Source organism: Prinia subflava, chromosome 12, assembly GCF_021018805.1.
Source record: "Prinia subflava isolate CZ2003 ecotype Zambia chromosome 12, Cam_Psub_1.2, whole genome shotgun sequence".
Taxonomy (NCBI): Eukaryota; Metazoa; Chordata; class Aves; order Passeriformes; family Cisticolidae; genus Prinia; species Prinia subflava.
In genome coordinates this window covers 22638871-22783049 of record NC_086258.1, presented here as the reverse complement: position 1 = coordinate 22783049, position 144179 = coordinate 22638871, and the positions used below count along the sequence as shown (strand labels likewise).

Below are 144179 nucleotides of genomic sequence, written 5' to 3'. Positions count from 1 at the left end.
AAATGCATCCAGTAGCACCTAGAGGCTCCAGTGACACTTGCTGAAAGACGCCAGTTTTCTTTAGTGTGTGATGGTAGGGCTGGGTTTAAGACCCTGAATGCTGGGAGATTTGTTCTCTTCAGTCATTATTTCTGGTGTTTCTATGATTTTGTGTTTATCTAGGACAATTCGGAGAGTTTTTGAATAATGAAGTAATTAAAAATATATCTTGAAATATCTTAAGCTGACTTGACAGGCTTTTTATTTAACAAACTGCTTAAACAGATAATTGAGTAAGTTATCTCCTGCAAGTTTCCTCCCCTTTCCTTTGGATAATATCACTATGGCCAAGGGCAGGGAGCTCAATGAACCCACTGTTTGTCCTCTCCTGGTAATGCCTTGACCTCTAGATAAAAAAGTATTCATTTTATATTACAGAAATTCTTTTTATTGTCAGACTTTGATGTTGCCAGGATAAATATTTAGTTCCTGGTAAACCTTCCAAGACCTGCAGACAAATGTGCTTTTATGTCTTTTTGCATATGTAATGGAGTTTGTGTAATAAACTCAGCATATATTCTACTACTGTGGTGGAAGTGGCAATGATAACACCAGCAAGGCAGCCAAAATGCCACTTTTTACCTGTTTTCAGTGTCAGTCTTCCTCTCTCAGGCAGTAGGAGTTTGCCTGATGTTATGAAGTCCCACAAGGCACAGAGAAACCATCCCCCAAAAACCTTCATTAATCACTTTGAGATAAAACTGAATTGAGTAACTAAACTTTTCATCTGACATGAAAATACCAGAAGCTACATTTGAGACAAAAGCTAAAAGTTTAACAAGTTACATTGATCAAAGAGTTTTCAAAGGAACATTCAATTATATCTGCAACACCTAAATAGAAGGGTTGTTCTTTTACTTATTTATTTTGTGATAGAGGGTTATTAGGTCTTGTTATCTCTCTTCACTTGAATGTATTCTGCTGAAACCCTCAGCAAAACACCATGCTTTGTGAACAACAAAGTGACAAGTGAAAAAGAAAGATTAAAATTAGTTCAAGGATAAAAAAGAGTGTATATTTTACAGTCAAAATCTCCAGGTGTAAGCATTGATGCATTCAAATGAAGAGAACAGATCTTGATTATGATGCTACTCTGCCTTGCTGCACTGAGTGCCTGGCTGTGATCTTGCTGCAGACAACTAAAATGGCTTCAGAACTCTGAATTTGGGAAAAAAACCTCCAAACAGTGCAGACCATACAAAAAAAGCTTACTGCTTCTGGAATCATCACATGCATGAGATGAAAACCGAGAAGGTTGTGACTGCTGAAGCAAAACTGACAAGGGGAAACTGGGAATCATAGATATGGGAAGCTGAGATTTTCCTTTCTGGGAAGATGCTGTATCCAGATGCCAGGTTAGGGTTTAAAGTTACTGAGCATTAGTGGTGAGAAGGCTCTCGAGTTTTACAGCCCTTGGTCATAATCCTTTTCCTGCCTCCAACCACATCTTTTTTTCCTTGGACTCATCTTATTAATCACATTTTTTACTCTTAGAGCCTGATGCAAAGCCCAGGAAAATCAATGGAAATTTTTCTGTTGAATTAGCTGATCTGTGGTTTAGGCCCCAATAAGCTTTTAGTCTTTGACTCAGATGATGCTTGCATGTTTTGCTAGCACAAATGTGAGAGAAACTCCTTCCCTACATAAAGATATGAATCTTAAGCTTGTTCTTTTTCTCCTTCCTTTGAAGTCTGAAAAGCAAAAAATTCTCTTACTCCAAACTAGAGGGTTCATATTCTGCTTTGCAGAGCCAAGTCTTCTCATACAACAGAGTTTAGAGCAGTGGCACAGGCACACACACAGCACCCACAGCAATTCTACAGCTGTTTTCTACCAGCCCTTGTGATTTCCTTGGACTCCTCCAAGTGCTGGAACACCTAAGCAAGGTCAACACAGCTGGTGAAGGGTCTGGAGCACAAGTCTTATGAAGAGCAACTGAAGGAGGGCTGGGGTGCCTCAGCTTGAAGAAAAGGAGGCTCAGGGGAACCTTCTCACACTCCAAAACTCCCTGACAGGAGGGTGCAGCCAGGTGGGAGTGGGGCTCTGCTCCCACCAAACAAGGGACAGGACAAGAGTAAACAGCCTTAAGCTGTGCTAGGGGAAGTTTAGATTAGATAGTAGGGATTTTTTTATTTTACTGAAACAGTGGTCAGATACTGCCACAGGCTGCCCAGGGCAGTGGTAGAATCACCAGTCCTAGGAGTGATCAGAAAATATGTAAATATGGCACTTGGGGATATGGTTCAGTGGTGGACTTGGCAGTGCTGGGTCAAAGGTTGGATTCAATGATCTTAGACATCTTTTCCAACCTAAATTATTCCATGGGTCTTTCCTGGAGGCTGAAATCCTCCAGGTGGTGGTCCTCTACCACTGCCAGCGGTGCAGAAGCATCCAAGATGTTCAGGGAACCTCTCCTGCTGTATGTGTAAGAGCAAATGTTCCACAGGGCACAAATACTGACTTGTTACTATTTTTGGTGCTAGGTGAGGATAGCAGTTTCCTTGGGTCAAAACATTCCACCAAAGCTCTATGACATTTCATGGAGCAAGAGAATGCTCCCCATAGCACATTGTCCTTGCTTGAGGAGGACACTGCACCCTGTGAGATGATAAGCTCTCACGGTTTGGACTGTCCTCTCTCCTCACCGTAGGCTGTGGCAGGTGCAAATATCACCCTTCAGATCACACATAGGGACAGCATCGTGGTTGCTGCCGTCAGCATGGAAGGAGATGACGTTGAGGAAATGGGAATAATGGCTGCATAACAGGGAAAAAATGCTGCTCACTGCATTGATAGTTACCCCTGATTTAACTATTGAAAGAAGGAGAAGCCATGAAGACATTAAACCTCTTATCATCCTGACAGAGTGAAATTGAAAAGAAAAAAAAACCAAGTTATTTGGCAGCAAATGGGTTTATGACTTTTAAAATGGTGTGTGTTTGAATGCGATAGGCAAAGCAGCATTTGTCAGTGTTTGCCACATCAAAAGACAAATTAATCCTTTGAAGAAAAGTAGCTTTTAAAAATCTCCCTCGTTAAACAATCTATCAGGAGACTGAGTTGTGGAGCCGGGCACTGGTTCCTGTGCAGGAAAAGGACCTACAGGTGACACAGGTCTAGGTATGACTGCCCTCCTGTGTCGGGCTTTTATGGTTGAGCCTTACAAACCATGATGCAGGACCTACTTACAGGCTGTGTTTTCCCTTCCAGCTCTATCTTAACTCTTCTCCTGCTACAGCACCCACAGGACTTAGGGAGTAGATGCTTGCTGAGGTGGCGTAAGACATTTTGATGGCTTCCTCCCACCCCACCACTTCCCCATCCCAGTCACACCAGACCTCTCATGTCTCTGCCACCCTCTCTCTTTGGCAGCTGGTCAGAAATCACTGTTGGTGACTTTGTAAATATTCTTTGAAAGACTTCAGTGAGTCATGTGTTGCAAAAAGCTCTCCATTTCCTCTAATAATCATGCTCCACAAGACTAACATAATTTTCTGTCATGGAAACTGGTGTTCTGGTTTCAGGTTTTTTAGCTAGGATGCTCTGGTTTTCCAATCTGCTGCCTCCTGTGAGATGCCTTCTCCCCTCTGGAGCATTCCTCTGAAAGGCAGCCTTTGAGCTGCAGTGGCATGACACCTTCTGTCACACTAAAAATTAAATACATGAGTGGCCTCTCTCCAGATGGGAAAGTAACATCAGATACTGTGTTAAGAGGAATGATGTAGAAACGGAAGATTTTGCTACCTACTTCCTCTTGCCTCCTGGAGATCTCATAGATACTTCAGATACATCTTTTCTATGCACCCTGAGCTGTAAGAGGTAAAAGTGTTCTTCCTAATATACAATCAAGTTGTGCTAGGGGCACAACTTGAGCCCTTTTTCTCATGTCCCATCACTTATTACTTGGGAGCAAACATATGCCCCAGAGCCTTTGGTGATGCTGGGACACCCTACTGAGTCCAAGTTTGTGTCCCTGCTGGAGACACGTGTCCTCTGCTCAGACAGGCACAGAGCAACCTCTTACAGCTCAGGGTGTCCTCACCCCTTGTTTGGCTCTATCTGACATTTGTCTGTAATTAGCACTCGGGTTTCAGATGATGAATGAACAGCTTTTTGTCCAAAGGGCCAGTAATGAAGACAGAGATACTACTGGGTTGTTTTTCAGCCCCAAATCTAAAGCTTGGCAAAGATAAAAATATTCATTGTTCATCAGCTAAGCTTCCTTTTAGGTTGGAGGACAGGCAGTGGCTTCTCTTCCCATTTTACACGTGTGAACAGGATGCACTGGAAATGGGAAAGGCAGAATTGGATCTGCCTTTTTTATGGAAGCCTGCCATTTATGGAACATTTCCATAAATGGCAGGCTTCAACTTCCAGATAAGCATGAATAACAGGATAAGACCACCCTTTCAGAAGAACTGCTGGGAGAAACAGATTTATCAGTTTTCTTAAGATAAGGTTGCCAACATGTTAAATCAGCTTTCCTTCTTTTGAGTGGGGGCTATTAGAAAAAAACACGGTCAAAACTGAAGCTTGTCCCTTTCCCCTATTTCTCACTTACTATGCATTGGAATGGCATAGGAAAAAAACCCCAAACCAAACCAAAACAAACTAAAACAAAACAAAAAAACCCACAAAAACCAAAAAACCCAGAGTTAGTGTCTCCAGCCTGGAAAGCCTGGGAAGCCTTGCAGCAATCCCAGCCCTGGCAGTGCCAGAGGAGATTTGGGCACCGTGTTTTTCCTGAGTCTATTCAGGCACATGCATGGTTCTGCAGGAGCTCAGCAAAGTGTCTGGTTTCTGGGGTTTGAAATATTCTTCCCCTACTGCCAAGGAACAGAAGAAAACAGCCCTTTGAAGAGGCTCTGAAATCCAAGTAGAGCAAAAGGGGGAACATCTACTTTAAAGTATAATAACATTTAGGTTACAGACATTAATCCCCAAGCCCTGTCCCAGCAGGGTGTCTCAAGGAAAAGTGCTTTTGGAGCAGGGCTCGTTGCAAGTGTGACGCACGCCTCCCAAGGAAATGCTCTCACATTTTTTCATGCAAAGATATCTTAAAAAGCAAGAGTGAGATGTCCTCAGTGAGAAATACATCCTAACAGATGTGTAATATCACTAAAACTGACTCTAATATAATCTAAGCTGCAGTTTGGCATATTAATGATTTGTTTATTTTTATTAGCATTACTTAATTGATGCAGCTTCTAGAAAGGTTATTCCAGAGGGCAGATGTCTGTGTATAGACAAAGTGTTTATGCTGGGGCAACTAATCAGAAAGGTGCAGCTTTTCTATGAAATTTCAATTAGAAAATTAAACCTTGTAAGCACAGGCAACTGGGATCTGCTGTTCAGTCCACACGGCCAATTAGAATGAGTCACAAAAGCCCTTCTTCCACAAACCCATGCTTTGGGTTGGATATCCTAGTCACCCTTGAGCTCTTTTGGGATGAACTCTGTGTCAATGGTGTGAGAGGAGGGCTGGCAGTGAAATGGGGTGCTGAAAGTGCTGGGGAGCCAGGAAAGAACAGCGGATACTGGCAAAGGGATGGGTGCCTGGAGTTTTGGGTTATTGGGACTGTCTTGGTTTGAAAGACAGGTATCTGCTAGGAAGGGGGCAGGACCTCCCTAGAGATGGAGAATTCAAATCCCCTCCCTCCAAATTACTCTAATTTAGAAAATTAAAGGGGCTTTCAGGCAGAGATATGGGGATAGGAGTAACAGTTCTTTACTAATATATATGACAAAACAAACAAATCAACAAACAACTACAGCATTAATAATAAACAGAACCAAGAACCTTGAGGGCTTTCTTTCACAAAAAAGCCCATGGCAGTTTGATCTCTGTGCCCCTGCAGGACTCTGAGAGGCCAGGCTGGAAGGGTGGAAAGTCCTGGGCTGGTGGATGAGATGAGGAGCTTTGTGCTGGTAGCTGGAATGGCAGGGGGTGTCCCGGCAGGGCTGGGCAGTGCAGGGCTACGGAGCAGCAGGAGAGCCTCAAAACTCTGAAGAAGCAGCAGTGGTGGGGGGAGGACTGGAGAAAACGAGCTCAGGATTCCTGGGTACAGGAGCAGATGATAGTAGATTTCCCAGGACGAGGCAGAGTGAGGGCCGTGGACTCTTCCTGCAGCGAGGGGCAGCTTGACTGTCTTCCTCAATGCTGAGAGCAAGAGTGAGCCCCTGCTTCCCCCCACCTCTGTCTTTTTACCTTTCCCAAAGCTCACTTTATCTCTCCCCTCTGAGGGACACTCCCAGAGACTCAAAAACAATAGGTGTAGCCTTGTGCTGCCATGTCCTTCAACTATTCCCTTTGTTCTGGCTAAGTACTGTCATTAAGGTTTCTTAGAAACTTATGGGGAAAAATTCCGTAAGTGAAAAAGAGGCAAATCTAACCCCCAACAGGGACCTATGATTTTAGGGATGAACAACGTAGCTGATGCATGGCCCTGTGATGTCATGAGGCTACACAGGGATTAAGAGACTTGGTTGAATGTTCACACTGGAAAGAAACAGTAGAACTACTCTTAAATACAGGTGAGACTGGCTTTTCACATCCACTGGTCTCTTCTGGAAATAGAACTCAAAATAAAATGTGCTGAAGGCACTTTTATTAGATCCAGACCCAGATGACTTGCTTTGCCAAGCATGTATAGTAGAGTTCAGACCCACTAGAGTCTGAGGTGGCTGCTCATTAAATTAGATCCTCAACTAGGGACCGCTACTAGTTTCCTCAGAGGTTTCATTGTCCCTGTCTGAACAGATAACACCTGCTCCAATCAGAGCCGTGGGAGATACCCTGAGCTTGGGGATCCTGTCTCCAAGTCCTGGGAAAAGCCCCCCATGCTGGTGATGGAGGAGCACAACCCTGATTTTGGCTACTTTTAGAGTGGCTTTCTCCTCTGCAGTATCCCTGGGATCTGGGAAATGCCGCAGCACCACCACATCTTCCCCTGTAAGCTGGGAGAGGAGGCAGTAACTCAGTTACAAGGGAAGGAAGAAGTCTAAGCTCTGGTTGTGTCATTCCATTGTCAGAAGGAAAAGGCAGCTATTGCCCATTCTCAAGAGATTTTCCATTTTCTTTTACTGAGAACAGGGGGAAAGCAGTGAGGCCTCGAGGCAAGGCAGCTCAGAAAGGATCTTCTGCTTTCTTTACCCTGCTAAAGGGGCTTTGAAATTTTCCCCACCTGAGGTGCTGATTTAGCCCAGGAGTTATCAGAGCAACAACCCCTTGTAGCTGAGGGGAAGCTGAGGGGAAACCAACTGAAGCCTTCTAGGCAGCTACAAATCCCTCAGTAACCAGGAGTAAAGTTGTGTCTGGGCTGAGCTAGAAAAGAAAAGGCACAAACCTCAGGAGTACACCAACAACCAAGTGAACAAGCAATGGTGCTTGGCTCTTGAAAATAAATTATTGGCCCCTCCCCCTTCCTGATGCAGCTGCTTCCCAGACTGCCTGGCTGACTGGGCCTCCTTCAAATCACACAGGACTGAAGGAAGGTCAGGCTCTTGCCTCTCTTTGCTCCTGGCTTGAGTTCACTGTAATAGGACCTGCTTTGGAGAACTGACTTGTTTCTAAGACTATTATCATGGGACTCCAACCATGAGCTACATCATCCACACATCTAAAGGGGGTCAGGGATAAAAGTGTCCATTTTCTGGGTATTTTACTTCTCTGGCCCTCCTCTCCTGAAGGTCCGCCTGTCAGTCATCTAACTTTTCCACTGCAGTTCCCAAGAAGCAAAATTTCAAACCAAAGGGATGCTCAGACACCCTAACTCCAGTTCTGGTGGCTTAATGGGATGGAAGAACCAGGAAATTGAGGCCCTAATTGCTGCACCCTAGGGAGGCAATCTGGGGTTAGGAGTTCCCCCTTTTTGGCAACACAAATAGTGAGAAAAAAGAAATATATGCCTCTCTAAAAAGGCAGAGGCTGTAGAAGAAATCTCATTTAAGCTATTGCAGAGGTGGTGTTGTGACTCTGTAGCCCAGCTGGTGTTTGATTTCAGGGATTACACTGGTTATTCATGGAGAGTACTGGGCATCTCCATCAGCTGGTCATTGGTGGAGAGCTCAGAGGTGACATTCACAACTGACTCTGTTACTTTGTTTCCAAGTTGAAGTTACTTTGCACTTTAAGATAACACTGACTTAAGATTCTTGGTGTGCAGCCTGTCAGCAGGCTATTGCTCTGATCCAAAAACCATAAGAAAAATGGATAAAACCAGCAGACAGTGGAGGTTAGGAAAAAATGAGAGACTAAAACACAGAGGGGAAACCTCTCATCCTGTCCTATAAGGAGGAGGTCCCACAGCATACCTGGTATTGGTGTGGCTGATTCATAGACAACCTTAGTTCAGAGATGTACAGATACAGATTTACCCCTATCACTTAAAATTTTATGCTAATCTCTCCTGTTTAACTGGTCTACCAGGAGCACAGAGACTGATCTTTAGGCATCACCCCATGAAAGGCAGAGACAGATTTTTTTCTTTAGCATCTCATTATACTGAGCATATTTTCTCATAGCTTTTCCTATCTTTGTATGATCTCTAGAGGCAGAGTTAGTACCTTTCCTTAGAAGGATGTTTTGGTTATTTTCTTTGTCTTTCATAGTGACCTCAAAGTAGGCTGGCTTGGTTTCTAAAGTCCCAGATTAATACCCTTCCCCAAATCCTCTGAAAAGTCTGGTGGTTAACTGGAGGCAAGGTTATTTTCTTTCTCCTGTGGGAACATTCACAGCATCATAATCTCCTTTACAGAAAAAGCAGAGCAATCCCAAACACATACAGGAGCTGCAAACAGAAGTACATTTCTGCTGTCTTACCATAACTTCTTCATTCTTCACTGTTTGTGACTAAATAAGACTGATTTTGAATATGTGGTCCAAAACTAGTGGCTGAAATCTCCATTCAGAGTAAAATAAAGAATCCTGATATTTCTGGCTAGACATGAACCAGCTATAGTGAAGGCAGAACTGCTCACCCATGCCTGCAGCCACCCTGGACCCAGAGCTCACAGGAAGCTGAATGTCTAATTCATTTCAACTCTGAAGCCTAAAGATGGTATTTTAAGGAGTGATTTTATAGGTAGTCAGCATCTGACACATTGCAAACTGGAAGTAAGTAACTGCTGGTCGATGTAGGGAAGTGTGATAAAATTCTGAATGCTCCAGTTTTACATGCCAGCTCTGGTGCAAAGCTAATTCTTTTGCACATGCATAGTGTCCCTGTATCACAAAAGTACATCCTTCCATTTGGAGGCAGAACTCTTCATTTTTGGGTATCTTCAGTTCTCCTTCTGTTAATTTCCTACTGAGCACTGTTAGCATGGGCAAACATCACTATTTCACCAGATGACGCTGTTTCCACGAAGGTGCATAATTATATTCCCTCCTCTCCTGCCATCAACAGGTGGCAAATGATGCCAGCATCAGTCATAAATATTTGCATTCTCTACCACAAAGCTCTTAAAAATGAAACTGTCAAGCCTTGCTGCCACCTCTCAGGATAAATGATGCAAATCGAGGGCAGTGTGAGGCAGTCCATACCCACTGCACCATCCACCAGGGCCTTCAGCCTGAGGAATGTCTTTGCAAACATCTGTTGTAGTTTGAGAAGACATGGCAGAAGAAGGGGGGGAACCCTCTGTAATGGCTGATTTTGAATTTTGGGGAAGCTCAGTGGGAGAGAAGAAATAGATTGGGGGAAATCAGTGACAGAGAGGGTGAATATTTTACCTGGCAGTCACTCATCACTAGAGCCAGGTGATTATTAATTATCTCCATGCATTCACACATGTTAGTTTTCTGGGTAGATGGGTCCTGTGCTTAGTCATCTTGGCATATTTAAAGATGAATGAAGAATTACCCAGGATGAAGGGTCAGGAGGGAGAAAGAAAAATAACACCAAGAAGATGATTGCTGCCCGTCTGTTACAAAATTTCATTAGATTTGACAGCCTGTACATATGCAATGGATGAATACTAACTACACGTCATTTGCGTCTGCTTTCACTCATACTGCTTAGCTCAGAAAAAGAGCTGGCCAGACAAGCCTTGAGGATGAAAGGAGGTGCTGGATGATTCACTGGATCAGGATGATACCTAGAACAGGGATAGCTTACTTTGCCTAATGAAGGGCATTTTTCACTGGGCACCACTAGAAAGGATAGATGTTGGTCTGTGGAGGTATCCCAGAGGATGCTTCTCCTCACAGTCCTGCAGGTGAATGAAGAAGCTGAGACTGTTGTCTCAGAGCCATATCTTTTGCTGCAGTAACACTTCCACCAGATTGCAAACATTGGGAAAATAAAATCAGAGAGAAGACAATCAGTATCCCAACCATACCCAGGTTTCATGCTAGTATGTTTCTATGTTTCTTGGTCTGTGCAACTGCAGCTGGTCTGAACCCCTGGCTTTTATCCTCTGTGCTTCAGGTGAAAAGTAACAATATATACCTGAGACTTCACTGAAATATCCATCAGCCCCTGCTGTCAGAACTGCCCTTCACTTTGGGGCATGGAGGCAGATGAAACAAGTGAGGATTCTCCCACCTGCAGCTGTACATAAGAGCTGCTGCTATCCCTTGCATCTTTTAGGTCCTCAGTAATGAAATAAATATTACAATGCCTATAATAATGACATGGAATGGGATTTTTTGATCATATTAATTGCTGATCCTGTTGCAATACAGGATCACAAATCAGTGTTTCCCCAGTGCTTGGCTCAGCCTCCTCATGCACATTTAAACAGATGTGACCTTGATGATAATAGATACAGGGGGCTTGACGAGAGCTTGCAAGACAAATGAATGTGCTCCAGCAGATTTATGAGAATCTATTCCTCAGGGTAGAAAAGTCTATCTACTTTCACCTAACTGCTCCTCCAAAAGTGACTCTTCCCATATCCAAACCACAATCTCTAGTTCTAGTAACAATGTTAAGAGGTCTTTAAGGAAAAATGTTTCCAGGGCCTGGAGCAGAGAAGCTGCAAAGTGGAAACAGAGATGTGATTCATGCAGAACAAGGTGTCCTCATTCATTTATAGCAGTTTGCTCTCCCCGTAAATTACATCCTGCTTGGACAATGTGGGTTCTTTTTTGATCTGTCCCTGCATCAGAAAAGATCTTGCAACTGAGACTCTTTCATTTCACATCACTTTCCATCATGCCAAGAAAACCTGCAGGTTGAAAGGGGTATTTGTACACACTTGTTTACTGAAACTATGGGTAAACCAGCCCTAAGTCATCCCCTCCCACAGCTCTGTGTTTCAGCTCTTCCTACTCTTAGGCAGTAACATCAGGCTTTCACTACTTCCTAATGAAATTAGCAACTAGAAACCCAAGCACTGTAGGTATGTGTGAGACACGAGGTCTGCTAGGGAACAGGAAGAAAATGCTTTGCCTCTTTAACCTCCTGAAAAGAAAGAGCTGAAGGAAATCAGTAAATACAAATGATAGATAGGCCTAAGAATAAGAGACCTGTTTGGCATATTTAAAAGCTCTAATTAGCATCACTGCTACTGGCATGAGGGTTTTTCAGGAACCCGTGTGGTTCTAAGGGTCTGAAGATACCTCATAGACTTATGAAGGTCCAAATGTTGAACAGGACATGTTCTTCTGCAACTTTTCCCCTGGAGCCCCTATCTCTGTGACCTTCATGGAGTAGCATCTCACGACTTCAGAGCCCACCTTTTGGAGTCAAATCCAGATCGGTACAGCCTCCTAAAGGTCAGTACTGATGTGGTCTCATAAACATTAAGGGGTCATAAGGATTATCCAGGCCTTCTCTGGACTAATTTGTGTTAGAACCACAGCATGGAAAAGCATCCCATCTGGACCTCAGAAATTCCAGTGATGGGAAAATACATCTGTCTTGGGTTGAAAAATGTAACCAAAAAAAGTGTATTCCATTTTCTTCTGTTGAAACTGTTTGGGAGATATTGTTCTTTTTATCTCTTGTAAGTCTAGGGGGGGAAGAGGGTGGATACCTTCTGATAATACAGCATCTGGGGCAGTTTTTCTTATCGCTTTCATTGACTTTGTCTCCCCCTCTGGGGGATATCTTCTGCAAATGGGCCATTAAGGCTCACCAATGACATGACATCATTGTGAGATGCACCACCCAGTGGGGAGGAGCCAACCATTCCCTACCCAGATAAAATGGGGACACAGGGACCCCAGATCATCCTCTTTTCCATGGGATTCTCAGAGGAAGACCAGACTCATCTCACTGCCACTACAGGATCATCTCTACTCCAACAGAACCACATCTGTCACTCCAGGAAGATTTGTTTGGACTGCTTCCAACACCCTGGCCAAGAGGGTGCTAGGTAGTATTGCTGACTCTGTCAGGGTCATCGAGGACTTTTGTTTGGTTGCTTGGTTGGTTTTTTTTTTTTTGTTTTGTTTGTTTGTTTGGTTGGTTGGTTTTGGGGGTTTTTTGTGTTTTTTTTTTTTTTTTTTTGTTTTGTTTTGTTTTGTTTTGTGTTTGGTTTTTTTTGTTTGTTTGTTTTTTTGTTTGTTTTTGTTTGTTTGGTTGGTTGGGTTTTTTTGTTTTGTTTTTGTTTTGTTGGGGGTTTTTTTGTATTACTGCATTTGCATTTTTATTATTCCTAGTAAAGAACTGTTGCTCCTATTCCCATATTTTTTGCCTGAAAGCTCCTAATTGAAAAATTGTAATAATTTGGAGGGAGGGGGTTTTCCATTCTCCACTCCAAGGGAGACTCCAGTTTTCCCTGGCAGATACCTGTCTTTCCACCATCTTAACTTCTGAAAATTCTTCTAATAATTAATTACAGTCACTGCTAGAGATATATAAAGAAAGTCTTCCTAGTCATAGTCTGTATTTTTTTTTGTTATGGCTTTCAGGCCATTGATTAATTGATAAATGTCTCAGGATAACTCTGATTGAGAAGATTTTCTACCACTACCAGGTTGGAGAGGTTGAAACAAGTCATATTGGTCCTTGGGAGGCCTAGTTAAGATGATGGATGGGGTTAAGTCTTGGCAGGAGAAGGTAGCCCTCCTTCCTGGAGAGGGAACTAGGGATTCCCTAGCTTGACAGACTGGCACACAGCTTTGGCTGAGGTGTGACTATCATGAAAGAAGAGGTCAGAACCAGATACCACTGAGAGGGGACACAGTGAGGGCTTGTGCTAAGATGCTGTGTGTCAGGAGAGAGAGAGTAATGGAGGAAATTGGGCTGGGGTTCAGCAAATGGGGTTGCCTGTGCTCCTAATTGAGGGTGAGTCCTGCCTGATGCTGCCTGCAGGTAAAGGTGTTCTATCTCAGTACTTGAAAGCAGGGTACCTGTGGCCAAGAGCAGCTGAAGGAGCCCCATCCGCTCCCCATTCCAGCTAGAGCACTGCCAGGGACACCAGGTGCTTCAGGGAGGGATGCAAGGACACAGAGAGAGTCCAGGTTGTTGATCACACCGATGTAGAAAACTCCCAAAGTTTGTAGACTGGAAACAAGTCTAAAAAGAGCTATATGGATCTCAGAAGGCAGGTGGGAGCAGCAGTTTCCCAGTGCATACAGTTTCTATGGACTCTTGGTGCATGCTTACCAGTACCTGAACACACGCTGGGCTGGCCCCAACCTCAGTCTGCCAAGGCAGAGTAACAAAGGCAAGAGCAGAAAGGGAACTTCTTGTTCTTCATCTTCAGTGCAAAATAGCCCTGGGTCCTATGATAATGCACATGGATTCTGCCTGCAATTGTTGCATCCAGGTATCTCACAGCTGCACCAGAAGGGAAGTTCTTTCTAAACACTTCTGTAATTTGTTGACATATACATTACCACTTAAGAATAAATATCCCTTCTAAATCCTTGTTTTCCCTACTCTTTACTGTACTATCTCAGGCTGATGTTAATTCATCCCACCTTTGATCTGAATCCTGGACAATTCATTCCCTTGATCTTGTGGAAGACTTCCCAATGCACCAATTCCACCATATTACCTTATCCAGTGTAAGAAACAGCTGACTCTGACTACCACAAAAAGTAGCCCTGCAAAAGTCAAAACAGGGTAGCACATGAGGCAAGGTAAATTCATTAATTACCCAGTTCTTTCTTGAAACTGAAAATGTCCCTTTTCCACTCATGATGAATATCATCTCCACAACAGGCTGCAAGTTCATCAAGAAGGGGTAGAGACAGAGTCTTTCCTCACAATCACTGTGCCTTCCATTAGTGAAAATTTAATAATCAAAACAGTCATTTGTCCAATGTTGAAAAGCTGTGAGGAAAGAAGGAAAGTCAATATGTTTGATCTTGCTTCTGGGAGAGAAACTCGTGGTAGTCAGTACAAGTCAACTGTGAAAGCAGCAACACACGAATTTTAATGGATGTATCTGAAACAAATTCTTTCCAAGAGCCAACATTCTTCTGTCCCACATCTGAAGGAACAGGGAATGGAAGTCATCTGCCACAGGAAAAGTCCTTTGCTTCTTTGGTTATGAGAACAGAGCAGAGGGATAAGTGACAAGTAATTTATCAGACCTGCAGAGAAACGAAGTTCATCAGGATTTCCTCACAGTTGCAAAGACAGCAATATACTCAAATGTAGTTAAATGACACACTCATTTTTCTCACTTAGGTTGTGGTTCTGAAAAACATCTTGGAAAAGAATTTCAATATGTGCTGATGATTAAACCTGGGTGTGAACCCCATGCAGACTAGTAAAACTCAAGCACATGCTTTACATAAGCATGGATCCACTCAAGTGCTGTCCTTATTAGGGCTGGTTTTTAAGTGGCTCCTTGAGCTAGAGCCTGCAGCTTTGAAAAGGCTCTTCTATTCTTTGTATGCAATGCAGAGAGAGCTAACTAAATACTCACTTGTTTTCTATAGCACTGACCAGAACCAACTCAAGTGCCAGGGCAGCATATATATGCAGGAAAATTGACTCTGATCATCCCTGGGGTCATTTAACTAAAACACACATTTCAATGGAGCCAAGTGTTCAGTGGAGCCAAGGGCTTTTCAACTCCCATGATATCAAAACAATTAGCAGATCACAGCAGCACTGATTCACTGGTGCTCCAAGAAAAGCATCTGGCCAACATATGGAAATTTAACACAAGCACTTAATAACCTCCTCCTAGCACCATCAGCTGCCTGCAGGACAGCACAGTTCAGATGGTTCTTATATCACAGGACAGGTTATGCAATTCAACTTAACCTTCTGAAAAAACATCACTGCAGAATCCCAATTACATATTTATATCATAAACCTGCTTTCCATGCATTACCCCTGTTAGAATTCAGAGAATAAAAAATATCCTGAGTTGAAAGGAACTCAAGAGGATCATCAAATCAAATTTATTTAGCAAGTTGGGGATTTCAATTTAGATTAAATATTTGGAAGGATTTCTCCCCTGTGAGGAAGCCCTGGCACAGGCTGCCCAGATAAACTGTGGCTGCCCCATCCCTGGAAGCGTTCAAGACCAGGCTGGATGGGACTTGGACCAACCTGGAATAGTTGAAGGTATCCCTGCCCATGCCAGGGGTTGGAATGAGATGATCTTTAAGGTCTCTTCCAACCAAAACATTCTGTGATGTTTCTAAACCAAAGACCTTCTGCCCATTTGCTAATGGTTACATCCCTATCCCATCTTGACAATTCCAGAAAGTATAATTTGGTGCTAAAGCAATTAGCACTCTTGCTGGCTGGTGAATGAGATCATGGCTGTCAGATTGGAAAAATGCTATAACACAATAATGAGCCTGATCATTTAAAAGGCACAGGCAGGGAAGCAGTCTCTGTATGGATGGCAGGTAGCTTTGAGACAGTTACGCATCTGACTTATGCATATGACTTTATCATATGGAAACAGAAAAAAATGGGGATGTGAATGATGCTTAATGTTCTTTGAGGCTCTTTTGTTAAGGAGGACTATAAACCCTGATGGTAGGATGGTTAGTGTGTTTCCAGTTAATGTGCTTCCCCCATGGAACTGCCATGGGTTCATCAAAGAGATCCAAGGACTCCAGTGCTGCTACACAGGGGATTTACCCCAGAGTTCCCTGTGTTTCCAGCAAAAGGTGTCAGATGGGGTAAATGGCTGCACCAAATATATTCTGTGTATGGTTCTGCGAGTACTATTCCCTCAAAGTAAAAGATAATTCATCTACTTTGGTGTAGAGTGTATTTCTTCTGATGCTCAAATTATGTTCTAGCATGGGTAGAACAAACTGTGTGCACACCTTGCATCAACTGCTGAGTGACTTGCTATGTTGTTCCCATCTCCAAAGGGGACGAAAGGCTGCAAGTAACCTCCAGCATCTCCCATCAAGCCACTTATGAAAAAGGCCAACTAGAGAGCAGATCTTGTCTGATACATCTGTAAGAGTCAGTCTGAAAATCCCTCATCTGCCTCACGACTGTCAGAAGCCGAGACTCCCAAGGTCCCTGGGCCGCAGCACAAGAGTTCTGGCCCGACCGAGGTGGGACCCAGGTTTCTCCCTGCAGGTGCCTCCATTGGACTGAGATGCCTCAGAAACCCGTGCAGGAACAATGGACACTGTCACGGTTCCTGGGCCGTGTTTGCAGAGGCCGTGTTTGCTCTGACTGACTGTGCTGTCCCAGACCTGCTTGTCCCAAACCTGCCTGCCCAGAGCAACGAGCCTCTTCACAATGACTCTTGGGTGCTCCCCCCATGTTGGCTGGGTGCCCCCCACTTCTGCCTGCATTGGCTGGGTGCCCCCTGCTTCTGAAATGACTATAAAAGCTTCCCCCTTGGACTCACACTCTGAGGCCTCCCCGGCAGACGACGGATCTACTGGCCTGCGCCACGAGGACTGCGAAGGTGGTCTATTGGTACCAGCGTTATGAGGACTCACGTCTGTTCAGTCGGTAGCTATACCACCCTTTTTCTCTTTTCTCTCTCTCTCTCTCTTTTCTTTCCCTTCTTTTCTATCGCAAATTGTGTGTATCAATAAAGATACAATTGATTTTTCTTGAACTAAGTTCTCATTGCCTCTTTTTGCACTCTGAAATCAAACCATCACAACCATCCTTTGGCTCGTGACATTAACATCCTAAAAAGCTGAGCTGCAAATGCTTGCCCACCAGGAACAAGACACAGATGGATTTTCACTTTATTATAAAAGTCCCATTCAGTTAGAAATGGATTTCCTTAATCAAATGCATTTTTTACATAGCTTCAGACCTGGCTGAAAATGTTCCTTCTTATTTCATTATTGGCATTTATTAACATGGGTATTAGCTATGTTAATACAACCTTGGTGGTATTTTCATTGACTCCTCACAGACAGTTCTTGTACATACCCCATAGCAAATGTGACCAGAAGGAATCTGACACAACCAACACTTCCTTTGGAATCAATGTGGGATACAAAACAAACCTCTGGTGATCCCAGCATCACTGCTGAGGGAACCAAACTTCCTACAAATAAATGCTGATTTGGAAATCTGTGGCTAGTTGAGAATAAATCTACTTCACTGGAAGTGGAAGAGAAAGTAGAGTTCAAAGCTGCTACTGAATTGGTGGCCAAATGCCAATACAATTCACTTTAGGGCAATATAAAATCATTTATCTGACAGGCTGACCCTCTAGTCTGGGAAAATAAAGTCATATAACTATCCTCTAAGTCTCGCAACAGTGGTTTTATGCCCTGTTGAATGGCAGCTGTCTCTCCCCATGGCCTATTCATTCATGCAAAGCCTGTGCAGGACCTCAGCAATGTTTCCAAAATGCTACTGCTATTCTGCTATACTGCTATAGTGTTGTTGGTGGGTTGTATTTCCACACCTTTTTCCTGCATAATTCCTAGAGCTCCTCATTGACAGTCCTTAAGCTTTCTTGCTCACTTTCCCTATTTACATATTTTGCTTCATTCAGATGCTTTTCAGACTGCTTTGGGTTTGGGTTTTTTGCTTCCTCCTCTCCCACACCGTGTCCTGCCCCACAGCAGCAGCATGTGCCCATTAGCTGCAGCTCACCAGCAGCAAATGAACTAGGTCATAAAACATGAATGGGGAGGAAAGTCATTGCAAGATCATATGCCAAAACATTTCAGATCTGGATTTAAAAAAAAAACAACACCACATATGCAAGCACTGCAGTGCTATCTTTGCATGTTATTGCTATTTTTGTCCCCTCCATTGTTCTTGTGGTAGGACATCTATTGTCTTATTACTAACTGTCCTCCCATGGCTTTGGCATCTCTCAAGAGCATACTGCATCATGTGATGTTGCTGTCTCTGGTATCCTCTATGATCCTTCGGTGTTCCCTGAGTTTTGCATCAGTTGCTGGCACCAATCTGTCCTCTTTCAAGACCTTTATTTGACTCATCCATCATCATGGTGTGCTGGAAAAAAACCTGACATTGCAATTGAGACACCTACCTACATATGGCCACTGGCTTGGGTACCCACAGTCTTGCAGAACCCAGGTGAATAATTTAATCTTTCCCTTCACATAAATTTGTTAGTACATGAATACTGCACGTGTTCCTGAAGGGTCACTGAAGGGAAAGTGAGCTCAGATTTTGCCAGTGCTTATTGTCAGGCCTTTTGCTACTTAAACCTTCCTCTCTAAACTCCAAATAAAATAAAAAAAAATTTGCATTATTTTCTTTTGTCTAAATTGTCCATTTTTAACATTAACATGGATGGACCTTTCAAGCCTTGGTACAGTACCTCGCCCAAAGATGCCATGTAGGCTATTGAGGCAACTTCAACATGAGCAACACTGTTATATTCCACATCACCTTCTGTGTAGACACCTTACATGTGTTTGAGACATGAATTTGGGAAAAGAATTGATATTTCCATGTTAGAGATCCAAAAATTGGGGTGCTGGAAGGGATTTCTTCTATATCAGCCGTAAGAAGCTTGTGGCCATCAGAAATGAGAGCAGAATCATTTATAGGACTATGAAATATTTCTTTACTGGGAGGTTGGTCAAATCCTGGAACAGGCTTCCCAGACAGCTGGTCAATGCTCTAAGCCTGTAAATGTTTAAGAGGCATTTCAATAATGCCATTAATAATATTCTTCAACTTTTGGCCAACCCAGAATGTTCAGATAGTTGAATTTACTGAACATTGAATGTCCCTCTCAACGGAAACAGTTCTATTCTATTCTATTCTATTCTATTCTATTCTATTCTATTCTATTCACCATTTTTTATTTCCTCACCTCAAAATCCTCCTTCCGTCCTGTGCAGCTGTGCCAGACAGCCACAGTGTTATGTTATCCTGGCAGCAGAGTGTTGATTTATCTCTCATAGACCCTTTCAACTGATTTTTAGTTTTCCCTCTGAGCTGCTTTCTTTGCGGTCTGCTCTTGCCTTATCAAGTAGTTAATTCCTACAGTGCCATTCTGCTGAAATGTCTTGAACTGCCTCAGAGGGTACTCTAGGGTGACACAGGAGCCAGCCCTGATGTTTGGAGGAGCTGGTGCCCACAGGTGGGTGACAGCAACTGTGAAGTGCCCCAATGCTCCCACATTTGCAGCTCCATGGTGGCACATTGTTATTGATACCTGCAAGACACGCACAGGGATGGTTGGGCACAAATCTCTCCTGAGCCTTTTGGAATCTGCACTTGAACGAATGCAGATCCTATCTTCCTTCCATCATTCTCCCATGCCAGGCCCTTGCCCCTTTGTTGATGCCATGTCACATGTCACTGATGCCCAGAGAATCCATTCCTATGCAGCTTCCTGGGCCTACTGTTCTGATTTTATCATTACACCTCTGAAATACCCTCCAGATTTTGACATTTTCACTCTTCTCTACAAGTCCCTTCTGCTTCTATTTCTACCTTTACAGCTGAAGGTTTTGCTTGTAACTTTTTGTGGGCACCTGGTCAGATTTATCCCTAACAGAAGGTGCTTGTTCCTGATCTGTCCTTAGGGCTCCTCTGTGCCCTGTCTGTATTCAGGTCTTTACTTTGTTGTTTTCCAGAAGTGCAAATGTTACTGTGTTGGGTCAGATTGGATTCTGTCTAGCTCTAGCATCTTGCATGTCACTGAAGGCTTCTGAGTTGCAAGAAACCCCAAAACTAACATTTATAGGCCAGCAACTCCCATTCCCCTAGTCTTGCCAGCAATAAGAACAAATTCGGTGGCTCTGTCCTGCCACACTGCTATTTTTGCTCTGCAGTTTGCACTGGCTGTAGTTCAATTTTAAATTCTAATCCTTGGATACTACAGATGCAGTACTTATCTTTGAAAAGATTTACTACTAATCTCTCTGGTATCTGTGACAAAGGACGATTTCTTAGCATTACCTCAAATGTTAAAATATTAACGAGGGAAGAGTTTGGTATCTGGCAAAGGCTGTCTGCTAGCACTGGAGATGGACTTAATGATCTCTGTGCCTTTGCTACTGCAAAATTAATATCTTACACAGGAGAGGTTAGACAGACCTGACACTTTTAATAAAATATGGCCTCTATTTCTACAGATGTATTTAAAGTCATTTTAATAATTTAATGTTTTATGAAATAGCAAAGCTTTGAGTGAATCTATTTAGAATGGTCTCTAAGCACTGCAGTAGGGTGGGGTTTTTTTTGACCCAGCTCTCATTTGTAATGTGCTCACTCTTTATATCATGTTTATATATATAATATTTTTCCACCCAGATGATTTTTTGAAATGAATGGCCATAAAAGGTGCATGGTTGATAGAAGAACACACCATGAGTTTGGAAATGCACTGCTTGTGGGAATCTTAAATCTCTACTTATGAGCCAAAACAAGCAGCCTGGTTTTCCTGTACTATTGGCATCAGTGATCCCACTGAATGCCGTCTCTGCCAGGTGTCACCTTGTACCCGGACACAGCCACTGCGGGCACAGATATCTTTGAAGAGAGACTGGCCACCATCAGTCAGTGCTCGGTAACCACTCTCAGCCTGAGCCAGTACCCAAAATGATCCACAGGAGAGCCTGGAGGCCCTGCCTGAGTATCTGCACTGGTTTCCCTGGTTAGGGATGAGGACAAAGCTGCTGTTACTGAAAACTCCAAACACTCCATCTATTTGTACCCAGTATTCAAAGTGGGAGGGCAATGCAAGGTAAACTCTAGGTTCCTACCAGCATCTCCCTGCTGACCCTACAGTCAAGACATGCTTTTGGTGGCACTGGGGTTCCACTGATTCTGCTACAGTGTCATATACCAGTAAAGTGGATCCTGCCCCTTGGGGAACACTGTTAACCTGTTCTTGAACAGAATATAAACATTTCAGCCACTCACACAGAAAATTACGGCTCTGAAATGTCTCAACAAGCAAAAATTGATCTGAAGCAGAGAAGCTGCTGAGAGCAGCTGGCTGCTGAAGGCAACAGAGAAGCCCTCCTTGCCACAGGCATGATCAGCTCCAGATCAAACACCTCCCTATCCACAGGTCTCCATCATCTCTAGGCTGTGGCAGCAGAGCAGAGAGAGTGCTGGTGAGAAGGATGCTCACCTAAGCTCTCTGAGCTCACTGCAGAGAGGTCACAGCTTTTTAATTCAAGGGTTTTCCTTGTCACAGCTGGGGTCCTGGTACAATTTTCAATGGTAGAAGTGGAAAACTCCAAGCTTTGGGACAGGGAATAGGATGGGAAGGCATTTCCCTAGCAGGAATTAAGGACAGGAGAGGTAAGAGGGAGGTCCTCACCCAGGAGATGGTTTGATCTCTCCCTCAAGGAGGCAGGGGCTGTGTTGTTCCCACAGTGCAGAACAGTCCTGCATCGACACCGAGGGCTCAGCTCCATGGGCTGGCCTCAGTGACAAAACACTGGCTATGTAGCTCCACTATGTATCACCCGGGGCTGCCTGTCCTCAGCCCTGAATTAAGGCCTCCTCACCCCTCTGCCCAGACAATACTGGGCCAGGTGGACATCTGTGAATAACTGATCTTTTAGTTAATGGTTAATTCTCAAGAAAACCCTATTAAAGCTCTGTGGCTTCATCTGTGTTTCCAGAATTCAATTATTTCTTCATAGAAAAGAAATAATGTGCCCGAAAACCTATGTGAAGGATGGGGACTCTTCCATTTCCCTGCAGCAGGCCAGTAACATGGGAGATTAAGCTAAGTTCCCACAACTGCCTGGTTACAATTTGAACTCTTTTCTCCCACAAAAGAACTTCAATAAGCAGACCATTTACATGTGTTCAGGCAAGTTCCATCCATCCCATCAGTGGCATCAGTTCCACTTAGTGCAAACTACCTGGTCACTGAGACAAGGCCAAAAGGATGACACTGACCCCATGGGTGTCATGTTTTGGACTGCCCTGGGAGGTGGTTATACAGCACATGTTCCCCCTGACACAGAGGACACATGAGCTAGGGCTGGTCACATCCCTTGTGGGTAGTCCCAGCCCTGAAGAAGCTGGCAAACTAATTCTCTCTTTCCCACACTCCTTTGAAGTCAGATTTGCATCTTACTTGCTTTTGTCACAGTGCCTAAAATGATCTTTTTTTTTTTCTAGAGGAAGGTGAGTGAAGCATTGCACAGCCACACATTTTTGGTGGATTGGCTGAGAAGAGCAAGCTATAAACTCAGGCTTTGGTTACCCCTAGCCAAGAGCTTGATTTGAGTGCCGGGAGCTGTGTCAGTGTGTAGTCATACAGGCACGTGGAGCCGTGAGTTTCAGTCCTAGAAAGAAGTGAGGTCCCCCTTGCATGTGAATTGGTCAAACCCTTTTCCCCAAAAGAAGCACAGAATCACAGAATAGTTTAGGTTGAAAGGGAAAACATAAATCATTTTGTTCCAAACTCTCTGCCATGGACAAGGACACCTTCCACTAGTCCAGGTTGCTCCAAGCCCTGTCTAACCTGCCCTTGGGACATTTTCAGGGACAGGGCAGCCACAGCCTTTCTGGGCAGCCTGTGCCAGGGCCTCACCACCCTCCCAGGTAAGAACTTCTTCCTAATACTCTTTTAAATTTCTCTTCTTTTAGTTTAAAACTGTTCCCCCTTGCCCTATCACTAAAGCACAAGTGACATCTGATCTGTAAACACAAATGACTTTTTAAAAAGAGCAGCTCCTGCCAGTAACACCACTCTTGTTTCTATAGTTTGTTGCAACATCTCAGGATAAAATATACATATATTTATTTGCAGCTGAGCTTATAGAGAGCTCCTTTATGTAGGCACAACCTTGGTCTTTCAGGCCAGTTATGGCACAGTCCCTGTGTTGTAAACACCAGGGCAGTGGGTTAGCAGCTCTCTTCATAAAATGAGCTCAAAGCATTTCCCTGCTGCTATGCTTTTAATTTCCCCATTCAGAGGCTGGTGAGACCAAAGACGACCTGTGTATGGAAACTTTTAATTAAACTGCTAATATAAACTTGAATAATTTCTGGTGGAGGTTTAAGTAGTCCATGGAAAAAGTGATGAATTGTGTGAGAGGAAGGCAGCATTTGTCACCAACCCTGGAATTTGTCCATTTATCAGTCATCCCAGGACTTGTAGATGATCCAATTTCATATTAACATCATTGGCCATTCCTAACTAGAAATCAGTTGTAAAAAGTTCTTTAAAAGAACATTAATTCATCTTGTTTTTATCCCCCTGTCACGATCTGATAGATGGTTGTGATGGTTTGTTTTGATTTCAAAGTGCAAAAAGAGGCAAAGAGAACTTACTTCAACTAAAATCAATGTCTCTTTTATTGATACCCACAATGTGTCATAGAGGAAAGGGAAAGAAAGAGAGAAAAGAGTGAGAGAGAAGAGGGGGTTATAGCTACCGACAGCAGATGCGAGTCCTTGTGGCGTAGAGCCAATAGACCACCTTCGCAGTCCTCGTGGCGCACCAATAGATCCGTCTTGTCTGCCGGAGAGATCTCAGAGGTGGTAAAGTTGTGGGGACTTACCATAGTCTTTTCTTGAGGTGAGGGGCAGCTCGCCAGGAAGGGGTGGTAGGTCTCGTGAGCAATGCCGTCTTCTTGCACAATGAGGGAACAGGGCAGTCTGGGCTTTGCAGTAGGTACAGCACAGACCAGTCCAGAGCACAGCTCAGCAAACACAGCTCAGACACTGTGACAGACCCACTGTTTCTGCACGGGTTTCCAAGGGATGTCTTGGTCCAGTGAATGCACCTGCGGGAGAAACCTGGATTCCACCTCAGTCAGGCCAGAACTCCTGTGTTGTGGTTTTAGGGTCCTTGGGCTCTCAGCCTCTGTCCTTGTTCGACAGTCATGAGGCAGATAAGGGATCTTTGGACTGACTCTCACATCCCTGACACCTCTTTTGCTGTGGATTTTTATCTCCCCTAGTGAGAATTTTACAGGAAATTGTTTTGGAATGGCTATTTTCCAGGGGAGGCAATTACTTTTTTCTGTTAGAAATTCAGATCAGTCTTTAAAAATATTAGTATCTAAAGTCAGGCTCCCAAACTCACAGCCTAATTTGCAAGTTGGACACCAAAAGGACTCCAAAGGAGCTCAGGAAATCCAAATATCACCCAGTTCTTGATGTGCATTGCCATGAACTCTGGAGTTCCCTGTTTCTATCACTGCAGCTTAGCCTCGACAATGCAAAAAAACATAGATAAAAAGCTCCAGCCAGATTTCCTGAATTTTCTTTGTGACATTGACTCTACTGCAGAGACAGTATATCAGATGCCACTTGGGGTTGGTGCTGTTTTACTTTATCTTCCTTATGCAGGTATAAATGGATCCACCAACCCTAAGGAACTACAGGATGTATTTGCAGAGAAATCTTTCACACACCTTCTCATCCCTGTGCAAATGACTGTGATGGGCTTTACACTGGTTGCTTTTACACACTGCAGCTCTACTGACCTCAGCAAAAGTGTCTTCCAATTTACATTATGGAGATCAGACATAGCCTAAATTCACTGGCATTTTATGCCCCTATTAGTTGCTCATGCACATCCAAGGGGACATGAATCCTTGTACACGAGGACCTCAGAGAACCAGATACTCCCCACATCAGGGGTTTGCATGTTCCTGGAGGTGCCAGCAAGGAGCACTTTCTGAGACTTCTGAATTCATATCTCTTTTATATTGGGTTGCAATGGAAGATTTCCTAACACTCTGTATGGAAGTGGGAGCCGTCTTCATCCCAGCCCACTCTACATTGGGGAAGCAGGGAGTGGTCCCTCTCTGCCATACAGCAAGGAAGTTTTTTCCAGCCAGGAGGCAGGACCCTTTATCTATCTCCCATAGAAGCACCACCATTAAAAATTCTCACTCACAAAGACATGGAAGAAATCAAATGTCTCACACAGTCACTGTCTCCCAGTGCCAGCTCCTGGCCATGGGCATTCACGTGGGGATGAGCTGTGTGAGACTGTTAGCGCTGCAGAGGCATTTACATGTAGCTGGGAGGTACTGAGCCATTATTTACTATTCCTTGTTCCTGTTCATATTCAAAAACCTCATAGCATTATTTTGTTAAATGAGTAGTTCCTGCTCCTCAAAGAAAAGTTTTAATTTTCTACAGCAAGTGTGTGCTTCTAACACACTCAGCCCATCTGGTCACACACTCACATATTTGAACCCATACGAACTCAGTTAAGAAACAACATTCTGTTCCTTCTGAAGCAGGTACTAATATTCTGTGGCTTTGGCTTGCAACTTATCTTTGCACAGTAAAGAGAAATTCAGCAACTATCAGTTTGCTACTGGGATTTTCTGAGCAGTCACAAGACACCTTGGCCTAATAGAAGGCCATCACGCTGAAAGGCCATTTGTTTAGGAAGGGACAAAAAAATTCAACAGGAGGAGGAGTGGATCCGGAAAAGAAATCCAAAACTTTAGCAAACGGAAACCTTCCTGGCATTTCAGAAATTCACAAAGCAGAAACAAAAGGCTGGATCTGCCACCTGGGCTGGCAGAGGGGCAGCAGAGGCAGCTTGTGACATGTGGTACATGCACACTGGCTGAAGGGCTAGGCCAGCACCTCTGTGACCCAGGCCAACCCACCTAAGGAGGATTAATAAAGGCAATGCCATGAATACTCTGCGTGAGAAGTCAGTCATCAGAGCTGATTTTGAACTCCCCCACAAACCCCTTCTTGCTTTACCTTGGTATATTGGAAAAAAGTATTTTCCCTTCCAGCAATTTTTATGTGGAAATAGGAAAATACAATAGCTGATGAGCAGCACAAAAAGAGAGGGTGGGGAAGTTGGATATAGCACAAAGTTTTCTGGAAAGAAGAAGGAATGGATGCTGAAGTAAGTGTGTGCCTTGCCAAGAAGGGAAGGTTTTCAGGAAGATGGCAAGGGCAGCTGGATGAATGACTGTTCCTGGAGGCATCAGGAAGGTTTTTAGAAACATATCATGGGAACACAAAAGACAAGAGAGAAAGTAGCGCTATCAACAAATAAGGAGAAAGATTAAATTAATGGTGACTCTGAAATGGCTGAGCAACAGAACTCTCTTTTTAAAAATCAGTTTTTAACAGGAAAAATAAGGGAAAGCAGTATTGTACAATGAATTTGGAGCTCCCCTTCTGGGAGCCTGCTGAGCTGTGGCACCTAGCAATCCCCACCCCCTTAAAAAGTTAAAACAAAGCTCTGGTTAAACTCTTTATAGGACAAATCAAAAAGGCTTCTTTTCCCTACCTAGCTGTAGGGACCTGTTGTCCTGTCCTGATGTTGTTTTCTGAGTGTGCTTTGCCCACTCATGTTTATGCAGGACAGTGATCATGTATTTGTACCCTGTGGGGGGGGGGGGGCGCTCTAAGACCTTCTTTCATGGTAGGGTACATTTGCTCTTACACTTTATTCCTTTTTGAAATCTTTCAGAAGCCGATTTGGGTCTCCTCCCTGAAACAGCAATTTCTGTACTGCCCAGGGGAAATGGTGGGATCACCATCCCTGGCAGCATTCAAAAGACATGTGGATGTGGCACTTGGGGATATGGTTTAGTGGCATTTACGATGGTGCTAAAGTAATGGTTGGACTTGATGATCTTCAGATTTTTTCCAAACTAAATGATTCTGTGATTATGGAAGCAATGGGCTGGACTGCCTTTAATTGGAATAGATATTGTTTCACTTATCTGGAGATGCAGATATTTCAGACTATCTCCTGAGCTGTTGAATTAAGAACTCCTTATCTTCACAATCCCCATCTCTCCAGGTCTCACCGGCATGTTTGTGTTTGCGAAGAATGTCTTACACTGACCCTTGTACTCTGCATCCATCTCTACACTAACACACATAGATGGCAGAAGTGTTTTCATGAGCTAAATTATTATTTCTTACAGGCTGAAGCCCACCATGATGTTTATGAGAACAATAATGATGGACCTTTGGAGGTTTCAGTGATGTACTGTGACAACACTACAGTTAGGGTGGTGGGGTCCGTCCTGCCATCACTGCAAGGAGCAGAGTCAGACCCTCACTGGAGTCTCCTCTTTTACATCCCTCCCTTCAGCTTCCAACATCTGATTGATGTGAAAAACCTCACTCAGGGTGGAGGAAACATGTCTTCGGTGCTTGGGCGCCTGTGTTTGTGCCTCTGAAGTAATTTAGTGTGAATAGTCCTTTCTCTATGCTCTTGCTCCCCATCTGTGAAGGGATACACTGTAAAGACAGCACTTAATTCAGCTAATATATAGCAAGAATAAAAAAATCCCTGGCCAAAGCCAAAACATTCCCTCCCCAACACAGCCCACAGACACCAGACTTGGATTTGCAGTGCATTTCATGAGCACTGAAATGTATTTTAAAACACTGTCATGAAATAGACTGAAATAAGTTTAGAGGGTTGTTTTTTATTATTTAGAAACTTTATGATAAAAAGCTGAATTTATAGAGTAGTTTAAAAAGAACATTTATGAGGATTTTAAAAACTCAGAAAGCTTCCTTAAAGCTGTAGTAATGAGGGTGCCTTAAGGGATTTGAGTTATGCAGTAGCCAAATTCGGGTCAGACTGCTAAAGTTGCTAATGTTAATGATGCAACTCCCTCAAGTTTCTTCATGTAACAAAATCAAGCTTGACTTGTATTTGCAGAAATAGAAAAGAATTGGTTGGTAAATACCAAAGACAAACTGTTTGGAAGGACTGGAAAATTTCAAAGGTCTCCTGAAGGTGAATGTGTGAACCAAAAAGACCTGGGCCACCATCACATAGAAATAAGTCATGTTGGCCTGTTTTGAAAACAAATAGTACCTTGACAACATGATGCAGGACTGGCTAATAAGTGGTGATGGCCAGAATTGTTTCATTCAGTCTCTGTATTTGGTAAAAATAATGGAAAAATGTTTTTCCTTTATAAAAACCTTTGTCTTTGTTCCAGCTCTGAATTGTATGATTGCCCACTGTGAAGTGTGGCTGTCCCCTTCCTGTCTCTTTCTCAGAGGTTCAGATAGGGCAACTCAGTGGTTATTAGTTCTTAAAACCAGGGTAATTATAGATATGGGAAATGGTCTAAAGGGCAGAGCACTGAGGGTTCTTCATGGTATTTTGGGTGAGTCTGAGCTTAATGTCTCCCTCTGTGTGACTGGGCTGATGTCCTAGGTTACAGTGTAAGATGTGCCCAAAGTATGGGCACATCTCCTATCATCATCTTCAGGAGCTGTTGAAACTGGGTGGGGCAGTGTTTCCCTTGCCCCCTCCTGCCGGACTGTCTTCTGTTAATGGGCCATCAAGGCCTTGCCCATGACTCACAGGTAACTTCCTCTGGGGGCTATCTCTGTTTTATGGGCAATCAAGGATCCACTGCAGGCTCATGGAATGATATCAGCCCATTGTGAGATGCTCTGCCCAGGGGGAGGAGCCAAGAAGCATTCCCACCTGGATATAATCTGGGATTTGGGACAGCACAGGAGCCCTTACCCAGTGGATTCCCAGAGGACAAGAGCTACCAGACCTTTCTACAGGATCACTGCTTCAACAAGACCGCTTCACCTGGACTGCTACCACCACCCTAACTAACAGGGTGTCAGGTTGTATTCTGACTCTGTCAGTGGTCTTTTGTACTATTGCTTTGATTTTATTTTACTTTTTTTTCCCCCTCTCCTGTTAATTTGTATTTCTGACTTGGAGTCTCTCACTGGTTTTGCTCTCAAATCAGCACAGCTGATTACATTGAACTCAGAGCTCTGAGACAAACGTGCTGTCTCAGTTTTCCTATTGCACAATCACCAATCTCTCCACATCAACAGGTACCACATCATGTTGTGCTCACACACAAATTCAGTTGTTTTCAGCTGGCTTGTCTCTTTCCAATTTTAATGGACACTAAACCTCATTGCATCTTGGCTCCATTTTTCTCCAAATGGCCAACAAACCTCTGAATATATTTTTTTAATCTTTTCCATGTTCTTTTTTTTCCCTCTTACACTTCGAAGGAATGGAATATACTTTTGATATCTTCAGTAGCTTCCTATACTGCTGTGCACATTTCACCCCAAATATTGTATTATATGTTTCATGCTGCTCAGCACACAGGCTGGAAATCAATATGATGAAAACTTTGCGATTCCTTACACTGATGAAGTAGGGTCCATCAGGTCCCTCCTTCCAGAATGTGGATAGTGAGTAATTTCAAAAAAATAGCTCTCAACAAACAATTTTGCAAGGCTCTTGCTTGGTTCCGGTGGCCCACAAAACTACAATTCCCTTGTTCAGATGGGAATTTGGTGAGATCCCTTTAACAGAACAAGGCCTGGACATTCCATATTGCTTGTCATAGCACAAGACACAGCACTTTACACCTTATAAGAATCTTTAAATTATGGACTGGTAGACCAGGCAGGGAAGAAATATCAACCTTGATTAGTGAATTAAAGCATTCAGCTGCATTTACTGTCTTACGTTTCTTTCCACTAGGTCAGGCCAAGCAAAGCTGATGCTAATCAGTTGAGAGAACTGCAAATGTTTTGAAATACTGTGGATTAGGGAAAGTGCATGATTTGGGCAGACATGAAATATTGCACACAGATATAAATAAATATTGTTCCCAGCTCAGCGTCTGGCTTGTCTCCAACATGCCACAAATTCATCACAACCTGAATGGGGTAGTGTGTGAACAAATGCCTAGCAGACTATAAAAACTTCCTGGGGGGTGCATATGCTGTACTTGACCAACTACCGTTGTTTGCCAAAATTAACCCTTGGAATATGCTAGCACTGAGCACAACCAGCCCAGGGAAAATAAAGCTGAATTTAATGTGTGCTGAGGCTTGTCTGTTTGTGGGTGTTCAGGAGATGAGAGTGGGTGTGAGTTACATTGAGCTTGTTTCAATGTGTATGTGCCAGCTCTAGGTGGAAGAGAGCTCTCACCCTGATCAGAACAGCCTACATTGTTTACCTGCAGAGCAGCAGGAACAGATCTGTGATAGCTAAAAGTTGACTTTTAAAAACTGTTCTGAATTACTGAGGATCTGAAAATGGCTTCTTTGTAGTCTGTCTCATCTCTTACTATTTTTAATAGATCATTATGAATCTTTTTGATATGTTCATAAATGTTATCCTATCTCCAAGATCTTTTCTATGGTTGTCAGCTGCTGAGGTTAATATGAGCATGGTTAGTTGGGCTGGGATGTGAGGGCTTCAGAAAATGACTGCTTGGCTGAATGATTTATAACAACTCTACGCTAAACATCCATAAACAAGGAGAATGTTTATTCTGCTTTTCTATGATGAGGAAACCCTCAGCCTCCTTTGTTTAAGCTGAGGAAGGTGTGCTGGAACTGGTTTGTCTCCATGGGTTCCAGCTGGAGTCAGTAGTATCGCCACATATTTTTGAGGGACGTGGACTCACTGCAGCAGCCAGAAGTCCAAACAGGCAGCCTCTGAATGATGTCATTTGCCTGGCACATAAACATCCTTCCCTCTTGAGGGGTTTCTGCACAGTCTGACAACATCTCCACTGATGTCCAATGAAACACTCTTCCATGGAGGCTCAAAGTCAGTGGTGAAGGTGCTCTACAGCAACTCTGCTGGACCAGGGCTGCTCAATCTGCACCCCTGCAGCCTCCCCAACCTGTTATTCCAGCCACAGGCTCTCCCTTTTCAGAGTGCCTGGTGGGAACAGTCTGCAGGCAGATGAATTGTCCTGACCATGGCAGTATTCTCCTGGAATCAGCTTGCTTAGGGGCTTGGATCTGCAACCTGCAGGCCAGAAGAAGCTTGTAGAGTTTGCAGTCAATAGGGCATGTATGGTATTTCTCTAAAAGAAAAGGAACTGGCCATGTCTTGGATGTATTTTGTGACTGGAAAAACAAGCAAGGCATTCATTTACTTTGCTCATGTAGCATCCCAGGCTGTAAAGTGCTGGGGAAGGACATCAATTACTGCTAAGAGCAGTAAGGTTGAGGCGTCTGTGATGTACCTCCTGTTACAAACTCTGGTCCAATTCTCTTATGTGACATTTTCTTCCTCAGAAACTAAATTGATTCTCTCAAAAATCAGAAAATAGAACACATTCCTCTCTTCACAGCAAGTAGAAACACTGGAGTTTCTCACTCTTCTCCCACGAGGACTTGTCTAGTTTTACACCCAGGAGCAGGAGGGAAACCAGTCTTCCTCTTCCATCTTCCATTCGGGAAGACAGTGCTCACCGGTGAGGTAGGTGTAAAGAAATTATTGCAAGAAATTATTTCAGGCTGAAAGGCACTTCCCCAAAAGATTTAATGTGTGTGTACTGAGCACTTCCTGAGCAGTTGCTGAGTATAGGAGATCAGTTATGCAAGCTGTTTCTTCAGTTTTAATCTGATTTCCTTTCTCTGCTCTTAATAAATCTTATTTTTATTAGATCTTCTGAGTCCTAAGCAGCTTGGAAACTTCACATAGATTTTCCAAGAAAAGAAAGACCTTTGAAAGAAGGCAAGAAAAAAATACCCCAACGGGATTCTGGAGATATTCAGGCAGTAATTCTCAGCTGAAGGAGCAGAGGACACAGGTCCTTTTCTTCAGAAAGTAATTTTAAGGGCAAAAGGCTTCTGGAAATAGTTATTGTTGACTCTGGTGGAGAACTTTTGAGATAAAAGGTATCCTTTCTTGTGAGAAGCAGCAATGTAAGGGTGAGTTAAAAAGGGCTGGCTGATGTGATGGGTCATTGTAGTGGGTTAAGTAGCTCCTTGCTGGATCTGTGTGGCTGGTTGCTGCTGCCATAAAGAAGGTTTTGCATTTATTTGGAGCGATTTCCCTCACACTGTCTTCAGCAGGGTTCATTTCCAGCCACCTTGCCACTTATCCCTCATCACCAACATTTTTGTACCAGATTTCACATCAACTCCAAATCTGATTGCAGCCAAGTTTATTCGGCAAAGCTTTACCTAAGGAAAGGCTAGAAGTTTTTCACTTGAAGTGAGCAATTATAGCCTGTAGTCCATTGCAGGTGGCAAACAAGAAACACAGAACTTGCCAAAAAATTACATCCCCCAGGGTCAGAACAAGGCCACCTTGGACAGCTCGCTCAGAAGAGGCACCAGTTTTTAGTTTCTGCTTATTTCCTATTGTATATTTGAACTCTTCTTTGGCAAAGAAATCAGTCTGGCATACCACTTCAGAACGGTGACTGAGCAGTGATCTGTACTTCACTTGTTCTTGGAAGCTTTACTCCAAAACACTGGAATCAGGATGGTGGGAAGGTTTGGGAGTTCTGATGTTTTTGATGTTCGTGGGTTTTTTGGTTTTTTTTGTTTTTTTTTTTAACCTGTTAATTTCCACACAGAGTTATTTGCTGAGGGTAAGTATTTAATACCATGGAAGTGACATGTTTCAAGCTCTTTGTTGGTATCAGTAGATTTTGCTCCTGGTTGTGAGGTTTCTTTATTGAAGACTAAACTTTATACAATACCACAATCACATAATGGTTTGGATTGGAAAAGACTCATGTAAACTTGTTGGGTGTAAAGCTCATCTCATTTCACCCCCTGCCATGGGCAGAGACACCTTCCACTAGACCAGACTGCTCCAAGCCCTGTCCATACTGGCCTTGAGTACTTCCTATGCTTCAATATTGGATTGATGCAAAAGCATCAGTGCATCACAATGCTGAATTGTACAAAATCCCCAAAAACCCCAAATCCATGGCAATGCAAGTGACTCAAAGAACTACTTAACTGATCATCAGGATCACTGGGAGTCTCTCAGCGACAGATGCTGCAACAAGCCCTCACTCAATCTCAAGGTTATTGTTTCCCTGAGATTCTCCTTGGGGTTGCTGACCCCCAAGGTAATAAGGGTTCTCCCAAGGTTGCTGTTCCCTGGGAGTTTCCTCTGGGTTGCTGTTCCCAGAGGTAATAAGGTTTTCAGTCTTCTCTTTGCCCTAAGTGTTACACACCAGAGGTAGAGACAACAAGCGGAGTCTGCTGGTGCACATTTCCAAGGTTGTTTATTCTTCATTATCTCAGTCCTTTTTCAGCTCTGCCAGGCACTTCCCTGGCAGGGTACCTTATCTTAGTTCTTTCTCAGCTCTGCAAGGTATCTCCACAGAGCAGGACACGCGGCAGACTGGGCGGATCAGAGAGCCCCGCACCTTACGTACAGTACCCCTGACCCAACCACTGTCCAACACGTATTTTTTATTTACTAAATTTTACCAATACCTACTACCTTTACTAACATGTCAGTTCTACTCTAAGCCAATCTCTAAAACCCAACTCAGCACAAGATGGGGGACGAGAGCAAGAACAAGGAAGACAGGGGCTACTCCCCAATTCCTCCATCTTGTCTCCTCAGCCCCATATGCTAAGAATCCTAATTTCTATAGTTATATTCTATAATAAACCATCCACTACTTATTTTAAATTCTGAGGATTTGTGATTCTTCCTGCATGTGAGTGTTCACTCCCATGGACAGCAATCAGAGTCAGTGTCCTCCTGGGATCTGTGTGGGTCTAACTGACCCCCCTACAGATCCCAGACCCCCCTGTCCGGTCTCCAAACCCTCCAGGGTGGCCAGAGGGGTGTTCTAGACTCCAACAACTCAAGATCTCAGGAGGGATGTAACAGAGGTGTTGAGCAGTGATCATTGGCTCAATCTAGATGCCTTAAGCAGTCAATCAACTTTTATCATTAGAGTTTGGCCTGGTCTTTAATGCTTCCTTAGCTCCTTCTATCTGCTATTTCTGTGTTTCTGATATGTCCTAGTGCCCTTCACTTTAGACAACATTCTTACTTTACATCCTGGGCCCCCAAAATCAAATACAGTTTGGCTTCACCAACTAACTGCTCTAAGCTCCAGCTTCCCCTGTGGTGGATTACTTAACTAAACTCCAGTCACCAGTTTTGAAATGATCTGCAAAGGTTACCACAATAACAACAGGATGCCATCTTATTTATTTTGCACTTGGCATTCAGAGTTCCCTACCTGAACATACATCAAGTCTCTGTGGAGCTCTAACATCAATCAACAACATTCTGTGAAGTAAGAAAAATATAATATTGTTACAAGTAGGTCTTTAAATCATTTTCTGACAACAAATAAATTCTGCAAAAAGCCTTGTTGGTGTTATGTGTGAGATTTTGACTTTAAAGTACAATAATAGTACATCTCGACAAATTTGTCTTTTTGTGTATCAAACTATTGCATTCTGCTGCTGAGATCTAATTAAGCTCCACCAATCAGATTTATGATCGTGCTAACAGGAAAAAGGATAATATACAGCTGTTAATATGTCCTCTGTAATTAATGTTAATGGCAGTTGTGTGATTAAATACCCCTTGCATCACCCTGAGAACAAACCTGAAGGTGCAAAGTTTATAACCAAGGGAAGCACCGCAGATGCTTCCAACTGCCCATCTTGGCAACTAACAGCAAAACGTTAGAGATATTTCACGAATTGTTCTGACCCACAATGGTGACCTTGGAGTCCCATGACAAGAAATGAGTCTCTGCAACCCTCCCCCTGGTCCTGTGACAGAGGTGATGGCCTTTTAAGAGCTAGATGGTGGGTGCTGAGTAGGGAGGGTGCTGAGAGCTTCCTGGAAGGTCCATGCTCCCCTTCTGTACTCCATAGTTCCTGGTGCTTTCTAGAGTATTTTGTGGGGTCAGATCCTGTGGAATCAGCACTGTGCAGAGCCAAAACTTCAGTAATGAGATCTAAAGCTTGTGGAGTCCTTTTGGGCTCAGATACAATTCTGACATTTGTATATATGCATCTACCAAAAATCCTAAGATTACTTATTTTCTGTCTCGGAGTAGCTTTAGTGGTTCAACCCAAATGGGCATGTGACATTTTGTGTGTCCTAAATTCTCATCATTGTTTCACAAGGAGGTATTGCTCCATCTCAATGTCCATGGATAACATTCTCTTTAATTAGAAAAGTAGTGTTATATCACCTGTCTACGGGGGAGCAATTTATTGCCCAAGTGAAAGGCAATGAAAATCATTAAACCTTAAATCTCAGCCCTGATACTGAACACTTGACTACCTCAACCTTTTGCTCTCTGACCCAAACTGCCCTAAAACCAAGCAGCCATTCCGGCCCTCTATGCAACCATTGTGTGTGTTTCCTGAGTGATGTTTTATTTTTGCAGGTGTCAATTTGAGGGCAGAAAAACGTGCAAAAAGTAGAGATGCAAACAGGAACTGCAGAGTGATATATACTCGGTGATGAGAACTCAGAGTAAAACTGGATATTAACTGTAAGAAATGTGAAGTCCTAATTTCTCCCCAGCTCACCCAATAAAAGGAGAGTGGAAATAAATGCTTTGAAGTAGGATGTTTTCAGTGAATTACAGTGAGTGTTTTCATTTTATCTTCCTAATAATGATTTAAGATGGCTTTTGCATGAATTTAAGCACTATAAAGAAATGAAAGCCTGGGAGGAAGATGGTTCTGAGGAATATTTCCATGAAAAAATATTGAGAATTACTTTCAAAAGCATTTAAGTGACTTATAGCCTACATCTTCTGAGCTTAAACTCTTAAGAGAAAATATTTTAATGACACCTGGGGGGGCAATTACACCTTACAGCTGGAGCAGTCCTAACCATTCCCTTCTCTTTTTGTTCAGAGTCTAGTCTAAGGCGCTTCCTCCGTGCCCTGCTTTAGCTTTCAACCTATGAGTGCCTGTGCAGGGCCAGTTCAAACAGCATAACCAGCAAAATTATAATACCTCCCTTTCAGGTTAGTAAGTTGAATCAGCTTGGCAAAGGATCCAGCCACCCCCAGCACATGTATGAGGGCAGGATGAGGTGACAGCTGCAACAGCTCTTCAGTGTGGCCCCCTGAAATGCATATTTTTACCCAAGGAGTATAGAAATCAAACTTTCAGCTTCAAAAATTACTTTAGAAACTAAACACAGATTTTTTAAAATTGTTTGTTTGTTTAATATTTTTCCCAAGCATTTGGCTCTTTAAAGCTCAGATCCTTTTGAGAATGAGACACCATAGAAGTATATAATTTTTTGTTTGTTTGTTTGTTTGTTTGTGGTTTTTTTGTTAGCCCTTCCTTGGCTGTTTTACAAGGATTTTGCAATGTCCCAATGCAATCCTGGTCCCCCTCTTGCTATGCCAGACACCACACCCTGGCCACGGCTGTTTCCTGGGGATGAGCCTGGAGATGCAGCAGAGAAAACAGCCCTAGTGCCTGGCAGAGACCGTGAGGATGCTCCAGGCAGGGCTATGGGCACTTCCTCAGGGGAAAGGTGACCAAGGTCTCCCATCTGGCCCCAGCTCCCACCTGAATGCTGTCCCTTGTTCCTGTACCCCAAAAATGACACCCTGCTTCTTCCCTCAGTTTCACCAGTTGGTTCACTGGGTAGGAAACTGCTCTGGCAGTTGTTCTGAAGGAACAATCTTATCCTTATCCCTCCCCCCCCAAGAACTGTTGTTCTTTGCCATAACAACTTTTTATAATAAAAAGTCCTTAATTCAGTTTAGTTTTTGAAACTTTTTGTTTCAGTTTCTTTCTCCATGAAAAATGTGTGCTGACCACATACAGTGTGTAACAGTGATTTACATTTTCATCTCAGTGTTGATGATACATCTCATGTTTTGGACTTACACAACTGATCTTCTTTGTACATCCAGTTTTTCTTCCTCATTATCTGGAGTGCTGTGTCCAGTTCTCGGCTCCTCACCAGAAGAAAGACAACTGGAGAGGGTTCAGTGGAGGCTGCAAAGATGAGGAGAGACTGTGGGAGCTGAGACTGTTTAGTGTGGGGAAGGCTGAGGGAAGATCTCATTATTGCATGTAAATATCTCCAAGGATGCCAAGACGATGGTGCCAGTCTCCTCTCAGTGGTGCCCAGTGACAGGGCAAGAACAATAGCCATGAACCAAAACACATGGAACTCCACTTCAATATGAATCAGAACTCTCCGTGGAGAGTGGCTAGGGCACTGGAACAGTTCTGCAGGGCCGGTGTGGAGTGTCCCTCTCTGGAGACATTCCAATCCCATCTGGATGTGTTCCTGTGTCACCTGCTCCGGGTGATCCCTGCCTTGGCAGGGGAGGTTGGGTTAGGGTGATCTCCAGAGATCCCTTCCAACCCAAACGATTCTGTGATTCTGTTATTTTACCTCGTTTATTTTGTACTGGCAGAGAGAGGAAAAGCCTTTTGACTCTTTCCAGGCCGCTTCTATATATTGGCCTGGGGAATTTCAAACTTCGGCATAAAAAACCTCTTACTAGATCGGGGCACAGCCGCCGCTCGCGGGACAGCAGCCCTGGCAGAACTCCAAGATTGTCTCGATACGACCGCCCCTCTCGTCGGGACAGCCCCGGAATGGCCGCTCCGCCTCTCCCGTAGCACCGACCCGGAAAGCGTTTGGAGGTCGCGCCGGGAAGATGGCGGCGCCCGGGCGGTGAGGGGAGAGAGGCGCAGGAGCCGTGGCCATGAGCGCCGCCCGCCGCTGCTGCCCGCGCCGGGCGCTCGCAGGTACCGCGGAGCCGGAGGGCGAGAGGGCTGGTGTGCGGGCAGGGCCAGGGCGGCCCGGGGCTGCGCTGTGGAGCGGTCTCCGGAGCGTGCAAGGGCCATGCGTGTGCGAGGCGTTCCCGTGTGCCACACTGCGCTGTGTGTCCTCCACACGTGTTTGGCTTTGGTGCTGTCCTATGGCAGCTGCTTCCTCTCAGCGCTGCTTCCGTAAGATAATCTTCTCGATAGTGTATATAGTAGTGGGCCAATACTGTATCCATCACCAAGGCTGCCTGAGCTCAAGCAGAGTTTGGACAACGTTTTCAAGGTCAGGGTGGGTTTGTTGGGGTGTCCTGTGAAGGGCCAGGAATTGAATCGCTGATCCTTGTGGGTCTCTTCCAGCTGAGTATATTCTGTGAAAATGCATCTTATTGGAGCTCTGGAATTTGGAAGAAGCACCAAAAATTTTTGGGACATGCCTACAGTTCAGTTTTGGGCCCCTAGGCATAAGAAAGAAAAGGAGGGATTGGATTGTGTCCAGGGAAGGGAACGTAGCTATGAAAGGGTCTGGAGCACCAGAAGCAGCTGAGGGAGCTGGGGGCCTCAGCCTGAAGAAAAAGAAGCTCAGGGGAACTTGCTATTTTCAACAATTCCGTAATAGGAGAGTGCAGCCAGGTCAGGCTCTGCTCCCAGGGAACAAGGAACAGGATAAGAGGAAGCGGCCACAAGTTGTACCAAGGATATTAGGCAAAATTTCTTCACTGAAGGGGTGGTCAGGCACTGGCACAAGCTGCCCAGGGCAGCGATGGAATCACCATCCCTGTAAGCGGTTCAAAAAACGTGGATGTAGCACTTAAGGACATGGTTCAGTGGTGGACCTGGCAGTGCTGGGTTAATATTCAGACGTGACCTTAAAGGTATTTTCCATCTTTAATGATTCCATAATTCTACAGTGTCAGGTTTTTCACCTGGAGCAGTAAGTGTTTTCCCTCACCTGACCCTGGTTCCCATTTGTTGAGGTGTGCTTTGTCACAGCAGACAAAAGGCACTGTAGTCTTAATTAGAAGCAAACTCAGTGGCAGAGAAGAAACTGGAATCTACTGTTACCTTTTTTCTTGTTTTCCTTTAAACAGGATTATTTGTTTGGCATCTGAGGAACAGTGGCATACCACAGATACCATGCCGGTTTGTGCACCTTTACCATGTGGCCAACAACAGGTTGATTACCTTTCAGTACTTCAACTTTCTCAAACGAATGGTAAGTCAAGAAGTGTATTTGTCCCGTGTTTCTTGTTCAGTCAAAATGTTAAGTCAAAATAGAGATTAGTTGATAAAAGTAATGTTCTTCTTATCAGCCAGACTCAGGCAATTCTAAGCATCTGCATTTTTCACTAGATCAGAGTTAAAGCACTTGGTATCCTAAAACATCTGAGGCTGGAGGAAACCTTTTGTAGCAAGGACAGTGCCTTGTATGGCAAAGTTGCCTCTGCTTGACAGGAGGCTTCTGTGTTCCTTGAAATAGTGCACTCAATCTCCTGTTGAGAATCATGACATAAAATTATTTTAAAATCATTGTTTATAAAAATGCTAGTAAAGTCACATCTTGTCTAGTAGTCGTACAAGTGTTAGATGGAACTCATGAGTGGAGGTGGTGTGTTCTGAGTTAATCAGTTTAATTGAGTCAAAATTCCTGAGCTCATTAAGTTAATGGATTACATTTACAGTGTGCTGTTAGTTTTAGGTATTAAAAGAGCAATAATTATCATTCAAACCCTTGAAACTGGATCTTCTTCTTTGACCAGTTGTATCATATATAAGTGGATGGTAGTAATTTTTTTTAAGTGTGCTGCTGATCTGAACTCTTGGCATTACTCTTTCAGAATTGCAGACCACTCTTCCTCATTGTAATTATTACTGTGTACTTGAAATCAAGATTGGTTGAAAGTTCTGTCTTTCTATGCTTCTGGTGCTTGAAATATATAGAATATTTTGGGGAAGAAAATACGAAGGAGAATCTAAAAAGTCTTTTTTTATTCTGTGTTTATTCTGTGAGCTCTAAAAGAGCAAACAACTCTCCTAATTTGTTGTTCAGTATATGTTCCTTTGAAATTTGTTGTCTGCTTAATTAAAAGAAAAAGACCAACATGGGAGATGATTTTGGTAGATGGTATTTTTTGCCATATTTTTAATTTTTTCATTTCTTAAACGTGTAGAAATTTAGTACTTACATTTGAAAACTGAAGTTGTATGGGCATTTATATATTTCTCTGTTTAAAGGTGAATTTTGTTTGGTCAGAGGTTGGACTCAGTCTTGGAGATCACTCCAACCTTTATTATTCTGTGGAATTGATTAGTTCTAAGTCAAGTTGTATTACCTGGTGGTTTTGAATATGAATGAAGAGTTTTCTGTTGTAGCTAAGGGGGAGGAAGTAAACTTATTCAAATGCAATTCTCCAAGCTTACATAAATATTATTGATTCAGCTGTGAGTTGTAAAGCTGATTGTGTAATATCTAGGCCAACTTCAGAAGCCTTTCTATGTTTTAAATAAGTGTCTGAAATTCAGACTAACTCAGTTGTGTCATGGAAGTAATTCTCCCAACAATAACAAAATTGCAATAGTATTGTCGTGTTAATAAAGTGGAAAAGACAGAAATATCTTTATTTATTGGTTCTAACATTTCTCATTGTATTTAGTATGTAACACAGTGCAACAAAGACCTCAGCCAACGAGCCAAACCCAAGTCAGATTCAATTGTCTCTCCTTTCCATGAGCTTCAGCAATTGGATCAGGAAAAAAAGATTGTACACAAAATTAGCCCAGTTTCAACTGTTCATCAGTTGGAGACTGAGATATCAAGCAGAAATGAGTTGAGAGCATTGAAATCAGCTGCAGAAACAGAAGACTCAGTCATACCAGTGGGAGCTGAATCCAAAGAAGATAGGCAATGGAAAGAAATGAAGCTACGGCTGGATGATTTGCCAGGAATTTTGGCACGGTTGTCCAAAATCAAGCTTACAGGTAATACTGGTCATTTTTTTCTCATTTCTCTGCATTCTGCTTGATAGCAGAATTCTTTGGGATCTTACTGGTATGGTTTAGGTTTGCATGTGATAATTCCCACTTTACTGATATGTGTTAGGAAAATTGTTTTATGGAAGCATTTAATAGTTTTCCCATTAAATTTGTTTAAAAACAATGAGAGGAACTTGCATCTTGTTGTCAGCTAGTTTCTGGGAAATAAGCAAGCGTTAGTAGACAGACTATGGTAAAACTGAGTAAGGAAGTGAATTTACAAATAATGTGTTCATTGTTTGAAGTTGTCTTGCTTAAGTTTACAAGTGTTCTGTCTTATTTATATGCCTTTCACTGTAGTGCTGCTGGTTGTGAAATTAGCACTAGAAGTCCCAACAAAGTATAATCAAAATAATTTTCTATATTAGAAAGGAAAATGTTTGAGTCTGACCAACTGAATTTTATAAAAGAAGATATGGTTTACTTTTCAGTGATTATGTTGTCTCTTCAAACCAGCAAATTGTTAAGTAATTGCCTTGTAGTCTTAACTACATTTTGTCTTGTTCGAGTAGTAATACTTAATAAGTTACTCCTTTATGTATAGGAACAACTATAAATTACCCCTTTGCCAATAGGTAGTGCTATGTGTACTGTTATTTCTAAGGAAATGTTGACTAAAGCCTTACATCTTGTCTATGATATAAAGTCCAAGAACTCTAATTTCCTAAGTCCTTGCCTGGATGCTCTCCAGTGGGTCAAGTGAACTCCTGATAATAAGACTGTTCTTTGTCGATAAAATTTGTTATAATGAATTTTCTGAATTCAGTTTACTTTCAAAACCATTTTGATTTGCAATAGAGAAGTTTTCATTGTTTATTTTTCTGTGGAAAAATCTTGCAGACTGCATAGAGTGTATAACAGTAATTTACATTTTCATCTCAGAGTTGATGATACATCTTGTGTTTTTGATTTGGCACAACTGATCTTGTTTGCACATCCAAATTTTCTTCCTCATTGTTTTTAGAAAGCCTGAGGGCATTTATTTTGTGTTGGTAAAGAGTTTGATGAGAGGAAAAAGTGTATTTTGATATTTAATATGTCACTAACATATTAGACTTGGAAATTTCAAACTCAGGTTATATAAAGCTCTCACTAGCACATTCAGCAATTACCAGGATTATTTGCAGCAACTTTGCGGTACATATAGCCTCAATTGTTGCCTCATCTTTCTTTTTGCATTATACAGGTTTTACCTTTTTCTCACCCATGCTGTTCAATTTTAGTAATACTTTGCTTCTCTTGGGCTCACCATGGGTAATTTGGAAGTGCTGTGTGAACAATTAGCTCTTCTGGCATAATTTTACTGAGGTGATTTTATTGAAGTGTCTGTTACATGAAATTGTATGGTGTGCTAGCTGTGGAAGTAGAACTAAATTTAAAAATTTCACTAGATCCAGAAATGAAAACTTATAATGCTATGATTAAGGGACCAGAGAGAGAAAGGATTGGCTATTGTTGAAAGCATTTGAAATGTTTTTTTTAATGTTTGCTGATGGGTAAGCTCAGTGCTCCTACCACATCTCAGTGTTACTAGTGCTCCTCAAAATAGGAGTTTCAACAACTTCAGCAAGATGTGAGAGTATCATTTTCAAGGGAAAACAATTTCATGTGATACTTTTTTATGTGGCCTCAGAGTTGCTGCAAATCTCTTCAACAGTTCCTAGTAGCCTCTTTTAACTAGGCAAGCACCACTCCGGATTTTAAATAATGTATAGACGACAAAGGTTAAGGAATTTCATTCCCTTAGGATTGTTGTTTTCAATGAGAGTGCCTTTTGAGGTGTAAGCTTGACTGCTAATTTCTGAACAGCCGTACAATTTTTAATCCAGCTTGCAAGCCTGTTGGGAAAGGGACTGTGATTTTAGTTTATCTCTGTCTCTGTTGTACCTGGAAGAGTTCTTGATCCAATGTAAGTGTGGTAAACTTTACCTACTGAGAAGTTATAGACAGATACAGAAAAAAGACTTAACCTCTTTTCTCATTGTGATCTTTATGTGTTTGGTGTGCAGATTTTTTGGAAGTGGAAAGTGTAAAAGTAAGTTGGATGAAGAGAACTTTGTAGGAGGGGAGTTCTGTTGTTGGTCTTTATTGGTCATGGGATAGTGTAGGAGATAAGCAGGAATAATATTGTGTGTAACATGTGGAGCAAGGAAAATTTTTTCAAACTTGTGTAATCATTTAGACAAATTATAAATTCTGTAAAGACTATGGTGTTGTACTTCTTTGATTTTTCTTTTTTTAAAGACGAATAAATTCTCTGAGGTCAGTTTTTAAGTTGCAAATGTCAAACAACTCAATTCCTTATGCCTGTGAAGTTCTGATAGATCTCATATCCTGTGTGGTTTTTCTGGCAGGCACTTTATTTATACTCTTTAGAGTATGAAATAACAAAAAAACAAACTCTGCATGATGCTGAAATGGGACTTCCTTATGCTCTGTTTTTTTCCCGCTGCTGCTGGAAGGAGATTTTTTGTTTGTAGTGTGAACTGTACTTCACCTTAGAAAGGAAATGAGTTTTGCTATTTCCATACTCTCCTGCTTCATGTAAACTGCAGCTTTTGTGGCTCTGCCATTAGAACCTCTGCCTTAAAAACAGGAATAGATTTTTTGTTTATATTCTTTTGCCATAGAAAACAATTAGGGAACTTTCAATTAAATGTCACATAATCTACCTTTTTGGGTTCAATTTCCATCAGTTCTCATCTCTGTGATGTTTTGTGTTGGTTGCTCTCTGAACCCTACCATCCAGGCACTTGGAATGCTAATGTATCTGTCTGATAGGTTTTCAGAATTATAAATGCATTGTTTTCAACTTGATCCTGAAGTTGATGTGTAACTTAAAACAGGAGAAAGACAAGGGAAGGTATGGGAATAGGAGGAAATTCTAGCGATTTATAATGTTCACGCACACTAGGAATTTCAGGTTGTCTCATCTTCTTAAATTTAACTTCAAATTTAGATTTAAGTATTGTTTTCTCTGAGGATTAGAGATGAAACTCAGATGAACTATATGTAAAACCACAGGAAAATCAAAGTTCATATTTTAGTTTGAGCAAACTGATACGATATGAAAAATGCTGAGTATTACCTTAGATAACACTCTAGGGTTTGTGAACATTTCCTTGTTGTTACTCCTGTAGCATGTTGATCTTTCTGTGAGGACAAGCACCCAAATTGGAACAGGCTCGCCCATCCCTGGAAGTGTTCAAGGCCAGGTTTGATGGGGCTTGGAGCAACCTGGGATAGTGGAAGGTGTCCCTGCCCGTGGCAGGGGGTTGGTAGTGGATGGTCTTCAAGTCTGTCCCTTGCAACCCAAACCATTCAGTGATTCTATGATTCTGTGATGTATAGCACCCTGTGTCTTTAAGAAAAGACTGAACATGGTATTCAGTGCTCTAGTCTGATTGACAAGATTGTCTGATCAGACAAAGGTTGCACTTGATGATCTTGGAGATCTTTTCCAGCTTCCTTGACGCTGTGATTTCATAGCACTTGTCTAAGAAGTGGATTAACATGGGTGGACATATATGCTAATTTCTAAGCATTTTCAGTTTTGAAGACCAAACTAGATTTTTTTTTTTCATATGTCTTGTTAAAAGAAAATAATTCTGTTGTGTGTACTAGGAAACGGATGGAATGTATTGGATGTATTGGTTCTGTATGGATTTGTGTCTGTGGAATAGTGATCCTCTAGCACAAATAATGAATCTGAAATCAGAAGCCTGAGATGATTGTGAACATCCTGCTTCATCTCTTGACTATTATGCATCAGTGACATGAAGATGACAAAAATCCAGTTTTGCATAATGACTCTTGATTCTTACCAAACTGCGACAATGGCTAGATAAGGGCCCTGTGTTGTGTTTGTAGGCTGAAAGTCTGGTAGCAACTGCTATAGTAAAAACTTCTGTTTGCTTTAGTGGTGTTCCCATATGTTCACAGTTGATTCTGAAATAATAGCATTTATTCGTTAAATGGTAACTTCAATATAGCCAGAAACTTCGACAAAGATTTATTGGTTGTTATTGTTCTGATTGTTGCTAGTCTACATTTATTAACAGCTCAAAATATATTTCATATACTTGTCAAAGTAGTTCTTTTTTTGTGATTATTAAACCAATAACTATTATCCCATCAAAGAAACAAAGCTGAATAGTGGTAGCTTTCTGGCATTTGGTTTTCCATGCTACAAGAAAAATGAATGAAATAAAAAGAAACCATTATTACAGTTCATTTTTAGCAAAGTATTTTAAAATTGTTTGATGGTAAGAAGAGGTTATCTGCTCTGTTTGTGATATTGCACTTGAATTTCACATGATTTGATGCAGGCTTGTTTCAAATCATTGTCCCAGATTTAAGTTTGCTTCAGAAGCTTGGCCTTTATTAGTGGGCAGGATCTGTATCAAAACTTGGATGTGCCCAGAGAAACCTGGGTTTACAAAGGGCATTTTGGTCAGGTGGGTAGCACAAAATACTGCTGCTACAGTTGGCTTTCCAGAAATCAAAGTGTGAAAACTCAGGAAGGAATATTTCTTCAGCTTTTTGGAAACTGCATTCCTTTAAGAGCTATGTACACATTTGCAGTAAAACAGTGAAACTGTTTCTTCAAAAAAAAGTACAGATGCATTTGCTTTTCTCCTTCCTTATATACTGATATATCACCAATACATGAGTAGAAGGGACTTCTAGAGCAGGATTGATTTGCTTCGGCTTTCTGTGCTTTTATTTTAGCTTGGCTACTTTTTAATAGTAGGTAAACAAAATATGGCATAGTGATTCATGTGGTATAAATGCAAAGGATTTATAAATGCAGAGTGCGTTGTGATGAAGTGGAAAAGGAATGTGAAGAACACACTAAACTTTTAGACTGTATTTTTATGCCAGAAACATTATTTTTCTCTCTTTTTCCATTAATATTTTCTTTTTCATCTACATTAACATGGGAGATAAATGTCCCCTGTTAATTCCTGTTAAAGCTAAAACTGTTTAAAGGACTGAAAATAAGGTTGAGGCTGAGATCACAAGTTTAAATATTGGCTTCTTTTTGAAGAGCGTGTATAATGCCAGCTCCCATCAACAAGTCTTAAAAAGATCAGTTCCACCTATTATGCAATAAGGTGAAGTTAATTTGGCCCCTAATGCACTAAACTAATGGGGATTAAAAAACAAACAGAGTCAATGACCTCATTCCCTTGATGTGATCTCAATTAAATATACTTTTCCTCCATGAGGGAAGTTGAAGAGTAAATGATTGCTTCCACAGTTAAAGAAAATAAACTTCCCAGTCCAAAGGGAGCATTTTCCTATTTACTGCTAATGTGTTGTATTGGAATATCTGGGTAATGAGGGAAGCAGGGAATGCCTGGTGTGCAAACCCTGCCCAAACAAGAAAGAATACCTGATTTAATGGGATAATGGAGAGGGTGTACTGCAGCCTTTTTAAGTGAGATCCTGATAAGTCATGCTGAAATGACTGGCTAAAATTAATCTGGAGAAATCAATGGAGACTTTAATTAGTGCTGTAACCGTACAGTGTTAGAATTTCTTTGGGGTCAGGGTAGTGGTAATGTTACACTGACTGTTTGCCAATCCATTCCACCTTTCTTCTCCAGTAAATGAGTTGGTGTTTTCCCATAATAAATTGGTGTAAAGTGCTCTCTAAGATAAGTTTTAATTAAAGTCTTGTCTAGAAGTGAGCTTGTGATTTATTTTGCAAAAAAAGTGAAGGTAATCACTCTTGAAAATGCAAATGCCACTGTTCACTGTCATTTTCAGTGCATTTTTTTAACTCTCTCAGCTGTACCAATGCATTTCATGTTTTTTTGTGCATTCCTAGGGAGGATTCAAGAGTTTGGAAACAAACATGGTGTTGTATTTATATAATAAATAAGATTTAGTCTTTTAGAATGATCAGAACCTTCATGATCATTTGTCTGGGGAGGCAGCAGAATTTGTGGTTCACTGTATTGTAGAAGTAGCCTGTGAATCCAGAAAAAGGCTAAATAATTAATACTTACTGTAATATGCACGTTACTATAATAACATTTAGCCATCAATGGATTTTAATACTTAGAGAAAAGCAGTGATGAGCAGCAAGTTTTCTCCCTTGTGTTTTCAGAATAAAATCGTAAGGTTCTTATGCAGGCACAGTTCTTGAAATGAGCACTTTGCATGTGGATACTTACTGGCAGGTCTCTGCCATGACATTTAGTTTTTCATCTCAAGTAGTGCTGTTTAATAGATAATCTAGGTATTCTTGGTCAGCAAAGGTTATTTATTTGTCATTCAAATTCAGACGAAGAGGAGACTTTGTAGGAATTAGGAAGATAAGATCTTGATGTTTTGATTTAAGGTAGCTGAGGTCTGAAACATGTAACTACCTCAGAATATAATGTAAATGCCTTCTGTTTAATAACTAATAATTTCAGATTGTAAGGTTCCACGTCATGAGCAAGATGTTCCATAAGTGTGCTGACTTTTATAGTATAAGAAATTTGTCGTGTCATATTATTTCTTGCCAAAAGTGAGGTTTTTGAGACCTATTATTTGGCTAATTACAATATTAGGATTGAAACTTGGGTAATTTTTATTTTAAGGATGTGATTTGCAGTACTGTACTAAAGTTACAATTTTGCATGACAAAACTGAAATGCATTTTTATGAACCCACTCAAATTTTGAGGTCATTAAGTGTTGTTGGGTCTCTGATGATGTGATTGTACTTTCAGCCCAAAGTGGGCATGTCAAATAGGAGCAATGGGAACAGGGGTTGTGCAGTGAAATCACTGTAGCTACGTGCCCTAGGTCTCTCTTTGCAGTGCTTAAATTCCTGCTATAATTTTATATAAAGTATATATCTCAGTGTGGGATTTTTTCTTACTGTTTCCTTCTGCATTAGACTTTACAGTGATGTGTGAGTTACTGGAACAAATCTTTGTTCTGTGCATATTGTGTGGGGCAGTTTGGTCTTGTAGTAAATCCCTAAAATAGGGAATAGAGAGACACAAGTTGTATCCTCACATCTGCTAATGTGCTGCTGCTTTTGGGTTTCTTATTTCATCTCTGGCAGTTCTCCTTCTCATTTTTGATTTCCTTGTATAGAGTGTTTGTAATAATTGTACCCAGCCACTGTAAACCATAAAAATAGCAAAAAATTAATTTGCACAAGAGTTCTTTCAGGGTTTGAAAGCCATAGCTCTGGTGTTATATACTAAGGTGGTTTCTTGTTGATGCTTTGAACTGTGCTCTCACATGTTTTGCAGCTCTGGTTGTCAGCACCACGTCTGCTGGTTTTGCCATGGCTCCAGTCCCTTTTGAGCTCACCTGTTTCCTGCTCGCCTCCCTTGGAACTGGCCTGGCATCCTGTGCTGCCAACTCCATCAATCAGGTCAGTCCATCTCTTTTTCTGTACAGCAAACTGGTGTTGTCCTGGCTTCTGAAATGCTGCCAGGAGTGTGATGGAATGGCCGGGAGTCCTATGCCTTCAGCTGCTGGCTGAGCTCTGAGCTGCCAAAACTGACACTGCAAAAGGAATATATGCCTGAGAATTCTAGTGGAGTTGCTAGGCACAGTGTGTTTATGTAGAATGGAGTTGATGAGGTTTTAAGCCTCCCAATAATAATGTTTATCTTGGTAATACCCAAGCCTGGGTCCCAGGAAATGACAAGAAGAACTGGGTAATTGGAGTATAAGAATAACCAGTGGGGCTCCAGCCTCATGGACTGGATTCTTCAGTTGTATTATTGTATGATCTTGTTGTATCTGTCTTAAGAGTGGCTCAGATCCACTTAAAACATCTGTAGTGGGACTTTAGTGGGATTTTGTCCAGGCTGGGATCATGGTATTTTCTGCACATCTGCAGAACGTACTGAGAACCTCCATTGTATGGAGGTTGTTCCATGCCAGAGGTGTTCCAGGTGCCTGAACTTGAGCTTCCCTGCATGTGTGAACATGCCTGTGGAGCTTGATTCTGATCTTGGCTCTCATGGACTCAATTGTGAAGCACAGTGGCTCTTGGGCTCTCCCTACCTCCCAAAGGAAAGCCTAATGAGTGAACTGGTAATAACACTTGTGGGTGCTGAATGGAGTTTCACAGTGTAGTAGCCATGGTCACTTTCAGTTGTAAATGTGGCCTGGAAAAAGAAGGAGCAGCAGCAGTGCTCATTGACATTTGACAGCACTTCATGATTTCAGCAATCACTTGTGAGTCCTGGGACTGCAGTAGTGGAGGTTTCCTGTGATCCACACCCTGGAGTCAACTTGATTGAGTTGGGCTCTTTGATGTTTACACCCTGTAGCACCTCAGTTGTAGGCACATGATGTGTTTTTTGGGATTGCACCCATCAGCATCCATTTTGCTCAGCCTGAAGTAAGTCATATTTACTGTTTTTACAAGTTTTAGTGTTTTTTCACTGAGCTTAAAATTGGGGCAGGCAGCTAACTGTTTTCTCTGCAAAATGGGAAGGATGATGCATGATTCTTAATTGCTTGGGGATGTTTCCGTAGCCTGCCTAACTTGGAAACACATAGCCTTGAAAAATAACTTTGAGTAAGTCATCCTGTTTTCTGAAGAATACATTTAGTTATCATGTATGTATTTTTCAGAAAAAGCTGGGTAGAAATGCTGTCATAACTAAGGTGAAGTTTTGCTGGGCTTGATACGATTTTAGATGCACCCTTTTTTCCTCCCTTTTTTCCTTTGCTACCTGTTTAATATGAAAAATTAAATTTATGGGTTATGCTTTGAAACATATGCTGTCATATGTACCTTCACTTTTGATGTGGACTAAGAGAATTAATGATTGCTTATTTAGAGACTCCTGTGCACCTTGTCTTGAGATTTTGCTAGATCTTCTGAAGAGGTGACATTCGCACACAAATAACTGGTTTTCTTTGTCTTCAGCTTCTGTGTTTTGCTCATCGTATTTTGTCCCAAAAATAGGCACTTTTTAAACTCTAGGAAGCCATTTTTTAAGCTCTTGAATTACTCAGGAGTACAGGAATTCTGTGCTGTAATTTGGAGTTGGGCACTTGGGGATAGGAAAGGGTAGTTGGGAGGAGTGCAGGAACTTTTGTGCTGGGGCTTGTAATTCACTCTTTACTCGCTGCAAGTTACTCCAGCCTCACGATGTGTCAAACTGCCTTTCACAATTTCAGCTGAACACTTTAAATTTTCACACTCACTTGTGTTGGGCCACTTGCCTGTGTAGAGAGACCTTGAAGGGAGATTATTCCTACTAAAAAAAATAAGGAGCAGAGTTGGTAAGGAAGCAAAAGGAAAGAGTGGTTGGTGATCTGTTGTTTATCAGTTGATCCTTTCACTTGTTGAGTGTCCTTTTCCCGGTGTTACTGTCTCTGAATTGGCTGGGAATTTAATTTTCTTTAAAGCTTTAAAGCTTGAGTAATACATCTTGACTGTTGGGAAGGAGCACATTTGACTTGGAACTTCCTTTATTGCTGCTTTGCTGTGTCCATTGCTCCCCATATGCATCCACTTCTCTGGCAGCTCATGACTCATGTTTCCCCTGTTGCTCCTCGTTGTTCCTTAAGGACCTTTTTATATGATAACCGTCTTTCCGCTTCCCATATTGCTATAAATCTGTACATCTTTAAGGGCAACTCATCTTTCCCACTCCTTGTTTCTCTGATAAATCTGTGTGCACAATTTACAGTCCCCCCATACGTCGTGGGAAGGTGAAGTGTGAATTGTATCAGAATCTTCCCTGTGATTTAGGACAGGATGTGAGTAGCCTGGTCCTGTGATAATGTAATGAAGTTTCTGTAAAATTCATGGAAGTGTTGATAGAAACTTGTAACTGGTCAGGTTCTGAGATCTGAGGAGTTTTTCCCTTTTTTAAAATTTCTCTTCTTTCAACTACTTGATTTTTAGCAATGTGGTAGGAGCTGAGATGGTTTTACCACCAGTGAATTAAGCTGAATTAACTGTTTAAAGGTTGACTTAAGGCCTGGGGTGGGAGCCAGGCCTGTGCTAAGTTGTACACAGACAGCAAAACATTGTATTTTATTTCTTTACAAAGTTGGTCTGAAACAATCTTCTAATTATCACTTTCTCCTTGTTTTCAGGTGGTTGTGTGTCATACTCTAAACTTATTTTTTCCTGTCTACAAGAGCCAGAAAGTTACAAAAATGTGCCTAAGTGGAGATTCTTGCCCCACTTTCAGTGTTTCTAACAAGAAAGCAATTAAAAAACCCTAGTGCAGATTGACAACTTTGTATTTTTTCATTGTTTATAGAAGTACAGTCTGGATAGTTATTCAGGTGTGTGTTTAGAAAACTGTTTCACAATCCACAGATTCTAAATTTTAGCAGTGCTTTACAAGGCAAATAGAAAGAACACATTTTCATGGTAATTCTGTGAAACTAGACAATGATTTTTAAGGAGCTTGGGACTTACTGTTTTGTGACTTGAGAGTGAAAATGTCTTATTGGAAAATACAGACAAAAATTACAAAAGGTAGATGTGGTGCCTGCAAAGTCATTCTAAAAACAATTGTTTAGAAAATGTCAAGAAAAGTATCTTGTAATAATCTATGTCGCACAGAAGTTTTAGAGAAATAGACATGGGCTGGTGGAAAATGTTATGAATTATGGGATCTGGATAAATATCAGAAGGTCCTTGGGTTTTCCCATGGAGTGTGTTGGGTCTGTGGGCTGTGAGGGAGGAAACTCCTATGGGAAGATACCAGAGAACAGATAGAGGTTTATTTCTCTTGTTCTCCACCAGTATTTCTGCCTCTGCCTCACTCCTTCCTATCACAATACTTCAGAGTTGTACCTCACACCTAATCCAGCATTGCAGTGGCTCCAAGAGACAGTGCTCCCTGGTTCTCTTCCACGTCATCCAACACCACGTTATGTCTTCTGACCCTTCAGAATTGTACTACAACATGTCACCACTTCTCAGTCCCACCTGCGGAAATGGCTTTCGTCTTTTTTTCCCCTCTCTTTCTAACAATGTTCTTTCTTTTTTTTCATCATTGAAGTAATGTAATATTATTTTGGACAGGTGTTCTTTACTGGTATTCTGTCTTTTGAAAATAACTGTTATTTTACAGTGGGTTTTAATAATAATAAAAAAATCACCTAATGCATTTACCAAGGACTGGATTGAGACACATTGTGTCTATGACATTACTAAGCTGGCCAAAACCTCCAGAAAATCTCATAAGAAGGGATCAGTCTTATTAGTTGCAGTTATGGTAATGAAATGGAAATACATTCTGGGATTTTGTCTGGTAAACACTGCATGTTAATCTTGAATCAAACATGAATGCTTTAGTGTTGTTCCTTACCAGTTACAAATAAATTAAGTAAACCCTTGGGTTTTTGATTAGGGAGGACTAATTTAGTAACTTCTTTTTTCCCATACTCCAGGTTCTCATAGAAATGGAGTAGGAGAAAATTATATTAAGTTAGTTAATAATCTTTTGCTTTTTCATAGCTCTGTTTTTTGATGATATTTGAAAGCTCACTCAAGCTTCAAGGAGTGGAGGATTACATGTATATTAGAGAGAAAACATGTCAATTTTGAGACTTCTAAGATAGTCACCTCTGATTTATGGAGAAGGAGATAAAACATGAAGAGATGTTTACAACACAATACATGACATTAAAATGTTAGAGGAATCACGTGCACATTTTATATGTCAAGTACATTCTTTCGTAACTGCAGCATGGCTAAAAAGTGGGAGAGAACTATAAAGATGAAAGCAGGATGTTTAAAGTGGTTTGAATTTAGTAACTGAAATAAAATTATGTGCTTGTACATTGACAAGGAAGGACACTGGGCTGATTTTCTTAGCTGAAGTTAGAGAGTTGAAAATGAGGAAATCTGTAAATATGTTAAGCAGGATGAGAGAACAAATTAAGTTAACATTCCTGCCCCTTCAAGGTCTGATCTGATGGCTGTGTTTTGCTCTTAAAGTCTCATCTTCTCCTGGCAGTAGTGATTTCTTAGAAGTGTAGCTGCAAGGAGAGGGAGGGATGGGTTATTATTAAAAATAATGGACTGAAATTTAGGATTTGAGTTCAGTTACCACCCCAGGGAACCTATGTGTGGTCTTTGGTTTAAGATAAACTGTGAAGGTCATTTGGATGCTGCAGGAGGCTGAATAAAGTAAAAATAAAGCAGCCTTTCTTCCAGTTGTCAGTTCACTTACTGGATTATCCTCATTAAAAAAAAAAAAAAGTTAAATTGGATCTTCTTTTATTTGGTCTAAATCTATTGTCTTTTGAGTTTTAAAACCATCACTCTTGTCCTGTCACAACATTCTAAAAAAGTCTGTCCTCATATTACAAGTCTTCTTTAAGTACTGAAAGGTTCCAATGAGCCTTCTCTTCTCCAGGCGAATGCCTCCAGCCTTCCTAGCTTGTCTCCAGAGCAGAGGTGCTCCAGCCCTCGGAGCATCATAGAAAGTGGTGGCTAGTGACAGATGCCTGAGTTATTGATGAAGTGGAAAATAAAAATGCCACGATTCTGGTAGTCCCTCTGTCCTCTTTCTCTTTAATCCTAGTACTGAATTTGAACATAAAAGAGAACTGCAATAGTTCTGTTCCCCAAAACTAGCTTTGTTTTTGGTGTTCTCTCCATACCAAACTTCTCCTACCAAAGAAGTATTTTACTGAATGTCCATGGTATAGGAACTTTTTATTCTGATGCTAGTATTATTAATATGCTCTACTCCAAGTTGGAGGAGCTGACATCTGTCAGTTCATGCAGCCCACCTCCACTCAGTGCAGGAGGTTTTTGCTAAGTAAACTCCTCAGAGTTCTTTCTTGCCCACTTTTGAAATCTTTGAAAATTTATTTTTTGCTCCTTCCCCTCACAGATAACTGCGCTGTCATGTTGGAATGAGAGAATTAATTTTGAATGCCAACAAGATTTGCCCCATACAATGTACGTAAAAATAATGTAATTGATGATTGAAGTGATTTAGAAATAGTCTAAATTACTTTCCAAGGTTTTGGCTTTCCAGATCGGAATAATTCATGCCTAGCTAATAGCACCTTTCCCCTCCTGCCTCTGGAATGATCCCACTGGCAGGTGCTTACACTTTTCCTGGGAATGGCAAATGTCAGTCAGCTCAGTCAGGCCACACTCCCACATTCCCAGTTGCTCATTTGGGATTCAAACCTGATGCATCTCTGTCTCTGCCTGAAGTCCCTTTGTTTTGACTGAACTGATGGCCTGCAGCAGCCACCTGGTCTTTCATCTGCCTCCCCTCTCCGTTCCTGTCAGCAATCAAACAACTGGCAAGGAGGGGTTATTAAAACCTGGTGTTGAACTCCACACTTCAGGACTGTCACTTGGCAGATGCAGCCTGGGATGTAATTTACAGAGGATAATAAATATGAAAAAAGTGCAACACTGGAAGTCTATTTTGTGCTGTAAACTCTGTTGATATATGCTGCTTTGATGTTTTAGCTGCTAGGCCACCTTCATTAGTGGTCATTGAAGATCATAACTTACAGCTCCAACAGATGATTCATAATTGCAACAGTTGGATCAATTTAACATGGTAGAATTGTTGATATTCAATAGGACTAGCTCAGCTTGTAAGGATAAATTTCATGAGCAGTGAGAATGATGAGCTCTAATGAGAACCACCCTCTGAAGGACTGATAAATTTTAAATGTAAATATTATCTTTGCAAAGCATAAATCATTTGACCCACAACTGAAGCTTGATAAAGGGTCTTAGAAAAATACTATAAATTAATGCATACCATTGTTGAAAGAAACTCTCTTTGCTCACATGCATATTGTGTGAGCATGGTAGGCAAAGAGTCTTAAAGGATGGATTCACATAACCCTTAGGTACTTAGACTCCAGTCACCAATGTGATGTTCAGCAAAGACAATGAAAATTAGTATAATGACACCTTTGGTACTACTTTCTCATCCTCTGTGGCTCTCACTATTAGCATAAAGCTTCAGATTCTAGGAGAGTCAAAATATTTTGATTTGATTCTTACTTTTGTGTTGCATTTCATATATGTTCAAATCCAACAATGACATAAACAGTGGATAAAAAAATGAATTTAATGTTGTGCCACCTTTTTATGGATCATCCTGCATTCTGATTTGATAAAGACATTTTTCCGTGGATGCACTAGGTAAGTGTGTGCCATTGTTAACAGGGCAGATTCTCTTTCTCTCCCTGGTTGCATTGCTGATGAGTAGCTAATTCGCTAAATGAACATCAGCAGGGTGGTAGGTTGGTAAAGGGTAATTTTTGGGGATGTCAGTGTGGGAAATGCAGTCCCCTTTGTCCTGCCAGGACAGAGCAAGGGAAACAGCCTTGTGGTCCTCTGCTTTCTTTCCATCTGAAACTGTCCTTTCATCTGCACAGGCGCTAGTGATAGACATGGGCTGGGAGTGATCAGATTCCTGTTATTCTGAAATACCAATGTGATGGACAGGAGCTTTTGGGTCACAACTTCAGAAGCCCCTTAACTTCTGTACATACAGAGTTCCTTGAGATGATGCATTTGGGTGCAACAGGAAGTTTTGTCTCGTTAGCACCACACTCACAGGTTCTGTGGAAGTACTGGGTGTGGGCAAGGTAGAGGGTAAGAAAGAAATCCTTTACCAATTGATGAATTGTCAAGAATACTTCAGTGATGTGGGATTTCCTTTAGATCCAATGCCAGATTTCCCCCAGAAACTCTGATCACAGGCAGAACAAAGGAATTTCAAAGGGCTGAAATGAGGGAATGTGAAGAGAGAAGTAGACAAGAAAGAGAACGTAGTACTTAGTAAGATTTATCTGGCCTTTTGATCCATAGGGGTATTGCCTTTCTAAGCTTAGAAGAGTGAAAATAAGTATTCTTTTTTGCCAGTCTTTAAGTACATGTTTTGACATTTTCCAGTAGCTCAGAATTCCTTCAGCAGTGCAAGTATTAAATGCTAGACTTAAAAGCAGTGAAATGTGACTTTCTTTTTGTAATTTAAATGGTGCCATATTCAACCTGTTGCCTTGAATTAGACTCCTGGCAGTTTCAGAAACACCAATACAGGACCTAGTGGACTGTGCTGTACGAAATATACCAACAATGTGGGGAAGTACAACTCATAAGGGTTAAGGAAAATTATTTCTTGATTCACTGAAACAGCCTACCGATACCGTTTCTTGGGTGAGTAGCTCATTGAAACACAAATCCAGAGCGTTCTTTCAGTCCTTTTCCATCTTAATTATTTTAGGGTTCTCTCAAAATTTCCACTGTTAAAAAATATTACATAAATACCAGGACTTCAGTTTGTACTTTGTCATCTTAGCATTGGCAAGGATTTATGTACAGTAAAACCGAGTGAAAGTCCTCTTGCTTTAATTTTCCGTGACTGTTGTCTCTGTTAACATAAAGTTTCATTCTGCTGTGACTTTTGACTTTGTTCCACACTCTGGTTGTCACACTGCCTCTGAAGAGTTGACCTGCCTAGGAGAGAGATCGTTGTGCTTTGCTGCAAGCCTGGGCTGGAGCAAGCACTCATATGCTCTTGTTTGTATGGGCTGCAAGACGTTCAGTTACCTTGTGCGACTTTTGACTTATTTTTTCCAGAGCTGCAGGGCTTTACAGGAAGGTGTAGTGCGGTGTTGGCTTTTCTGGCCTGATCTGCCACAGCTTCAACAGGCAGGTGTCCCAACGGAATCATCCCTTTGTCTGCTGTAGCTTGTAATAGAGAGAAGGAAAAAGAGGTACCTCTAGGATATGAGAAAAGGGACAAGAGTGAAGGAAAAAATAGTGGTAATGTTCCCACTGGAAAGGGAAAGAATCTTTCTTGTGCAGTTGCTGGGACTGCTGGAAGTGTGATGTTAAAGAAATGAAACTCTTGTTTTCTAAGGATCTTGTTTTCTAAGGACCATTTCGGTTTTCTGTAGGGATCTGGTATATATGTGGGTAAAAGTCTCTGTAGCCTATGTGGTAATCACAGCATTGTAGATTCATAGACTATCCTGAGTTGGAAGGGATCCATCAGGATCATGGAGTCATATACAGGTGTGTTGGTTTTGCACAGCCTGGTTTTTGGTAGCTTGGGGCCCACAGAGGTGGCTTCAGTGAGAAGCTGCTGGAAGCTTCCACCGTGTCTGGCAGAGCCAATCCCTGATGGCTCTCAAGATGGATGTGCTGCTGGCCAAGGCTGGGCCAGTTAAGAATGGCAGTAACTCCTCTGTGATAACATATTTAGGAAGAGAATCAAAACAAAGTGGGACACAGTTTTTTTTTCTAGCCAGAGAAGAGGAGGGGATGAGAACATGCGCAGGAAACAATGTGGAGACACCAAGGTCAGTGGAGAAGGAGGGGGAGGAGGTGCTCCAGGCACCAGAGCCGAGCTTGCTTTGCAGGCTGTGGTAAAGACCATGGTAAAGACCATGTTAAAACAGCTGTGCCCCTACAGCACGTGGGTCCACAGAGGATGCAGAGATACACCCACAGCCCACGGGGGAGGTGCCCATGCCGGGGTGGGTGGGTGCCTGGAGAAGGCTGTGAGCCTGTGGAGAGAGGGTCTCTTGCCTCCAGGCTGGAGCAGCCTATCCTTGGAGAACTGCACCCCATGGAAGAGTGACCCATGCTGCAGCAGTTGTGGGACGACTGTTTGCCCATGGGGAGAATTTATGTTGCAGCAGGTGTGGTAAGACTGCTGCTTCTGAGATTGGACCCACGCTGGAGAAGTTGACAGAGAACTGTCTCGCCTGGGAGGGACCCCACAGTCTCAAAGGGGCAGGACTCCTCTCCCTGAGCAGCAGCGGAAGAACTTGGGTGACCAAACCTCCCATGCCCTGTCTCCCTGCAGTGTCAGTGGGGAAGGAGGGAGGGGTTGGGGGAAGAAAAGGTGTTTTTAAGGGCTTATTTTACTTCTCATTATCCTCCTCTGATTTTGTTAGTAATAAATTCATTTTGTACCTCTAAGCTGAGCCTGTTTTGCCCTTAGAGTGTTTTCTCCTGGTCCTTATCTCAACTCATTAAGCCTTCATTAAATTTCTCTCTCCTCTGCCCATCTGTAGCAGGGGAGGGTGAGTGTGTGACTCTCGTGAGTACCTGGCGTTTGGTCAGTGTCAAACCACAACAACAGGACACCCCAACAATCCCATCCTGTGCCTGAGAGCTTTGTCCAAATTCTCCTTCAGCTCTGGCAGCCTTGAGGCTGTGACTATTCCCTGGGGAGCCTGTTCAGTGCTTGACCACCCTCTGGAAGAAAAACGTTTTCCAAGTATCTAACCTAGACTACCCCTGATTCAGAAAGTGTGATGACTTTAGCATGAAGTACTTGATTATTGCAATTCTTCTTTCTTTTGTCACATTGATGCTTTTTTATCTTTATATAAAATTTCACTGTTCTAGTAGATTTGCACAGCTATCACAGTGATATAATTCTTTTGATTATTCCTTCAAACTCCATAAATAGTTTGTTGGAAAAGCCCTTCTAGGGTTGTCAGGGTGTCAGGTCATGGGAGAGCCTGATAAGACGCTGTCTGACAGAAGGGATGCACCAGTGGGTGGGTTTGTTTCCAGTTTGGAAAACTCTGTGTCATATGCAATAGCAGTTGTCTGCTCCTGTGCCAGGGCTCATTTAAACATTTTTGAAGGCACTCTAACAGGTCTTTGAAGTAGAGTATGTGGGTTACAGCAGATACAGGTAACAGAGGAGCCTTCCCTTCATGTCTGTGGTGGTAGCACTGAATTTTCATATTTATTTTATGAGTTGCAGTAGTGTCTTGAGAGTCTGGTGATTTTCCAGCATAAGAAGGTAATGATGTGTGTCCTGCAGAGTTTGCAGTCTGGGAACTTCTAGTGTGAAAGTTAATGGGTTTGCCTCTAAAACCAAAACACTTCTGCGAGTCGCACACTTTGGCTTTTTGGGGGAGCATAGAGAGAAGATTGAAGATCGAGTTGATTAGTCTGTAAAAATCAAAGAAGGTGGTTACTGTTGTGAGAGATATGGTCTTGAATGGAAGCAAGCTTCTTTAAGTATGTAAAAATTCAAGGACCATCCATCTTTATGAACATGACTTAACTGAACCCTGGAAGTGCTGCAGCAATTATTAAGATTTGTCGAAGCCTGTGAGTGTTGGTATAGTTACTGACTAGTGCAGCTGAGAGTTGACTGAAGATCAACACACGTCACACCCTACAAGAAGCAAGAACCTCACTGAGAGTTGATTTATGCAGATATATTCCTGCTCATAGAATGTTTTTTAATTTTTCCGTGTATTGTTATTCACAGATTGGGTTGGATGTTGCTCTAGGCACTAGCAAGGTATGTTGAATCTTTGATTCATGCTTGGGCTGTGGAAGAGCTTTCCAATATGTGATCTACCTAATTTATGGTAGGAAGAGCACGTATGGCATGTACAACATCCATGTTGCCAACTCTTGGGGCATTTGTCAGTTGTCCTAAAAAGATCTCTTGACCCATAGTTGCTAACGGCTGGATTTTTTGTTTTAAAATTCATCATTCATGACACATTCTTTGGGAAGGTGTAGATTATCTATCTATCTATCTATCTATCTATCTATCTATCTATCTATCTATCTATCTATCTGTAGCTCCACAATTTCTTGGGTTCTGGTGGGAAATGGCCATCCAAATTGCACAAAAAAATTCAGCAGTATCCCTGGTGAGATTATAACACTGGTATGAATAGAAAGCTGAAGTAAATTTTTTTTTAGAAAATTTTTATTTGTAGTGTTGAATAGCCATTTGCCACTAAGAAACTTTTAAAGAGGATTCCAAGCCTAAGCTGTTTAATGAACGAGTAAACCACAGCTCTGGGCAGTAATCCGTTTCTTCGGGCTTTTATGAGATCCGCATGGAAACTGAGGAGGAGGTTAGTTTTCAATATCAAAATCATTAGGTACATCATCCAGATTAAAAAGCATAGGGCATGCTGGAAGTATCTTTAAACTAGGACAAGAAATAAAATGGGACATGTGGATGGAGATGTAAGAGCTATAGCAGTTTAATAATACAAGCTTTGACTTTAAACCAGACGTGTCTGCAAATCTCGGGGGTTTCATATTCTCAGGTCACTAAAGGCTAACTCTGCCTGGATCTGTATAGATTATGTGAATTTTTGAAGTAAACCAGACTTCTAGAAGATGAAAATATGTCCCTATATTTCTCCTTTTAAGGCTTCTTATTACAGTTGAGATTTATGTTGGTGCACCCAACATGAGCAATGAGAGACATGACAATCCATTGTAACTTCAGAAAGTATTATAAAGGTGCTGGCATTTGAGAGCAGGCTGGATAGTTTGGCCTCAAACTCATTTTTATGTTCTGAAATTAGATACTTCTAAAAATAATAACCTCTTACAAGCTGCTTAAAGACTTGGAATGCCTTGTGTTTATTAAAGGGCATTAAAAGTAAAATATTATCTTTGAAGGGCATCCATTATAGAAGTGTTTATCTGAAATGGCCTTAGGCAGCAAGGGAGCAGAATAGGGAATAAAAAATACAGTTACAGTGAAGGGAGGTCTCTGCTGTGTTTCTCTTGCTGCTTGTGCTGGTTACAGCCTGATTCCCAAAGTTTTTTCACCATTTTTCTTGGGCTCTTCCTGGCAGTAGGAGTGTGCAGCAGAGCCAGCCCTGCTTCAGGCAGGCTTATTCTGCTCAGCTGAGTTTTCCTCAATGAGGAGAGTTCCTGTTAGTGTGAGGGTAAGTAGCAGAGCCATTTCTGGAAGGGACTAGTGAAGAATATCACCCACCTGGCAGAGTTCCGGCTATAATGGGGAGATGTTGAACTGTGATCTGTGTGTTGAGTGCACATTCTTCATCCTTGATTAAAGTCATCAGGGCAAGGACCACTCCTGGTGGAAATCATTCGTACCTCCCCTGTAAAATGACAGTTGACTTCAACTCCCTACTGATCTGGATGTTTCTAAAGTTTCTTTTGAAGTGGAGCCAGGAGGTGATGCAGAGGCTTATGAGCAGTGGAAGTTTTGTAGGGAGATTTCAAGCATTTTATTAGAATTACTGCTAGAGTCAGAGAATATAGATAGCCTATGAAGCACAAACTTTCTTCAAGTTGTCATGCAGATGTGATTCCATATCTCTGGCCATATCTGGGATTAACTTGGAGTAGAGTTGGTTTTGTGCCAGGATCATGTAAGAATAAATCAGTTTTCAAATAGCATTAAGTAGGTGACAGTGAGGCAGAGTGCCATAGGGCAAAACACAACTGGCTGGGAGAAGATGTTTAGGAGATCGTTATTTACTCTCTCTTGAAAACAAGAATGAGAACATTTAGGAAAAGGCAAGTTAGAAATGAACAAAAGAGTGTAGTTGGGCACTGAAGAGGCTTCCCAGGGAATGGTCATGGCCCCAAGGCTGTCAGAGATCCAGGAGTGTTTGAACAACATCTCAGGCACAGAGTGGTATTGTTGGGGTGTTTGTGCAGGACCAGGACTCCATGATTCTTGTGGGTCCCTTCTGAGTCAAGATATTCTGTGACTGGGATTCTTCAGACAGTGTAGAGGTTTGGTTGTTCAAGGTTTTGGTGATGGTGCTTGTGTCTCATTTGATGTTTTGGGATTTGCTTTGTTTATTTTTCAGTTTCATTACCAACCACTTGAATTACATTGACACATAAAAACTAAACACAAGAACTAGGAAAAAAGTCCCAAACAACCAAAAACTGAAACCCCCAACAAATTCCACGCCTAACAAGCTGCTACTGAAAATTAAAGGTAGTAGACAGCAAATTGCTTTTCTGTCCAAAAATCCAGCCGCTGGATTCACTTGACTGTCAAAATCTTTGCTTCTGCTGCTGTCACCGCTAACCTTTTGTAAGGTTTGCTTGGAAAGCTGTAACCTTTCTTTCTAAGTCTGGATTTTGCTGCAAGTGCTTGGGTGGCTTTTTTTGTCTCTTCTGTTATAGGTTGTGACACTTATGTGTTTTTTTTGTTTGTTTGTTTTGGTTTGGTTTGGTTTTTTGGGTTTTTTTCTGATTAAAAAGAGAGCTAGGAAAGGCTGATTTCAAGTAATTGTATCAAAGAGAGCAATAGAATAGAGTCAAGAGCTTAACTGCTTTGAAATAAAACATACTTATCACAAAGGGCTCTTTACGTTGCTGGGGGATGTGAAGAAGTGGTGCTTGGAGATTCTTTTGGAAGATAGGCCCTTTTCAGTGGGATCTAGAGCAGAACGATGAGTAGAAATGGCTGGTTACATCTCAAAGTAGGCTTGCTCTCTGTTTCACGTTTAATTCTCTGTTACTGCTGAGAATATAAAATTTTAACTGTGCTTCAGGCAGTCATTGTAAAAGCTTCCTCCTTACTGCTTTGCCACTCTTTCCAAGATCTGTTCATAGGGGCCAAAATTGCAGAGTATTTCCTTAAGCCACTCTCTCCATGGATCAGTGTCTGTTCTGGTGCTGCTTTGGTGATACAGATTCCATGTGTAGTTGTGACTGCCTGCAACACTTCCAAAGAAACCCCTCGAATAAGTTATCCCGTGACCTATTCATTATATAATTTTGCTGACTTTGGATCTGCAGCTCAAGTACAGAAGACTTTTTCTTCTGCATCTCCAGACACTGGAGATATACTGGACACATATGCTTGGATACGTTTCTTTAAATGCCTGTGAGTTCTGTATGAGCATTCTTCTGCAGGCTACAGTCATTGTATTTCAGAAAGTGGCATTAATTGTGATAATGTAGCATAGAGCTCCTCTTTGTGAAATTCAAGTGTTTTTAACATCACCACCTTCAAAGACAATAAAAATTCCAGTCTACATTTATCTATTCCCATGTGAGGAGTTACTGCAGTGTATACTGTATCATTCCATATGAAATTCTTCTGCTTAATAGTCTCATTTATACACAGTTGTCTGAGGTCAGTTTTCCATTTTGAAGTTGTCAAACAGCTGTCAAATTAAGAGACCAAATCCCAAAGTTCATTTACATTTTATGCCATTCTTTGGGTGCCTGTTTCATATCTTAATATAACTAATGATTTATCTGCATATCTTAGTTTTCTTTCTGCACTTGTTTTTCACAGATGTTCACATCCTCTCTTTCTTCAAGGGCAGCTCTTAAAATAAAACTTGTGTAACATTTCATTTGGTGAGGTTTAGCTATACAGCAAAAGGTAGATGGTTCTGTATCTTCAATGCAGGCAATGAAAACAGTTTAAATTCTGCCTTATATTAGTGATCATTTGAATTTTGAACTGAGAAGCAGAACAATAAAAAGAAAGATTTGAAACGTGCTGCTAGAAATTACAAAAAAGAAAATCTCCATTTCATTTATTTATTGTTGGTTTTGGCTAATAGCTAGCCCAGCTATTGATTTCGTCCTGTAACTTTAGATTTCTTGTTCTTCAATAGGAAACCAAAATGAAAGGGCTTTGTTCACAAATCATCTTTGTAGTAAAATGTATTCATTTTTCATCATGGGGAATATCAAAGGCTATCACAAGAGTGAGAACACAGATACTAAATTGACTACTGTTTGTGGTTCTGTGGTATGATGATTCTTGCATCAGTGAGTTCCAAGCATAAATTTATATGATGAAGGTTTGGGGATTGTTTTCTTATTTATTTCCACTGTTGTAATGATCAAAGGAATATCTCTATACATGCCATTGATGTTTTACTACGAAGTACTTAAATAGCCCGAGGTAGCCCCATCTACTTTATAAAAATTCCTTAAAGACAGGTAGGACCCTTGGGAGTTAAATGTATACTTTTGAGCTTGGTGTGTTGTCAGGGGAGGAAGGCAAGAGAGGTTCTGCTGCAGGCCTCAGCAGTTCTCCGTAGCACTGAGATTTAAAAGGCTCTTTTAAAATGTTGCCTTAAATTATGGTCACTGGGGGAAGTTTGTCTGGGATGTGCTGGGCTAGAGAATGTTCCTGTGCTATTTCAACATCATTCACTAACGTATTCAGAGAGTGTAACTTGATTAACTCTTTACAGGTTTGGGGGGAAACACTCTGGTCTACACATATGTGTTTGTAGCTGCTTTACATTCCGCAAAGAGATTGTTTCAAGGCTGTCTATCCTCCTTTGTTCCAGTCACCTCAAGACACTGCTTTGCTAAGGAAAGGGAAACAATATCCGCACTATTTGCTGCATTTCATAGGCATTTCATAGGCAATTATTAGTCTTTTCAGTTGATGGGATCTGCATTGGGATTGTAATAAAACACAAGTCAATGTGAAATTGGATGCAGACTAGGAGAGAAGATAAAACCATGTGAAAATTAATGACAGATGTAAAAGTTATTGGTAATAGCGCAGTCATCTTCTTACAGTTCTTTTCCAAACTATATTTTTATTTCAGCAGATGTCACTTGAAATCTTCGGAGTAAATCATCTCTTTGATTTCAGTTGTGATCTTCAGTACTGAAAGTAGCTTAATTATGATGGGTTCTGACTTATTTATGAACAGGTTTTTACATTTGAGGGCAGCTGCGGAGTTGTTGTGAATGGCAGGATGCAGAGTGCTCCAGTGACTGTCTGTAAGTCTCTTTTAATGGCTTCAGGTACCACAAGTGTTAACTCCAGAATCCACAGAGCCTCTCTGAAGCTGGGGATCTGTCATTGTCACAGCTGGACATGGGGAGTGGTAGGGCTGATTTGCCTAATGTTCTCTAAGAAAAATTTGAGGTTGTGGTTCACTGTTGAGGTTCCTTCCCCTTTTCATTGTGTATTGAGCTTACCCTGCATCACTTGTTTGGAGGGCAGATGGGAAAGGATATTTTTCTTTAGAAAGTGAAATTCCGTAACAAAATTGTACGGTAGCAGATACTTAACCTTAAGATGTGTACAGACACGAGGAGATAAGTTTCCAGAAGACTTTCCAGCAGTTTTTTTGTCAGAGACAACAATTGGTGTCTGTATCTGTGCAAACTTCCTGTCACGGTGCTGTGTTTCGAGACCTCAGCGTCTCCACGCACGGCTAGCCCGGGCACCGCGACACGGGACGAGGATCAGTTCGTACGCCGAGCGACAGTACTGATTCCTGTGGGTTCTTGTTATGAGAGATCTTTGGCAGCAGTCTTAAAGTGACGAAGCAGAGGCAGGGTGGGAGGCTGCAACGTAGCGATGTTTATTGTGCAGCAAGCGCGATCTCTCGCGCCTGCGTTTGCTCTCGCAAGTGCCCCGAGGGTGGTTCTGCGTACACTTTTATACAGATGGTGTCAGGGAGGGGTAAAGGTGAAACAACCAATAGAGGGAGTTCTAGGGACCGTTAGACAGGTGCAATATTCAACTTTTGCCAACCAGGGGACAGGGAGAAATACAAAATTCGCGGGCTTCGTGAGTGACAGAAAACTGACAGTTACGTCACTTGCCTCAGGGGTACACGTGGATGAGGAGGGAACAAAGGAACATATAGCAAACTCAATAAACTAAATTTCACACACCGCCACAACTTCCCTCTGTGCATTTGTCCAATTCCTCTTTTTTAGCACTGGGAGAGGCAATGGCCACTCACCTCCCAGTTAGTTCTCCATGCCTTTTATGATTTTGTGGACATCTCTTGTATTCTTCCTCTCTTTTTGCAGGCTGAGGAAAGCTGCTCCGTCTTGGTTCTCCTATATGGAGCTGTTCTGTACCTTTGCTTGTCTTCATCCTTGCTTGGTTTGTGAACTTCTCTTTGGGAAAGGTGGACCCAAACTGCATCCCCAGAGGATGGAGGCCCAGATACAGGACAATGTAGGAGGGATTTATACAGATTTATACACATTTGTGTATGTGCAGGGCAGCATCCCTCCCTCAACAGGCATGTCTGTGTGTACACACACACACGCACTTAGTGAGTGCAACTGAGAATAGCAAATTTGATTAATCAATTCCTTAAGATAATTGAAATGTCATAAGATTTCTTGGAACAGCAGTCAATCACAGCAATCAACAGTCTCTGTACGGTACCACTAGCTTTTGTTTCTCTTTTCTTTTTTAAAATAATTTCTGAATAGTGACAGACTCTGTCATAGACCTATCAATTCCTACCTTCTGGTGTCCTTCTCCAGGAAAAAAGTCAGAGTTGATTGGTTTCCTTTTTATGGGTAACAGAACATTGACATTTATACCTCCACACCAGTTCCTGCCTCTCAGTTGGTATCTAAGGTACTTCTGGAATTCTTCACTATCAGCTTCCACCCTTAAAGGTCTGGAATTTCTTATGTATCACACAAGCATTCAGGAACATTGTTCAAACCTGTGCATTAGGAGCCATATATCTTAAAATTAGGTATGAATTACACATGTAGATGGCCTATGTTCTCCATGTGATCATGCCAACAAAAGAAAGATCTGATCTTTAGAAAGATCTGATGGGCTGAGCATGTGCAGTTTGGGCTGAGCTTAAGCAGAGACAGCTGGGAGGTGTGATCCCAAGTCTGCTGAAGAAGATACAGATAATTTTGGGCAGCTTTATCCTAATAAGGGTGTTCCTTGCTTTTGCTGCTCAAAAGCAACTGAAATGTTGGTTTTGACATGTGGGAACAATGATTTCTTTTTTTAAATCACTGTTGTGAAGTCAGATGTTCAATTGCTTTGTGGAGGGAGGGAGGTTCAGCAGGTTGCTGTATGGTGACTTCAAGGTTAACCCATCATCTAAGGGATCCAAAATGTGCTTCATGTGGCTGGCTTGAAGAATGGCTTCACTGCAGTCTTCTTCTTGGACTTTAGTGCCCAGTCCAGAATGTTTTTTATTTGGTAGAGGAAATGCACATGTTTTCGCTGCCTTCTGGAGTGTTACTGCTCTCATCCCATCTTTCTCACCCCCATGTTGTCTTTTCTCATGAGGCTCAAAAAGAAAATGTTTCTCTCCTCTCATGCTCAAGTTAGCTGAACAGTTGCATCTGTTTCAGATCGGGTGTGCTCAGAAACTCGTCCCTTTTTTTTTCTCCCTGAACGATATAGTTTGTTCCAATAAAATATTTTTGATTTTTTTTTTTCCTGTCTGCTATTCTATAGTAGCCTGGAGGCAAAGAGAATTTGAGAAATGTGTCCTGGCTACCTTGTACTGTTGTGCCTCCAACTCACAGTTTACCATGTTTGTGTTCACGTCCTTTTATCTCTTTATTTACCCCAAATGGACCCAAATGGTTCTAGGCAGAAAAACAGCATATCCATTGGTGACCTTGCTGATAAGCTGAAAGCATCAAAAAAGTTTAGACATGTTAGATAGATTGCCTCTATTTGTTATGGTTAATTACTGAAATTAAAGGTCTTAGAAAGGCAGGAACATCTTTCTGTCATGATTCATTTGGTTTGGCCCTGAAAATCCATACTACAAACTGGATGCTGATAAGTTATTTTTGCACAGATCATAAAATTAACAGTAAATTTATATAAAAAGGTATAAATTAGAGTATTCAAATGTTATGTTTATGGCATATTAGGTGGAATTATTTTAATGTAAATGATTTATTTCAAGGAAACTGTGAAATTGATAAATAAATCTACTCTGTTCCAGTGTTAAACATGTGGAATGTAATCTTCTTACATCCGCAGGCCTGTAAGGCCAGATTACACACATCTTTGTATTTGGAGTAAGATGTAGGTGCTACTAATGTATGTAACAGGTGCATGCAATTTAGCTGTGGAACTAGTCAAAATATCTTTAATCAGTTAATGTTAAGTCAAACCATATGTGTCCAGGCTGTTTTTCTCGTGCTCTCCTATCCGTGCTTTTGTGGCTTAGCGTCCTGCAGGATCCAGCAGAGGGACAGAGGAAGGACCTGGTTGCTGATATTTTAATCTTTGTGCTCCAGAGTAACAGCTGCAGGTACTGGAAGTGCACAGTGATCTGTTTCAGCTTTTCTGCTTTTATATTGCATTGGATTGGGAAACTGCAGGGTTGTGAGTGATGCCCTGAGGAGCATGAAGACCAGCGTGTTCTTGGGACTGGGGAGCTGTTAAAGGTGCTTCAGTATCAGGCTGTGTAAGAAACATAGCTGAGACTTGAATGTGGAGAGGACAGGGCGTTCGTATGGTCAATTGCTTTCAACACCAAGTTTCTGGGATATTTTAAAACACATGCAGTGAAAACAAAGCATGGAATATGGAAGATGGGATCACTCACCAAACAGGGTTTTCCTGCAGTGGAAATGCAGAGCAACCAGAAAAGAGCTTCACTGCTTATCCTAGGCATGGATACGTTTTTATGCATGTAAAAGGTAAGTTGCTTCCTCACTCTGGAATGTTAGTTTTGCCAAAGACCATTTCACCTGGGACAGAAACAGATTTGCTGGTGGACTGGAGTACTGGGAGCATCCGACAGCACTTAGCAGTAAGTGGATTTAGTTTGTCTTTTTGCAGTAGGTGGATTTCTGCTTGAAATTGTTTGCAAGGATTTCATTTTTCAGGCAGTGTATTTGGTGTGTATATTCCCAGTTAGCTGGTGCTAGTGAGGAGAGGTGTTCAATGAGGTTGTCTTTCTGGGTGGTCCATTCAAAGCTGTAACCAACGTACGCACGGCAGGTCCTGTCAGCATGGGGCTCAGCGCCACACATTTATTATGTAAGATAGCACCAGCCAGAGCGTGTGGCCAAGGAGCTGTTCAAGGATCTTGTATACAATTAATAAAACTAATTTTTGAAGTGGGATTTTTCTTTCATTTTACTAAAACAATTGTCAACATCAGGTTTTCCCTTTGAAGTTTAATTTCATCGGCTGTGCTAGTGGCCTTTATTTCTGGAGATCACAGACTCAAAATCAGATGGTAAATTTATTACTGAGAGATTTGTAGGATTTGTTTTCTAGAAAGCTAACCTTAATTAATATTTAGCTTCATCTTTAGAGTCTCCTCAGCAATTAGTTGCAAGCAAATGCACACAAATAAAACATTCCTTTGACAGATGTTTAAAATAGCCATGGTAGTAAGTACAGTATTAAACACAAAAATACTGTCAAAATAAATTTAAAGGCAATTTTTGTACTTTTTTTATCCTTTTACTTATAGTAACTATTTTCAAGTCATTAGTTTAATGACTTTTTTTTTTCTGCTGATACACTAAAAAGCAAATGTTGGTTACTATTATTAAACAATTTTTTGGAAAACTAACTTGGGAAGCTAGAGAAAATATATTAGATGGCACACTTAGGACGACTGGTCAGAGGGACACAAAACCAAAAAATAATTTTGATTAAAAAATTACAGGAAACTAGCTTTTGTTGCTGGTTATAGTAAAGACAAAAAAAAAAAAAAAAAAAAAAAAAAAGGCCAGCCTAGCAGAAAAGAATGCAGAGCAGTACTGCAGGGAGTGTGTGCAAGAATATTGGCATTTCTTTTATGCCCTTTGTGAAAAGATTTTATCTTTATTCTTTGCCCTCTGTGAAGACTTCAGCTCTAATGTTCTGGGTAGCAGAAGACATCTGCTCTACTTTCAGCTTTTAGAGCACCGTCAGCACTTAGGTTGGATAGACAGCAGCACTAATCATGTTAAGCACAGTCTCTGAAGGCCGTGTGAGTGCAGAATTAATGCATTGTTTTAGGGTGTGGGGCTAGGGCACAGGGTAGCTCTCTGCCAGCCCAGCCTGGAGCTCCCTAAATCTTGTTGGTTACACGTTGAGCAGGAGCCAAGCCGTCAAGGAGCCCCCATTCAAGTGTTTGCCACACTGGTCTCTGGGGTAGTAAATGCTAATTTGGTGTCAATTAGAAAAATGCCAGTGAGAGGGCGCTGCAGTTAATCAGAGGTGCTTCTGTTGATTCCTGGGTTTATTCCCACTCTGTGTATTTTGTGCATCTCTCACCACTTTGCTTTTTCAGTTTTAAGCAACTTCAGTGCGTTTTGCTGTTTCATCTCCATTGTAGATATTAATCCAAGTTTACTTAAAGCAGTGTATCCTTTAGTCACCTAATGCAATAAATGGTTGTACACCCTCTGTTTATGTTTAACCATTAAATGGCAGTATAGCCCTTGGATCTGAGCATTTGTGGTTGTTTTTTGGAATCAAAATTTAATATTACACAGTTGAGTGTTAAAAATGTGTGGCAGACTGTGCAACATGAACTTGTGGGTACTTTGCTGATAAATCTACTCCAAACTGAATCTTGGTTTAAACTTTCACCCCCGCCTTAACTTTCAAAAGGTGTAAAATATATGTTGCAGATATGTGGTTGCAGTCTAGTGTTTTTGATTTTCGTTTGTTTTTTAAACATTCCTGTGACAACATTGTTTCTCCAAGTAAGCCAAGTGTTAACCCCGAAAATGTTAGTTTTATGGACAGTGTTGCCCTCATAAAACAAAAATGAATGGATAACACTTTAAAGAAAGTCTGCAGAGGAAAAGGAGTTTGAAATAACATTCTGCTCTGGCTTTCTTGACTAATTTAAACTACTGTTATATTTTTGGTTAAAGGTTAATGTTCCTTTAATTGGCCTTTTAATCAGACATCTGTGTTTGGCTGGGGGGGGATTGCACTGAACAACATGCCCTTAGCATTCCTATTTCTCCCTAGAAATCTCATGGGATTCTCCAGCCTTTCTGAAGTGTGCTATCAGAACTAATTGCCTCCATGCCTGGAACAGCTTTCTGCTAACAACTAGGATAGTATTTTAGGAACTAGATAAATTCTAGCATTTACTCTTAAATCCTTTCAATAACACATGGCTGAGCTTTCAGATGCTCTTTGGAATGATTTGGAGAGGGGGAATATAAAAGAAACTACTTATAAATAGCAAAATAAAGTTTTAATTTAAAAAGTAAGCCATTTATTTGATTGTATCATGTGAAAGGTCTGAGAAAATGATTGATTTTTTTTGATGTTTGAAGTTTATTTATGCCTTGTGTAGTGCTGTGCTCTATTCTCTTGCACAGAGTAGTGTGTTAGTTCATCATATTCACATTTGCTTTAGCCAAAGTACTTCTGGACAGAAATCAGTGGTAGATTTATGCTGCATTTAACAGGCATAGGATTGAGCCTATAGAATTAAATATGAATATTTTTATGTGCTGCTAGAAAACAGGAGGGTAGTGAACTTCAATAGGAGACATCTCATAGTGAAAGCATATTTAATTCATCCACCCATTGGCATCACTGCAAACATGGGAATGGCTTTGATTTTTCTATTTGGAGTAATCAAAAGTGCTAGGAGACAGTCAACTTAATTTTTTTTTTTTTTTTTTTTTTTTTTTTTAAGATCTCTGAATACTGATGTGCTTGGTGTGTAGCCAATTTTGGTTTCCTGTTGAGAAGTGTGTACTGCATTTCATTTTCCATTTGATTGTGTAGGGCTTTCTTACATTAGTAGGGGACAGAGAAAAGTTGGAAAAGAAATGAAACATGTTAGCGGGGAGTCTCAGTCATTTTGTAATGCCTGAAATAACTTCTAACTGACTTAATGCTATTTATCTGTTACAAAATTATAATCTCTCTATAGCATAATTAAAATGTGAATTAAATCATTGCTTGTCCAAGAAGATGGAAAATACATGAAAACTGTGTGGTAATTGCTAGAAATAGAGCTTTTAGCTGTAAAAAAGTATATGGGGATACCTGTATTTTTATGCCTGGTAAACACCAAGTGCTTCTTGATTTTGAAAACCTGAATCGTTCTGTTTTGTCTTACAGATATACAATTTGCATTATGCCTAGGCCCTGCATTTCTTATCAGAATAACGATATGTTTATTCTAGTGAATATGGGGGCATGTAAAATGAACAGTTATCTTCAGCGCAGTAAATAATAGGGAGAAAGATGCAAATCAAAGTTCTAAAACTCTTTCAATTTTCCTCCCTAGTAACATGGACAAATACAGCTGTATATTTGTGAGTGTTTATGCCCACACCGAAAAATCTGCTTTGTGCTATGGAATGTGGGGCCATGATTTCATCCTACACATTTTTCTTGTCCGTGGCACCACGTGCCTGACAGTGGCTGGAAGTCCTGCTCCGGGTTAGTTTATTACCAGTCCACTTCTGTGTAGTGTCTGATATTTTGCCACTGGCAGAACAGCCTCCAGGAAGCCACATAAAAGTTTGGTTCCCCTTCCCACGAGTGTTCTTAATTTATTCAAAAGTCACATTTCTAGTTGTGGTGTAAAGCTCCGGCACTGTGTGTGGTTTTGGAATTACAGCAGCAAACCACAAAGGCAAAAAGCTCCTAGCCCAGATCCTGCTGTTCCTGAATGTAAAGATGACTGGCTTCCCTCATTTTCTACAGTGGAGAACTTTAAAAGGATTCTGTAAAAATAACTTAGGATCACAATCTAGGCTGTGGAATGTGGTGGAGGAAGAAGTTATTTCCTGAATAGTTTGGAAAACTTGGTTAAATAAGCGTCTTAAGTCGCTGGGGTGTGTTGTCCACTATTAGCTATACTGCAAGTGTGCAGAGGTTTGTGGAGGTGCCCACGCACCTGTTGCTGTCTGGAGCTGGCGGGGGTTGCACATTGTGCTTGCACAAGCTGGATCTGGGCTAGAGATTCTTTCAAACTGGAGACTGCCCTGGATCCAAAATCCAGAATGAGAAAAGTCAGGGCTTCTAGCAGTGTTTTCCCTATTAGTGTTAAAATACCCAAACACATTCTACACGCACTGCCAGGAACACTCTGCTGAATATTTAATGTCTGGGGGTTCTCAATACCTTTTAAAACTTAAGGTACATTTCAAAATATTTTTTTAGAAATTAACACTTCCTCCTTCAGGGGAAGCCTGTATCTAGTGCTTAAACTTCATCCTGCGCTGCTGGAAAGCCTCCAATTGTTGGAAAAGCTAGCATGACTGTTGTTTCAACAATAAGAAGTAGAAGTTGTTACCTGATCAGGAGAACTTGGCATGTAGGATTGCACATTTAGAAAACCCTTTAAATATGAATCTTTAATGTAAATCTTTAAAAACAGGTTTTTTTTAAAGTCTTAAATCTATTCTTATTAATAAAATAGTTTTAGAAGTGCTTTTTTTCATGTATATAGTGGCTTGTTATGACTACGACAGAGCTATTCTTAGCAGATGAACTTTGTTTTGTCTTGCTGTGGTACCTGATGCTGGCACTGCTGCGATCCCTATGGAGCCCACACTGAGGAGGAAGCTGCAGTATCCAGTCCTTGGAATTAGTCCTCTCCTATCCCAGATATCTCTCGCCAAGTTTGCAGCAGACATCAGTGTCAGGATAAGGTCAGGGATATTTTGCTCTAGCAATGTAAAATGTTGAATCCATTCTTGTGTATTTTCCTTTGGCAGCCCCATCTCCTTGGCGACACTGACAACTGTGCAAACCAGCCTTTCTCATGTGCACTTTGATACCAGTTGCTGAATTAAATCTCTGAGTGAGCACTGGAGGATGAAAATCATGAGCTGGCTGGCTTAGAATACCAGAGCTGTTGCCCTGCAGGGTGATGATGCCTATGTCCTACACCTCTGGTGTTGTGGCAGGGCCAGGGGCCCAGCCACGAGAGAACGAGTGCTGGGGAACATTGGGCTATGGGCTAGGGGGGACGTGAGTGAGACATGCTGCTGTGGGCAGTTATCCTGCTGTTGGATGGTGTCAGCTTTTAATTCAAGTTGACAGGGTTCTTACATGACAGTTGCAAAGTTACATTTAGACCAATACATTGATGTATATTTCTTACAGGACTTTATTTTTCTATTTTAATTTATAGAAGTGCTCATCTTCACATATGGTAACATTTTCTCATTTTCCAGTAATGTAACAGTTTTGACTTATACAGGATATTATAGATTATGTATTAGTTGATACTTTTCATAAGAACCAGGAGTTCTGCACTGACTCTGACTATTCTGAATGGTTAATTTGAAGAGTCTTTGTGTGTGCTTTTGAGGCTGCTGGGAGGGACAGATTACAGCAAACCCTTAAATCATAGGTAGCTCCATACAGAATGAAATGCACAACTTCAAATTAACCATGTTATTTATCAACTTCAGAAGAGAAAGTTCTTTCATCACTTATTTTATAAAGTTCATTTTCTTATGTGAGAGGTAGTATTTTAATGCATAAAAGATGCACCAAAATATTATCATTCAGGCTTTTGTGGTTTTGCTTCACTGGGTGCTTACTGAAACAGGACTGAATTGTAGATGAGAGCTGGGTACTCACCCAGATTTCTTTACAACAGCCATGGTGTAGGATTAAAAACAGACCACCTTGTTTATATCCTTAGCTCAGTTTATTAAATCCTTATGAGTTTTAATTTACAGATAGTTAGGAATTGAGTTATTTAATCACAGAGGAGGAAAGGAGAGATTCTGACAATAGTTTAAAGGGGCTTTTAAGGGAACAAGATGTATCTATGTAAATACGTGGGTGTGTGTTATTGGAGGTCCGTACGTGTGGAATACAGGACCACCTTTGGCTTCAGGTGAACACACATTCACCTGCCTACTGAAGGACGAGAATGCTGGTGACTGTTCATCCTTTTTCTTCCATATCAATTCTTCTAAGGGAATGTCTGGACTGGGAATCTTAATCCCATCTGGAAAATATTTTAGATTTTAGGGCTGTGCAGGCAGAGTCAGTTATGACTGACGTGGAAGGACAGTGGTAGCAGGAGTTGAGGTCTTGCAGCATGTCTTCCCTGGAGCCTGTCCCAACTTCTCACATGTTGTGCCAACATGAACTTACCCACCTGTTTTACAAAGGGAGAATATGAAATAACTTGGGGTTCATTGCAAACTTTTCAAAACAACCTTGGAGTTTTATGAGTGTGATTCAACACTGAAGTGTGATTCAACACTGAAGTCCAGAATGGCCAGTGACAATTTTGAAACAAATCCTTTAGAAAATTTTGCCATTTTAAGTAACTTCTACTGTGTTTTGCTTTTTCCCCTTAACTCTCTTTCACACCCTGGCTTGATGTCTTGGACTGTGGACAATGAAACTTCTATCTCTGCTTTGTGTAATTTTGAATGAGAAAATGAATCTATTTATGAGAAAACTCTGCAGAGAGAGTGTATAGGGATTGGTGATGTTAAGGTTTATTTAGCTTGCATTTTAATAATTGCTTTAAGAATGAATTTGCTTCAGATTTTAAAGAACTTCATAAACTAAGCTCACATCTTCTTGGCAAAGAGGCAATTACCTAGACTGTGTTGCTCATCATAGAGTGGGTTTTTTTCGCTTGGTGATTTTTTTCCTCATTTGGGAGGAATTATTTGGTAAGCATGAAATTGCATTTAAGCTGAGAAATGTTTCTTAGAATTAGCTTAAAAAAACTAAGATAGTTTTTAAAAAAGGGTGGCATTATAGCATTTTTAATTAATGGAAAAGATGCATCCTGTAACTTAGAATGCTCTATGGAGACTTCTGGCATCAGTAAAGTATTCAGAAATGACATTTAATCAACCTTAGCTCTATTCTGCATAAACATCTATCTGGAAAATGGGTTTTGTTCTTCTGCAGCCCTAGGCTGGGAGGTGGTGTTGATTTTGCAGTCTCCTACAGGTTTATAAGAAGTAAGATTTGAACATGAAGGGTCTTGCTTGGAGTAGTCCTATGGTGAACAATCACAGGTCTTGTATTTCTCCTTGATTAAATAGGGTCAAGACCAGTTAAGCAGAACAACTTCGGAATTTTCAGAGTGCTGACCTAGCACTGGAATTTCCACACCTCTACCAGACAGGACCCTTTTTCATATTCAGTCTGTGGTCCATTGAAAACTGGGGATGGAAATCCTGCTGGGCTTCAGGGAGCTTGGAGAGCATCTCCTTTGTCATGCCCCATCATGTGTGTGCAGGCAAGTGTGAGCTGAAGGTTTCTGAGAGGGAGGGGTGTTGGAAAAGTGTTTCTTGGCTGTCCAGCAGTGGAGATGAAAAGCCAGTTCCTCTCCCAGACATGGTTTCCAAGTACAGTAGGGCCCTGCAGGGAGCCTGAGTTTGCTTTCTGTGTTCCACAGATGTGTTCAGCCCTGGAGAAGAAATGCTGCTGCACCCAGGAGGACATCAAGTTTTTGGAACCTCTTGGTGCTATACCTAGGGGGTGGATTTAAAAAAATCAGCAAGCTTAAAGCTCTGAAAACCAGCTCTGAATATCATCACCTGCGACTTAAGCATGGAAAAGTATGTTCTCAGTGGCAATTTGATGGCTGAAATAATTTTCCAGTCTTGGGGTGTAAAATGAGCAGTGCTGAGGGACCTGTGCTGCTCTGCAGAAGAGTGGCTTTTTTATCATTCAGGAGGAAAAGGTGTGTCTAAAATCCCAGATAATCACATTCATCAGCTACTAGCCTTTCATAATTTAAAAGTTTAACCCTATAGCTGTGACCTGAGTAAAAGAGAAGAATTTGAGTAGCAGAGCTGCCATGGCAGCCCTGGTTTGTCAGCCCAGATGTGTTTGTCACAGCTGGAGTAGTGCCTGGCTGTGCCTAAGCCTCTCTGCAGTTTTAGGTACAAGTATTTTAATCACAGCTAATATGCTATTGTGTTTCAATTACTCTTTTTGGAAACTTCTGTTACTGCTCTGGAGTAAAAAGGAATTTTTATCTCCATTCCTGAAGTAATGCATTGATGACATTAAATAGAGGCATATGAGTAACTCAGCTATTCAACAATATTTTTTAATCACTGAAATCTCAATTTTTGCAATCAATTCTCTTATCCTTGCTTTCTGTTGGATTGATGTAGCTGTTACTTTGGGTACTGGAAGCAAAGGAGTTATCTTTTGGGTAGACAAGTGATTGATTTTAGGCATTAGACATTCACCGCAACGTTATAAATATTTACCTTTTCCTACTTCTACTTCGAAGCTTAGAGGCTTTCCCAAATAGGCTAGTTGCCTCAAGAAGCTATTAAAAACATCTTCATACTTTCTTTGCCATAATATTTTTAAAGCAGGGTGGCTGGGCAGTTGGCTGTGTGTAGTAACTTTTTCTCTTCACCACATGTGCATAACTCTCATTTTACTCATAAGAGAACTACATGTGCATTGAGGAGAAAAATAGGTCCCAAGTGTCAGAGCTGTCAGGAATTTTTTCTTCCTCTACATTGCTTTGCTTTCTTTCTACCTACAGGAACTTTTGCACCTTGTTATCTGCTGCCTGTCAAATGTCATGTTTTCTAATTCCTTATTTTGAGCTGCTGTGGTGCTGCGAAAGTTTTGGGAGGATTTCTCAGCCATGTGTGTGTTGCTCTGAAAATCCTGCACCACAACACAGAATTTCAGCTGTAATTAGAGAGAGAGAAGTCAGGAACACAGCAAATACAACATTATAATTTGGTTTTTCCTATTCCAAAATGGCCCATTTCTGATGCCCGCCTGACACCAAATGTGAACAGCAGAGCTTTGCACCATGCTCCCCTTTGTTTAAAAATGTGACACATAAAAATCTAAGCTATAAATAAAAATCATCTCTCCTAGAATGTTTTAAGAGCTATTTTAAACATTCATATAAATAAAAACCAATCTGGTGTTTATTCAGCATCTTTGCCCTCATAAGAACATTGGGGTCTTTTCAGAAAATCATGCATTTGTGGAGGCAAGGAGAGATAAGTTTTAAAAAAATATTTGGCTTACTGAGGATCAAGATTAAGTAGGAAAAATGAAGCTTGACAGAAGTGAAGAAATATGTTTCTGTGAGTGCAGGTTCAGTAAGAGCATTTTGTGATGCACAAAATTTTAAATATTTTTTTATCCACACAATAAGTGTGGCTTAGTTTGTAAAAGAAATATGTTGTGGAAATCAGAGCTTTCGTTCTGTTGTCAGTTTGGTCCATTCTGCTTAAAAAATTTGTTAATATGTTTGACACAACTTTCATATTTTTCTCTCTTGCTTTCTTTGTTTCCTCTTGCTTTTCTTTGAGAAAGTTAAAATAGGATTGGTTAAGAAAATACATAATATTCATAACTGTTTGTGTTGCTCGATAGTTCAATAACTTTGGTTGTTGGGCTCTTTGCTCTGGTGACCTTATTAGACAAAAATGCAGTGGCTACTTTGAAAATTTCTTTATCTGGTTTTGCTGATTTGACTTTGGATTTTTGGGACTAAGGCAATGGACATGAAAGGTTTTTCTTTCTTTCTTTCATCCGTGTGTGATTGCCTGTGGAGACATGAAACCACCCTATTTTCAGTTAAGTCCGTTATGTGGCTTGTAAAAGAATTCCTGTAATTTGGAATGGGAGAAACTAGGAAAAAAAAGTTCTTAGTAGTGTTATCCAGGGCTTGGACTCAGTTAGGGATGGGGCATAAGCTGTTGTTTATTAAATGCCTCCTGAGTTTTGAGCTCTGGGTTAGTATGACTTAATCATGCTTTTTGTGTCTGTTTTAACATTACGCTTTCACACTGAGTGCTTAGCTTCAAAATCAGTTCCAAAATGTGGCTGTAATTTTACTGAGAGCAGTGAAGGTCCTGCTTTTAATGGCAAGATTATCTAGACTTGCCCACGTGTGTGCTGCTGGCAGTGCCGGTGCCCATTTCTAGCAATAAACACCTAAATGAACAGCATAAATTTAACTTGTGTATTTGTGCAAGGAATCGATGGCAGCACAGCTTTGTATTGTATAAACAAGTATTCCTGAAGAAGCCGAGGTTGCTTGGGTAGGAATACCATTCTGGATGGTAAGATGGCTGCAGGCAATCAAGCTAACAGAAAAATCAATACAAGTTCTGGCCCTTAATCATGGTTTGCAAAGATGAGAGGTGACCCCTGGGTAATAGTGCTAATTGCTGCAGAGAGAGCCTGCACGAATGTTTTGCAAATAATCTGTATTGAGAAGGGAGTAAATCTAACAGGAGGTTTTATGGAAACGCAGCAATTTCATACATACAAAATGTTTGGGGGTTTTTTTGTGTACGATAGTGTTGTAAGACTGTCTTTTCAATGTTGAGGACTTGTCAGCCAGGTCACAGTGGGTAACCCTGCCTGCCTGCAAAAAACAGTTCTGCTTGCTCATCCCTGAGTGCTCGCAGGATATATCCCCACAAAGGTAATATCTTTAAGGCAGTTTTAGATCCCACCAAGTTTTGGTGGTTTTATTTAGAAGTTAAATATGTGTGTTACTCACACATGGTCTTATACGTGAGATTTCCTTTAGGTTTTACTACCCATCATTTATTCTGATGTTTTACGAACACCTAGAAAATGCAAAGTTACCATTTCATGTTTGATTCCCAAAAGTTTGCATAAGAAACTAGATAATGAATAAAATGGCTTAAGCTACCTTCCCAGTCTGGCTAATATAAGATTATTTCTATTGGTTTTCACTAATACAACACTTGAAAATTATAGGTTCTGTATCTCAGAGCAAAAAAGCCAGTAGTGTAACTTCAGCAGCACCTTTCCTCATCTGTCATCTGTTTTTCTACTTCTCCCTTTTCTATAAAGGCAGGGCTTAAGAAATTCCAGGAAGAAAGTGTGGATGTGAGGAGGCATAAACATGTTGGCTACATCAGTGTTATCTCTAAAATTTATAATCTTGAAAAATCAATGCAGTTCAACTCAGAGATATTATCAGATTGCAAGCTAGATTATTTTACTGAGTGGAAGATTACTACTGCTGTCTCTTCCAGGCAGTGATTGAAAACTGTGAGGAAAGTTTAATTTTAAGGCTTGGGTTCTTAGAGTTTACAAAGCTCCTGAAATCAAGAGTTTTTGTTGCCTGAAGTTGAATCATCCGTCATGCAGCTTCAGATGAGTTAAATCAATAGCCAGAATCCTATATTGCAGTGTAATTTAATTAGAATTGTAAATAATTTGGTCAAAAATATAGTTCATTGTCAGATCATTAGTGTATGTGTTTGCATGAAAAATGTCTTGAGCTAAAGTTTTTTTAAGTAAGCCAAACCCCTTCTGTTGAGCAAGAGCTCTGGGAATTCCACTAACAGGAGATTTTTTTTCTGTAACTTCTCTGTCAGCAGCTTGCAGTGTTTCTTGAAAAGACGCAAAAATCTACTGTTCCCGTTAACATATGCCACTTAATGTTTCACATGTTCTGCTGTGTTATAAATAATTTATTATATCTGTATATTTTTATTTCACTGTAATGATTGTATGCAGGGAATTATACTGTGGAGGTGCTGTGTGGTACAGTTGTGGAGAGGGTTTGGGTTTCTAGGATTTGTAATAGTGTTGTAAGGCATAAATCCCAATCCTGGTGGAGTCCAGAGTGATCTTTTAATTTACATTTGAACTGATATTTTAATTGCCTCCTGTTAGCTTTGAGTTCTTTTATAAAAATATGATATATTATTGGTAACTCTTTGTTCTGCATCATTTCATTGGCAGTCTGTAACTGTTTCCCATTGACTATAAGAAAGAATTGTTTAATGTGTAAGCTGCTGTAGTTCTCTCATATTATTTCCTGCAAAGACCAGGTTTTTTTGGGGGGTGTGCCATGTTTAACATAATTTCTTTTAAGCTTGAAACCAAGGTTTAAATCCATTGCAATTCCTACAACTGAAAAATTTCATTCATCCTTTTTCCTTACTTCATAAAATTATTCAAGAAACCACAAAGACTTGGCCAAGAACTTTAACATTATCAAATTCATTGCAAGATTAGTGAACTTACCCAAATCAACATGTTGATTTTTAATACCCCTTAGATCCATCTTCTTGTATTTACAAAGAGAAATCTCCTTCCTCGCCAAAGCCTTGGCTGTAAATCACTTTCCATCCGCTTGGCTGACACCTGATCGCACATGCCATCACCAGGAAGGTTTCAGCACTGTTCTTCATTATTTAATAATTTAAATACTTTTTTTTACCTGGTCCCAAGGGTCAGAAGATTTATAACCCTTTGGGGACCTCTGGAGCTACAATATTTCCTTTCACAGTTGCTCCTACTCCAATTGCGAATGGTGCTTGCAGGGTGACTAATATTATTTCCTCCTCCGACACTTCCCTTTTCCTGAAGCCATCAGATTAGTTTGTTTACTCTTATGTACTCTTGCAAGGCACTCTACAGCTCTGGTTTCCTGACTGACCAGATTTCACATGCTTTCAGTTTGAGGGAAACACCAGGAGGGATTGGGTTTAGATAGTGCACCCTCTTTATCCTAGAATCTTTGTTTCCTGTGCCGCCTTCTATTGCAAAGGATGTATAGGAAATAGCTGTCCAAAGTATCCTTGAAAAATGTCACGAAGTAAAACAAAAATCACTAGCAAATTGTCCTTATATATGAGATATTTTAGTATCTTGTATGTGATGCTGGAAATTTTATGAGTCTTTCTTCACAGCAGTTGAAAATTGGAATCTGATGAGCACAATAATAATTGTATTTTATTATTGTCTTTAATGAAATACCTAGAGAGCTTTGCATTAAGCAGTCTTCAGCACTTATATCAAATAATAGTGCTTTTCACTCACTACAGTATCTGTAAATAATATACTAAAAGTATTTGTAGCAGCTTCTGGACACAGTCATCAAGTATTTTAGCAATCCTCTGAGGATTCCTGTTCCTTAATATCAGGTGATCTTTGCATTTTTCTGAAGTCTTTCAAAATGAGAATGAGAAAAAAGAAAATGGAGAAAATGTGAAGAAAAGTAATATAAAGTGTTATGTTCAACTTGGAGATTATCTCTGGGAGTGAAGCATCACTTCTTGGAAAACTTCATGAGATCAATGACATTATGCAGAGGTGAGCATCTTAGGTGAAGCATTTTAGGAAAATAAGTGCCAAAGAAGTCTTTGTTTTGGCTGAACAACTGATTAGATGTCCTTTAAAATATCTTTAATCATCATCTCAGTGGTTGAACATCAGAATACGTTATCCATAATCTGAGATTGTTTAGAATGCACACCAGTGGATTTAAGAGTGTGTGGTACTTCATTTCAGGATATGGGAAATCGTGTGTTTGTAATAAGAAAAAAAATTCAACATCATATTTTGTATATCATAAATATATGTTTTCTTGAAGGAATGAGCTTTCACAAAAAGGCACTTTGAATTCAATCAGTTTTCCCTTCTGTATCATCAAGAAACATTACTGTGAAAATCTTGAATGGTGTATATTTGTCTAGAGCTGTTTTACTCTTGTTTTTAGTTCACTTTTCAAAGTTTAGTGGTAGTGCACATAAATTTCATTTAGTTCTAGTATTTTAGCACTCTCAAAATCTGTTCTGTTCTCCTTCCTTCCACATTGTGACACTGACCGAACCTAAACCTTGCTCATGCAGGCTTTTTATTTGATTTGGATTTGAAAAACTGGAGTCCAGAATATTTTTTTGGGTAACTGGATGACACAAAAAGCCTACTTATTAAGCACTTCCCTTCTTTATTTTGTTACATAAAGGTATAGGATGTGTTTTAAATGTGTTTTTTTCCTGTGTTTTTCCCACTGCTTATAAATTTGAGCATTAGTATATGATACAGACTCCATTTCCTCATAACTTTTATGGATTTAATCACATTTGGGCTTAATTTGATTAAAAAACCCCTGGTTTCCTCACTTGTAGAAACAAAGGATATCAATTTTTCGCAATTTCTGCTCCTTGTCCTACCATGGCATACAAGGAGACCTTCTAAAATCCCACTGAACCTTTAAACCTGCTGCTTTTGACTGTCTTCATCGTAGCAGAAGATAGGGGCAGACATGTGGCAGCATGTAACCAGAGCATGAGACAAACATAGCTGAGCTCAGCTTTTCCAGTTCCAGCAGAATTTGGAATCTTGAATGTGAAAACTGGTCCCCAAAATTTTCAGATCATGATTTGCTTTATTGGGGAATGGCAGGGAAAGTGCTGCTGCAACTTGGGTGAGACTGTTGGGTTGGGAAGTGCAAGTGCCAGTACTCGCCTTGAAAACCTGAATTTACTTTTGTTTGTTCGATTTGTTTTTTTACTTCGGTTCTTTTTCAATCCATTATGAGAATCTGAAAAGCTTTATATTGTGCTGTTGGTGTTACTCAGATCCTGAATGGTCTATGAAAACTCATGGATTCATGAAGTTGTTTTGGATATTGGATTTCAGGTAGTAAGCTACTGGCTGCTGCTGCTAATTCTGTTGGTTATTTTAGGCAGTGTTTGTATTTTAACTCTTATACATTGTATTAAATAAAAAGTGGTTATACCTTATTTTGAGGCACTAAAAAACTCGGCATGTGACCCCAAGATCTGATCCATGCCAGTGGCTCCAGGACTGGTGCATACCTTCCTTGGGCAGGTCCCATTGCAAATGGAGCAACCTTCTCTCCCTCTTCTTTTCCCATCATTCTGGAAGACAGCAACACACAACCAACTCTTTCGAAACACAGAAACTGTTCTGATACCACATTATAGAATTTCAAAGGGATTTTTTTTTTCTTCTTTTCCTCCTTTTTCTGAGAAGCAGGCATCAAGTAGTACACAGGCCAACTGGAATACTGGGAAAATACTCAGCATCCTATCCATTATGCATAGCAAGTGTCCTTCATGCTGTGGGACACATCAGCAATTTCAGACCTTTCAGCAGCTCCTCCTGTGGTCCCAGTCCTGCCCGTCTGTCACGCATTCTGCCAAGGTTGCCCCATCTCTCTATCATTTGATATGGGCTGAGAATGACAGGCAGAGGAATGAGGGCAGCCACAGGCAGGCAGTGGGAATCTGAGTACAGCTGCCAAAAGCTGTCAAGATCTTGCCAGCTCATCCCCTAAATGAAGATCCTCCATTATGGTCTTTCTCTGTGGCTAGAGACTTCCAAATCAATTACAAGCTTTTCCAGAAGCCCTGAACAGAAGTTGCTGTTTGTAGGGATGGAAAGCATGGCAGAGATTTTCCCTTTTGTGCCTTTTGCATTCAATGGCTTCTTAGCCCTCTCTCATCCCCACACACCCTGGCATTGTTCAAAGCCACCTTTGTGTGTCCCTTTATGTCATGTTACCATAGTTTGCTTTTCCGTTGTTTATTTCATGCCATCTCTTGTATTCTGGAAAGCTTCCCCTGTGCTGTTGGACAGCAACACTCTTTCCCTTTTCTCTGATCTCCCCAGACTCCCTTTTCTCAAAGCACAATTTGAAGTGAGCTATAACATTCCCCCATATCCTGCTCCCATTTTGGCTTACCCTGTTTTGCCTGATAGGGCAAAGCCCTCCTCTTCCTTTTTAATAACAAGCAGAATGCTGTCAATTACAAACCTTTCCATCTTGCCAAGAGTCACGGGATTAGTTTATAAACCACTCTGTCAAGAAATAAAAATTAAAAAGAGCCGTTTGTGTTGGTGTAGTATTAGGAACGTACGTTATTCCTTATGTCATTATCCAGGGCAGTAGTAGGTGGCTTCTAGTGTGCAGTTTCCTGTTAAGCTTATGATATAGGCACAGGACTTTTGAGTTGGAAAAAAAAAAAAAACCAAAACAAGGAAAGGCCCTCAAAATACCTAGCTTACATGTGGGGTGTGCTGAGAGTGTTAGTGGGGCACCCCATAACAGCCTGGCAGGGTGAACCTAGACCTCACAGACCCATATAAAGAGGTATCTTGTCCCAAGACATTTTTTCATTAAACTGTGTTTATCCTGGCACCCTTACTTACCCTGCACACTAAGCTACTGCACAAGTAGTCCTGTTTTTAATGGGAACATTCATAAATAAATTAGCCTCAGGGGAGGCTGGGAAGAGGTTACATCTGTGGTTATAGATGAATCAGCTCCACAAGGCCAGGATGATATTATTTACTGCTTGGTTTGGTATTTCTGCGTAATGCTTTGAAATGCACAAAAGTCACAATGACTTCAGCATTGAGGGTGGCTTGTTTTGCAGCTGGAAATCCTGATTTAAAATAGCGTCAGTACACAGTCCTGCATTTTGCTGGAAAATGGGCACTTGGTTGAGCCTTTTTCTTCCCTGGGTGCTCCAAGGAGGTAATGTATGTGCTGATGATAAACCCAACAGGTGCCAGGGTTGGAGAGTGCTGGAGCCAGTTGGCTTTGTGCCGGCAGCACACAGTGGCTATATTGTGTCTGTAGGTTGTTGTGTGCTTCCATGTCCTTGTGAGGGATGGTATAACCCAGTTGAAATACATACTTAAACTCCTGAGGGATTAAGTGTGTTTCCTTTGCTTTACAGTTCAGAATTTTACAGTTTCTTTGTTTGGAGGTTCTCAGATTGCTTAATGATTTTTTTTCCTCCCCGTTTGGCCCAGATGTGTATAATAGCAATATTTGAACCTTACTAGATTTGCCAATTTTATTATTCAACATATGGTATATCCTTTTGTCTTTGTCTAGTGTATCGTTATTCTGCTGAGAAATCCCTTTGTACAGGCTTTTTCCTTACTATTCTTCAGTGGTTCAGTTTGTAACTTGTGTGTACTCCAAAATTCAACTTTCTGCTAGTTATTCAAGGGGACAAAGTGTCAAATGTTTTGCTTCTGTCTGAAAAGTATTGTTTAAGCTGTGGTCTTAGTTTGGAAAGACAGGTATCTGTCAGGGAAAACTGAAGTTTCCCTTGGAATGGAGAATGCAAAAACCCCCTCCCTCCAAATTATTACAGTTTTGCAATTAGGAGCTTCAGGCAAAAATATGGGAATAGGAATAACAGTTATTTGCTGGGAATATTAAAAAAAGAAAAAATACAAATACAGTAGTACAAAAAAAAACAAACAAGCAAACAAAAGTCCTAGAAAACCCTGACAGAGATATGACCTGACACCCTGTTGTCAGGGTTGGAAGCAGTCCAAATGAGTCTTCCTGGAGTAACAGATGTTCTGTGAAGTAGAGATGATCCTGTAGAACAAAGGGTCCAGTGCTGGCAAGATAGGTCCAGTCTTACTCTGAGAATTCAGTGAAAAACCAGCTGAATTAGTGTTTGGGATTGCAGGTTTTATGCTGGTGGAAAGGCTTTGGCTTCTCTCACTGAGTGGAGCATCTCACAATGGAATGAGGTAATGTTGTCAGTCATGTGAGAGGCCTTGAATGGCCCATTCACAGGTGATATCCCTCGGAGGAAAATGGGTGGAGGAAGAGAGAAGGTGGCACTGCCTTATCTGGTGTTATCAGTTGTCCCATTAACAGAAGGCATCTGCCCTTTTCTCCCCCTAGAGTTACAAGAGATAAAGAACAGTATCTCCCAACTGGTTTCAACAGATGAAAATAGAATACACATTTTTGGTTACATTTTTCAACCCAAAACAACTGTCACTTACTGGAAGAACCACAGTCAATTATTGTTAAAAGAGCCCCTTTTCCCACCTCCCTGGGAAGCTGTTGTTCTCTGACATAGGAGAACTACCAGGAGAAGGCCTGAGATGATGTGATGCTGCAGTGCTGCATCAGCCCAGGAGCACAGGTTGCATCCCAAACCCATGAGTGGCTTCGCCATTGACTTGCTGAAGAGCCCAGACTTCATAGTGAGGAGGGTGAGCCGGCATGGGTTTGCACAGTCAAGGCTGGTGATGTTTGAGGTGCACCTTTAGCCTCAGCCTGGATTCTTGGAGAGGTTTGGGAAATCAGTGTTTATTTCCACTTCTGAAGCACTGCCATACCCAGACTCTTATCTGCTCTTCTCTTGGCCTTATGGGGAGGTTAGAAATGCAACTCACATAGGCAAGTTGGTTTCCCATGATACAAAGCTACATTCATTGCTCCAAGCATTATATCTGTACTTATGAGCACATAATAGTCCATCCAAATCCCTGCATCTGTGGCTCATCCTTACATATTTATTCTGTATTTATAGTGACCAGCATTTGCAGAGAATGTAAGCAGGGATTGTTTTCCTGGTAGGCTTGGGAGCAGATTCTTTTGTGGTTTACATCTCTATAACCCAATTAAATGGCATTAGGATAGACTTATATCAGCTGATTTCTCTCCCTGGAGTCGAAGTATAATTCTTAATAACAATGGTTTTACAAGTGATTTTTCTTTATAAAATTTTATTAGTGTTTTCTTCTGAGTGGTTTCTTAAGTTTTCTTCCTTTGTAGCAAAGTCCATGTGTAAGAGACTTCAGACTAAGAATATTTTAAGAGTCAGAGACTCAAAATAATTTGTTGCCTGCTGAAACTATCCCAAATGTGCTATTTGTGTAACTTTTGTATAAGCTTCCCAATTTAGTTGTAAAGGCACAGATCATTTGAATTCAATAATTTGTTTCCCATGCAATGGGAATAACATATGGTTTTCTCTTAGCAAATTGTTAATGTTTGTATATGAGTTTGGAAATTAAAAATTGCAGTCTGGTGCTAATTGCCAATAATAATAATAGCAACTGCTCAGGTAATCTTTCATATAATGAGAAATAAAAATTATTTCCTTAAATCATTTCTGTTATTCACAGTGAAGTGGTTATCTTGTTGTATGCCTTGAGAGAAGAAATAAAATTCTGTAGCTACTAAATATGTCAGTCGTATCAAATAGGAAGACCCAGTTAGAAAAATCCTTTTCTTTCAATTTTCTTTAAAAAAGAGGCAGAACAAGTTGTGTTTTGCCATTAAATGATATATTTTTCAAAACACTTAGAGTATCTGGCCCTGCCTTGTCAGGAACTCAACTGTTGACTTCCCAACAAGTCCAGTTATTTGGAAGCTGATACCCAAACCACTGAGCTGTCATTCCAGCATAATTAATTCCTAACCTTTCACCATGATTAGGGTGGCTGAGCTGTTGATTGTTGTACTGGGGTTATCCCTTTGGTGATACCTATTGGGATGTCTGCTGGCTCTTTCTGCAGTTGTTCACACAGCAGACAGAGTTAGGTTTTTTGCCAGACTTTCCTTTCCTATGGAGCTTTAAATTAGTAACTGTGAATGAGGATGAATGCTGAAGATGGGACAAGCCATAGAGACAAGTGGTGGGGAGCTGGACAGCCCTTTTTTCAGCCATATTTCAGGGCAGTGTGTTGTTGAGGCAGACAACTCAAGTCCAGAGTGTATTTTAAAATCAAATAGGCCTTTCACAAAGGCACCTAGCTGGGGCAGTGTAACAGTGTGGCTGTGAAGTGTGGGGGTTTATAGGAGTGATAAGTAAGAAGGACCAGGATCAGCCATTTCCTTCACTAAAATTGCACATTGAAATTTCTCCTGAAGCTTCTTTCTTGATGTTTCTGCCATCCTGAGAGGTTTTATTTTTCCATTAGAAAGACACTCAGCATGTGTTTCAGTTGTACCAGGTATTGTGCTGCTGGATCTGGGCAGAACTGCTGGCACTTCATGCTGCTCCCAACAGGAATTCCTCTGCATCTCCAGCGTGTCTAGACTGAGGATGGAACTGAACCCACTGTTACAGCTGAAGTAGCAAGGCATGAATAGCACATAAGATATATTTTTTCTCCAATAGTAAGATAAAAAATCTTGTAAAATGTCTTCTGTTTTCAATGTGTTGTTTGGAAGTCCTCCTGCCCAGTTCTGTGAGTGGGGAGGGGTTTTCCAGCTCAGATTCTTGGGAAGGCCCATCTGCAGGTGCTAAGTGCAAGTGCCATCAAAACCCTGGGTAATCCCACAGCTCCTTGCTGGCTATTGCCACTCAACTTGTGTTTTAAATGACTTAAAACAAAAAACCCTCAAAATACTAGCTCTTAAAACTTTATCAATTCAGAAGTGTTTCTATATAGTATAATTATGCATCTCATACTATTATGTTTTTAATTAGCAGTATTAAAGGCTGCATTTGGTGGAGACCTGTTTTGGGTTTCAGTTGTCTGAGTTCTGGGCATTTTGTGTGCGTACCTAAATTACAACCTATATGAGTGATGGTAGTGCTGCACTCTCCTAGGAGACATTAAATTCCCATCTGGATAATGGTTGGAAGGACATCATTTGTCTGTTCAAGGCCAGGTTGGATGGAACTCTGGGCAGCCTGGTCTAGTGGAAGATGTCCCTGCCCATGGCAAGGGTTGGCATGAGATGATTTAAAAGTTTTCTTCTAACCCAAACCATTCTTGGATTCTCCAATTACTAATAATGCTTAGATCTCCTGTGCCCCATGGCAAGTCCAGAAGGATTGGTTTCCTCTCCTCAAAATACCTTTGGGTTTATGTAGTGCTGAGGGACTTTTTCGCTTTTTATGTATTTCCTTGTGGTGACTGACTGTTAACTTGTATAATTTGTAAAAAACCTCTGAAGAATCTCCAAGAAGATCATAATCTCTTCACAATTTCATTTTTATGATGGGAAAGCATTCTGGGAGCCTGGACTAATCCTGACCAGTGCTGTCCCCATCTCTTCTGGTTTTGCAGCAGACATTGCAAAGTGTTCAGTGGAATTATGTCTCCCAAAATCTAGCTTGTCTTCCGATTTTCAGCAAATCTCACAGCCACTGAAGTCCCCCAAAGGTTGCTCAGTAATGGACATTTATGGTAACATTCTCAAAAATAACAGAAAATTTGCAAGGTCCTGGAAATGCTTTTGGATTTTGTCATAGTTCAGTGAGCCATTAGCAGCTTGCTTTTTATTTACTAATACCACCCTGTTTACATATACTTGTGTGGCTGTGCATTAAAATACAAGCCTTTCCGAACAATGGCAAACCAGGAAAATAATTGTGACAAAATAATAGATTGTTTCATGAAACTTTCAAGCTTGGGAGGCATGAGGTTTTTTCCAGCCACGGGCAGAATTGTTTCAACACACTGAGGTAATTTAAATTAAGAGGTGATGCTTGGCCTCAATGAGTTCTGGATTTAAATAGGTAAGTGTGGGAATGAAAAAATAAGAACGTGAAATGACTTCTTCAGGATTGCTCTGTGGGCTATTAACACCTGACCTAGGTTAAAAGCTAGGTTTTTGTTTTTTAGTTCAGAGTTTTATCTACTCTGGGATCAAGCCTGGAGGTTTCTCAGGCAGAAAGAATAAAAAAGGAAAAACTCTCCTTTTCTTGGAGTATGACTGTGCAGGAGTGCAAAAAAGGCAAATGCTATCTTGACTCAAGCAAGGCATTTCCATGGACGCTGGGAACCATTAATGCCATTAGCAGACAGTCATCTGTAAAACTGCACGATTCTGGTTTCCCATATGCAAGAAAAACTAATTCAAATAGGAATAGGTGCTGGAAAGAACTTGCTGGGATATGGGAGGGATCAAGGAGACAGATTTACAAGAGGTGGCTGAAAGGGCTTGGCATGTGTGGCCTGGCAGGACAAAAGCTGGTGTGGATCTGATTGTTCCATAAATATATCCAGGGGTAAGTACCAGGAGGAAGAGGAGGAAGAGGAGGAAGAGGAGGAAGAGGACCTTGCTATGGCTGGAGAGCAGTGTTGGCAAAAGAATTAGTGGGCAGAAAATAGCTGTGTGTAAATTTAAGCTGGACATGGGATGAAGTTTTCCAGTTACCATAAACTTGAATTAATGAATCATAAACTAGCAATTTATGAACCAATGATCCCTTGTGTATCACATAATTCCCTGTGCTCCAGGGGCAGCACAGCCCCTTCCCCTTATTTGGCACTTTGTTTACCCTTTCTTTGTTCAGCCTCCACAGGAAGGTTGAGTTTTACACCCAGTTTTTTGAAACAAAAAACTCCCATAAAAGCCTAGCTTGTCTTGTCTTTTGATGAAATTACCAAAAAATTATGCATGTTGTTTAATAGGTCCATTATTTACCTGTTTATTCCTCTAATAAGGACTCATTCCATTTGGAAATCTAGTTTTTGGGGATTTTTTTCCTTATGAGTGGCCCTAGACTGAATTTAAAATGTGATATATTTGCATTATGCAGAACAATAACTATACCAAACAGCTAAAACCTGTCATGTTTCTGCAGTCCAAAGAGCTGATGCACCTGCCTGGACCAAGAGAATTAACTAGATAAAAACTGGGAGCTTGGGAGAACTTCCCTTGAGCCCCTCTCGTGCTAGAGGTTTTGGGGTTTGCACATCTTCCTGATCATCACAACTGCTGTGTCTGAGGAACCCTGCTCCCTGGCAGAGCTCAGAGCTACCATCTCGTCCATCCTCCAGGGTATCCCTGGTGCCTTCTCTGCAGGCACTGTGGCTGCTGCTTGCAGAGACCCGAGTGATTGATGGTGCCACCTAATTTTAAATTGCAATTAAAGCCTTACTAGTCTGTGATTGCTAATCAGAATGAAAGTTGGTTTTTGTTGGCTTTTATTACTCATTCCACTTTGTCCATATTAGTTACAGGCATCATGTGATTGCTGCTCTGCTTTGCCGATACATGGCATTCCCAAAGGATCCCCTTCACTAAAATCTAGATTTCTCTTTACAGCTTGACGGGTTGCTGTTACAGCCATAGAATGCTTTTTAATACTTCACAGTTCTCAATGCAAAGAAACTCCACATTGTTTTCATAGGTGAGGGTGACATAAATGTTGAACTGCCTCCTGTTACTTGATATTTAATTATGAAAGCATCCACTGGAAAAATAGTATGAGCCTGGTGTAATCAGCACTGGGGCAGGCATGCTAATCTTTTCATTTAGTCTAGACATCAAGGATGCTTTGTACTAGTCTGGCTGTAGCCTGATTATCTAAGACCTTCTGGACTAAAAGTTTTGGGACTCTTTATGAAGGGAAAAACTCCTCCATAAAACCCCTTAGGTTTGCATATTCCTCAGGCTGATAAATGCCTGTTTGATTAGTTTATGGAGAAGGTATTTGGATGAACCTGACCATGGAGGCAGCTTGGCTCTGTTAGTGCCTTGATGTCTGGGAGAGTGGCAGACCCTGGGTGTCAGGATAGGGGTGCTGTTCCTGCTTCTCATGGCTCTTTGAACACAGATAATTCTGATTAAACAGCATTTCCATGTTACTTAGAAAATATTTTTGTAATTAGTTACGTTTCTAAAGAGATCCACAATTCCTGGCAATCATTTGGAAGTGACAGATGGGTTTCCTTGCTCTTTTCTCCTCTTTCTGTTGTTAAATAGCAACAATTCTTCTTGTTACCTATTTTAAACAAAAAAAAAACAACTCCTAACAGTCTGTTTTCCATAATCTATCTACATACTTCTTATGTTTCACCATCCAGTTTTAATCTGTAACATTTTTTATGTCAGACCTCTCAAAGTTTAATTAAGGAGGGGATGGGAGGGCAGCAGCAAGAACCCCCTTCACCTGTAAGATGCATTAGGAAAGTCATTCAGGGTCAAAAAAAAATGAAATTCTGTCTCAACAGTGGCCAAAACTGAGTGCCTGAGGAGTATCAGAACATAAATGAGGTCTTTTGTTTTTATGAGTATTTTAGTCCTTTGCATGGAAAAATTTAGATTTTATCTAGCCTGGAAGAATTCCAGTGCTGTTTAAAGAAAAAACTCGTCTGAAAAAAACCACTGTCTGGTCTGGCACAGTGCTGGGAAGCGCTGGTTCAGCTCCTCCTTGGGGAAGTGGTGATGATGTGAGTGCTGGGATGAGTGAAGCATAATGTGCTTGAACTTGCCTTTTCTTGGGCAGGAGCAGCTCCCAGTGTGCCCATGCCAGTTGCGCTGACCTGCCCCAGCCAGTTTGTATTGAGATAAAAACCCAAGTGCCCTGTAATCTGATGTTACCTGAGAAACAGAAAACTGTGACATTAAAGAAATACAAGCTGGGAATGCACAGTGGAATTACTTTTTTGCCTTCTGGATAAGAAGGCAAAGCCTGGCTGTGGCACTTCTGCAAACCTGTCACCATGGACTGTGCCCAGTATGGAAATCCAGGTGAGGAAAGAGTTGGAACCCTGCAGGGGTGGGATGGAGCTGCATTGCCAACTTTGATGGTTCATACTTCGTTTGATTTTGTGCTGCTTTCCTGTAGCACCATGGCTTGGTGATGGTGAAAATACCAGTGCTCTGTGTTCAGAGAGTTCTGTGTTTGTTCTGTGTTCAGAGAATTTTGGGGAAGGTGCAGATACACGTCCTACACTCCCAGTCCCACTTGCCTTTTTTCCTCTCCCAAAAGAGTATCTTCTGTAAAACGCATATCATAATCTGCTTATTTGTGGGGAGGAAAGACAAGAGGATACAGCAACATCAAATAATGGGGATTTTTTTTGTCTTTGCCTTATTCTGAACAGTCAAGCAGAAGAAACAGCCCTTCTAGAATATATTTAGAGATGGTGAGGCCCTGGCACATGTTTTCCAGAGAGGCTGTGGATTCCCCAGCCATGGAAGTGTCCAAGGTCAAGATGGTTGAGGTTTGCAGCAACCTTGTGTAGAGGTAGGTGTCCCTGCCTGTGGCAGTGTTGGAACAAGATGTACTTTAAGGTTCTTTCCAGACCATGCTATGTTTCTACAATTCTATGTCTAGAAATATGGTTTGTTTTGCAGTCTATAACTTCTTGGAGCAACATTATCTTTCCTTTCTTTAATCAAAGACTGTATTTGCTAAGGACTGAGTGGTGCTGGGCAACAGGATGGTTGGCAAAGGTGAGGTTTGACTGAAGTACTCTGGAATGAGAGGAGAAACACCTCAAGGAAAGACTCAGGGCTTGACCGTGTCTTTCTGTGGCATCTCAGTATTTGCAGGTCACTGTGTCCCTTCCCCTTCCTCTTCTCTTCATTATCTCCCTGTTAGCTTTTAGAAGCTTGGCTTAGTTGTCAGCAGCTTGTCTGCTAATAGGCACATCTATTCTCCATCAAGGCTGTCCGAGCAAAGCATCTGGAAGTGTGTAAATTCAAAAGAAATATCACTGGTGAAACCCAACAGAGAAAACCTCTGCAGGCTGGCAGAGGGAGCTGCCAAACTATAAATATTTATATACTAAATGCATATGCTGGTGTGTAAATGAAGTGCTTGTAAAGCCTCTGAGCAATTTTCCAAACTTACCTTGGGTATGGTTTAGTTTAGAATATATGTAAGACCTTTATTTGTATGACCATATGTTTAGAGAGACACTGCCAAGGAGTGTGACAGGGGTGGGTGCCCAGCATTCCTCTAGGACAAGGCATGTGGTGCAAAGTTCCTTTTTCCTCTTGGCACTTCTTTTATTTTTCTAGTTGCTGGTCCTGGGACCACAATTGGAGCTATTTGGGTAATTTCTGATTGTTTTTTGAAACTGGAATTTTTTTACATAGTGAAACTGAGAGTTTACCTTGACTTTTTAGACAAGTGCCTCAGGGTAGAGCTAATAAAAAAATTGTATTTACTAAATCACACAATTCCGTAACTTATTTTCATGATTTGTTCAGTGTTTAAATGAATTGTAAAATGCACTTTGATTTCTTTCTCATTTTAATACTTCAATTAAATAGGTGGACTGAGCATTACCTTCTGCAGCAGTTTTGGTAATATAAATATCTGTGCCCAGATATTTATAATTTTCAATGATTATTTTAATTTATTTATTCCCTTTTTCCCAGTATAACATACAGATATAGTAACCATATGCTTTGATTGTTTTATTTCATGCCTCCTCTATAAATCTTAGTTCGTAAGGAGCATTACTGAAAGTTGCAATTCATTTCAGCACTTCATAATTAATGATTATTATGTAAGAGCATCTTGGGATTTGTCTACACAGGAACTACAATGTAATTAAATGGAGGGATACGTTTAAGAACTTGCCTACATAATGAAATTCATTTGAATTTTAATATGATGTGAATTTTTAAGCATATTGGTTTTTTCTTGGGATGTATTTTATAAGTATTTTTGTTTTGGAGTAAGAACTTTTGTTACAAGGTCGTTTTGGAATTGCAAAGTTAGTATTTCTCAGTGTTTCTCACTTTCCTCACTGAAGAACTTGAAATGTGGTCAAAAGTAGATGTTTCACCATATATTTTGGTTGTAGAAATATGGCAATATTAATTTGAGTTTCCATTTGTAATGCTGTTTGTTTTGGTTTTTTTTTTTTTTTTAATTTTAAGAGTTTCCATTAAAGCAAGTGATTTGATTTTGCAATTCTTTTTTCAGAGGACCTAACAGCTTTTATGTTTTGATTTTTGTTAGATTTTCCTTTTCCATAGGTGCTTATATGTGTTGGGTGGCATCACATATGGATCTGGGCTTGAGGATTAGCAAAATAAATTGTTTGTTTTATCCTCTACTTACCAGCAATGATCAGTGGAACATTGATGCTGGACATCCAGTCCTTTGTTTTTTTCTTCTTACACAGAATCCCAGGATGGTTTGGGTTGGAAGGGGCCATAAAGCTCATCCAGTGCCACTCCTGCCATGGCTGGGACACCTTTCACTATCCCACGTTGCTCCAAGCCCTGTCCAGACTGGCCTTGGACACTTTCAGGGATGGGGCAGCTGCAGGTCCTCTGCGCACCCTGTGCCAGGGCCTTTTCACCCTCACAGGGAAGAACTTTTTCCTGAAATCCCAGATAAGCCTGCCCTCCGGCCATGAGAAGCCATTCCCCTTGCCCTGTCACTCCAAATCCTTGGAAGAAGTCGCTGTCTTTATGTATTGTTGCTTGCCTAAATAAAGGTTTTGATCCAGGATGAGATACTATAATGCACTTCCATTACCACAAAAAGACTCTTAATGATTCTGGGTTTAGTTTCATGGAAAATAAAGACAATGCCCAAAATTCCCACAGTGCAGTCTGGCTTTAATGCCTTGCATGAAGTGCCTCAGTCAAGTGTCCTGCTGAATCCAGATGATTTTTTCCTTTTTTTCTCGTGATTGAACAAAGCACCAGTGCCAACTATCCCACTTTAGCAAGACCCATGTAGTCAAAGCTTCTACATCCCTATAGTTGCACCAACAAGAAGGAGTTGGGGAATAGTCCCCCCAGAAGCTCTCAGATGGATGGATACTGGCACCCGGGGGAAATCACTGGGGGAAATCAGGCCACTGAGGTGCAAGGTTGGTTTTTTTTTTTCCTAATAGATACTCAGAAAATTTCATATTGGACTAACATTTCGCAAACAAAGGTGACATTTGAGGCAACTGAAAGACAAACCTGACAAGAGTGGCATTTCTGTGTCCATATTAAAAACTGCTGGGAGTTCACTGCTCTGGTAATATCCATGGCATGAGCTGCAGGAGCTTCAGCCCTTTGGCTGGGCAGGGAGTTCTTACTTTAACCACCCTTTTCTCTTGTGCGATTTTGGACACTTTCTTTTATGTAGAGAAATGCTGCTGTAACAGCCCTTGTGAGCAAGAAACTGCAGTAGGACTGAAGGGAGCAAAAGGTACCCCAGGTTTCATGTGGAAAGCACCAGTTTATTCCAACATATTGATGCTCACGCAGTGCTTCCAACATGTCTTGCTTATATGTCATTACGTTTCTTATTATACATATATTTTAAGAATAGCCTTCTAAGATAGAGAGGATTATTCTATTTCGTCCATATCTTTGTTTTTTTGGCAAAAATCTTCCTGTTGCCAGAAGTCACATTGAAATTAATGTTGTTTAGGCTTCTAAGGCTTTTGAAAGGTTCACTGGACAAAATAAATAAATTTATACAAGTGAATAGATCATTATACCTTAAAAAGAGGGGAGGTAATTTGGTGTCTTAATTGGTTTCCATGCTAAAATTAATAGCGTGTGGAATCCCTCTTAGTGACATGACTTAGAACTATTTATTTTTCAACTCCTCTTTTGAGATTGATGGGTGTGTTATCTTAGCATTTGGGAGATGCAAGCAGTACTGGAATGACAAACATTTCTCGACAGCTTTAGAAAGATGGATGGTGTGATGACCCTGCAACAGGTTTGGGTGTTTGTACTTTGCAATGACTCATCGTGAGACTCTTGCTTCGCTTTCATTCTTAATGAAGGGGAAGGAAAGGTGAGACCTAATTATGGGTTTCAGATGTCTTTTGTAATGTGTCTTCTCGGTGTACAGGTTTGTCATCTAGCCTTCAGCAGAAGAGCATAGTGATGGTCATCCCCAGTTCATGGTCCCAGTTGGTGCATTTTGCTTTTAGAAAAGTTACTGGATTTTACTGCAAAGCTGGTGCTAAGGGATTAGCTACACCTTGGATGTTTATTATTATATTGTTATTGTATTGTTACTTTATTTGGCAGTTCTACACGTTCTGCATAAAATCATGTTTTAATGAAGAAAAATCCCTCACCAAAACTATCTACTATGGGCAAAATCCTTTCGCTTGACCAGAATCTTTATATATAGGTAATTGTCAGCATCTGTTCCATGCCTTTTGATCTGTAGAGTTGTGATAGCCGTAGGAGGAGAGAATGCCTTGAAAATAGTACACATGTGGCCTACCACATCAAATATCTGTGAAATTAATAAGAGAAAATAATACATTATTAATATATTGATATCTTTCTGGTAAGTTCTATACAGATGGAAGACAGTGATTTCTTTTAGTTTGCTTTATTGCCAAGATTTAAAACTAAATGAAACCATTGTCATATAAATGAAGTTACACCTCTGTGCTCTTCAATGTGCCTGTGATATTCTCCCCTAACACTTAAAACTCTTCAGTATATTAGGAACTGGGGCCCATTTGGTTCTGGGAGCACACAGTGGAGGGAATCAATGAGGCTGTTCTGCCAGTGCAGTGTAAATCCTGAAATGCCCCTTAGGGTTCCCTTGCTCTCTTTTTAGGCATCAGAACAACAGGATAAAGTTGGTTTTAAATTTTGTTGTAAATTCTCTCCTATAGACTTGATTGATCCCCTAAGTGTGTTGTGCATAAAAATGTGACTTGATATGATCTCCTAATATTTAAAAGTAGTAATTCCTGAGGAATGATTTTATTAGGAGGCTTGATCTGTGGGTAAGTGGAGCAGGTCAGCTCTATGACGTTTAGACAGTATTAGCATTGTTCAGGCATTTCAGTAAAGGCCTATATGCCACTTCACACCCTGGTTCACATTTAAACTTTTTTACTGATTCTGTTACAGCATTCCTGCATTTCATCCATTGTTAGTTTTGAGGCTTTGAGGTTTTTGATATTTTGGCCAGAAGGAGTTGTAGATTTTCATTTTGTCAAGTATGGCCAGACCAAAGCAAATTCTCCTTCACAGATGCCAGGAGCTTCAATTATAAAAAATTGAGACTAAAAGATATTTTGAACAAGCAAATTATGTTTGTGCCTACTGAAATAACCTCTGCCTCCCCAAAAGCAGGCAAGCCTGTTACTGTATGTACAATGCTACTTTTGTCTGTCTTGGAAGAAGAAAAGCCTCACTAAGAAGATGTGTCAGCCATGAGTAGTTAAAACCAACGCATCTCTGTGTGGTATAAGAGAACAGTTTATGGATTAATATTCAGGTTCCCGGCAGGAAGCACATTGTGGTGGATTAGTATTCTTATCATTTGAGTGACAATTTATAAAAAGCTGATTAAAATGACTTGGATCTGGGACACATGGGTTGGAGCCAGGAGATGTGTGGAAGTGATTTAAACCTCACCTTCCTACTCTCCTGCTCTAATCTCCTGGGCAAGAGCAGAGCAAAGCAAGGCTGCTTGATTTTATAGCTCTCTAGTAGTCACAGAGGGCTGAAAGCAGCTGATACCAATGGTCTGGAGGGGTCTTGAGTGGTCTGCTCCTTTTACAACTGCCCTTGCTAAATCCAGGAGCTCAGGATCCTGCTGTACTTATTAGGGAGAAAGAAAGTCTTCGCAGCTCCTGCCTCTGTTCTCACTCGTCTGGGGGAGGTTTGTGCCTCCAGGTTGACTCGAGATCTCCTGCTTGACTTAGGCACTGCATTGACCAGCAGAAATACTTCCCCAAGAGTTCCCGAGTAACAACTTTATTCCACCACAGGAATTTGTCTAAGCCAACTTCAGTATCAGATTTTATCTGCAGTATTGCTCAAAGCAGCTGTGCTTTGTCCAGAGGACATGGCCTGGTGTATTTTTGGACATATAGTAACTTAAAACAGGTTACTGACCTTATGCAATACCTATCTCCAGCGAAGAGATTATTTGAAGTTTTGTTTATTTTTTAAATTATACATTACACTCATGGCATGCTGGCATTGTGACAAATACGATTTAATCTTGAAGAAAATGTCTTTGCAAAGTGATTCAGGGGATATTTTGGCAAGGCATAAAGGTGGTAATTTTCTTCAACCCTAATAATAGTTCCTGAAATACATAGTAATAAAATAGTTCCTCAAGAAACCATGTTATAGATGTCAGATGCTTCTGACGTCTATTTAATTATGCTAATTCATTGTTAAAAACTTGCAGAGGTAGGGAACAGATGTGGGGTGATCAGAGCTCAGTTGTACAAGGGTGTGTGGGGAGGTGAAGTTTTCTTTCTTAATTGAGGGCAGCACAACACAGATGACTGTTGCTTTGTTGCCTTGTCTCCATCACCATGGAAAGAAAGAACACTTTAGAGCCCAGTGGGAAACACACCATTGTGGTGCTGCTTCTCTCCTGGGGTACATGATGCATCAGCACAGCAGTGGGAGCTGCATAACAGCTTTAGCCTTTCCCTCTTCTCTTTTTGTGTCCAGGGTGACCTGACACAGTGACACAGATCATAAATTAGAAAGATCCAGAGGGAAATCAGCTGATTTTTGGCCAGATCAGGTCACTGTGCATGCAGTTATTTGGGTGAGCACAAGGCAAGGGCATGAGTTATCTAACTGAAACACATTTTGTAGCAGTTTTCATTTTAAGTTGAAAAGGAACAGCCCGACAGCAACAAAATCCAAAATGATGGGAATATATTCAGTGTAGCATGTCCTGCACTTGGAAATTGCCTCCTTTGATCAAGGAGCCCAAAAGCATTGATGGGCAAGTGTCCTCCTGGAAAAGGGGCTCAGGAAAGGCTTGGAGTAAGGAGCTTTGTTTGTGGATGCATTAATTGTGTGCTAAATAGAAAGGACTTGGTGGTGGTAAACGTATAATATTATTAGTCTTGGCAGCTGGCCAGAAAGCAGTATTCCTTCCCATGGAGGTTCTTTCGCCAATGTGGATCACATGAGGTGAAGCCTGTCTGTGGTATCCAGCTTTCATTTCCCCTGAAGCCATGACTGACCTCCATGAGGCCTTGGAAATACACTAGTTAGGTGGCTCCCAAAGTCAGCCAGTTTTCAAGATGGAACAACTTATAAGGGGCTCCTTTTATTTTTGTTATTATTTCAATTTTCTTATGCTATCTTCTTAGCAAAATATGATTTTAATGAGAAGAGCCAGGCTCATCGGTGGTCACCTGACAGGTTTCTCATTTACTAATCCAGGAGATTAATGTCTTTTCTCCCATTTCAAGCTTTGGGCAGCAGGTGCATTGAAAACATGAGGTCAAATGAGCTAGTTTTTCATGCATTGGTACAAGAAAACTTTATTCAAAGAGGAAGATAAGAAAAAATGTTTTATGTGGAGAAAAGTAGATAAAGAATTTTGGTACAAATGCCACGTTATTTTACTTGTGAAGTTATTCATACACTGAAGATGATATATACTCCTTAATTATTGTTAATTCCTTGCTTCTTGGGGCAGGCTTGGACACAGTAGGCCCGGGGTCTTTCCTTCCACCCTCACTTCTCTTCCTCAAGTGAGTGCTACCAGCACATCCACATCTGCAGAGCCAGTGGTTTATCCAGCTGGGCTTCCCTAGTTACCAGCAGTGTATTTCAAGGTGTGTCCCTCATCCTCTCCTCTAATCCTGACCCCTCATCGCTGTGACAAGCCCCAGAGATGCAGCCGCAGCAGCGTTAGGAACATGGTGCTGTGACACTCCACGTTATCACAGCTGTGAGCTTTTCAAGCTCCTTGTAATGGCACCTGTGGTATCTATGAAGGATGTTGTTTGGCCAAAATGCTGAGGAAGAGGCCCAAGCTGCAAGAGCTCAGTGACCACTTATTTTGTTGGTCAGAGCTACTGAAAGGATTTGGATGAGCTGAAAAGAAACAGGGAGCACTGTGCCAGGCATGCTGGCAGCTCCAGCCACTGCTGCCAGTTAAGGATACTGAAATACTAAATGCCATTTAAAGCCTTAAAAATGGGCAGTATCTCTGAGAATTCTTGGAAAGCCATATTTGTGAGTAATCAGGAGAACAGCAGCATCACCTCTTGGGCACTTAAAAGCAGAGCTGGCATGACAGGTTGTGAGTCTAATGGGTCAGATGGGTGCAAACCAGTGAGTCTGCCTTCTCCATGCTGAAAATCTCTAAAGCCACAAGAATCAATATTTTCTTAGCAATTTCCTCCTCTGTTATTCCCTGTACAGAGGAATGGGCTTTTAAACACTGGCTAATAATAGGAATGTGTCTTGTGGGAAAGAAAAATAAACTGTGTCATATCCTTTATGTGGCAGACCTTTCCAGTTTTGTGGGACATGACAGTCTGGGGTTTAACTGCCCTCCTCTGTCTGTAAATGACACTGTTCAGGCTTGCATCATTTAATTAGAATCTTCTCTGAGAGGGAAAATAACAGAGCAGATCTCTAGTAAGACTGGGAACTTCACAGCCAGAGGGTTTTCAGATACTGCCTTAAAAAAAAAAAGCTATTTCTAATCCTTAAAATATTTGCCTTGCTTTATTTTCATATCTTGAAGACAAACAGGTGCTGTGTGCCCTTTATGATTCTCAAATATACAATCTCCAAGCCAGCAGTCTCCAAAGCTTTCCCTTGTTTGTACAATTAGGGTGGGATTTTCAGAATCACTCAGTGTTGGTCTGTCTCTGCTCTCATTGAAGTCAGACTGCCATTGACTTCAGTGAGAATCATGTGAGATCAGCACAAGTGCTTTTGAAATTCCTTCCCTCCACTTTTTTTTAATCACATCTGTGTACAATTGAATAAAAACACTTTTGTAATATGTTTTAATTATTCTTTGTTGTTTTCATATAAAAGTGATTGAAAGGAAACCAGAAGGAAACCTACAATAATCTTGACTTCAGTCTTATTTACAATGAATTCTATGTTATGTTTTTCTTCTCAATTTATGTGATTAGATATTACTTTATGACAACATAAGATATATTACTGAAAACATGAGGAATTGAAATAATTAGATAATACAGAGAGGAAGAACAGTTCAGAGGAAAGTACTTGATGCTTTGTGGTCTGGTGGGTTTCCAGTGTTGCTTAAAGCAACTTTCCTTTGGCTGTGTGGGACTTCATGTGAGAGGCTAGTGCTGAAGCCTGATGAATTTGGAGGCTGCATGGCCAGCTGTGAGGAATGGCTTTCTGGATGTCACTTTCCCAGGAAACTGCAGATTGTTGCCACAGTATATTATGCCGCTGTGCTTTCCACACAGTTTTGGTCTACCTGCTCCTCCTTGATTCATGCACCTTTTTGGTTTCCAGCGTGTGTTTCGGTGGTGTTTCTGGTTAACTGGGCAATACCTTTGGGCAATACCAAAGAAAACCGAAGAGAATGAGAGCTTTCTGTAGCTCAGGGGAATTGGGAGGACCCCAGAAACACCTAATTCAACAAGATCAACATTTGCAAGACTTGCCCTATACAGCCCAGCCTCACCTCTGGCTGTAGATTATCATTGAAGTGCTCTGGTTGGGCATTCAGCTGTAATGGATTTTATTTGTATCGTATTAATATTGGCATGGGTTCATAGCAAGAGATTTTGGCTGAGGAGGAGCTTTGGACATCACTTATAGCTCATCTCCACCTCCTCATGTGGTACAAAGCAGGAGGAATTTTGGAGCCCAGGAAGAGGAGGTGACTGCTTCACTAATTAGTGCTGAAAATTTACCTGAACTGCCCTTCTGGGAGGCTTTGAAGAGAAATAGGTAGATGCAGAGGGCAATTCTAATGGCAAAGAACATATGGAAGCCTGCTTGGATTCAGGGATGGTTTTGCAATGGGAGGACCTCAGAGTTACCTTGAATTTAACTGTCTTCTAATGACAGGGTTCCATTCCTTCCTTAGTCTCCTGGGTTTATCAGTTCTGCTGTAAATATGTGTTTAGCATTAGAGTAAAATATTATGTCTGTACATGGCATACTGGTTGCCTATTTCAGCTGCTGCTGTTTCTGATTGCCACCGATTAGAGCTGGGCCAGCTTTCATGCACTCGATATCCAAAATGGTCTATGAAAGACGTTTATTAACTGAAGTGTGGCAGATATGTTTCATAAACTCTATGGCATATTGTTCCTCTTAGTGCACTCTGTTGGTGTTTTCATGTGAACAGCAGTAAAGGTGTTGGACTGTTGTAATTCAGTAGGTGTGATCTCTCCTGCTGAACCATGGATGGCAAATGCAGCATGTGCTCAGGGCTCCACTGACCTAATTAACTGAAAATTGTCAGGCACCGTCTTGGGAAACTTAATAGGTGGTCTTGGTGTTCAACACCCAGAGGGTGCTGGGGCACTGAACAGGCTCCCCAGGGAATGGTCGCAGCCTGAGATTGCTGTAGCTCAAGGTGTGTTAGGGCAACGCTCTCAGGCACAGAGGGATTCTTGGGATGTCTGTGAAGAGGCAGCAATTTGACTTGATAATCATTGTGGATCCCTTCCCACTCCGGAGATTCTGTGGTTTTATGAACTGATGAAAGTCGCCTGTAGAGGCACTGCACACCTGTCCTCTTTCCCTATGAGTAGTCCTGAAAGTGCTGGCATAGTGTAGTCTGCATCTGCAAGGTGTTGTTACAGAAACCTTGGTGTACTCTTAATAAAATTATTAGTCTGTGAGCCTCCTGTAAGGTCTGAGTGCTCAGCCATCCTCTGCAGGCACTGCTGGTTCCAAGAGGTAGCTTGAAATTAAATGTTCTTTAACATTTCAGTTATATACAAAATGGAAACCAATGTGAAGAGGCTGAAGGACAGAAAGCCCATGGGTATAAACAGGTCTGAGCAGTAATGTGACAGCTATGCTAGGAATTGTGAGATGTTTAAGATATAATTACTGTTTATTAATGAGATGAGATCTGCACAAAAAGCATGATGAGCCTGCCAGAGAAATAAACCACAGAGTACTGGCTGGCTGATTTTTTTTTTCCCCATCATCATGTTTTAAATGCTTATGCATACGGACTAAAATTTAGGTTAGGTTTTTGAGAGCTGTTGCCAAGTTTTGTCACTCTGGGCTTTTTAGATGCTGTAGATTTAACCCTCAGTCTGCCCTTCTGGTGGCCAGGTTCCCAGATACTGAGGGCAGATAATATTCTGCCATGTCCAGCTGAACTGATGCATTCAGACTTCCTGAGGAAAAAGCCTCCTGGGTGCTTCTAAAATATTTATTTATCTAGGCTTCATCTTACTGAATTTACGGTTTGCTGAAATAGGCAGGACTCTGTTGGCCTGGCATGAGATAGTGTTTGACTTCACTCTTTCATTCCTATGGAATGATATTTGAGACGCATAGCTTTTTTCATTTTTTCTAGGATATTGGGGAAAATAATTTCAAATGGAGAGAGAATTTTGCTGAACATCTGGGAGCAAAATGGGGAAAGTTTGATAAATGACATCTTACTGACATGGAATAGCAGCTAACTCAGTGAAGGAATCTAGGGCATTGCAAATAAAAGGATTTTTTTAAGTTTAGTTCAGTTAGAAGTACAGTGCCATGCTGTATACATATACTTGACAGTAACAGATTATTCCAACTGTCAGATTTAGAAAAGCGAAAAAATTCAGTCTTAAGTCATGCAGTAGTCTTAATTTCAGGAGCAGCCATATACAATAGACACAGACTTTTTTGACTACTTAAGTCAGCAGAGGAGATTCTTGTTCAGAATTTATATTCTGTTCAGAGGTTGATTACTATATTAAATATATGGAAATATTTGATACTCTAAGCATGGCTTCATCAGCTTATATTGCTAATTCATTTGCATAAGTTTAAATTCTTTAAATATTTTAATTCAGGTGTTGACTATTCAACTGTTCTTCATTTTAGCTTTTTTGTGTCTGAGACACATTGTGTTTAAAACTTGCATATTATTTTGTTTTTATCCACTGCACATCTTTATGCATAAGCTTAAATACTGTCAAACAAGCAAAAATCTCTTCACATGCACAAGTTAAAACTGGAAGTAACTCAAAGCAGTCAGACCTTTGCAATTAGAAATAAAACCTGGGACTTACAAAATAAAGTAATTGTAGCCCAGATATTTTCTGGAGAACAGACTTGAGCCCTATAGAGTTTTTTTCCTTGTATTGCTCTACCAATCTGATGTCAAATGTAATTTTTTTCTTCGTTTACCATAATTGCCTCTGAAATGTAACAGTGAAACAAACTATTAGCAAAACACTGAGCTGTCAGAAGCAATTACTGGTTTCAGATCCAAATGGGGTGTTTTCCTTTCTCCCAAGAAACTTGTGTCTGTATCCTATAGAGGTTCTTTGTGAAACATCCAACACTTACAGGTGAGTGTTGTAGTTGAAAAGATCCAAGCTGTCTCTCTGGCATGAGGTGGAGGGCAAGGACCCCTCAGTGCTTTTCTTCCAAACCAGTGTCTTCAACAACTCTGGTGGTCATTGGGAATGACCCTGACCACTGCATATCAGCCACAGCAAACAGTAGATGAGAAATTCCCTGTCAGCTGCCTAAAACTCACTGTACAAGCTGCCTAGTGATGTGCCACAGAGTTCAGGCACAGCAGAAGTATGAACTTCCTGTCTTCCTGCCTTCCTGCCTGCCTTCCTGCCTGCCTTCCTGCCTGCCTTCCTGCCTGCCTGCCTTCCTTCCTGCCTTCCTTCCTGCCTGCCTGCCTGCCTGCCTTCCTGCCTGCCTTCCTGCCTGCCTGCCTTCCTTCCTGCCTTCCTTCCTGCCTGCCTGCCTTCCTTCCTGCCTGCCTTCCTGCCTGCCTTCCTGCCTGCCTGCCTTCCTTCCTGCCTTCCTTCCTGCCTGCCTGCCTTCCTTCCTGCCTGCCTTCCTGCCTGCCTGCCTTCCTGCCTTCCTTCCTTCCTTCCTGCCTGCCTTCCTTCCTTCCTTCCTGCCTGCCTTCCTGCCTGCCTTCCTGCCTTCCTGCCTGCCTTCCTGCCTGCCTTCCTTCCTGCCTGCCTTCCTGCCTGCCTGCCTTCCTGCCTGCCTGCCTTCCTGCCTGCCTGCCTGCCTACCTCCCTCCCTCCCTCCCCCTTAACTCTTGGCTGAGCAGCCTGAGTTTGCTTCAGGAATATCTATAATAAAACTGGAAGGCAGAGATTTCCATTTGTTTTATAGTCATTATATCAAGGTAATAGATGGGAAAGGTAGTTCCTGGAAACTCCATGTGCCTTGAAATGGACCATCTTTCCCTTGATGTACATCTGGAGGGGTCTGACAGGTTCCTGCTGCTCCCATGGTCTCTGTACACTAGCGTTCCCATGGGAGTGCTCAGTAAGTTGCAGGACCAGTAACATGGAGTGTCAAAATGAAAATGTTTGTTAATTAAGTGTTTTGTAGCATAAAATGTTAAATCAACTTTCTGGAATAGATTTGTAGTTCTTTATCGTATGATCACCTAAAATCCATCTGCAGTTTGGTTACACTGAGCTGACTGTGACGCTGACTGTTTGGAATTATGATTTGTTATGGTACTTTTCCTGAATATTCACTATGATTTGGATCCTACCTCAGAACCTCAGACATAACATCAATGACAAATATCCTCTCTCTAAATATGTTTTACTCCTTCTGTAAGTAATTTTCTGCTTATTACTTGTGTTATTGTTTTGCACACATAAAATTGAATGGCTTTAGATTTGCCTGGATGGCAAAGTTCATTCAGCTTTTCCAGTGATATTCTTGTAAAACAGATCCTACAGAAGCCTGAAGGAATTCTGAGTAGGCATATAGTGCTGCCTGAATTTTCCTATAGGCCATGTTTAAAGTCACATTGGGTTGTGACGTTAAATAACACCATATGGTGTGTTCACTCCCTCCTGCTCCAACTGGAGGCTCAGAGCAGTTCCAGTAGCATTTTACAAGAGTTGATTGATTTTGGGGTGGGTTTCTGGTTCTGTCAAGCTAGGTGATCTTGAAAAAACCTTAGTATTTGTCTTTTAAAGACCAGAAGTGCAACATATTCAAGGACAATTTGTATTAATATAAAACCAGGGTCAGGAAGCTGGGGGGCCTCAGCCTAGAGAAAAGGAGGCTCAGGGGGGATCTTCTGGCTCTGCACAGCTCCCTGACAGGACGGCACAACCAGGTGGGAGTGTGGCTCTGTTCCCAGGGAGCAGAGACAGGAGGAGAGGGAACGGCCTCTGGTGCTGGGGGAAGTTTCAGTTAGGCATTAGGGAAAATGTCTTCATTGAAAGGCTTGTCAGGCATTGGAAGGGGCTGCCCAGGGAAGGTGGTGGAGTCACCATACCTGGAAGTGTTCAGGAAACCTGTGGATATGACACTTGAAAATATGGTTTAATGGTGAACGGTGATGTTGGTTGGACTGGATGATCCTAAATATATTTTCCAACCATAAGAATTCCATGATTTCCATGTATTCATATGTAATTGTCTATGTGTAAAATATGTGTCAGACCTGTTGAGAAAAGAACTTGGAATCAAACTGTACTTCAGATGAAGAACTTTTGGGGTCTTGTGCAAACTATTCTTGTCCTCTGTGTGATTTTCTTTATACGGGGATGCCAAAAGCATCAATGCAGACTATCAAAGCTCCATAAACCATTTACCATTTTTATTGTATCCTTGAACCTCCAAAAACAGAAATTAAAGCACTTGCAGATGCAGACAGGACATTCTATGCATGGCATGTTTTAAGGTATCCCTTCATTCTGATTCTTGCTTTCTTTTTTTTAATTACAGTTCTTTGAGGTTCCATTTGACTCAAATATGAACAGGACTAAAAACAGACCACTGGTGCGAGGACAGATCAGGTAAGGCAATGCTCTGGCCAAGGAGTAATAAACCTTTTATCTATTTCCAAGTTTCTCTCCCTCTTCAGATGACAAAAAGTAGCACTTTGAGACAAAACACTTAAGAAAGAAATGCACCTCTGTGTTCCTTGCTATTTCTTCATGTTTGTAGCTTTCATGTGAGGAGTTTGGGCACTCACAACTGTAAAATACTGCATTTCTCAATACAGTAGAATTTCCCTTCATATTGCATGTTTCTTCATGTGTGGTGACTCCATGCATGGTGTGGCAGCATGCAGTTATGTTCCACTGAACTTTTGTTTTGTAGTAATAAATCTTAAAAATTTCCCATCTAAGAACAAACACAAAAATGTGTGTTGCTTCTACATGTTTAGCTGGTTAAAAATTGTGGCATCTTAGAAAATCAATTTAAAAATTTGTCATCATAAAGTTTGTCATCATCTATAAGTAAATTCCTCCCTTCACCAAAAAAAAGTCCTGCATTAGCATAGGAATTTCCTTAAAGTAGAATTCCTCCATTCCCTCTGTTTTCTTGATTATGTATCAGTTCAGTTTCTCAAAGGCTGTTTAGCAACTAAAAAAGCAAAGTGCAAAAGAACATCAATAAAAATCCTCTAACTTATTTGCAAACTGAAACTGAAGGCCCAATTCATAAATGATTCAACAAACAATTTTAGTATTGCATTTCCATGATTGTTCCAAAGAGTATTTGTAACAAAATTATGTTTTCCCTTAGGCTTATGTGCACAGTTGGTCCTGTTTATTTCTGTGTTTTATCCATCACCTTTGGAGGACTGAAAAAAACCATGAGAGATGAAATCACAAGAAAATTGAGACAAAATAGTCAAGTGAACCTTGGGGGTAAATTCACTCTTGTGGTAAATAGTTGCAGCGCTTCAGTAAACTTGTTCTGATTTGTTCTCAAAGGTGCTGCTAATTGCAGATCCCCGAGTTAATTCTACTTAAAAATGTATTTTAGGGACCACTGCAGTGAGGGCATCTGTTGGATATACAGTAAGTCAGGTTAATTGTGTGGTCCAGGCAACCTGCACTTCTGCCTCCCTTGCATGTGGTACTTAGGCCCTGGGAGAAGGAACCCTTGTTAGGAAGAAAAATTATGAGGGGATTTTATTATTATTATTTTATTTTTATCACAGTCTGCTAGCATGGCTTGCAGTGCTTCTGGAGTCAAAAATGTAACTAGGAAACTTTCTGTCAACTTCTGATTCAGAAGAAAGCAATTTATTTTATGTTTCCAGTGTCCTTAAATGAACTTCACTGTCATCTGAGTGCACCACAGATTGGCAAAACCATATTTCATGGATTTTCTTACTTTCATATTTCCTTTCACCACAAAATGGTAATGTTGGGGACATTGGACAATCACTCATCAATCTACCTACCTGCCTGTCATCAGCTAATTTAAAGTTCTTTAAAGTGTCACTTCCCTTGAAAAATGGTGCTCTTGCTCCCTGCAGACCATTGAGTATGCAGTCTTTGACTGGGGTTAGTTTTTCTGCAGTGTGCCAGAGGAGAATAATCCAGTGCAAGTGATCTAACCTGTATTTTGCCACATACTTCCTGGTGTTCCTTGAACTCTTTCCTTGCTGGCTGATTAAATAAGACCTGTAAATGGTTATGCTAAAACCAGTCAAAACCAGATAAGACAGGGATGGGTAAATAGTACATAAGAGACTGGTGTCTTGGCTCTGGGAAAGAATGCAGAGAGTTTGGGGAGTTCTTGCCCAAAATTTGTCTGACATTTGAGTTTTGACATTTTATTCTCTTTAGCTGCTTCATTTAATGAAACATTTGCTGCTTTTTTAATTCTGCTGTGTTACAACATCTGTGCTGTCCAGGGCAAACGAGACATCATTTTCTAATCCATCTTCATTTGTACTGTTTGTAAATTTTTTTTTTATTCCTTGCTTTTTATTTATTCATTATAGTTGTTACAGAACTGGACAATATGGGTAGTTTTTGTCCTGAGCTTAAGATCCGTTTTGAAGAGAGAAGGCTGCTAACTCTCCATCATGTTGGCTCTGCACCTCCTTGGAAAGGCTTTGAGTGGTGGCTTTGATGTGACTCCTGCCCACTGAAAACTGCACTGAGGCCAGTGAGAGTCTTTCTAGAGGTTATGCCATCACAAAGAGAATTCTTACATGCTTTGAACATAGAACAGAATCAAACTGGTCACCCCAGTGAGAGGTTCTTGGAGTTACTGAGGCATGCCGTCCCTGGATGAGCTGGTGTCTCTGTTTTAAGTAAGATAATTCACAGAGGTGGCTTGTTAGGAAATGTTAAGCTTTTGTAGAGAAAATACTCCAGTGTGTTCTGCTTTGTGGCCTCTATTTGCAGCTTCAGCCCCCAGTTTTAGGGTTAAGACCAGCTGTCTGTTTTAAGTGATCTTGCTTCCAACAACATTTCTCCCCTTCCTTTCTGCCTGAAGCCTTCACTTTGAGAAAACGTCACAAGTCCATCTCAGGGGTTCGTTTCCCTGAATAAACATTCATGTGGTTCCCAAACGTGTTACCCTTTTCTGTGAGTTGCTGAGGACTTGCAGTTTCCTTTGGCATCGAAGAGGAACCTGAGTAGCTTTCAAAGAAAGGCTCTGTGGCCAGGGCTGCCCTTTGAGGTGTGGAGGTCTGACTGGAAATAGCATTGTTCTTTTACTGGTGACATTCAAGAAGTCTCAGTTGGGCAGCTTTGGCCCATCCATCATTCCATGTGAGCCAGGAGCCAGTTCTGCAAAGATCTCTGGAAGGACGGGATTTGGAAAAGTAATTTTCCTTCATCCTTTGTGAAGTCTCTGTATTGCATCACCTTGATGGCTGAGACAATTACTTAGCAGTTCAGTGTGCCCCTGCTTTATATTTTATATATTTGGTCTGGACAATCCGTAAAGGCAATGACACAGACGGGTTCTGCAGAGCTGAGACTGCTGAACGTAGGGACAAGAGCACGTTTACCTTATTTGCCAGTCCTCAAGCCCACCTCCCTGATTGCCCCCAGGGAATCTTCTGACACTCTTGGGAGATTTGTGACAACACCAGATAGTTCATTGACTGCATGCTTTACAATGTTCTGTTTAATCTGTGAGGCTCTGAAAAAAATGTCCTCTTTGAGCAGTGAGATGTAACCATCCTTAATATCTATTCAGAGAGTAATCAGAGGCATCTTGTTGCAAAAACAACAACAGTAGACCCAAACACAGCATGCCACTGAGTGCCATCCATCATCCTGCCTGCCCACGTCTTCCTCCCTCCTCTGACCCCTCAAGTCTTGTTTGGAAATACAAACATCTTGAGATGTTCTTTATACTTGGGCTGCAGTGTTAAACTCATTGAGCATATTTGTGTTCTGCACTATAATGACAGCTGATACTGTTGCCTTCTTTTCCTTCTATGAATTTATTTTGTGTCATTGATGAGGAAAAATTTTGTGTGCTCACACAAGCTTAGATTCATCTGAAGTGGAAGCAGCTTTTCCTAATTTCCTGTTGGGTGTGATTTATTCCCTTGCTTTTTAAGGTAATGGGTTTAATTTTCCTCCAGATTAATTTTAATAAATCTCTGGTATGAGCTGCAGTAGCTGAGTGAGATCAGCCTCAAGGGTGACAAGTGTCCTCCTCTGTTATGTTGTGCAAAGTGACAGGTTTGTTCACCCTTTACCTGCGCACAGTCCTTCTAGAAAATGGCAGTTACATGAACTTAGACTACCACTGGATCTGCTAATTACTCATAAAAGTCTTCATAGTTGTATAAGAATAGTTTTTCATCTTAAAGGAAAAAAAGACCTTAAACTGTATGTTCTAAATAACCAATTCATGGCTGTGTCGACATTGTTCAGTTCTGCTCCTGGGCTATTTTGCAACTTCCAGCTCTTTTCTGTACCCAGTCTTTTGGCTTTGGCCTCAGCTGTGGCTGCCTGGAAGTGGGTCTGGGGCTTCTCCTTTGCTTATTTGGGAGAAGCATTGTACAGATAGCTTTAGAGGGTGGTCCAGGTTGAAAGGGGCCTCAGGAGAGAGGAAGACTCATCTCCTGCTCACAGCAGTCTTGGCTCTGGTTGCTCCAGGTCTTGTCTCAAAACCCTTCAATATAATGGCTTCAAACTGCAAAAGAGTAAATTTAGATTAGATGTTAGGAAGAAATTCTTTCCTGTGAGGGTGGGGAGGCCCAGGTTACCTTGAGAAGCTGTGGCTGCCCCAACTCTGGAAGTGTCCAAGGCCAGGTTGGATGGGGCTTGGAACACCCTGGGATAGTGGACAGTGTCTCTGCCCATGGCAAGGGGTGGAAAGAGATGAGCTTTATGGTCCCTTCCAATCCAAATTATTCTGGGATTCTATGATAAAACTAACAGGCTGTGGAATTTATTGATATTCTCCTTAAGGAGATTATTTGTACTCAAGCTACTTTCCTATACACATTTAAGAAGTTTAAGTCTATTAAAATGGCAAAAGGCGGCACAACACAGCTAATGCCTTGAATGCTTCAACAGAAATAAAGGTTTGTGTTGTTTTTCCAAGAATCCCATTAACCTTTTCCCTTAGCAATGCCCAAGGCTTTGTGTTCTGTCTGTGAGCTTTCCACTTCTCATGTTCACAGTTGATGGTTACTGCCGTTAATGGAGGTAGTAACACTTGTACTTATTGATATTTCTGAGTTGAGTGTTGACTTGGCTCAGTGTAAACCATAAGCCAAACTTGAAGAATCAGATCAAAAAGGGCTCCTATGCTAGTACTGTTTCTCACCAATGGCTTATATTTGTGAATAGTAGTCATAATTGCAGATGTGGAAGTTGGGTGTTCATGAACTAATAGAAAACTGCAACATGTGAAATTTTATTTATTCAGAAGCACATTGAGACTAGACCATTTCTATGTAAAGTTGAGTTTTTTCACTCTGCTGCATGTAGCAGACCTACTGTTACAAGTGTAACAAAACCAGCCCATGCTGAAAAAAAAGAGCAATTCAAAACAAAATTTCTCCTGTAGTCACTGTGGATAACTCAGGATAATTAGCTTGTTTCTTTGCTTAACACTAATGTAAATCAGGAATGTTCCTGCTGATGTTAGTGGAGCTGCATGGATGTAAGTGAAGGAAAATCCATATCCTGGGCTTACACTGAGACCTATATAAAGTGTTTTGCTAGCTCTGGTTGAGCCAGAGATTTAAAACCTCCCCAAGGGTCTTGATACAACTTTGGGTCCCCTTTAGAGCTCAGCCCTTGCTTAGCTGGTGGCTCTGCTCCCTTGGGTGGTCATTTCAGACAGGTTTCATTCTACTTAAGTTAAAACAAATAAAACAAAAACTCCATAAATCTACAGTTCTTCAAGAATAATCATTTTTAAGAGATCAGATGCTCATTCCCTGCAGGGGAGCATTCTGATGCTTTGTTTAGAAAATACCTCATTTTAAAGGGACTGCACTGAGATCTTTTTGAATGATAAAAATGTTTCTTTTTTCAGTGGGAGGCTTTCCTCTTGTTTAAACAGGGCACAATTCAAAGCAGACACCATCAAGGCAGCCTTTTCAAGAATTTCTTATCCTTTTTTATCCTGCTTGTATTCAGGCTTTATTATTTAAAAACAAGTAAATTCATTCCTTCTCCTCCACCACCCTCCTGCTTTCATTATTTTTTTTTTGACCCTGTGTTTTCCAGGAGCTGTCATTGACTGTGTTTGGTAAACAAGAAATATAAAAGGCAGCTTTATATTTTTGACATGTACAATTGCTTACAAAAGTGTACTTCTTGCCTTTTGAACAGTGGGGTATTTTTTTTTTTTTCTGGCATGTCCATGTCACAGAGAGGTGTGGTGGGAGAAACCTTGGGGCTAAAATATAGTTTAATGAGAATAAAATCCACATCAAAGGATGGCTTAATGCAATGATATAATGCTTACCGTGTCTCTTTCCCAAAGGGGATATGGATGACAGTACATCATATTTCAATTATCTATTCACTGCCTGCATGGGATGTTGATTAAATCGTTCTAAGGTATTAGAAGGTATTCCTTTTTTACAATGCACAGAAAAATGGTGATACTGCACATTATCCTCAGATCAAAATGTGTGTTAGGAGGAAATTATATGGCTCTAACTACATGTATATTTTGTTTCTTAGGGCAGTAAAGAGGGTTGTTTTATTAACTCTGTATTTAAATTTGTTTCAGTTGAAATGAAGCAATTGCTGGTTCTCCAGCTCACTCCTGCTCAAGTCTCATTCTGCCACAGCTCAACACAGACATTCCTTTGCAGGCAGCTCTGTTTGGTAAACATAAATCCTGCAGAAACACTTGACCCCTGATGCCTTGCTGCTTTTCAGCTCAGCCTATGGGTCTTTACCCCTAAATTATTTATCTGAATCTTTAATAGTATACAGGACAGTTGATAAATTGGAGTACATTGTACCTTGCCCCACATTAGGAAACATCCCACATGCTCATGTATAAAGCTGCAGTCATGGTGCATTTGGCTAAATAGCTGCTCCATCTGCTTGTGGAGAACACTGCAGAGAGGTGATATGGGCTCCTAATGGAGTTGTCTTATCCTCTCATGTCAGCTTCTCGCCAGGGGGCAAGTAGAGCTGTGGGAGATGGAGGGAACCGAGCCATAGTGAACTAATCTTGCCATCTTTGTGTCTAATATGAATGGGCCTCTTGGACATTGCAGCCATTGCCTCTTTTCTTCTTTAATTAACTAGTGATGAGCCATTTTCTGCAAAGGTGATGTTAGAGTGAGTTTTTACAAACAAACAATATTTAAGCTCAAAACCCAAGATCCTTTCCCCTTCTTGGGGGCAATGTTCTCCTGATGGCTCTTCTTCCTATGTCTGTCAAACGTTTCAGGTTCATGTTAGTAAATTCTGGCTTAATGCAGTCAAAACCCCAACACTTTGTTCCCTGTATTAATGTTGAACCTTACCTAGTTTAACCATGACAGTGTCATCATTCACCATGTGCCAAGTGATGTAGGAAATGTCACTGCTCAACAAGTCCATTATGAATCTACCTCTGATTAGAAGCTGCTATATCCTGAGTTCTCGTTACAGTGAGTCATGTTAGAAGCTCATTTCTCTCTGTGAAGGACAGAGTTTATCATGTCTCGTGCAAGTTATAACTTACATGTTATCAGCTTCGCAAGTCAGATGTAAAAGAGGTTTTTCTTGCACATTAATTAGCTGTGCGAACACAGATGCTTGCTCTCTGGTGTCTGACTAGAAAAGCTGCATTCCTGAGGTTGAGATATGTGGAGAACTGCTTTGATATGTTTTATTTAGTTATTTTTTTGCTAGGGATGTAAAATGACAAAGAATGTAAAATTATAAATCATGCTGGAAGGGAACCACAATGACTCCTATTGCTGCCTGTGTGACAATAATTATGTCCTATTCATGCACTTTGATGGTATATGAAGGGTTTTTAATTTTGTTTTCCACTAAAAAACCCTTATAACTCCAGGTAACTGTACATAATCTACCTGGATAATAATACAGGAATCCCAAAATACAGCCATCCTCATCCTCTTCACCTCTGAGATGAGATTTGGCAGCTAAGAGTTCTCACTCCCATGCTGTGGGTGTCAAAAGCATGTTTGCAATGGTGCAGGGGAATCTGCAGCAGATGGGCAGAAAAGATCTGGCTGAACTTGAAATTTGTCAGGCTTAAACTGCTCCATTGCTCTTCCACTGGCTGGTGTCTAGAAACTGATCCTCTTGCCATGGCAGACCTTTGCTTCTTGTCGTGCTCCCTTTTGCTGTAGAGAATAACTTAATTCCTTAATTTTCATTGCTCCTGGAAATGTATTTAGAAGCAGTGTTCCTGTGCTGAGATGACTGGACCATCTTCTCCCTTTTGTTTTTTGAAGAGCAGGTTGAGAATTACCCTAGAACATCAGTTTTCTCTGTCTGAATGGGATTGAGATCTGGCCTGAGACTGCTTTACCCATTTCTTTCCAAATGTTGGCTGAGGGCTCAGCAGAAGCACATATTATATTTAATCATTCCAAATCTGAAAAACGTTTCAGGAGAGACCAAATTATCCATCCAATTAGTCAGGTGGTGTCTGGCCCTTAAACAAGGAAAGGACTGAGATTTTGAAGTAGAATGAATGGATCACTTAACTGCCACTTTCTAAGGTTAGATTAGAGAGGAGGATTTAGTTTACATATTATGTGGGACATTTTTCTGATTTACTGTAGGTTTGTCTTGTAAGCACTTTAAAAAAATATTTACATTTTCATGACTGCGGGGAAGCTGTGAATATTATTAGTCACCCTTTCACTCCTGCCTAACAAAGCCATATACCACAAGCATGTCGACACTCCATAGGGTTGCTCAGGGTTGTTATGATTAACATTCTGGTGTGGATATCAAGTGTAATAAGAGCATAAACATTTTGTAAGTATAGGTCCTTTGCATTTGTAATTCTTTACTTCCAAGTGAACTGATGAGGCCCAATTGGAGTGTCTGCTTAATAACAAAGGGCAGCAAAAAAGTTTTATTTTTGTCTGAACTGCAAGTCTCCCCATGGTGCACTGAGCTATCTCATCCCAGACCTGGGCTCAGACCTCAGACTCATGAAAGCATGAAAAAACCAGATCCTGGTATCATTTGCAGGGAGTTAAACTGGTCAAAATGAGAGCAGGAGAAGTGTAGAAGAAAGCTTGATGCTGAGGGTGGGGCTCTTGATCTCTCCCTCCTTGGCCAAGTTGAAATCCTTGCATCACCTTAGCAAAACCTTCAGCAAAATCAATCAAGCCAATTTTGATTTACTCAAGCATAAAAAAGAGACGTGTCCCTTTTTTGAAAGGATGAAATGATTCTTTTAAATCTGCCATGTTTATTTATGATAGTTTTAAAGCACCTCGATGTGGCAGGGGAGGCAGAACATCTGCAGCTTGGGTTTTTGGCGTGATGGCAAAAAATGTCCCCCACTTTGTGTAAAATGCAGTGTTGATTATGCTTTTATACAATGATATGCACCCGTGGCAGGGCAGCCTGGGCTACATGCTTGGTCTGTTTCTTTGTTGGGAGGGAAATGAATTGACACAGACAGGCGGTATTTTATTGTAGTCTGTGTTTACACTAAATACACTTCTGAGCAAGTCTATTTGATGGCAAAGCCAGAGCTGGTGGCAATTTTGAGGCAAAACTCAAAAAGGCAACTCCATGGTGAGATTTAGCCAGAGATATGTGTTTATCCATCACTGAACTTCCTTTATGCCAAGTTTTCACTGTATGACGTTCCTTGGGAGATTTAGACATCACTCATTGAATCCTTCTCTGTTTCCCTGTGCATAGTCCAGCTGTCATTCAAAATCATGTCCAGGTTGGTGCTGATGTGTCGCTGAGGATGGAGACAGGCATGTGACAGAACACATTGAGATCACACAGCAACAGCCAAAGTTTATTGTTGGGCTTCTCCTTTATAGGGGCTTCAAATTTCCTGTGCTTACACACATGGTTGGCTAAGGGTCTTAACTGCGCCCAGCTCACTGGCCAGTGATACAGGTACATTCCTGGTTCAAAGGGATTGGCTGAGGTCCCCTGTTTGAGTTTGACCTATCAGTAACATGCCTGGGGACTGTCACAGGTTGGTGCTGGCCAAATGCCAGTGCACCCATGAGTGTATGTTTTTCCTAATGAGCTACTGTGAGGTGTGGTCAAGAACAGAGCAGAGCAGGCCCAAAACGCAAAATAAAAAGACAACTTTATTAAACTACGTAACAACAGACAATAGAAAAGAAAACCCAAACACCCAGAAACAGAAATGAAAACCTCCCAGAACATTTCTTCCCCTCCCCCCAGTTTCCATCCCTTACATGCTCAACAGTTAACACTTGCACATTACCCTCATCCTACTTGCTTAAACCTTCCATAACCCTGGGTTCCCCATCAAAATCATCATCCCTTAAAAAAACAAATCTTCAATCCATCCAGGGAGAGAGGAGTCTCTCTCACACCACAGACCCCCCCACAGGAAACACAGGTCCACCCTCCCATGTTCCCATGTCACCCATGGCACTGCCCGGAGAATTCTGCCTGGGTGACACCCTCCTTTCCATGTCCAGTGCTCTCACCACCGTCCATGGACCAAAACTGCATAAAGGGCTCTTTAAGGATGTTTGGCCAAGTACCAAAAACCAGCCATCTTCTCATATTGGGACAAGCAGTCCCCCCCACATTTACCCCTGGGGCCGAGGGTTCCAAGAATAGGCCACAAAGTCTTTGGTTTTGAACCAAAAAGCATCCACCCAAATTTATGTTCAGGAGAGTTCAGGGTCCATCTATGGTTAACATTATGCAAGAAAAGTCCAGTTCAACAGCCACTCCTCTTCCTCTCTAGCTGATCTGGGGGTCTTTTCCATCATGCTTTATCATCTCAGTCCCAGGCTGTCCCTTTCCCTTTTGAAACCACCAGCCATAAGAATCAATGTCTGGAAAAAGTTTTCCTCTGCCTCAGAAAGAGTTAAAAGCTTCTGTCTCCCGGCAAGGCCACAGGCTCAGGCACTGGCAGGCTCCTGCAACTCCCACACGCAGCAGCAGCTGGACACCTTCTCCCTGGTGGGGAGGGGGAGATGGGACGGGGGGTGGGGGGGCGACGGGACGGAGGGATGGAAGACACCTCCAAAGTTCTCCACCCTTCCACCCTGGATGGGGCTGGCCCAGCTCCAGTCCCGTTCTCTCTCTTTCCCCCTCCCCGGGGGCCCCGGGCCTAACTCAGCCTGACCACCTGGCCCCCTTCCCCTGCCCAGCCTTGTCAGCTGGGCAGGGGAAGAGGGAAAAGATGCTCCTCTCCTGAAAGCGGAGCCAGAAAGAGCAAGTCCCTCTGGGAATCCTTGCTTTTAACGCCTTGTGTCCTTGGAGGCGTGTCCAACCCCTCAGTGGCCACCCAAAGTGCCAACATTCAAACCTGACCACTGATTGGTTTGACCTCAGCTTCCTGAAAAACTCATTTCCCCTCAAACCAGGACAGGGACTTGTTTACTTCTTTCTTCTAAGGAGCTGGGCTGGTCAAGTTGGTGTCTGTTAAGACAAATTATCTGTGCAGCTCTAGATCAGCTCTAGCTGTCACACTGATGGGCTTGGCTCGGCCCTGTGGACAAAGCAAAGATATTGGAGGTGATTCCTTTCAGAGAGAGATTTGAATTTTGAAGAGGTTTACTTAACGATTGAGTCTGTAAACTACTTTTCTGCAGATACAACTGCTGTGGTGTTTAAGTGCGCTTAAATGCTACCCATTAACCCAGCTCCTTAGATTTTTGGGGAGCACCTACCACTCTCATACTTCTTTTTAACACTGAATTCTTCCTCAGCTGAGATTTCATGCTACAAGTTAGGTTTAGAAGTTTTCCATTATTTTCCTTTTTTTTTCCCCACATTTGGGGAAAAGTACTGGCCAGTCTGAGATTAGCAAAGTCTTTATCATAGTCATTACCAGAAATCAAGTCACAAAAAAGGCACAAAAATACAAGCAGGCAGAATTGCAACACGTGTGTTCTGGTACACCCTGTTAAAGGTGATCTGATACGAAATTCAATACTTCTAGAACATGTAGATTCTGATCTGCCACAGCAATGTGTTTTTGGGGATGAAATGGCAGACACTGACAGAATGTAGATACTACTTCTTAACCTGTGAAGACAAAATTAAATCATTCATTAAGAAAAAAAAAGAAAGACTTGACAAAGCTCCCGATTTGTTTGTCTGTCTTCAGTGCTAGATGATAGACAAGCTGTATTCTGATATTTGCAGTTGATGCAGAAAAATTGAATTCCCAATTAAAAGTGTAGTTTAGTCTCACATTTTAGTTTTAAACTGCATCATCCTTCATCCCTTGTGATGATTCATGAACTTTCTTGCATGATTGAAAGAGAATAAATTAATATCTATTAAGATTTTTCTCAACATTTTCTCCCTTAAAATAGTACCATTTTAGCTCATTGATACGTACTGTTCAGGTTAATATAATTCTGATACTTTGCAAGTTTAAGCTTCAACATCAGGTTCTCGGGCTTTTCATAATATTCAGCTACTATGTTCCTATCAAAGAGAAGATCAAAAGTGAGAGTATGAATTGCTTGGGAAAAGTAAAGCTTCTGACTGCTGCTGAATCAGAAGTACATGAAAGAAATAGACGTCTGACAGTATGTCTGTACTGCCAGTGTTACAGCTATTTTTTTCCTTTTAATTGGAAGGAAATCTTTCCTTGAGACTTATCCAATTTGTAATTGAAAGTTGTAGTTGAATGTAAAAATATTTTGCTTTGAGTCCTTAAAAACCACAGTCTCAAAACAATACTAATTAGGGGTCACGATGAATCCCAGAATGGTTTGTGTTGGAAGGGACCTTAAAGAGCATCTAATTCCAACCCCTCTTCCATGGACGGGGTGCTGCCCACTAGATCAGGTCATCATGTAACCACTTTGATTCAGAATCTCACATGTGAATGTGGATGTTTTTTCTATCAGGTACATCCTCAGACTGTCTGTAGAGCTCTTTGGGAGTTTAATTTATTTTGTAAAAAAAATTAGAATCACTTTAGCAAAGTCATCAGCAATGAAGCTACTGATCCACACAGTGTTGTTCCAGTTCCAATTCCCATGAGTAGTATTGTTATTACGATGGAACTTTTTACAGCAAACAGTGGTCATGAATCTGGTTTTTATTACTAAATATATAAATACACAGCCTGAAAGGATTTGCCTGGCAAGTTAAAATTTAATTTCAGAATTGGTAGATTGCCATCATTCAGCATTCTGCCATGATTACTGATTTCTTTTGAATGCTCTGGGCCTTACCTTGAACATAGAAGCTGTGGGGGGATTTCTTAAGCCTCCATCAAAAATAATTTCAGGGATGCTGCTGTTGCTCTTTGGGGCAAAATGTGCCTTTCCTTTTGGCTCCTTTCTTGCAGTCAGCTGAGTTGATGGCACTTGTGCCAGCAGATGACCCCATTGCCGGTTCCATGCATCTGTCCATCAGGGGAAGCAGGGCTGTAAATGACACAAATGCAGTCCAGATGTGTGCTTGAAGGAGATGGGCCTGCATCCCAGTTACTTCCATTGTGGGAGCAGGAAGGCTTCTTACAGTCTTCGTAACACCCTCAGTTCCGTCTGTCTTCTCCAGGTGGATGGGATTGCCTGCTCTAACTCCCGTGGTTGGTTGATGGCCTTCCCTGATTTTTCTGGTGGACCTCTAAAAGCTGCTCAGCAGAGTTCTTGGGTACTGATCTTAAAGAAAGTAAATGTAAGTTTAAAAAAATACTTTTGGCTGATGCTCCTCCCATTGAGGGAGGTGATCAAGCCATAGCCTAGTACTGTAGAACAGTCATGCTGATCACAGGCCCAGCTCCTGCCCTATGACTTGTTTTCAGCAACTCTTAGTGTTGCCTAGCTGCAGGAATTGAGGAGATGCCAGGAGATGAGCAAAGCTAAATCAGCAGCTAAGGAGGAGTATGGTTTTTTGCATGGATGTAGGTAGAAATCTCCATGGACATCTTTTCCACTTCATGACTGTGGGTTTTTGCAGCCACAGAAATCATCAAAGGGGTAGTACTTGAACTTCTGTTTGTGCAACCTCTCATTGCTGTTGGAAAAAGCTGAAACCTTCAGACTGATGCTTTAGTCTGAATTTGTAAGTGGCTTCAGAAGCCTTAAAAACTTATTGCTGACCTGGAAAAAATTAGGGAAATGAAGAAGGGGCTTCTTTCAGCAGCTTTGTATTGATGAGTATTCTAGGGACATTTTTAGTACCTAGAGATTCCAGAAATAATAAGCAACTTATGATGCTTCCTACTGAAATCTGATTTTAGTTATGGTTTTGGAACAACACTGAACTTTTATCTCAGCTTGTGATGGGGAAATGTAGTTGCAGATGAGGATCACACTTGTGTTCTTTGTCTGCCAAAATACCTTCTCTTGAGCTCCTGCTATTTTCAGCCCATCTGTGCAGGAACCTGGTTCAGATTGTCCCTCTTCTTGTTACAACAAATTGTTTTGACAGTATATGGAGATAGAATTTGGGCCCAGAGAAGCAATATTGAAATTAATCTGAGCTAACAGTTTCACCTCGGTTGTCTCAGCATTGTTTACCTGCCACCATGGAAGATGCTGAAGTCAGAAGTAATTTAGTACCATTTCTGTGAATGAGCGAGGTGAAGAAGCACAGTAGTCTTGCTGAACCTGTGTCTTGGATGACACAGAAAACTCACCAAAAACTCAAACCCAGTTTTTGTTTCATTAAAAAGTAGGTAAATCGCAGTTCAATTAAAGGGCAGAATCTGTGCAGAGTATTTGCTGTTACTAAAACCCCACACAGAGGAACACAAGGGTATGTATTTGCTTCATTTGGATATAGAAATTACTCTAAAGTTTCTTCTTTTTCCACCCTCCTTGGCCCAAAAGCCCATGCCTGGATTCTTCCTTCACCATCCCTGTTCTGCTTATTTTAGAACATCACCGGCATTTGGCAGAACAGGTCCATGGTCTTGTGGCCTGAGGGACAGGTGTCAATAATTATGATATCTAATACAGAATAATCAACTGGGAATTTAAATGTTCAAATCCATTAAGGTATTCCACGCATGCTGCAGCTAAACAAAAAAGCATTGTTTGGGTTTTTTTTTAGTTTACCCTTTTAGAAGTGGGTGACATGTCTATAAAGGGTTTTTGACAGACAGGGAGAAGACAGGATTTATTACCTTTGTATTAGGCTTTGGATCTAATTTTCAAATACACGCACTTATAATTCACCTGCTTTTATGTAAATATGTTTGGTGTGCCTAGTTTCCCATTAGCACATGGTCACTTATGAAGTTTCTTGGGTAGTTACATAACATCTGAACATGAATACCATAGAACTGCTGATTGAATAAATGCATCTGTTCAGGAGGATTCATATGTTCTTTGTGTCTGCACTTCTATGGGAGTGTCAGTCTATTCATGAGAATAGGTTAAAATATTGAATGCTGATACAGGAATTTTCCATATTTTCAAGTGTTCGTAGGTTTTAAGAGGGAATTGTGTCTTGCTCTTTGTTGTTTTTCTTTGAATTTTTAAAAAAAATTGTTAAACTTTTGCCTCATTTATAACACTGTTTTTTAGATTGTAGTTCAAACTCTGCTTTGACAGTCATCTTCACAAAATGTTTTGGCAAAGACAGCACAGAAAAGCCTGTGTAAGTAGTCCCAGTGATGATCATTATAGACATGAAGCTTGCTAGTGCTGCTGTGAAATAGGTAAAATACTCCATTAATTTTATAGACGGGCAAATACTTGAATTTGTTTTCGCCTCTTAATTTTTCCAAGTAAGGCTGTGAGTCAGTAAGTAACTAATATCCAGGGTTCTGGATCCTGTTAAATAATTTTATTTCCTACACAGGTATGTAAGCTCATTACTTACGCATAACCAGAACATCTGTAAGTGGCAACTAGTTTAGAGGTTATGTTATTGCACATGAATTAATATGCTGCTGCATCATCCAAAGCCTCCTCACTCCTCTGGATGAGGGCCCAAATGGATGTCTCATGGTCACATGTGTAGGAGATACCTGACTAGTACCCATTTTGAATTCCTCCTGCCTGTTCCCCTTTCCCCAAGCAGCACTGGGCTGTTCTTGAGCAATCCTCCCCAGCCCAACCAACAGCATCTCTCCAGAGCCGAATGAGAAGAACATGGGCCTGATCTTCCTCCTGCTTCCCGTTCTCTTGGATGCTGTCAGTGGAGTGTAACTGGGGTGGGGCCATCTTGGATGAATTTCCTGGGAAAGGAATGACAACACATTTCCTTTGTGTCAGGAAAAGTTTGATTGGTCAAACTGAAATTCTCAAAAGCTTTTAGTTGAAGGTGGATGTCTTTTAGCACTTTTATTAGGTACATTTTGGCATATTTGTTGTCATTAGAGGAGAAAAGGGGGACGAGACAGAATTACTAGGTTTTGGGTTGCCCTTAGGAGGTGCCCTTTGTGGTGACATACTGGGTATTTTAGAGTTGAAATTTGAAGAGAATTCATTTGGCACTTAGAGTATTTTTCCGAAGCCTGATTTTAATCAGCCAAATAACTGAAACCAACTCCTCCCAAGAATCCGTCATAAAATCTAGTTTCTTACTCAAGATGTTTGCTTTCTGAGCTAGCTCCTTGGCCAGTTTTCCAATGGAAGATTGCCTTTTTTCCCATGGGAGTGATTGCCTCAGCAAACATGAACGCCCAAGTAAAATGTAGCGTATGTACCAGCATCGGTTACCAGCCTGCACTTAACTGCCTGGGATGGTTTAAGGATGATGAAGGAGACCATCAGAGACTCCTCAGCTACTTTTGAGCACCATGTGAGAATTCCCTGGCATTGGGTTACCCAAGGCTGACATGGGCTGCATGGTGGCATGAGGCTGTAATGGGAGAAAACTGTGTGAACATCAGGTGGTAGGGTAAATTCAGTGACAGCTCAGTGTCTGAGCCTTTCTCCTGCTCCAAGACGAGATACTGGTCTCCTATGGTCCCTTGATAGATGTGGCAGCCTGGCAATGGAGAGTACACCAAATCAGCTAACATCACGCCCCCTACCCGAGTACTGACAAACAATGTGAGCATGGGCATACACACTGGTACCTAGAAGACGTAAACTAGTAGAAATCAAAATACCCTTTAAACTGCCGTGGTTTAAACCTAGGCTCAGTCTTGTCTTAAAATCTGCAGCGTCACTGAAGCAGAAAGAGCGTCATCAGTGATTGAAATCTCTCTATGTTTTCCTTAAATATTTTCTTATTTGCAGTTAGGAGTTGCTTATACTTCTCCTAAACCTTATAAACATGACAAGTTTACATGAGAGTGAGTCAAATTCTCTTCTACTTCATGTCTCACCATGAAAGAAAAATCCTGATTTCTGATTGCAGTGTCTATGTGATGCCAAATAGTATTTTAAGACACAGAAATAACAAAGCTGAGTCATCAAATCACAGTTTGACTTTCTAAACTCAGTTGGAGTTTAGGCCTTTGTAAGTCAGACAATTACTTTTCTTTGAGGAAGCACTAGAAAGAAGTAAAAAATGTGATGCTTTCAGGATGTCGAAAGTAAAGTAGTTCAGCTGTTTAAGAGGAACCATCCCATTGACTTTATGCCCTCCCCTGAGAGCTCTAGGACAATTATAAACACTGATCAAACTGCCTCAAATTATCCAGAGAAATTGTGTCTGTCCCACCCCTGGAAGTGTTCAAGGCCAGGTTGGATGGGTCATGGAGCAACCTGGTTTAGTGGAAGGTGTCCCTTCCTTTCAGAGAAAGGTTGAAACAAGGTGGGCTTTAATGTCCCTCTCAACACAAACCATTCTGTGATTCTATGGTTACCTACTATGCCTCCAGGAACTTCCCCTAAAGAGGTAAAAAGGAAGAAACTAAGAAACAAAAATGTGTTCTCATCCACCAGGATCACAGCAAATCTTTTCAAGGTCTCAACAACATAACTTCACGCACCCCCCCCCCAGCCTTTGGATAAAGCCTTATTTTTACAAGGTGTTTTTCTGATCCATTGGTTGGAAATGAAGGCAGCAGACACCTGGGATCAGGGCTGGCACTGAGGTGCTGCTGGGAAGCAATGTGGAATAGAGGCAAAACAGGGTTCATACACGGAGGAAGGCTTTAGACTTCCACCCTTTGCCTTCCTGTCTGAGAAGAGATGTGAAGAGCTGTTGCCTGCTCATGGTGGGTAGTGTTCATTTGAATTGCAATCATGTACGTAGGTCTTCACTCCTGGTTAGTGAGAAAAGTGCTCTTTTGCTTTAGATCAAACTGTGCCTTCATTTATGTCTGTGAGCCCTGCAGGGCAGATGGGCAGATGTGGGCAGCCCAGCCTTGTAGGATCACGTTGGTCTTTTGTCACCTCAAGAGTGAATATTGTATGAATTTGGTGTTTACTGTCTGCGTTTTATTCAAGAATCAGTCAAGATAGATTTGTTTAACCAAGCCCACTCAGCCTTTCACTACAGAGAGGCAACATCTACAGAGTACTGCAGCATTTGTGGTCAGCATTGGGAACTTTGGCAGTACAGATTGTGTTTTGCTGCCTTTCTGCAAAGAAGCACCACAGGCTGCAGAACCAGAGGGCACAGCTCTGTATGGCTCCTCTCCTGAAAACAGCCTCAAATTTTATACATCCCATTGTCAGTGAAAGGCAATGATGTACCCTCCTCAACTCCCACTGTACTGATAACACCAGGGCTGGTAACACTAAGCATAAATGTGCTCTGTGCACCCTGCGTTACCTAAAACTTTTTGATGGCTTGGAAAAGCTGCATAAAATTACTTAGTTTAAATTGAAGGCAGATCTTTAGTGTAAGATTTGCTCATTTTAGTTCTTTCAGGTATTTAGGATCTCTGTACTATATTGGTCTAACAAACATCTTAAATGTCAAAATCTGACTGGTGGGATTTTTTGTTGATAAAACTCCCATAAAATTCATCCCCACCAGCAAATTTTTCTTATTTTCTTATGAGAGTTGGAGCAGTGCTTGCAATACATATTTTAGGGTTATGGATTTGACTAGAGGGCAGAGTGGATTGTAGAACACAAAGGCTGCATGTTTTTCAATTAGACAAAAGGTGTAAAGCTAAACTCCACACTGAGACTTTCACTGCAAGCACACATATTTTCTGGTTTTACATGGATGACTATGAGTGTGTATTTAGCCACATGGGTTATTAAATACAACCAATGAAATGGCATTTTCCTCCTTTCCAGAGGTTGCCCACACCACATTATTTCTTAAGAGACTTTTCATTCTCTCTTCCTATTATACCTAACACCTCAAGCACACAGGAGATCCCCACCAGCAGCAAACATGTTTATCTGGCACAAGGAACCACAACTAAAGCTTCCTTAGGGTTGTGGCATCATGCTGCCTGTCAGTTGTGGTTCTGGTAGCTAAGCAAAAAATCCTTGTTCATCCTATTTGGATGTTTATTGTGGAATTAATTAGCAGAAGTTTACATAGGTCCAGCCACTTTCTGACGGATTTTAATATGAGTTTCCAACCTTCCCTCAGCTCTCAGCTGATGTGCAGTAGAAATGCACAGAGATAATTTGCATCTCTATTGTTTCGACCAAACCTAAAATATCTTAAGTGAATTTCAGCTGTGCTTACAAGATAACCAGTTTTGATTCTGCTGCCAACAATGTTTCGGTGTGTTCCCTCTGCTTAGTACAGTGCATCAGATAAATGAGGATGTAAAACATTCAGACTTTTTTTCAGTAAAGTCAGAGAATAGTTTATTCCTATTGATGTAATTTCAAAATGATTGAATGTACTCTTTTTCTCATAAATGCTTCCTAATTTTGTGTCTAACCCAACTGCGTTTTGAAAGATCCATTGCATAACTGCAATCAGTTAAAAATCTGACAAACTACAACAATTTAATTTACTCTAAACTCTGAGTGCTTTTTCCAGAGGTTTAAGTTTACTAAAACTAAAATGAAGGAAGAAGATCTGCTGAAAGCAGCAGTTCTCCATAAGAGAGAACCGTTCTCCATCACCTGCAGAGGTTGGATTTATTTGGTGAACACAGTGATCACAAGATTAAGAATCACTTCCATTGCGAAGCTGTAGCAAGATTGTCTTAACATTTTGGAAAGGCTTTTGTTGGATGGAGGCTCAAACAAGAAAATTTGGGATGGTTGAGTAGAACAATAACAAAAATTCAGTCTTAATTTTGGGGGGGGGGACCAAAGGAAAGGGACAACAGCCATTCTCTAAGGCCAGCTCCTGCTCAGCATGTGCTACATCTCTCCACAGCCCCCTGCTTGCTGTCTGCTTTGCTGCCTCCTGCGGAATCCCAGGAATTGCCCTGCTCACACTGGGAGTGAACCCTCTCACTGGGGCCCTTGGAGCCTTCAACATCTTCCTCTACACGTGCTGTTACACACCCCTGAAGAGAATGAGCATTGCCAACACATGGGTGGGAGCTGTTGTCGGAGCCATTCCTCCCATGATGGGCTGGACTGCAGCTACTGGGAGTCTGGATGCTGGTGAGTATAAAAGCCTTTCATCAGTGGGGGTGGTTGTCAGGGTAGCTAAAAAACCTACTTAGAAGGCAGTAAACTTTGTTCTTTATGCTTGTTGACCTGACCAGGCGATGTTGGACACAGCTTGCAGCAGCCCGGTTTAGTTGAAGGTGTCCCTGTCTGTGGCAGAGGGTGGAAAGAGATGATCTTTAAGGTCCCTTCCAACCCAAACCATTCTGTAATCCTGTGGTAAGGCTTCAAAAGCAACTCATTTTGTAACTTTCTCCTTACATGGGTATTTCAGGGTAAACCTGAGCTGATAAAGCAGCATGTCCTATTGAATATGTGTTTTGACCATCTTAAAAGAAAAACCCAGAAGGAAAATAGTATCTTTGGTGTTCACATAGGAGAAAATGTTAAATAATTTCAGGATTCAAACCATGTTCAGGATTAAAACCATATCCAGTAATATCCAACTTGCAAGGAACTTTCAGCTGGAAAATTCCCAGATGTGTTTTACTGTATTTCCACAAGCCATAAAATATCCTGGGAAGATTAATTTATTGGTGTATTTCTTAATTACCCATTGCTAAACTCTAAGTTATAAATGCTCCTTCCTCCCTCCTTGAAAAGCAAACGAAGATTTCTATTTTAGTAACTGTGAACCATTTTTACATTCCTTGTAAAACACTGATCTCTTCAGCAGCTCAGCTCTGATACAATCAGGCCTTGTTTTTCCTGCCAGCTAGAAAGTTGAAAATCACAGTGGCTCCACACACGTACAGTCTGAAGCAACTAATGAAGTACAATTAATAGGTCTGTTAAGAATTGGTTTAGCACACTCTTGTCCCACAGGGGGGCATATTTAAGGCTTGAATAATACTTTCAGCAACAAGGCTTTTAACCAGAAATTATCAGAATTTGTGCGAAATCTGTTCTTTATACACTTCCTAATAAAAGTCCGTCTGAGTTGGCTTTGTGTCCACATGTTCCCACACACATCTAAACCAGAGCAAGGGTGGAAGGTGATATGGGTTTTTTTTACATTGTATGCTGCTTCTATAGAAATATTTGCTTCTCTAAATTTACTTAGACACAGAAAATATATGTGAGAGTATGTATAGTGTCTTGTGTTAAGGAGTGTGTAACAGACATCGTTAGCAGCTCTTTACTTTAGAAGAGAAGAGGGAACATGACAAAAAAGGCACTGAGGAGCTGGAGCATGTCCGGGGAGGGGAACAGAGCTGGGGAAGGGGCTGGAGCCCCAGAAGCAGCTGAGAGAGCTGGAGCTGGGGCTCAGCCTCGAGAAAAAGGGGGCACAGGGGAGACTTTCTGGCTCTGCACAAGTCCCTGATGGGGGTCAGCCTTTACTCCCAGGGAACAAGAGACAGGATGAGAGGAAATAGCCTTGTGTTGTGCCAGGAGGATTTTGGACTGGATATTAGGGAAAAAATTTTGTCACAGAAGGGGTGGTCAGGGATTGGAACAGACTGCCAGGGTAGTGATGGAATCACCATTCCTGGAAGTGTTCAAAAATGTGTGGATGTCATACATGAGGACATGGTTTAATGGTGAACATGGTGCTGGGGTGATGGATGGACTTGATCTGAAAGGATATTTCCAACCTTAACAATTCTATGATTCTATAGAATTAATTTAAACCAAAATGTATATTTTTAAGACTCTTATAATTCTGGTTGCAGATACTTAGATCTTGACTCTAACACTGTTTGAGGATTAATGTGTTGGTTTTGCCACTTTATTGCAGAGTTGGTGATGACTCTTATGTGGCTGTGCTTCTCCTGCACAGTTCAGCCTGAGGAACTGGAGTGCAGAGCTGCATGTCACCAAAAGCCCTTGCTGTAGAAGCCAGTGAAAGCCCAGCATGTAAAACTGGCAATAGTTGTCATTAGATTTGTCAGCTTGCTCTTTGAGACCTATTTCGCAAAGAGCAAAGCTGTCCCTGTACAGCAGCAGAGAGGGCAGCAGGGAGGCCCAGTTGTGCCCAAGTAAGCTCTTCCTCTCCAATTTGCAGCTAAAATGTGGTTATGTGTCCCCGTGCCAGCTCTGCTGCAGAGGGAATGATCCCTGGCAATGATGCCACCAGCGGAAGATGATAGCTTTAAGCCACCCAAGCAGACTTCGTCAGAACACGATAATCTGGTGCATAACTAGTGTGTTCTGTGTGGCTAAAACTTTTTATAATCACCTCCCAGTCTGCCTCAGGGAGGCCAGGCGGCTTATTTAATAAGAGAAAGAAATGTTATTGAGCTGATACTGGTGTTTGTAATGAAGCACACCTGGAGAGAGTCCTGAAAACAGGGACTGGAATGTAATATTTTAGTGCATTTCATATTAAATGAAAACAAAAATATCTCCAACACAAACCCGACAAACACTTTTACAGAAAAAAGAAATAACTAAAAGAAAAGGGTGGCATTTTAGACTATGATTTTCAGTGTTAAATATTCTGGTTTTAAAAATAAGAGAGTTCAGTCCCTGGCAACATCATATCTATGCGGAATACAGGCATGCATCCATACACAACGTGCAGAACTATATCCCTTCCCTAACCACCTTGGTCTCAGTTGCTGAACTCATTAATAATGTGTAATTAGTGTGGAGACGTAACCTAGTGTTAGGCAGAGGTGTGAAAATGCCTTTGCACCTCATTTGAGAAAAAATCATTCTACTCGATAACAAAAAGGAATGTGAAGGAAGGGAGGCAGGAAACTAATGAGAAGACATGTTCTCACCACTAAAGTGGTGGAGTTGTGAGTTTACATTTTCCTGTGGATTTTTTCTCCTTGTAATCTTTGCACAGCAGCCACATTGTTGTACATGTTGCTGGTTATAGGGAAAACAACATTTAAGTGTAGCCCTTTCATTACCTTTTGTGGGGGGAGCTAAGTGTTAAACTGTTATGTATAACAGTTAGGGCAGCTATGTCTGCTCCCTTCAGGAGTTCCATGACATGGATGCTGTGAAATATCTTGTCCTTTGTGAGAGCTGGAGATGGTTCCTTAGAGAGTTCAAGATGGTTCCTTGTTCCCAGTTCCAGAGCTAATAACAAATGATCTCAGAGTGGAGCAGCCTTGTTTTAATTTGTCCTCATTTTGTTTATGACTTTCAAAGATTAATACCTTGGCAGTTTCTTTCGTTTCTTGCACAAGAAACAAATCCTGTGTATCTACAGATAGAAATCTAGGACCCTCATATTTCCAGTGATGCAAGCACTTGCTGTAATTTATAGAATAATCATAGAATGATTTGGGTTCATAAGGAACCTTAACGACCATCACGTTCCAACACCCTGCCGTGGGCAGGGACACATTCCACTAGACCAGGTTGCTCCAACACTCATCCAACCTGGCCTTGGACACTTCGAGTGATGGGGTAGTCACAGCTGCTCTGGGCAGCCTGTGCCAGGGCCTTACTGGCCTCTGAGAAATTTCTTACACTATATATCTTTGCAGATCTTGTGGTACTTCCTGGGAATGTTTGGTTCCATTTCTGCCCCGATAGGTAACTTTAATTATATGCTCTTAAGCCTGACTGAACATCCTGCTCCCAACCCTGGCTTTTGTGCCAATGTAATTTAGGAAAAACCCCCCATTTCAAAAGCAAAAGATAAGGTTATCTCTGGGAAGATGTGGAATCCTTTGTTGTGGGTTTGGGGGGGTTGTGTTTTTTTAATGGCAGCTGTTTGAAACTGATGAAAGATGGGGAATGTTAACATTTCCTTTCTGGGGGAGTGAGTGCAGGTGAGACGGTCAGAAGTGCATGATAAATGTAATTTATCACATGGATATCACTGCTACATATCTGGGGTATTTATGCAGAACTTAAATGCCAGCCTGTGATTTGCAGTAACACGTTTGCTTCCTTGAAGGCAGATTTCATTGCTCCTTCATGGGACTATTTGTTTCTGAAGAGATTTGTTTTTCTAGTAAATCAAGATAGCTTCAAATTATTTTGCAAGGGAAGGACTAGCAGGAAAATAATGACATTCACTTAAAACCTTAAGTGGTAGCAGAGGGACAGGAAGATAGGTCAAACTTGGCAGTGTCCCCTGTTCTTTGCCAGATCTGCCTCCTGCGTGGGATCCACAAACAGAAGAACACTGTGCCACAGTGCTGCTAAGCTTGTGCACAAGGATGCCTAGAAAGAAAGAGAGCTGTTTATTTTGGTGTGGAAGAGGCACAGTGCATACATGCTGTAAATTATCCTTGCGCTGCTGTTCTTTTTACCCAGACTAATGTCCATTTGAACTTGTTATTTCTAATTAAGAGAATGCTGAATCTGGAGTAAACGTCTCGAAATGCTACAGCCCATTTTTTGCCTTGCACATTTTCATAGAATCATAGAATGGTTTGGATTGGAAGGAGCCTTATAGACTATCCCATTCCAACCCCCTGCCATGGGCAGGGGCACCTTCCATTAGATCAGGTTCCTCCAAGCCCGTCCAATCTGGCCTTGGACACTTTCAAGGATGGGGCAGCAACAGCTTCTCCGTGCAACCTGTGCCAGAGCCTCACCACCCTCACGGCCAAGAATTTCTTCCCAATATCAAATCCAAATTTCCCCTCTCTCAGTTTGAACCCGTTGCCCCTTGTCCTGTCACTACATTTCCTGATGCAGAGTTGTTCTCAGGCTTCCTTGTAGCCTGTTCAGATCCTGGAAAGTGCTGTGAGTTGTCCATAAAACCTTTCTCCTTCTCCAGGGTGAACAGCCCCAGTTCTCTCAGCCTGTCCCCATAGGAAAGATGCTTCAGTCTCCTTATCAACTTTGTAGGCTCCTTTGGACTTGCTCCAACAGTCCCATGTCTGTCTTATGCTGGGGGCTCCAAGAGCCTTTGTACTTCTTCCACTGACCGTGCTCTGCTCAGGTGCTGAAGGCTGGATCCCACCGGCGAGCAGGATCAGTGTCGAGCGGAGCAGTTTGGTGCCACGGAGTTCATACAAACCACCCAGTGAGATGGAAGTGACAAGCAGGGCTCCTCAACATAATGTGCTTATCAGCTAAGGGGATTTATTCTGAGTAGGTGGTGGCAGAGCAGATAAGGACCCTGACAGTGCGGCAGACATTGCAGAGCCACATTGGCCCAGGAGCCATAGGTATTACTGCACCAAAGAATGTTTATCTCAAGAGACTGTTTAGTTTATCAGATGCTCCACTCCTGGTCTCATTTCCCTGAAAGACATCTTGTACTGATTTTCATTCATTTTCAGAAATTTAAATAAGTCCTCGGGGTATGGAATTTATAGGCTCAGTATCAGTTGTAATCATGTGGAGGCTGATTTTTAAATTGCCTTTACTTTGTAATTCAGATTGTGTTGTATGGTAGACATTAATTATGTCAGCCAGCATCTTTTTACAAAAGGGGATTTAAAAACGGGCAGTTCTTATCAGCTAGTGACATTTGGCAGATGGATGGTTTCAGTAACATAAAAAGGAGAATAGGAAAGAGGGGGGCCTGTGCCCAACCTGCCAAAGGCTGGAGTCTCTCATACCTTCCCTGGTGTAGCACTCGTCTGCCAGTAGGATGGAGAGCAAAACAACAGCTTAATTGCATGCAAAATACGCTTGGAGATCTTTGTGTCCTTTCCAGTTAAGCACTTGGAGCTTTCAAAGCCCCTTGATGTGGGAGCAGGTCTGGGAGCCAGCCGCCAGAGCAGGGCAATTCCAGCGTCCTGCTGCTGGAGGAGAGGAGGCTCTGGCTATAAACTCCCACTGGTAAACTCAGCTTTTCAGGGTTTCACTTCCCAGATGAAAGACCAGAATTTGTGGTCTGTTCCAGAGGAAACTGAGATATTCATGTCACTGACATATGAGACTTGGAGCTGGGGGCCCAGGAGTATGCTTTGTGGGGGTAAAAACTGTAAAAAATGAGGCAGAGGGACAATACTAGTGAGCAGCTGGTCTGAATTTAGGACAAAAGCAGTGGGCTATTTTTTTCTTCCTTTCCATCTTCATAAGAGACAAAAGAAATGGCAGTTCCACTGCTGGGGCACCTGGGGACTGACCCCACAAGTTCAGAGGCAGCATGCCCCTTGCCCAGTTCTCTACCCCATGTGTAGCTGATGGGGGAGCCCCATGCCTCTGGATGTGAAACACAACACCCCCAGAGAAATCAGGATTGGGGGGGTATCTGCAGGAAGGACTCCCACTCCTGGGCTAGTGGCAGCCCTGCCAGAGCCTGAAAGAGGTGACCGATGAGGAGCCCCTGCATGGCTCTACAGGTTTGCAATCCTCTGCTGAGTCTGGTCCTTTGATAAATGCTTCCTAAACATATTTGCAGAAGACTCTATTTTCATCTTACCCAACAGACTCTTCTTTAATGGCATCTGTTGCTTAGGTTAGCTAAGGTGAGTTATATATGGTGTTGTTGGCCCAGCCTTGCCTGTGTAATGAAAGGTGTTTTCCCTGTGAGGTTTTCGGCTGCAATAACTTGTTGTGTGTCACACACGAATTGTACAAGCCAGCTTTTTTCCATGTGGTGAGCGTACCTGAGGACATCTGGCTTCCTTCTGTTAAAGGCAGGAGCCAAGAACACTCTATCGAGGTGAAAAATCCCACAGTCAATTTCATTTCCTATTTCTGGTGGATGCTGAGGATCCTTCTGTTTTGCAGACAAGCCAAACACACGGCCAACGGCCCCTTCCCTTTCAGTGCTGCTGCAGAGGAGTCTATTGCAGCCCCTAGATGCTCCTGCTCCACAGGCTTTTTGTGCCATCCTTCAAAAGAAACAGCTATTTAAACCCCTGACCATGAAGCTTTTGAGTTTTCCAGTATTTTCCTCGTCGCCCTTGGTTTCCATGACGGTGTAACCTTGGAGGGGCACAATGTGGGCTGGGCCATGCATCCCGCACTGACAGCTGGGACCATTGTCCCAGCCCCGGGACCTTATGTGGAGCTTTAGAAGTGATACTTTGCCTTTTTCTCCTCAAGGCTGTAGCATCTGCATTTGTTTTCCAGTGGAAGCAGAAGTGCTGATTGTTGTCTTGCTATGGTGCTGATGTGGGCAATTGTGGTGCTGATGTGTAGAGGAGAATTGCATCAGTTTGGTTAAGATTAGTGTCTAAGTAATTCCCAAATGTCTTTGTGTTTGAGAAGGCTTCATAATTGCAAATTAGGATGTAAATTTTGACTAGCTAATTCTGTTCCTAATTCTAAAGACAGGGGGAAGAATTAAGTAGCTGGTAACATTTCTCTTCAGGAGGAATGATATCAGAACAGTATCTTGAACACTTGTAACTGGAGGTCAGTTGATTTAACAATCATTTTCCATCACCAAAACAAGCTGAAACACCTGTAGTAATGATTGTTCCTTCCAGCTCTCCTTCACAAACAGAAAATGGAACCAAGAGCTGAACAAAACAGTCCTTATGGATCAAGACATCACAGTGTGTTCTGGCCAGGACTCTCCAAACCACTGCGAATCTTTGTACCAATAGCCCCAAATAATCCTTTGAGATTGCATTAAACCTGAAGTGGGCAAGTAGGCTTTGACAGGATTTTAAAATCTTTCTCCCTTTACCCCCAGAATTGCTCATAGTTAGAAACCTCCAGGGAAATTTACTGTGTTAAACTGAACATGACAGAAAAAAGAGAAAATAAAGGGTTTGGACTTGTATCCTCTACATTTCTTGTGAATGTAATCTCCTGTAAAATCTATATAGGACTGTGGTGGAGAGTTTGGGATTGGTTATGTTAAAATTTCTTGTAGAAAAGGTGGGAAAGGCAGCCTGAGACAGCATGGGTGCTCACAAGCAGGTGGATACAGCTGAACCAAGTCAAATCTCTGAGCTCTAATCTACCTTGTCTGGATTAAAGAGGAGTAATTTGTTCAACATCTTTTAAGGGAAGAGAGCCAATTGTGTGCTATCAAGTAAAAAATGGTGTGTAGTTGTTTCCTGACTATGATCCATTAAGAGGCTGAACTTACACTGCCAAAGCCTTCCCCTCCCTACAGCAGCCAAACTCGTACCCGTTTCCTAGAGACAAAAGGCTGGTGCTTTCCTCTCTTAAGTTACAGCTACTGATGTCTGGAAATAATTTTAAAATTCCTTCACATTATTCAAGGCAGAAGAATTACTAAAATTGTGCTCTAAGCAAAACAGCATTTGTAGGTTGCCAAGGCAGTAAACACCAGCTTTGGGAAATGCAGTTAAGATTTCAACATCTGTTTTGGAGCTGATATTTAACTACCTATGTTTATTTTAATGCCTGGTTGGCCACTTCCCAGTTGTACATATTCAGCACCAAAGCAAAGACAGAAGGAGCAAGTCTATTCTTGAATTGATGCTGCAGGTTAGCTCCCATTCCTTATTTATTTTATTGATTAAGTGAATAAGTGTTTGTCCAGTCTGCAGCCTGAATGTGATCTGAGAGGTTTGCAGAACCATGTGCAGGGGGAAAACACTGTGTGTTCTTTACAGAACAATGAGAAGGGCAAGAAGAGAATTCCTTTGCAGTGTGTTTTCAGGAACACGATATTGATGCAGCAGTCTCTGTAGATAATCTGGGACATTTGTCTTGACTTGTGTGGATAGGCCCATGCTCATCTGCCTGCCCAGGCCAGTCGGACTCTAGCTGACCCTGCTCCCGAGGCTGGAGCTTCCACCAACACATGCTGTGCTACAGCCTGTGCCCTCCTGTAGCTCAAGTACTTTTCTTCACTGGAGAAGAATTTTCTGTCTTCAGAAAATTTTTGAGAGTTTCAGCTGGACCATCCCAAATTGTTGTGCCTCATTTAAGCTGAAATAATTCATCTGTGGGTGAAACCATCACTCTGGCTCCAGATGGTAACTGAACAGGTATAAAGCTCTTTGATGATGAAAGGTATTGCCAACATGAAAAAGAGTATTTCAAATCATTACTTAAGAGACTGGCATCCTCAGCATGAGACAGGCAGAATTCAAACATTATTTCTGACTTCTAATGGTTAAGTAGATAGGTTTGCAGTCCTCAGGTTACTCAGTTTGCTCAGAAAGAGTTATGTTGGCACTGATAACTCAGCAGCTGCATGTACTTATTTTTTCTTGAATAGATGTTGTATGGACTTGAACACTCTCTATCCTTTATGGGACATGAGAAGTTCGGGCAACTGGCATTTATATCTGGGACTTTTCATTGCTGTGTCACTGATATTGGTGTGAGCCCAGGGTGGGCAGGACAAGGAGCTGTTGCTGCCTAAATCCTCTCCTCTCCTCTCCTCTCCTCTCCTCTCCTCTCCTCTCCTCTCCTCTCCTCTCCTCTCCTCTCCTCTCCTCTCCTCTCCTCTCCTCTCCTCTCCTCTCCTCTCCTCTCCTCTCCTCTCCGAACCTCTCCGAACCTCTCCGAACCTCTCCTCTCCTCTCCTCTCCGAACCTCTCCGAACCTCTCCTCTCCTCTCCTCTCCTCTCCGAACCTCTCCGAACCTCTCCGAACCTCTCCGAACCTCTCCGAACCTCTCCTCTCCGAACCTCTCCGAACCTCTCCGAACCTCTCCGAACTGAACCTCTCCGAACCTCTCCGAACCTCTCTGAACCTCTCCTCTCCGAACCTCTCCGAACCTCTCCGAACTTCTCCGAACCTCTCCTCTCTGAACCGAACCTCTCCGAACCTCTCCTCTCCGAACATCTCCGAACCTCTCTGAACCTCTCCGAACCTCTCCTCTCTGAACCTCTCCTCTCCTCTCCAAACCTCTCCTCTCCGAACCTCTCCTCTCCTCTCCGAACCTCTCCTCTCCTCTCCGAACCTCTCCTCTCCGAACCTCTCCGAACCTCTCCAAACCTCTCCTCTCCAAACCTCTCCTCTCCGAACCTCTCCTCTCCTCTCCGAACCTCTCCTCTCCGAACCTCTCCGAACCTCTCCAAACCTCTCCGAACCTCTCCGAACCTCTCCGAACCTCTCCGAACCTCTCCGAACCTCTCTGAACCTCTCCTCTCCGAACCTCTCCTCTCCGAACCTCTCCTCTCCGAACCTCTCCGAACCTCTCCTCTCCGAACCTCTCCTCTCCGAACCTCTCCTCTCCGAACCTCTCCTCTCCGAACCTCTTCTCTCCGAACCTCTCCGAACCTCTCCGAACCTCTCCGAACCTCTCCGAACCTCTCCGAACCTCTCCTCTCCGAACCTCTCCTCTCCGAACCTCTCCGAACCTCTCCAAACCTCTCCTCTCCGAACCTCTCCTCTCCGAACCTCTCCGAACCTCTTCGAACCTCTCCGAACCTCTCCCCTCCCCTTCCCCTCCCCTCCCCCCCCTCCTCTCCCCCTCCCCTCTCCTCTCCCAACCTCTCCTCCTCCTCTCCAAACCCTCCCCATCCTGGAATTTTTGAGATTATTTAACACAGTGAAAAAATATGAAAGAATAGGAACTCAGGAAAAAATTATTTTATTCCTGTTTTGCACACAAGAATTAAAGAGTTCTGGAGACCTGGCCTTGTTTTCTTTAGGTCACTTCATTTTTTTCCAAAATGAATCAGGACTGATCTGACAAGTTACTGGGATTTCTAAGTGTCTGCTTCATCTGTCTCAGGTTCTCACAATGGGCTCAATTGCAGCAATTAATGCAGCAATTAAAAATTTGTCCAAAAGACTAAGGAATTTGGGATATCCACAAGCCAGCCAGGTACTTGTGGTCCTGCAGTTTATGAACTGTTGCAGAAAAGCAGAGAGATTTGAGTTCCTGTCAGTCTGCCTGTTCTCAGATTTCCACAAGCTGTGGAGGACCCAAGAGACCCCAAGGTGCTGGGTGTCCCTGGGTGTCCCTCCCTGCCTGTCTCTGTGCGTCCCTGGGTGCTGGCTGTCTCCTACTGCCCAAGCAACGGCTTTGCTTTTGTGAACCCTGTGCCTGGTCCCTGTATTCCAGTTGGGAACAACCTTGTCTGATGTTCACTTAATTATAAGCTCTGTAGAGAAAAGGGAGATTTGCAATGATTAACCTGAGAGGCTGTAGAGTAGACTTAGCTCTGTTTGGAGCCAGATTCGTCTCCAGAGTTTGTCTCTCTGTAATACTGCTTAAAAACATTGCTGACTTGATTATGACATAGTTAACATTCATCTAGTAATTAATGAGTGTTACAATGTCTGCTCTGGGCTTGACAGGATTCCGACTGTCAAGCTCATTTGATGTTGAATTGTACTGTACCATGTGCCATGCTTTGCAAGTCATCAGCCTTAAATGACACTTAAAAATCTCTGACAACCCAACAATCTCCACCTAGGGCAAGGAAATTACAGGATGTCCCAGCACATAGGAACCAAACAAAAAGACTGGGTCAGTTAAAGTCCTCCTAATGGGCTGTTAAATTGTTTCACTGTTCAGCTTCTCTGTAAAATATCAATTATCTCAATGGTTGTAATGTAATCAAAGTAATTAAATTCCAAAGGCTTGCATGTAAAAACCAGAGCTGTGTAAATGGGAATCCAGCCTCACATACTTTAGTTGGTCTGTTTGTGTTTAAAAGTTTCTCCAGATGACTTTTTTTAATGGTGTCATAGTTCGGGAACTGTTAAAGGACTTTGTGTGTTTGAGGTTTAGGGTGTGTTTTGAGCTTGGCTGCACACAACATTTGAACAACTGAATAAGCAAAACCTGCATTAGAGCCAAAACACAGGGACATAGACACAGGTCCGGAGCCATGGGATGCAGGGATGGCCTCTGCTCCACGTCTTAGGCCCTGGCTTCATCTGCTTAAGAGTCTTCAGCTGATGGATTACCTTTACCTAAGTTCTGAACAATGACAAGCTAATATGTCCAAAGCACTTCAGATGTGATACTTGAAAAATACTGCTCTCTTAGGTGTAGCATATTCTGGATCATGCCTCCATTAATCTGTTTTACAAGAATGTGAAAAAGCTGAAGAGCGACTTATGACAAGAACATTTTCTGTGTTGTTTCTCCTGATGCAGGGAGAACTGCTCCTTCAGTAAGCTTAATTTTGGTTTACTTCAGCAGAGCTGCTCCCTCAGGCTTCAGCAGAACTGAATCAAACACTGTTCTGTTACAGCCAAAATGACTTTTCTGGCTATGATATTCTGAAATTATTGGTAATTTTGGGGTACATAATTTTCAACTGTCTTAAAATGTTCCAGTTGAGAAAAGGTGCTAGCATCCACATCCAAAAAACTGACTTAAGAAGGATTGAGTAGCTGAATTTGAAGCCTTTTGGGCCGTAGATCAGGAAATGGAGTGACCTAATTGTGGCCTTCCAGTACCAGAAGGGGCATAAAAGAAACATGGAGAGAGACTATTTCCATGGGTCTGGAGTCACAAGGGGGAACGGCTTCACACTGACGGAGAATGCATTTAGATTAGATGCAAGGAGAAAATTCTTCCTTATGAGGGTGGAGAGGCCCTGGCACAGAGTGTCCAGAGAAGCTATGACTACCTCATCTGTGGAAATGTCCAAGGCCAGGATGGACAGGGCTTGAAACAACCTGGTCTAGTGGAAGGTGTCCCTGCTCGTGGCAGGAAGTGGAATGAGATAGTCTTTAGAGTACCTTCCAAACCATCCTGTGATTCCCATGAAATCACCTGGAATTCATGGCAGACAATGTTGTTTTGAAAGCTGCATACCCAAAGTATGTGTGTCTATCTCTGTGCTTCATGTAATCAACTTCCAGAGGTATGTACTCACCTCAAGGAGTGTTTGTTACTCGTTCAAAAAGAGCAGTGAGATGGGTCTTTTACACCAGTACTGGATTTATAAGCTACTGGAAACCTGCATGAAGTCTAATGGAGAGTTCCTTCATTGGTGATAAGGTAGGGGGGGAAAAAGGCAATTTCACAAACCAGGATGAGGGGGAGGATGATGATGATAATGATTTGCATGACAGCACCAGTGTGAGTTGTGCTGTTAGAGACAAAAACTAGGTGTGCACAGCTCCAAGGAATAGATAGAGAGGAGATCTGAACCATGAAGCTGTTCAGAGGACACAGTGACTTCACAGCTGCTTCTCTCAGGTCAATAAGAAAATGCTAGATTCATGGCTCCATTTGGAGAAGAAGTTTCCATAGAGAATGAGCTCATGGAGTCAGGGAGTTAAAATAAAAGCATTTTAATGTGAGAGCAGAGGGTTTGGGAGCTGGGGAAATAACAGTAAAACCCGGGAATGCCAATTACGTTGCAACAGCCTTGGGGGATTTTTTGTGTCTTCAGATAAAATCAGTGAAGGGAGTTGGTGTGAAGGCCTCCTGGAGGCTCACTGAAATTAGCACATGAGCTGCTTCTGTTTCAATAAACCCTGTACTGTGTCCCAGGAAGAGCTGTGAAAATATGGTACTTCCACAGCTCCATTTTAAATGTAAAAGTAGTTAATTGGTGTGTATAGAGTTACTTGATCAAACGGATTAGATGTTTCTGCAACTGATTTGAAGGAGTAAGTTCTCCATGTCCTGTTAGTTCATTAACAGCTTCTGCCAGTTCTGCCCCCTGCCCAGGCTGACAATGGAGCTTGTCCTCTGCCAGCAGCAGTTCCCTCCCTCACGCAGTGGGCAGGCAGAGCACATAGCCTTGCTCCAGCCTGCCAGGATGTGGTGTTTCCCCAGGTCTCAGGAGCAGCACCTTGTCCTCCTTTCCCTCTGTCACTGAGCCAGGCTCCCTGTGTCTGGTCAATGCAACCACTGCTCTGCCCACTGGCTTTTTTCCTCTCTGGACACACCAACTCAGGAACCTGAAAGTAGAATCTAGAGGCTCCTAGAAGTACAGTCTCTTGCCCAGTTTCACCCCATTCCCACCAATCTTCCCTCAGGTAGAGACAGTTGGTGCAGGAACCATGTAGCAGTAGTTCTTTAGAAGGAAGTGACTTCCTGAAATGCTTTTCAAATTAAGTGCTCCAAAATCAGACAAACCACCATGCTCCAGCCCTGTGTGAATGCCATGAAAACCAGAGATTCCTTATCTCATGGGGCTGCCTTGTCCCTGTAGAGAGCAGTGCTACCAGTGTGCAGTGTCACTGGTGTCACAGGTGGGTAGCAAACAGGATGTGACAGCTGAGGTCTGTGTGTGACACTTCCTGTAGGGACCCTCTAACACTCTCTCTCCCTCCCACTGCAGGCGCTTTACTGTTAGGAGGGATCCTTTATTCCTGGCAGTTCCCTCACTTCAATGCCCTGAGCTGGGGTCTGCGGGAAGATTACTCCCGAGGAGGATACTGTATGATGTCTGTCACTCACCCAAGGCTGTGCAGGCGGGTGGCTCTGCGTCACTGCTTGGCCTTAATTGGACTCTCAACGGTGGCTCCTGTTCTCGACATCACCACATGGACTTTCCCCATCATTTCGCTCCCTATCAACCTCTACATCTCCTACCTCGGCTTTCGGTTCTACAGGGATGCCAACCGCAGCAGCTCCAGGAAGCTCTTCTTCTGCAGTCTGTGGCACTTGCCAATGCTGCTGCTTGTCATGTTCACCTGCAAGAAATCGGTTCTGGAGAAGGAGGACAAAGGTGATCTACCCGGGGGAGGTCATCAGACAGCTATGGAAATTAGATTGCCTTAAAAATCAATACCTGTCATTCTCGTGACACATCAGGTAGTATATTTTAGTAATTGCAAGGGGAAATCCTGTGGTAATCTGTTTGAAGAGGAATGATTTGTGCCTAGTGACCACTTCATGTGATAATTTTCTATTTTCTTTTGAAAGGAATGGTCAGGAGAGCTTAAAGCATTCAGGGCCTCAGGCCCCTTAACTCATCACAGTTTGATTTAGCCTATGCCAGAAGCACATCACTTTGGGATGGCCTTCCAAAGTCCCTGGGAGTTATGGTCTCTGTCCTCATGGGTAGTTGAGGTGGTTAAAGTTAGGAAGTCACATGTGCACACGTGCCGCCATCAGCACTGGCAGCCCTGGTGAAGCCATGAGGAAGTGACCATGACTGATTTCTCACCCTTCTCGCAAAGCGCCCTTTTCTTTAATTAAAGCTTTGAGTCACATGAGAGGGTGAACTCTCCTTTGAATCTGTGCCATCCCTGCACTGGTATCACACCAAAGCCCTCAGTTTTGGGAACTTTTTTCAATCAACTGCTCTTCCCAAGGTTCCCATTCACCTCAGCAGATTTTTAGCTCTTGTACACCTGGCCCAGTGCTAAAGGAGTGAAGAAAATTGTCTTTCAGCACAGCACACATGAGCATTTAAACAGCTCTCCTACGGCATATCACTTGGACACACTGAGCCATTCTACTGTATTTCCATCACAGGGAACTTCTGACTCCTGTGTGATTTTACATCATTAGTGTTTGAGCCCTGTGTATCAGATCTTCAGCTGGTAAAAATTACCATTACTGTTTATAGCAGAGAGGCTGTGAATTGTGGAGGGTGTGAGAAGCATATCTCAGGAGCTGGGTGGTTGCAAGGCCATGTTAATGTGTCTTATGCCAGCCCATTGAGTCTCAGCGTCCTTAGACAAGCTCTGGACTCGCATCAAGAGCTTGAGCTGTATTTGATGTCACAGTGTGGATGGTGGCTCAGAAGGACTTCACTTTGGGGGTGATTAATAGGTAAGGAAACACATTTTACAGAAAAAGGTCTGGGGATTTTGATCTAACAGAATGTTCACTTGCTGATGCAGCCAGTGTCTCTCCAAAGCAGTTATTGTGGATGGTCTCCTGAGAAAAGTGCATTATTCCTGTTAAATGATTTTCTGAAGAACATTTCTTGTTGCAGTTTAACATGCTTGTGATCCTGCTGCTCAGCTGTGGCTCACCCTCATCTTGTCCAGAGCTGTCTGTGACCTCCTGGTGTGTTCCTGAACACAGTAGCATCGGGGGCAGACAGAGACAGTGATAGTTTATTGTGGTAGTGCCTGTCATGACTTGATGTGTTTTCATGCCAAAATTTCTTTCCCATTCAGAGAGGGACTGGGCAGTAGGATGAGCACTGATCCAAAGACACAGCAATACGTGAAAAGGAAAACACTGTCTCGAGCTTGATCTCACATAAAGCCCCTCAGGAAATGTCACAAATCTGCCACCACGGGTGGATCACACTGGCATAAAACCTTCCCGGGCTGCTCTCATGATCTAAGCCTGGCTCCTGGTCTGTTATGCTGGTGTAAATCAGGAATGACATGGTTTAACCTCTGTTTTCTGGCAGAAGTGCTTGCAGGAGCAGGGCCACCTGTTTCCATGGCTCTTAAATAACTGCCTGCAAGATTTAGTGACTTGAGTGATTGCAGGTAACAAGGTGGAGCTCCCTCACTGTCTGACAAATTCCGCTGTGCTCAAGTTACTGTGGGTGACACTTTGCGGAATTGTATGGAAACTGTGCAACTCCTGAATTTGTTTTAAAAATGCATCCAATCTTCTCTGCAATAAAGCGCATACTGTCCAAAAAGAGATGAGTGCTCCAAATCTGTTTGAAACTATTCACTTCTTGTTGAAACTCTGATTAGATTCACTTAATTGCAGAGGTATTTGGTAGTTTTGGGGCACTTCTCACAGCAACAATGTTCTTGACCACTGCAAGAGTAAGGACAGCTTGTGAAATACTGATTTATTGTGCAAGCAGCACACTGAAAATAAATCACATGGGAAGGGTTTGTGTGAAACCAGAGAATTTGGTCAACCTTTAGGTGGGAAATGAACCTGAAAAGAGCAGATGGCTCACAAAAATCCACAGTTTTTCTTTCCAGAGGCACAAAGTGGTGCTGGGGCAGGAGGGTTGTGGGTTTTTCTTAAGTCATTATAGAGCTAGGCTTCTCATGGCCTGCAATTCCCGGGTGCTGCTGAGGAATTCCATTCTGATTAAAGGTCTCAAGGACATGCCTGTGGTTGTGTTCTGAAGAGGGTCATCTTCATTTCTTGGGCCAAAATGTGTAACATTGACAGGATTTAGGACTGGACGGGAGCTTTGTAATCATCACTGAATGCCTGCAAAGTGCAGGTCACTGGAATGCACCAACATCTCCACACCCAGTGGGTCTGACCTTGAGGGAAAGCATGGCTTTAGAATCAGTGGATCTGGGATTTAA

At 41.6% G+C, this 144179-nt stretch overlaps 1 protein-coding gene across 1 annotated transcript; it reads left to right on the top strand.

The window, feature by feature from the left end:
- The first annotated feature begins 37651 nt into the window (after positions 1–37651).
- On the top strand, positions 37652–143542 carry LOC134556700 (protoheme IX farnesyltransferase, mitochondrial). Its single transcript, XM_063408941.1, has 7 exons — positions 37652–37808; positions 38918–39042; positions 40481–40805; positions 48121–48245; positions 107162–107232; positions 127015–127247; positions 141266–143542. Exons 1-7 carry the CDS (start codon positions 37766–37768, stop codon positions 141706–141708), a joined length of 1365 nt encoding a protein of 454 aa, XP_063265011.1. The 5' UTR covers positions 37652–37765; the 3' UTR covers positions 141709–143542.
- Positions 143543–144179: the final 637 nt, after the last annotated feature.

Bases quoted from the DNA above. Each gene is read 5' to 3' on its own strand.
- LOC134556700 (XM_063408941.1), top strand. From the start codon at position 37,766: ATGAGCGCCGCCCGCCGCTGCTGCCCGCGCCGGGCGCTCGCAG. The intron at 39,043-40,480 runs GTAAGTCAAGAA...CATTGTATTTAG, and splicing joins TCAACTTTCTCAAACGAATG to TATGTAACACAGTGCAACAA. The intron at 40,806-48,120 runs GTAATACTGGTC...CATGTTTTGCAG, and splicing joins GTCCAAAATCAAGCTTACAG to CTCTGGTTGTCAGCACCACG.